Source organism: Lactuca saligna, chromosome 3, assembly GCF_052625555.1.
Source record: "Lactuca saligna cultivar CGN05327 chromosome 3, ASM5262555v1, whole genome shotgun sequence".
NCBI lineage: Eukaryota > Viridiplantae > Streptophyta > Magnoliopsida > Asterales > Asteraceae > Lactuca > Lactuca saligna.
In genome coordinates, this window is record NC_136419.1 from 52,977,778 (window position 1) to 53,086,182 (window position 108,405).

Below are 108,405 nucleotides of genomic sequence, written 5' to 3' on the forward strand. Positions count from 1 at the left end.
TTTTCGTTTTTAACCGGCATTTGACTCATTTTCGTTTTTAACCCAAAATAGAATCATAATTTTGTTTTTAACCCTCAATAGCATCATATTTTTGTTTTTCACCCACAATAACATCATAACTTTGTTTTTACACATAATAGCATCGTTTTTTAGTTTTAACCCATTATGGCAGCCTAATTTTCAGTTTTGAGCCATTATTGACATGTAATTGAACAAAAAACAGAATGTGAAGACAAACTATCAAGATTTTTCTTTAATCAACTTTAACCTAAAATGACATCGTACTTTCATTTGAAACACATAAGAACAACAAACATTCAATTTAAACACAAAAATCATAAATAATCAACATTTTTCATTTGAAAACTATAAAAAATGTTAATAAACATAAAACATTTCCAGATTATTCGTACATTTTTAACCAAAAAAGAATGTCAAAAATGCCAAGAAGCATATCGAATTTTCCTTTGCTCACAAAAACAACACAACTTATCATTATGTCTCTTTCAACGAGTCATCTATCTGATACATGTAAAAAAATATTGTTAATATAATTATTAGAGTTCTAAATCATGAAAATTAAATTAATATTAAAATTGCCTTTCTTTCGGAACAACTAGTAGCGTAATGACACAATCCTTGACAATAAGAGCATGTACGTTTTTTGGGGGCTTTTAAAGAAGACCTGATTCTACTAGCAATTTTAGGATGCCCTTTTGTAGTAGATGGACCAAGAGGATCATGGACAGATAACTGTGGCGTCATATCTATTTGCGAAACTCCCATACAAGAACCTTGAGATGCATTCTCCAAAGAAATAGATTTCTTTCGATTTGTTTGATCATCGAAAAGACTTATCAATAGTGTATTGACTTTTTGTATCTCTGAAAGGGAGTCTCTTGCTTGTTCAATTAGTTTAGTAAAATTTGAACGGACACACCATAGTGTGTATGCACTAACTCCATTTTCATTATTCATTTCTCTGAGTCCGATACTAGCACTACCCAGTTTGTACCTAGCATTAAGGGTCCATCATGGTAAAATATAGTGACTCGGGAGTTCATTAACATGTTTCTTCTTCATCACGTATAGGCTATGTTTGCATAAAATCCCATTTTTCTCATACTTAGCATAGGAACATGTGACGCTGACTTAATCTAAAGAACGAAAGGTAACACTGCGCCAATATTTTTTATCAACATCCAATTGCCCAACTCGGTATGTGCTTTCTTCTATAGTTTTTCCTATAGTCTCATGAGTTAAATTGGTAATAGCTTCAGTCCATTCTTTTTTGAAAGTATCAAACATCTTTCTAGTATAACATTGACCGGCTTCCACTTCGATTGGATGCACTGAAGAAAGAATCGGCCTTGAGTTCATAGTCTTGAAGTCTTCATCTTCTTCGACAGCCCTTTGAGACTCAACTGCTTTGTCGTATTGTACAACAAATTCATTCAACATGGTCGTCGAATTAACAAATCCATCAAAAAAATGAGTTGATACTCTCACTTCGTCTGGTTGTTGTCATACCAGCAAAGAAAGTATCCTGCAAGTAGGGTTTAGCCCAATGTATACGTTGGTTATACTTGTCACTAATCCAACTATTGCTTTCCAGTTCATACTTATTACGCATAACTTCCCATGTTGCTTCAAATTGTTCAATGGTGTCACTATTTACCCATTGTTTGTGCGTTTCTTGAAAATCACTATAATGGGAAACATATGATCGAAGGTGCTCAATTTCATGCTTCATGATATGCCATGAACAAAAACGATGTCGAGTCTTCGGAAACACTTTTTTTATTGCATTTCCAATTGCTTTGTCGTGATCTGTTATAATTGCCTTCGGATACTTGTTAAACATACATTTGAGGAAATGTTCAAATAACCATTCAAATGTCTCTTCCTTTTCATTTTCAAGCAATGTTCCACAAAAAAGTATAGACTGCCCATGATGATTCACCCCAGCAAATGGAGCAAAAGGCATCTTGAACTTGTTAGTCATATAAGTGATATTAAACACAACAACATCTCTGAATTTTATATAAGCATCTCTTGATCTACCATCAGCCCAAAAGATATTTCTAGGATACCCATCATCAGACAAATCCACAACAAAATACTGGTCACTATCAACTAATGTTTTATCTTGAAAATATTTTATAAGTTCATAGAACTCCTTTCCTTTATATTGTTTTCGTTGCTCAGATAAGACATCGGCACATTGCTTTGAAGTAACATCAGCTACATTTGAGGTTTTCATCGTATTAATAGCCTTTTTAATCTGGGAAGGTTTCAACCCTGCTTAACCAAATTGTAGCATAAGAGATTTACCTTCTATTGAATGGTGAAAACTGCTATGAGATCGATGCTTCATCACCTTCGTAGGTGTCATGGTCAAGTCGTGATTGTGTGTGTCATTAAATGAGTCCACCAACCATTTCCCATCCTCTTGTCTTGTTATTCGAAGCTTTCCTTGACATCTGGTTCTAACATCTCTACGACGTTTTTTCTCATTTTCACTTGAATCATTTTTGTCCATCCTTTTGAAACCATCTTTGTTGCCTACATATATCTTTCGAAAAGGCTCATTTTTTTTAGGATTTTTAATTGTGTCATCTCTACGTATACCAAAACCATGTAAAAATGAATAATCATTATAAAATGTATAGGCATCATTGGGTGTATCAAAAACCTTTACTAGTATACTTTCATCGTTAACTTCATCTTCATCAAATTCATTGTTCACACCGAAACTATTTATTTTTTCACATTCATATGTTGCTTCCACGTAATCATTTGTGTCAATATATTCGGTTATATATGGTTCTATAGCTTGATTAGTTGCTTCGGCTTCATTCATTATGGCCTACAACATTCCAGATAAAAGATTAACACCAAATTGTTTTATATTAAACATAATGGAAACATTATCCAAAAAAAGACACAATAACCAATGACAATATCTAAAAAACAACAATGTCACTTTTAAAATCCCGAAACAAATAAAGATTCATCAGGTAATAAAGAACATTGTAAACAATAATATCGAATAATAATTTCTGAAAAAACTTTAATAATCATATCAATTCGTTTGTTGCTTTTTATCCTCAATTATTCATTGTTTCCAACAAGTTTGATCAAGTTCATCCAAGTTAACCCAAAACAGAGACTTCAAGAGGCACCATGAAGTTTGCTCTTTAATCATCTTATCAATTCGTTTTTATCTTCAATTATTCATAACCAATCAAAACCGTTTTCAGCATATGTCTTCACTAAAAAAAAGGGGGCATTAGGGACCGAACTTATGGAAAAAAAAAACAGGGGATGATTTCAATCCTAGTGAATTGCAACCAATTCCAATTGATAATAAAAGATACAAATTTACTAATGAAACACATAAAACAAAGTATACAAGTGCAGGCGAGGAGATTACTTGAAAGTGTTCTGAACGAAAAAGAACAGAGGATGATTTTGATCACTTGTGAATTGCGATTGTTTTGATTTCAGTTCTTTGTTAATTGCAATTTTTTTTTGAACTCTCTGAATTTCGATTCCAGTATGTGTCAATTCGTTTAAAGATACTCCCTGAATTTCGATTCCAGTATGTGTCAATTCGTTTTAAGATACTTCCGATTTCTTTGATTATGGAATGATTCGAATTAGTATTGTAATCACGATTAAGGAAACTATCGTACTTTTTTTATTTAGAAAATTAACCCATTAATCAAAACTACGTAGTTTTAAGTAATGGATATTTAATCTTATATACCCTTAAGGCTATATTCATTTTTCCCATACATATATATATATATATATATATATATAGATAGATAGAGAGAGAGAGAGAGGTAGGTTCAAATGTTTCTCACATCTATTATGTGCTAGAATGCACCAATATGAATTTAATATTAATTATATGTATATTAAATGATATCCATACTTATAACTCATTTTTATGGAAACTAATTAAATTTATCATTAATGTTTACAATAATATTCTTTCAGAATGAATTCATATATAGAAGAATGAGTGTGTATTTCAGCAGAATGAAAGTGTATTCTAGTAGAATACACCACTATTCTTCATATTCCATGCAAATTTATTGTATTTTTAGTGAGTGGGTCCTTAAACAAAATACGAACTCATATATAAAAACCTAGATGCGAATTCAAGAATGTTATCGCTGAAATTAATGACAAATTTAATTAGTTTTCATAAAAAGAGAATTATAATTATGGATATCATTTAATATACATATAATTATGGAAATCATTTAATATCTAAATTTATTTAATTAAATAATTCTCTAATTTACTTAAATCCTATTGGTGCATTGTAGCACACAATAAATGTAATAAACAAAATAACCTAGCTATATATATATATATATATATATATATATATATATATATATATATATATATATATATATATATATATATATATCTTCCTATCTAATAAAAGAATAGTTTTATTCTCCTTTTGACATGTGTCATCTTATTAGGCCTCTTAATTAATGCATATTTTATTCTCCTTTTGCCAAGTGTCACCACATTATATATACTAATTAATGAATGTCATTTCTAAACCTATTAATTATCCATTTCAAATTTCAAATTTTAAATTTACCACTCTAATTACATTAAATTAATAACATTAGAATAAAATTTAAAATAAACTTAATACAAATTATAAAGTGATATAATTTCACATATTTATTTAAATCAATGATTAAAATTTATATAACTAAAAAAATCTATTAATTAATAATTTATTTAAAATAAATGATTAATAATTTTTAGTTTTTATTTTAAAATTTTAATTAATTGTATAACCGTGATTTCAAAACAAAAAAATCTCTCATATAGATGTATAAAGTGATATAATTTCACATATTTATTTAAATTAAAGATTAAAATTTATATAACTAAAAAATTTCTTAATTAATAATTTATTTAAAATAATTGATTAATAACTTTTAGTTTTTATTTTAAAATTTTAATTAATTGTATAACCGTGGTTCTCACGGGTTATAAACTAGTGTGTGTGTGTGTATATATATATATATATATATATATATATATATATATATATATTATACTAAACCTTAACCTTTTACCCTACACTCGCCTCCCCCCGTTCTTCAAATTCTATGACCACCTCTCCACCTAACCTTCGACTTCCTCCGCCTCCTCTACTATGCATTTGCTACAAATTAGACTGCAATGGTGGTAAAACAAGTTATGGATGAAGGTATTCTTTTTATGGCAAAGGGACCCTAATTCCGATGACCGAAAAAGTTACATTAGCATATGGATTCGACCTTACCAACTTCAGATTCTTCACAACTACCTTCACTGCGTGAAGTCGCTGGAGGAATTTTGCCGCCTTCCGCTCCTTTACAGCCACCATTAAACCCAACCCCATCACAGAAGAAGCGACATCCATCATCTACCCTCAGCTGTGACAACCCGAAGTTCGTTCCATCAATTGTAACCCTTTTTCGTTAATATATTCGTCGTTTTCAATTTTGTTTCCGTTACATCGTTAATTTAATTCATTATTGTGGGACCTCAATTATGACTTAATAGGTGTCTAATCATGTTTAGAATTCATATTAACACTCCATATTAGTAATCGGAAACATTTTAGAATCAACCATATCGGGTTATGGCAACTTAATCGGGTGCGACCAAAAGTATCGTATAACGTCGGTATCGGGTAGAATTCCACCGTGTCCAAAACTTGGAACCTAGTTAAAGTGGTTTAAGCTTCCATTTGAAGCTTTTGCTCTCTCTCTCTCACTACTCTCTCTCTAACCTCTCTTCTCAATCCAAGTTTCATGTCCAAAATCATCAAATTTAAGCTCCAAATCACTAAGGTAACTTCCCTAACTCTTAGTATGGCATCTTAGACCTTCAAATCCGAGTTAAAACAATCATTTAGGACCATTTTCATGTGTTTACAGCCTTGGAACAAGCTTGGGCCGTAAACTCACATATGACGGGTTTTTGAGCCTTTAAACCCTTCCAATCGACCTTTGGAGCTTAGATATGGCTATATGATTTAATGTACTGGACTTAGAACACCTTGAATCCACTTTTTGGGGAGTAAACATGAGTTTACTGCCCAAGAACATGCTTGGGGCGTAAACTCACCTTCATGGAGAGTAAACTCATATTTGAGTGTTTAAAAGCCACTTAAACACACCAATAGCCTTGGATTAAATTCTAGAATCAACCACAATCGATTTAGGGGACTTAAACTTGATGAAAACCACCCCATGGAGAGTTCACGGCCGTAAATCCCCCTAGAAGGGTTCCTGGGCCGTAAACTCATAAACAATAGCCAAATGATACCCTAAATTCATTCTAAGGCTTGTAAAATTTGTTTGAATCACATGTGATTGATCTAGCGCCACCAAATCATGAAAGGAATGAGTATATAGGAGCTTACGGCCGTAAAATCCTAGTTTAGGGCCGTAAACTCCCTTTAATGGTCCCTTTAGTGGTAAAACCCATTCCTATGCCTCAGATTAAATCATAGCAACCCTTCCCAAGTGTTAATTGACCATTTAGCACCATAATACCCCATATTCATGAGTTCACAGCCGTGAACTCATATGGTCATGGTCTTAGGGCCATAAACTCCCTAAGGAGTTTACTCTTAAAGAGCAAACTCATTTTCCGAAGCCCTACACGTCCGTAGATGTCACCCGGGTCACTCCAAACACTTGTTTGAAGTGTTTTCTCAGATTGGAGTGTGTAATCATATCTAATTAGTGATTTAAAGTATAATTAGATACATTTGTATACCATTTCATATTACATAGGAACCTCGTGCATTATCAAGCCCCGAACCGACACATAGCATCCAAACTATCACGTTTTCTCGTCTGGTGAGTTCATACCCCTACCCATTTTCAATGTTTTCACTGTTTTCAGGGGGGAATACAAGCAAAGTACAAGGAATACTTGTACTCAAAAACTTGTTTTATATGTGTTGTGTTTCATATTACGTATGCTTTTACCACTGACAGTCGTAACAAACAACCGTTTGAACCTACAAAATACATTATCACATTATTTGTGAAAAACATTATAAATTGTTGTATTTTATATTTTCACAAATGTTTTCCCACATTGTATCAGTTAAAAGCATAACATTAGAACTTAGAACATTGTTTTGTCCTCGGTAACACTCCACAGAGATACGCGAGTGGAGGATAGTCATTTGATCTTTCAGTATTATTACTAGTAAATTTGTTATTCCTATAAATTGGAGACACATAAAAACAATGATTTCTTTTATAATTTTTATTTGGATTTTTAAATGATTTTTTGTGTAATTTATATTTTTTATGATATTTTTTATGTTTTTTTTTATAACTCTTTAGCAACTTCATGCATCATTATATAGTACAATAGGGTAAAATGGTAATTTTTCATCAATCAACACATTCAGTCAGATGTATAATCAAACAACATCATTTCTTACTCAGTCAGACTTTCTTATCCAGATATACCTTTCTCAGTCACCCCTTTCTCAATCAGCAATTGTCAAATGGGACCTAACTTTTGCAACTAAACTATGATCAATGAACTAATTCCAATTATAAAAATTCACAACATGCTTTATATTCAACTAAAACTTAACATTATCAACACAAAATCATCCCCTTGCATTTATAACTAAGGAATATCCAAACCCAAACCCAAAATCATATAAACATTAAAAAAAATTGTTGATTCTGTCAAGATAGTTCCTTGCTTTTTATTATTTTTCCAAAATAAAATAATAATATACTTTTCCGATGCAAATGTCTTGCAACATTTGCTCCTGGTTCCGGATGCAAATATCATTTAGTTATCCCAGATGATGTTGAAATTGAGAAGGTAGGTACTGATATTGAGGTTGTGGAAATGTCAAGGTATGATTGAAAGTTAAAAGTTGTCATTATTTTCTTTTTGTGAGTTCTAATATTTGTTTGTTCCTTTTATTAGATTCACTCTAAAGAATGATGGCCTGTTTGAAGGTATACTTGCATTTCTTACGTAAAAGATAATGTCGATGAGCTTAGATTATCCAAGCCTTTTAGGATTGCCTAGTGTGAATGAGCTTTCAACTGAACAAAGAAAGAGGCTGAAGATTGCATTAATGGAAATAAAACCTGTCAACATTGCTATTATGTAATTTCTATTTTTTTTTTCTGTTTGTAAACATAGGACATTTAATCAAATACCTTGTCTGCACCTTATTACATAGTAGATATATTTTAGGAATGTTAGTTAGCCTTCAGTCCATTATCTAGAGGGCTGAAAAAGTTGTCTGAGAAAATTAGGACTATTAGAATATGACTCTTGAAACTGAAACATAAGGAACATGGCAATAATATTATGATTATGAATAGAAACTACACAACACTACAAGAAACTTGGGTCTTTACTTACACATATTATGTGTGGGTAAAAGCATCATATGTGATGGTATTCATTATTACCTACACATACATTAAGTGTAACTATGTGTAGGCTCATGCCTGTTGATACAGATCATTACCGACACATAATTTATGTGTAGATATAAGATTATCTATACCTACACATATATGTGTGGCTAAAAGTAGTACATATGTGTAGGTAGATGCCTTCTGATTTGTTTGGGATGTCGATGATGTGGCTAATGGCATGGACACTGACGTGGCAGATGATGTGGTTGCTGACGTGGTCAATGATGTGGACTACACATATCATTAAAATATGTGTGGGTAAGAGTATCTTTATGTGTAGGCATTGATTTTGATATGTGTTGGTAAAAATATTTTTATATGTGGGTATTAAAAATGACATGTGTAGGTAATACAAAATAAATGCAAACATTTGTATAAATAGAAACACATGCATTCGAAATAGCATTATAAATTGAAAATTGTCTAACATAATATTTCAAACCAAAAAAATTACAAGTCTCAAAACTTGAAATATTTAAACTACCAAAAGATCAACTAGTCATGAGTAGCTACTTGAAAATACTAAAAACTTTAGAATGTTCATTGCATATCATCATATATATCCATATTTTCATCATGAGATTGTCCCGAATGAGTGTGGTTAGATGTACCACACTCGGATGTATCACCATGTGATCGTCCTGATGATGTGCTAAGAGGAGGAGGCATGATGTTTTTCTCAATCAATATTTGCTTCATAGCTTCATGTTCTCTTTTAATTGTTTCCAACTCATCCACCAATTCATCATAACTAGGACACTTAGATTTCTCAGTAGAACCTACGATGTTACCAGCGACAACAGGATCACGTCCCCACCCGAACAAACAAATAGAGCTTCGTCCAAGTACCTTCTCTAGAATCAACCTGTCAATCATTGATTCCAAGGAATGCTCGTTTCTCATCTTTTTCATTTCTTCCTGTTAACATATAAAAATAAGACGAGTACATTTAATAAATTATTTACCAAATAATATATATTCAACGGTAGAAATGAGCAAGTACACTTACATATTTTGCAGCCATATCTGTAGATTTCCAACCTTTTTTTTTCATCCCAATGTGTAAGCCGCCAAGTCTCAATATGACCCGATGAAGAATCCACATCATGTCCAAGCTCAACATGATAGCGTATTGTACTCTTCAACCCATTTCTTGTCTCCATTTTACGCTTTCCGCGAGCAACAACCTTCTTTTTTGCAATTTCCTTCAAGGACATACAACCAAATAATACTAACAATATTATACTGAATTCAACAATATTAATTAATTCAATAGCTCAAATATTTTTAAAACATTACCATGTATTTTGGCTCACACCACATATCACATAGATACTCCCAGTCTTCTTTGCTACGAATATTTGAAGGGGGTTTAGTCTTTGCCTTTATTGGGTCTTCTGGCCCTCCAATCTCTTTAAAGTATTTATGCAACTCAGCTCGAAAATTTCTCCATGACCTTGCCATGTAGCTATCGATAACTTTGCAAACATTCTCATTTTCCACATCAATATCAAAAAGCGTCTTCAAATAACAAACACAATTAACTAGTTAGTAATGAAGATGTTAAAGTCATACTAAAAAACACTTACAGTTAGCTTGTGGCGTAATGGAAACTTCTCTTCCTTCGGTACAAGCCTCCACTCTTTGTGTTGTAGGCTACAATTCTTACGTAAAATATAGCCACACTCATATGTGAAAGCTGATTCATTGTTACATATTACTCGCCTTGCTACAAAATTAAATTCTACAGGCAATCTCTTCTTAGACGCTTTCATTGCCTTTCGAGCACCTTTGCCACAAGTGATGCCACGCTTTGCAATTGTAGCATTACTATCACTTTCTTGCTCGGTCTCAAAAATTGTGTCTATAAGCAAGTACAAGTAGATTTATGTTAACAATATCGCATACTACAATATATTAACAAGTGATTTAAACATACTAACCCGATTGTTGCTCTCTTTGATATTGTTCAGCATTAGTAACTACTTTTGTTGTAGATGGGTATGTTTAAAAAATTGAAGATGTAGTAAGGATTAACATCATAAAATTAAGAGAAATGACAAAAAAAAAAAGTTCTTACTTGTACCCGAGATTGGAGAGATTAGATCTGGCCGATTGTTTGAGATTAAGGGGTTTGTATCTGGTGATAGTGGTAATCAAAGTAATTAATAGAAAAAAGAAAATAATTATTGGTTAAGGGGTTTGCATGTTTAAAAAAAAACTACATAAATGGCTCATGTTTTAAAAAAACTACATAAAGGTCCCTGTTTTAAAAAAAAAAAACTACATAAATGGTTCATGTCTTAAAAAACTGCATTAATGGTCTCTATTTTAAAAAAAATATATCACATTAACAATCCTTTTTTACAAAAATTGCATTAATTGTCATGTTTAAAAAAAACTTCATAAATGATCCTTGTCTAAAAAATCTGCATTAATGTTCCTGTATAAAAAAAACTACAGAAATGGTCCCTATTTTTTTCATAAATAAAAATGTATCTTTTATTAATCTAAAATATTGATTTATGAAAATATATCAAAATCTTACCCGGAACTGATGTTTTGTAGGGAGTGGTACGTCGTCCATCTTCTCTTCCTAGTCCACCTCGTTTACCGCGTCCACCCCTTTTTGACATTATGCTTTTTGCAACTATAAAAACACAATTATAACTCAACACGATAATACTAAATTTAGCAGAAAAATGCTTTCTGTAACTATAAAAAACATATTTATAACTCAACATGATAACACTAAATTTAACAAAAAAAAAAAAAAGCTTTTTGCAACTATAAAAAGCACATCTATAACTCAACATGATAATAATAAATTTAAAAGAAAAAAGCTTGTTACTAAAAACTAACCTATATGTATCAATTAAATTAAGCAAAACAATCGTCGTCATCACTATTAGGATTTGGATTATCAGAATCATTGTCAGTCTCCGAATCAAGAATAGCTTCATTATTTAAAAAAATTCTACCATCATCATCAAATTCATCATCAACATCATCTAAGTTATCGGCAACGACATTTCTATTACGTACTGCTAGCACCGCATCAAGTGGTAATGTTTCAGGTTGTACATCATTTCGAACTATGAAAGAGGTGTCAGGTAACTCTTCGGATGGTTGAAAAGGTGGCAGTTCACCAGATTCCTCTTCTTGAAATATATCATTCATCAATACTTCGTCTTCAACATGCTCTGGTATATCATAAATATTACGATGGTTTACTCTTTGGACCACCATCCAATTCTTCCCACGTGCTAAATTATTCAAATAGAAAACTTGTTGAGCTTGACTGGCCAAAATAAATGGTTCTTCTACATACCACTTAGATGTAATGTCAACTGATGTTAAGTTGTGTTCAACAACCATCTTTTTTCCCTTTGGATCGGTATTATACCATTTGCAACGAAACACAAATACCTTTCTCCCGAGTATGAAATCCAACTCTAAAACTTCAAGTAAAACACCATAATAAATCAATGCATCATTCCCATCCCCTACACACACTCCACTACATTGTGTTTTAAACTTGTCATCACGCTCCTTGCAACGAAATCTAACACCATTCACGATACAACTTTGCCAACTTGTGTAGCGATCATCAGGAAATTGTGACAAGGCGTACAAATCATCGGTTGCTTTAGGATCACCATTAGCCCTAAGCAAAGCCATCTATCAACTACTTAGTTTAGTTATAAATGTACTTAAAATCAATTACTAAAAGTAATAAATTTGTAGTTTTACCTTTTTCTTGAACCAAGAGGGAAATTCATTTTTTTGTATGGTATCTATATTTGCTTGTTGTATATTTCTTGAGTATAGAGATTCTTTGTGCTCCCTAAATTTAAGAACAAGTTAGTTGATTTTTGTGAATTAATTAGTAAATACAAAATATAAGTATATCTAAAAATATAGGAAACTTACTCTATGTAAACATCAAGTTGATTTTCACAATTATTAATGATGTACCATTGCACCACATCAACATACTCCCCTAGTAGTTCGAATTTCGAAGCACCTAATGTACGGACTTTATTGGTGAATACCTCCAACCCATGTTGGGTGGTTGGTACATCCCAATTGCGTTCATCGCGGTTGAATCTTGTCTCGATATCATCTACATAACGAGATAAAAATGTGACAGCCTCATCGACAACATATGCTTCAGTAATGGATCCATCAGGACGAGCAAAGTTACGAACATATCCCTTGTATGTACCCATACGACGTTCGATCCCAAACATCCATCTTTGGCTTACTGGTCCTCGTAATAACGCCTCCTCTGGTAAATGTACGCACAAGTGAACCATGATAGTGAAAAATGATGGAGGAAATATCTTCTCAAGTTTGCATAATATGATTACAATCCCAGTCTTCATACCTCGAGTTCTTTAGCATATAGAGTCTTAGAACATATTTTTTGAAAGAATTGGCAAAGCTCGATCAAAGTTGTACGTATTTCGTTGTTCAAGAAAGGAAGAATGGCTACTGGTAGTATTTTCTGAAGCAATACATGGAAATCATGTGTTTTCATCCCCCCGAGTGTATTAGAATCTGTCGCACATCGACTTATGTTGGACGCATAGCCATCAGGTAGGCGAACAGACTTGATAAATTTGCAAAACTCCACACATTCATCTTTAGTCAATGTGAAATTAGCATGAGGTTTCTCAAATTTTCCGTTTCTCTCTCTTAGCCATTGATCCTTGCGAATATTAAGATCCTCCAAGTCTAAACGTGCATTTGTAGTATCCTTTGACTTCATGGGATCATTTAACAATGTCCCAACTATATTATCATGGACATTTTTCCCTATATGCATGACATCAAGATTATGGCGCATCAATAGTTTAGACCAATATGGAAGTTCAAACAATATACTCTTTTTTGACCAATTAAGCTCATTAGCACCTCGTTTACGCTTCTTATCGACATTACTAGGTGCTTTTCCAGTAGTGCGTCTTGGAATATCCGCCAACTGTGTTAGAATTTGATCACCTGTAAATCGGCGAGGTTTTTCCCTTAGCTCTTTCTTCCCATCAAATTCTTTGCTATTTCGCCACCTATGTGTTTTGCTTAAAAAACATCGATGTCCAGTATAACATTGTTTACCACGAATCCTTCTAGAACGGGTATCCTCAAGGCATATTGGACATGCCAGCTTACCCATAGTACTCCACCCAGACAAGTAAGAATAAGCAGGGAAGTCACTGATTGTCCATATTATTGCGGCATGAAGAGTGAAAAGTGATTTTGAATGTTCATCATATGCTTGAACCCCATTACCCCATAGAACTTTAAGTTCGTCTACAAGTGGCCTTAAGAAGATGTCAAAGTCTTTACCAGGAGATTTTGGCCCAGTAATTAGTAATGTTAGAAAGTAACTACTCTTATGCATTGTACACCAAGGTGGCATGTTATACGACATCAAAATAACAGGCCACATGCTATATGAAGTTGTCATATTGCTAAAAGGGTTAAACCCATCTGAAGCTAACCCCAATCGTACACTCCTAGGATCATCTGCAAAATTAGGATACATTTTATCAAAATGTTTCCAAGCCTCTCCATCAGCCGGATGACGCAAAACTCCAGGCTCATCTTTACGAACTTCTTTATGCCAACGCATGTCTTTGGCAGTGTGGCGTGAAGCATATAGACGCTTCAAACGAGGTGTTATTGGAAAGTATCGTAACTTTTTATGAGCAATTTTGTTGCGCACGTAACGATTGCTTTGACAAACAGGACATGTTATGGCATCTTTGTTGTCCCCATAGAAAATAGCACAATCATATTGACAAACATCAATAAGCTCATAACCTAAACCGGCTTCACAAAGCAACATTCTAACATCGTAATAGCTCTCTGGACAATTATTACAATCAGGAAGATCCTCGTGTAGCAACTTTAGCATCATCTCAAACGAATTATCTGTCCACTTGTTCATCACTTTCAAATTCATCAACTTCACAACAAATGTCAATGTAGAACTTTTGCATCCTTCATACAAAGGTTTATTTAGAGCTTCATGTAGCTTCTCATAACGAGCATTTTCTGGGTGTTTGTTACCAATTAGATCATTGGTAGGTCCAATATCAAATAATGGATGACCAACTGCATCCTCTAATCCTGCTCTTAAGCCGTCAGATTCAATATTAACAAAATCATTGTGTGGAACATCTTCTTCTTCGATTTCATCTTCACCATGATGCACCCACCGTGTATATGACTTATCAATTCCTACACTAATCAAATGAGAAGTAATGACACTTATATTTTGTAATCTCGAATTGAGACAATTACTGCACGGGCATGGAGTTAACCCATTAGAATTCAAAGTATGTCGGGCAACATTTAGAAATACCTTTACCCCGTTCACATACTCGATAGAGGTCCTATTCTCAATCTTGACCCATTGATGACTCATACGTTGTATCTAACCATTATTACCAATAGAAATCAATTAGTGTAAAGTTTTTTCTATGATGCTATAAGCTGGAAATGGCATATAAACAAAATTAGATAAGGTAGTTCACACTTAGTTAAAATTAGCATTGTGAATACAACTTATGATGGAAATGTAATCTAGACTTAGGGTTATTTTATTAATTTTAAGAAGTAAGTCTTGCAGTTAAGATGACAGTTACAGTTGGGAAGGAAGCTACTGTTAGAAAGATGATGGGAGAAGTGAGAAAGATGATGGGAGAAGTGAAATTTCAGAAACACCCCTGATGGTTGAAGTAGTAAAAGTCTAGATTAAGGGGGAATGATGGAAGTGTAATCTAGACTTAGAGTTATGTTAGTAATTTTAAGAAGTAAGTCATGCAGTTAAGATGGCTGTTACAGTTGGGAAGGAGGTTATTGTTAGAACCGTTATATTTTGGGTCAAAAGTCACATTTGTTCATTAACATCTCTCTTCTGTGATAAGTAATGTTCAAATTATTGCTTTAATTCAATGTTTCTTGGGCTTAATCCCAACAACTTACAGGTGTTTGTGTGTGTTTAATTCAAATTATCATTGTGAATACAACTTACAGAAAGGAAATTTTCATTTGTTTCAATGTTCTAGTGTTGGGTTCTAATGTTGTTAGCATTTACGTTTTTTTATGCTTTAGGGTTGATAAAAATGATTGAACATGGGGTAAACATGGTGAGTTTTTTTTTTTCCATTCTGCTAGATGTTTTTAACCGTTACAATAGGTGAGAATTTTTATCTGTCATGTCAGAGACTCATATGAACAGTGAACAAATCTTCTAAAACTAAAATAGAAGAAGTTTACAATAGTTGTTCAAGATTTGTAATCATTATGGGAAAGTGTTATGTTAAGTATACGTTATTCTAATAGAAACAATGCTAAAATTCTGCAAAAAGGAAGGCGTATTAAGTTTTTTTAACATATCTTTATAGTTTTAGGAGTGGTATTGAACACCAAAGAGATTGTCAATGCAGATTATAAGGTGAAACTATAGATTCTTTAATGTAGTATTTCTTACTTATGCTATTTTTTTATACAGGCTCCCCAATAAACAAAGAACAATCAGGTAATTTTTTTTGAGCAACTTTAGGTGAAGTATGGTTGATCATTCTCATATCATTTTTTATGGCAAAGAGCTAAAACTGCATATTTATAGGGCTACATTATTTCTCATTAGAAAACTTGAAATTATTAATCTTATAAATTAGGAGTTAACACCATGATAATGGGTTAATTAATTTTAAAGTGTTTCGTGGTTTTCTTATGTGCTATATTGCAGGAGCTATTTTCTAAATACAATAGCTTGGCTATATACATGTGGTTGATTCTTATGTCATCTCATTCTTAATTTTTTTAGTATATCGTTGAACAGTGAACAAAGCCACAAAAAAGTGATATTCTAAAAAGCTTTGTATTCAAAGGTTCAATGCATGAGGAACAGAGCCTTCTTAAAGTGATTGTCTGTGATTATTATGTTGACATTTTTATATTGACTCAATTTATTCATTGTTGATTTTGTATCATGTATTGAAGGTATATGTATTAATACGATCTATTTTTTTAATATGGTCAGAAAAAAGTGAGCAATATTTTATCCTTGTTATACAATACGGTTGTTTGACGGTATTATATTTAGATTTTTGTAGTAGTAAAAGTAACAACAAAATCAAAGAATTATATGCAGTAGACAAGTTCATATGGCAAAAAAATGGGAAACAAGAAAGTAATGAACAGATAGACTGGACTATGGAGCAGAAATCGATGATGAATGGAGAAGGAATACAAGGGCGTTGATGCAGGATATGAAACAAGAAGCAATTAATTAGTTTGATGGAGTATTTGATTACATCAATACAAGATCAAACAATCAATTTGTACTTGAAGCCTTTGTCGCACCTTGTTTTGTCGATGCTTCCTCTGTGTATTAGGGTTTTGTCGATCGTTTGTGGAACAATGTCAACATAACAACATACATAGAAAACTAAAAAACCCATGATTCGTGATTTTCGGATGTGATCCCGGTTTCAAAGCTTCCGATTGTTCTGAAGATACGTGATTGATTCGCTCCTAGTATGCATTTTTGTTTTATTTCAACGTTATTTTTTTCTATTTTGGTTTACTTTTAATTTTTTTAACACATGGAATTTTTCGTTAATTAATTTCTTTTTACTTTTTGATTTTTAATACTTTTATTTCTTTTATAACAACTTATGCAAATGATATTTCGTAGTTAAAAAATAGCTTTCATCATATGGTTTTCAATTATCCATTTATATTTTTGATTTTCAATTACTTGATTTATAATTTTTAGTTTCAAATTAAGTTATTTAAAAAAGAGATTTATATCCAATAAATGTTAATGGTATATATATATATATATATATATATATATATATATATATATATATATATATATATATATACTTTATTTTTTTTTTAATTTTTTTTTAAATATGTGTGCCTATATCAATAACCAATTTTGGAGGGAAATTTCCCTCAAAAAAACATAAAAGTATCTTGCTAAACAATTTTACCTACACATGTTAATTGTTGATTTCTGTAAAAAAAATATTAAGAAATATCAACACATATAGATAATATATGTAGGTATTTGATTTGCCTAATATATTTACCTACACATAAAATATGTGAAGGTATTTTATTTTCTAGTTATTTATGAATAAGAACTATCTAATATATTTACCTACACATAAAATATGTGTATGTATTTGATTTGCCATGTCATTTATGAAATAATAATAACAATTGTCTAATATATTTACCTACATATAAAATATGTGTAGGTATTTGATTTACCATGTCATTTGTGAAATAATAATAAGGGTAAATTACACGATTCGTCCCTACCGTAAGTGTCAAATTGCACATTGAGTTCCTATTTTCAAAAATTAACTCGGAAAGTCTCTCATTTGTTTAAAATTTTCACGTTTCATCCCTAATTTCGTTAGCTAGACATAAAAAGACGATTTTTCCCTTATCTTTATCTTTTTGATTTATTTTTATTTGTTAGTTATATTTAATTAATTAAATATTTATTTGTTTATTTAAAGTAATGGACCCCACCACGTATACCCTCTTTATCTCTTTATCTCTTCATTAGAGCACGAATCAATTAGAAGTCTGTGTTCTCTTTGTCGCCGGTGACTGTGAATCTCATTTTTCCGACTTAATGAGAAAAAGGAGATTGATGAGAATGAGGAAGGAGCACCATGAATCTCATTTTTCTTGCTTAGGTGTTGCAATACATACAATGGAGGAGGATATGCATCTAGTGACCTCCACTCTCCAGCCAGCCATTGACCTTCATCTCCGACTACCTACCATCACCTCCAAGCACCTACCAGCGCTCACATCTACTAAACATCAAAGAAGATGAAGGTTTCCGACCAGTTTTAGCTTCCACAACCCTTTGCCTCTAGCAACCACCACCATTTGCCTCCAACACCCACCTGTAAAGAGCCCCAAACCAAACCAAAATAAAAAAAAGAAACTTGAAATTGGTTCCAGAAAATAAAATCGAAACTGGTTCCAGAAACTAAAATCAAAATCAAAATCCTACGTATGGTGGTTGTCTTCTTCTCCGGAAATCACTTCCATAAAAAACAAAGGAGCTTTCAAAGAAATCAGCGAGAACAGGAGACTCAATGCAAAAAAAGCTCCACCCGAACCCATCTTGTTCCACTCTTCCTTCGTCTTCTTCGACCACTCTACGAGTTGCAGGTATGGTGGTGGCATCGTTTTAGCGACGTTGTTGGAGGCGTTCAGATCTGATACATGGAGGTGAAGATTTGAAGAGATGATGAAGACCTCAGATCTGATACAGGGTTGTGGATGCAAGTGATAAAAGAAAGGGGGAGGAGAAAGATAAAGGGAAAGAGAATAATATCAGTTTTGTGATGGTTGTTTCCGGCAGGAGAAGCGATGTGCAGGTGGAGTGAACCGATGGCGGTGGTGGCTCCAACAACCCATTTCTCTCTAGCTTCGGGGACCCATGTGAAGGAGATGAACCAACTGGGATTGAATGGTGTGGGTAGGATTAGGGTAGATGGTAAGTGTTTGGGGGTGGTGGGCCCATTTTTTGTTTTCTAGATTTTTTATTTTTCTTTTAAATAGTTAATAACAAACAAGTCATAAAATATATCAAAAAAGAAATAAAAAGGGTAAAATAGACATTTTATGTCTATCAGGGATGGTCCGAGTTAAAAAAATACATTACAGGGACGGTCCGAGTTAATTTTTGAAAATAGGGACTAAACACGCTTTTTGGCACCTGCACGAGGGACGATTGGTGTAATTTACCCTAATAATAATAATAACAAGGGTAAATTACACCATTGGTCCCTCGTGCATATGCCAAAATGCATGTTTAATCCCTATTTTCTAAAATTAACTCGGACGGTCCCTGGTTTTGTTTTTTCTTGCATGCTAAGTCCCTATTGGCATAAAATGACTATTTTGCCCTTAAAATCTTCTTTTTCAATTTTATTTTGTTTATTTATCATTTTTAGATTAAAAAAAAAAAAGAAAAATAAAATAAATATCTACACCCCCAACCTATCCTTCCCCTTCACTTCCCCAGCTCGTCTCCCTCCTTCTTACCACTTCTTCCTCTATATCGATCCTATCACTAACATCGGTAAAGAACATCACCATCGGTCAACACTAACACCGCCACTGGTCGATGCCATCACCACCATAAATCTTCTTCATAAACTTCCCTTCTGAAACCTATTTTAAACCATATCTGTTGCTTGATTTTCAGATATGACAATGGAGTTTGAGGGGTTAAAACAGGAGCAGAAACCACAAGAAGATGAGATTTTAGGTATGAACAAAAGACTTGAGGCGACAAGGCAACAACCAGAACAAATTATGGTGGTTCTTTAAAGTAACTATTAGAATTATTAGAAGAAATCTTTGATATCAAAATCCAAGCAAAAGAAACTGGTGATGGAGATGAAGAAATCGACGCATTGATAGCGTCGTCTTGAATTACTTTCTCGATATCTTCTACATGTGATGGCGATGAAGGCTGGAATCAGAGCAAGAAGGTTCATCGAGCATTAGAAGTTAAACCCTAGGCAGCGACGACAGAGATATCCGCAAAATCTCGGCACCAGAAAACCATATGGGATCTTTACAGTTTTGTGTAGCTTAAGTTATAGCTTAGATTTTGAAAACGAAACTAAAATTATTGCCGGAGAAGACGACCACCCGACGATGAGCACGAGCAACACACTAAACTGGGTAGATGGGTTGGGTAAGTGAAGGGGGAGGAGTGGTGATGAATATTCCGGTGATGTTGTGGGGAGAGAGAGAGAGAGAGAGAGAGAGAGAGATTTAAAAAGGAGAGGACATATTTTTTTAATTAAAAATAATAATAATAACATTAAATTAATTGGAAAAGAAATAGACAAAGGGTATTATGGTCATTTTAGATCTGTCAAAGACTAGATGCACAACAAAAATGTATATCAGGGACGAAAAGTGCAAGTTTTATGCAAACAAGGGACGGTCCGAGTTAATTTTTAAAAATAGGGACTAAACAAGCTTTTTGGCATGTACACGAGGGACGATTGGTGTAAATTACCCTAATAACAATTGCCTAATACATTTACCTACACATAAATATATAGATATATAGATGTTATGTGTTGATATTTACTTTGCCACGTCATTTATTTAAATATTATATATTATTATTAGTTAATTTATTTATCTACATATGTGTGAAATAAAATTATGTGTTGGTAATATCAATTGAAGCACCTACACATCGATTTCATCTATATATATGTGTAAGCATATTACCTACACATAAGGAAAGTTTTTAATATGTGTGGGTAATTTCACATTCCGTAAATCGCCAATTTTAGAGGGAAACGTTTCCCCCCAAATTAAATGTTAATATTGGTAATTCTCTACACATATTAAGTGTCGTCCGATAGGAAAAACTATATGTTTAATTACCCACACATATGCAAAATATGTGTAGATATTTACTTACACATAACATATGTAGGTAATTTATGTGTAGGTAAAGACCCTAATTTCTTGTAGTGATATATACCCATGTAAATGATAATCAACAAAAGCTTAAAAATAAATTCTCGACAACATTGCAATCTTCTCTAATAAATGAAGGGTTTTTTTTTTTTTATCACTTGTCACACTCTCATTCATTTTGCCACATGTCATTTTGTGGTTATTTTAAATTAATTTTTATTCCATATGTAATTTTATGGTTTTCCTATTTTATTAAATTTCATATGGTATTTAAATTTAATAATAAATGTATATCAATTTCATTAATGGACTTTCCTTATAATTTCAAAATTTTAAAATAAAATCTTATTAATTTGCTTTAATTATTTTATCTAAATGATTTGTTTAAATTTAAAACAGAGAAAAAAACACTTTAATTTTAGTAATTCAATATTTTTTTTATTTTTCTTATAAATTCAAAATTTTCAAATGTTTATACATATTTAATTGTTTTAATAGTGTAAAAATAAACGCAACATATTGAAACCATTTAAAATTCAAATGAGTTATGATGAAACTGACCATATGGTAAAACACCTAAACTTATTTATATTTTGATGCTGCAAAAACACAAATTTTTTGAAAGCTAATTATGTCACAAAGAAACAATTTTACTTGTTGGTCCAAGACTAATCCCTAAAGTAAAGTTCATGATTGAATATCACTTTGTTAGTGAAAAATTATATATCCGCTGCTCTTATGTTTATACTTTGTTAGAATATGACGTAATATTAGAAATTTAAGAACAGTAAAAATGTCTTTATTCTAAACTACTGATTATGGTGAGTTGATGAGACGTATTAATTGGGCATAAAAAGGAAACCACTCGAAACTTTCCAAGTCATATTTTGGTGCTTGATGATGTTATTGGTCAATAAGGAGAAATTTAGAAAATTGATAATTTGTCTATAGTTTTGGCGTAAAGATTGGGGCAAGTTGAGTCTTTGAGTGTGACAGCTTATTAACTTCGTCAAGATAACACATAGAGGTACAAGATATATGTGTGTGCATGCATAGTCTCAAGAACACAGGTGATATATATATATATATATATATATATATATATATATATATATATATATATATATATATATATATATATATATATATATATATATATATATATATATATATATATAGTAATTAGTGTCTAACTACCTTTTTCTATTTGAAATGATTATCGTATTCTTTTTTGCCTTCCTTCTTCTCTCATGTCTACCTTTCCTTCACTCTGCTACAAACCACAACACTTCCATTCCAATCTGCCCAAAAAGTTTCACTTGCCCAAATTTGGAACCATTTAGTTACCCGTTTTATAACGCCAATGACACAAAGTGTGGGTTGATTAAGGTCAATTGTACTTCAAATGGTACAAATCTGGAATTCAGCGGAGATTTATATGAGGTTGGCGGCAACTATAGATCTTATTCTCAACCATCCGTCTTGGTCCTTGTCCATAACAAAAAGTTTGAAAAACTTGTAAATGATAAAAAGTGTGAGGCACTTGAGTATAATTTCACTTCTCCATTTCCTTTTTTGTATTCTACTAAGATCGAACCCTTAATCAATGTCTACAAATGCACCAACAATACCAATCATGCTGAGGAAATGGTTGCTTATTTTAACCCATCTACTTACAATAGATACAGCAAATGCAAACCATACAATTTCTATTATAAGTATAACATAAGTGATACAACATTTCCAAGTGACCTACCACCTACATGTGAAGTAATACGGTTACCTGTGAAACTGCAATATAATACCACTAGAGTACCCGACAAAACCAACGTATTTTCCGTTCTCGGTTTTCAATTCTCTATTAGATTTGAATTATCAAGTTCCTGCAATAAATGTCGCAACTAAGACGGACAGTGTCATGCCCCCAATGGACAGTTTCAGTGTTTAGGCGCCACAAAAGGTACTTACACCTTTTTTTTCCCTCTTACTTTGCTCCTTATTTTGGGGTACACCGAAAATGATATGTCTAGTTTATTCTTGAAATTAGTTTTCCTGTCTTATCTTTTGTTGTGCAGTTGATGAGGCAAAAAAACGACACAGAAAACAGAAACAGATTCTAGGTAACACACCTCTTTGATCGAATGCATGCACACACATGATGCTTAATTAAAGATATTAACCATGCATCATATGTTTTTGCCACAGAAATTTTTTTAACCCAGACGACATGATGCCCAATCGGTTAATTACAGTAGCGTCTCTTAATTTCATTTACTTCAGATTCAAAATGAGTGATGGCTTAAGGCAGTCATATTATTTTAAAGATGCTTAACGAATGCATAACATTATGGGAAGCATTCATACACACATCACTCAATGATCTAATTTAAGTCGCATGTATTAATTCTGTTTATTCAATCTACGTTTTCAATTTTAATAAACAATATTTAAAGACATTTTCTTTCATTGTCTGATGCAGCTGTTTGTGTAGGATTTGGGATAATGTTGATTGTGATAATCTTATGTTGCATATGGAAACTCGGATGGCGAATAAAGACAAAGAAGTATGCTAATGTGGAATCATTTCTAGAAAATCACGAATTTCTTGCGAAAAGGTACACTTATTTGCAAGTAAAGAGGATGACAAACTCATTCGAAGCCAAATTAGGACAAGGTGGATTTGGTTCGGTGTATAAAGGAGCATTAAGTAATGGAAGCCTAGTGGCCGTGAAGATCTTAAGCGAATTGAAAGGAAATGGTGAAGATTTCATAAATGAAGTTGCAAGTGTTGGCAGGACTTCCCATATAAATATCGTAAGTCTTTTGGGATTTTGCTTTGAGGGCCATCAAAAAGCTTTGATCTATGAGTTCATGCCTAATGGATCACTAGAGAAGTTCATATATAACCATGGGTTTTCGAGTAGTAGCCAACTAGGGTGGGAAAAATTGCATGAGATTGCTATTGGGATTGCCAGAGGCTTAGAATATTTGCATAGTGGTTGTAACACACGAATCTTGCATTTCGATATAAAGCCCCATAATATTCTTTTAGATAAAGATTTTTCTCCTAAGATATCCGACTTTGGCCTTGCCAAGCTATTTCCCGAGAGAAGAAGCATGATGTCCATGTCCCTTGTGAGAGGAACACCAGGTTATATAGCTCCCGAAATATTTTCAAGGAGTTTTGGGCAAGTATCCCACAAATCTGATGTTTATAGTTATGGGATGATGGTTTTGGAAATGGTTGGAGGAAGGAAAAATATTGAGGTTGGAGTTGATCACACAAGTGAAATATACTTTCCTCATTGGATATACAAAAAGGTCAAATTTAATGAAGAACTTGGACTGCATACAAGTGTGAGTGATGGAGAAAAAGAGATGGTAAGAAAAATGATTATTGTGGGCTTATGGTGCATACAAACAAATCCCTTGAACCGACCAACAATCACGAAGGCATTGGAAATGTTAGAAGGGGACTTAGAGTCGTTGGAAATCCCTCCAAAACCTTATTTGTCTTCTCCATGAAGGTTGGTTGGCTCCTCATTTACAGATTAATTACATATACCTTTGTAGTTTATTTATTGGCACTTTGAAATAACTAGGTGATGTAAGTTCTGTTAAATATGGTTAGTCCTAAATTTGTATCTATGGACTTGTGGTGCTCATTAAGCAAATACCCAAGCCTTTTGGAAATTATGGTGTTGAACAAGTCAAATACGGGGGACTGTGGTTGCGAGATATCCTATTTTTCACTTATCCTCAATCACTTAATTTTCTATGGTGTTATCGTATTGAGTTATGATTTATCTTTTTTTTTTTTACCCTAAGTAGTTTCTTATCTACATTTCAAGGACACATTTTCCATGATATGATCTTAATATGATTTCATTCACTCGTGTAAGTGCATGATAGTATTCCTAGCATACTACACCAAAATGAAAGTAACACTGACTCACTATCCCACAATAAGTGAGTCTCATTTGTCAATGAACAAGATATATACTTCTTTTTCTATATATTACTATTAAAACAATTTACACCATAATCAAAACACTAGAGTATGCAACTTCACCGATTGGAAATTAAGAACTCTAAAGACATATTATATGGGCATAAATGAGACCGACATGAAACTTTCCAAGTGATGATTTTGGTGTATGGAAGGGTTAAGGATGGATGGAGGGGAAGATTTTATGACTCAAAAGTCTTCATAGTCTTTATCGATAAGGAGAAATTACAAAAAAGTGACATAATTTCTCTATTTTTTAGACATACGTGTTGGGGCAAGTTAGTCCTTGAGTGTGAAAGCTTGTTAAATGCTAGTCACATATGGCCTCATTTAATTAGCCTGACTGTTCCAAAGACTTCCTATAGAGAACATAAAGACCAAAAATATATTTATAATGGAGTCTCAAGAAGGAATGATGGTTGCGGTTGCATGCCTCCTCTTCAAATTTCGTAATTATTCGATTTGTTTAGAAAAAAAAAATGTTAAAATTTCAAATTAAAAATCTCACCCCTCCAAAAATAAAAATTATAACCAAATTGTATATTCCACTCCTTTCGCAAACATTCTAATAACACCACATTCATAAAGGAATTTTGATATTTTACTTCCCTCTCTTTCCCAAAAACTTTAACAAAATGTGATCCCCTCTCACTTTTTTTTGCATGAAGTTGATTAGTGACTTGTTATTGTGTTGTTTCAAAGAAATGCAGGGTGATAAGTGCTAAATAGAGCAAGGACCATGAAGACTAGAGAGTCAGCGAGTCAAGTCTTGATACTTTGTCTTGATTGGTAAACTTACTAAGTCAATTTCTTGGAGTTTCAAAGGGGTTACAGATCAATGGAGGAGAAGAATTTGTGACTCGAATGTTGGTAATTTTGATAACCAATACATAAAACGCAGAAGCATAAACCTTGGACCTTTAATCTCGAATCTGATTAAAAGAAAACTTAAACATGAAATAACAATTACACACCTGATTTCATTATGATCTTCGGATCTGAAGAACTAGGGAGAGTTTTCCAGTTGATCTCAAGAACTCTCTCTAAAACCCCCCAACAATGAACCATACTAATTTCTTAGTGTATTTTCGTGTGTCTTGATTTGCTCCTCATCACATGTATTTATAGATGAATATAAACCCTAATGTGAGAGATGGAAGGGATCTTGAGGATCTTGAGTCAAACCGGGAACTCAACCCACATGGTAAGTAATATTGTATAAATTGGTCCATCAACAATTTATATTATTACCATAATAATTGTATTTAATGATATATCGTACATATTTATGAAGTGGTCCCATAATTATCCAACAATCTCCCACTAGACCACGAATATATAAATGCACGTATAACTGTATAAGCGCTTTAATGAATGTTATTATAACATTGGTATGAATGTTATTATAAAATTGGTACCCTTAAACAATCTCGTCCACTAATCATAATAGTATAGGATCAAAGTGACATTCGTTACAATTTACGTAACTAAACCTATCAATGGTCACGTATACATATATAACTAACGACATAGATTAAATGTGGTTTTAAAATCTAAATAGATTTCCGACGAGTTCCTCTTGAGATTGAAGTGAGATCAAACTTCAAATAAGTGAAACTAATATATATTTCCATTTTGCACTATTGCTTTAACATAAGGAAACTTGATGTCAATATACATTGACTTAATAGAACTTCTGTTGTTGGAATGTAACATTGTTGGCGTAACTATCACAACTTTAGTGGTCTTTCAATACCAATAATGTGTAGCCTCGTTATAATTTTCGTAACCATATTCATGGGGGATTTCAATGCAGTAAGAAGACAACAGGAGAGAACTGTTGGATTAATGTCTAAGTCCATAACTGTAATTGGTAAGACTTGACCCGACCCGGCATGGTCCATTTGGGTTGCATACCATCATGCACTTGGATAGACTAAATGAGAGAAATAAGACACTTACGGTTATTAATATATTATAAGTTCTAATATATTAATAATAAGAATAATAAGATTATTTAATTAGTATTGATCAAGAATTAATCTAGGATTAATTAAGTGATCAAAAGAAGACTAATTAAATATATGGGTTGATTGTGTAAATCATCCATACTTGTATAGTGGGCTAATGCTTCATGGATTATCTAGTTGGGCCAAAACCTATATGATGCTCCATGGTATATTTGAACCCATGGATCCAAGGAAATGGAAAGTCATGACAATTAGAGTTTACCCTAATTGTATAACTATATAAGCATCTTATTCTTGAGGAAAAATCGGCCACTAGTGAGAATAAGAGAGGGCTAGCCGATTTCATGAAGTGTAGAATTCTCTCTAAGTTATTCTAAGTGTTTTGATGATTGTGAACCATTTGAGGTGTCACACTTGGGGCACTAGGCACTCAAGCTTCATGAAGACAAGCACAATTAAAGAGGTATGTATTCTATCTTGTTATATTGATATTTTGTATGCTAGATTAGGATAATACCTTGGATGTTCATATTTGCATGTATAATAGAGAAAACATAGATCCAAGGTATTTAGGGTTGCATGTACACTTAGGAGTGTTAGAATGCTCATAACCCAACAGTGGTATCAGAGCCAGGTTTGTTTTCTTATTATACCTGCAATAGAAGCTGAAAAAATCGAAATCGGTGTTGTCAGCCCAGCAGACTCGCCGAGTCCATGAAGGGACTCGACGAGTCCAAGGCAAAATGCATCCAACTCGCCGAGTTGTGTTCATGCACTCGACGAGTTGGACCCCAGACAGCATATTTTCGAGTTTTTTGGATAGAAATGGACTAGAAACATTACCCTAAGTTGTTTTTGAACTTATAAACTTGTTTTTTAATGTGGTAATGTTCATGCTAATCCATCTTCAAAGATAATTGTCAATAGATTCATGTTTTGTATTAGTTTAAAGGTTAGACTAATTACATGAAAAAGATTGATTTGAATTATCTTGTTCTTATGAGTTGCTTAGATTAATAGAAAAGTTAATTGAAATAGTTGTTTTCAATCCATTTTAATCTAAGAGTTGAGTATAAAATGTGTTTGTGTAACTTGTCCTCAAGTTACATGAAGAGTCACATTAAAGACTCATAAAACTCATAAAGTTGGCAAAGGTTACAAAAATGAAGAGTCTAGTTCTAATTAATTGGAGTTATGACTCCATAATTTGTCCTCAAGTTATGGAGGACCAAGAGTCTCTTCATTAAATTAAATAAAAAAAAATAAAAAAAAATAATGTAACCTTGATTAATTCCATAAGTTATAAAATAAAGAAAAATTAATTCTTTATTAGTTTAAAGTCTTCCATAATTTGTCCACAAGTTATGGAACTTGAAGAGTTTTTGGATTAAAACTACTTTAAATACATAAGTTATGGAATTAATTAGTTTTGAATAGTTTCAAAACTTGCCCTCAAGTTTTGATATTTGTAAAGTTTTCTCATATGAATACTTTAATTCCAAGTTAGCCCTTAGAATTTTAAAAAGTTAAAATTCAACCCTTATACTTTATAATATTATAAGTCAATAATATATATATATATATATATATATATATATATATATATATATATATATATATATATGTATAAGAGTAAAGTCGGTCTTACCGCTAGTACGCCTCATTCACGAAGCCGGTCTATAAGGTGGGTATAAGGTTGTTGCCTATAAAATGGCAACTTAATGGGTGTCCACTCTCACCCACCGCTTGCTTGACTGGTGGAGGGTCGTTAGCCGAACGGGTTTGACAGGACTATAATTCTCCCTTCATTAAAAGTATTAATGATAAATACTAAGTAACTAAACTCTTAAAAAATACCCAATCTTAGTTACTTAGGAAAATGTGAAGAAGGTGCTAATCCATGAAATTACACTTTGCACTTTGTTTAAGTCGGTTAGTGGAGCGTGTGTGGTTAACCGGCACACTAACTCGTATTTAAAAAGGTAGGCAAAGGGTAACTTAATGTTTATCATAGTATCGATGGAGCGTGTGTGGTTAACCGGCACATCGATTGAGGGATAAACACTTAAGGGTACCAAGTAATTTGCATGGTTACTTCACACCTTGTTTTGTGATCCTCGGCATCCCAGTCACAAAACCTGAAGGGCACACTCGAGATTGAAACATGTCATTGAACAGTTCAATGAATCTCAAAAGATTTAGGAGTTTCAAAACCAATTAAAACCAAATAATACATTTCGTTTATCTTGGTGGAAATTGGTGAATCGTCATTCACCTACCTTCAAATTGTTTTATAGCTTGGATTACGGCATACCTCTTCTAAGTTATAAAATAGTTTGTTGGGTCCTAGCCTTAATATTTCATATTGGGTGTCATATTAAGGACTCAAAGATCAACTATCTTGAATATCTCCCAAAACATGTATGGTTTAGACATTTATGATCTTCCCAAATCTCTTGAAACAAGCATTCCTAATGAAGATGATGTCCCATGGATATCATACTTCTTTCTCATCCTCTAATTATTCTCCCTAACCCACAAGTTCTTGAAAAGTTTAAGATCACTCAAGCCCTATTGGCAAGGCAAGGTCAATGTGTGATCACATCTTGGAGATGTAGTCACATATTGACAAGCCGGGAGAGTTGGGTGTCAAAGTCTTAAGAAAGTTGGTGGTTCAATCACTTTCTAAGTCACATAGTGAGTTCTCTTGGAACACCTATGAAACAAACTATGACAAGACCCTTAATGATCTTATCTATTTGCTAAGATCAACTTCCTGAAACTTTATGGACATTGACAATAGTGACACAGGAAATCCAGAAAAGCATTCTCTTCCCAATGGAAAGGGATCGGCCATAGTCAACTCGGTTGACCAAATGGTAAAGAGAAAAGTCTAAGTCTGTGATAGTCTCATGTACCATTATCAAAGGGTCCACATGTTTATATTGCCAAAGGAAGGGGCATTGGTTGCGAAGCTGCCAAACTTACCTAAGGATGTTAAAGTCAATAAGGTTGACTCTACTTCAGGTAAAGTCCACTAATCTAACTCTGTTAAGTTTCTATTCTGAGATTCCTGATACATGATGTGACTGGGTTACATGGTGATGTTTTAAGAATCAGAGAAATGTGAAGAAATTTAAAGAAAGAATATGCTGAATCTGATCGCATAGATGGATTTCTATCGCGTAGTTTGAAAAAATCGGATTCTTGAGCTAATTCTTAGGAGTTATGAGATATTGCTTAGGAATAGATAACAACAAGTTTTCATATGGATTGTAAGGATAAGTTTTTCCGCAAGTTTTAAAATAAAAGGAAATTTTTTGATTTTATTTATTTTAAAATATCCTTACAATGGCATTTGAGGAAAAATTGTTGCTTATATGATTCCATTAAGAGCAAGAGTGGAAATATGAAATTGATTCTTTCATTTGTGGTAATGTCTAAATTTACCAAATAAGGAAAGATTCTCGTCATCCAAAGTCTCAATTGGACCGAGACTTGGAATCATGCAAGTTGTATAGCATGATGAATGAGAACTTTCAAGTATTGGAAAAATTAAGACTAATTACTTGTTCACATGGATGTGTGACTCAAGTAATGGACTAAGGGATCGAGTATATAGTCATGTGCACTGATTAAGTCCACCACAAAAGATTTAAGGCTATTCGTCATAGTTTACTAAAGCTCAGTAAATATGATTATACTTACAAGCTTAAGTGTAACTCTGAGACATTGGAAAAGGTTCCAATGTAAGGCAGAGCGAATAAGAAGAATCAAATTAGGCAGAAGGATAAAAGTTTCTCAAATCTGAAAAGATGGGAGAGTACTTTAGTATCAGTTTTGTGATCATCTCAATGATTAAGAAACCATATCAAAATTATTTCTCTAAGGAAGTCTTAGTGCATTCTCATGACTAAGAAGAAGGGATCTTGAATTGTTGAAATGGTTAAATCAAGAAGATGAGTCATACTTCGTTCCAATACAAGTCTTAGAGTCATACTCCAAGATTGTAATTTGAGTGACATGTCTTAAAGAAGGTTTAAAACACGTGTCAAATGTAAGAGTAAAAGTTTTCTACTCTTGTACATTTGAAATTGGTAAGTTGTGATGTTTTGGATAAAACAAAGACCAACTTAGGCCAATCGTGTGAAGTGTTTGTCTTGATTAGAATCCACACTATCCCTTGAATATCTGACAAGAGAGTCTTATAGGTCAAGAGGACAGTGGGAGTCTTAAAGGTCTTGAAAGTCTCAAGAGCTAATCAAGAATGATACCTGAAGTTCCTCACTAGCACACAACTTGAGGTTTATAACCTATCGTGTTGACATATTCTGTGCCCATTCCAGTTAAAGTTGGCTTTGCATATGAGTTATTAGAGTTCTCAATGTGTTGCACAACAACTTGGAAGCAATGGCAGGCCCTTAAGCTGCCAGGTGGCAAGAAGTTAAGATTGAGTTCAATCCATATGAGTTTGGATTTGTCATAATTCTTGTGACTATGGTTATGACAATTCACATGGATAAGAACTCATACACCATTAAATCTAAGTGTCATAAGGTTTCTCTCAGATTCATGAAAATGATGGTGAGGAAACATTTCCACTAAGTAGATTTTTGCTAGATAGCAATTGTGATATTTGCATTCTCAAAGTCGTTAGTGGAGCGTGTGTGGTTTACCGGCACACTAACCTGGACTTGTGAGAAGTGGCAAAAAGGTCTAACCATTATGATTACAACATCCCTCTTCATAATTGTTTAGACACACAAGTGTGCTGTCTAAGGGAAGGTGTATGATTTTGATAAAGTTCTATCAAAACAATCCAGTATCAGAAATCTGAACTTTGGGAAGAAAGTCAATAAAGTATTGATTTCTAGAAGTGCAGTTGATTTCTGATTACATGTCAAAGCTAGTGGGAGCATAAGTGTTATGCTAATAATCATCATGTTAGTGGGAGCATGATAATTATGATAAAGATTGCAAGTTAGCAATGTTAATTATAGAAAACAAAAGGTTTCAATTGGGAAAAAGTTGTTTTGCTATAATTAAGGGAGAGGAAATTATACTTCATCTCAAATCTATAAGCTTAGATCGTGAGGTTTTAATCATTTAGTCAAGGATATATATGAATTTCATGTTGGAATGACTCAACATAAGGAAATTCTGTATATGAGCCCATTATTTGCGTTCTAAAATTCGATTATGATTACGGCATCCCTTTTCATAATCTGAATTATGAGAACTTGGCAAATAGAAATGGAAATGTTATAGCAAAAGACTGGTTTAGTCTTTATGTGAGACATCATGAATCGTGTCCCATATGCTTCGGATATAGGATCGATTACATGTGCTATAGTTATCCTTTCTAAAAGTTTCCAAATGCCTAGGGCATTAAGAAGGGAAAAGGTTTAGAACTGGATATGACTAAAAGGATTAAACAATTGTCGAGGACAATCTAAGGTTTACCAAAGATTGGTTGCTCAAGGACAGTTGGAAGTGTAGTGATAATTCTGGAAGGACCATATTGACATAATCTGTAAGGAGGCAACTCTTGTTTAGAAGTGATAGTCAAAATGAATCTGGAAATGTTTCAAAGTCAGAAATTTCAATATGTGTAAGATTAAGGAAACTTAATGCAAGAAGGATGTTTCCAAGGAATTGATCTCCTTTGGAATACTCTGTAATGATTGTTGCCAAGTCTTTCTGACTTTGTGCATAATCATTACAAGAGGATCAATGCATATAAGTTTAGAATCTAACAGATTTCAGTAAATGGCATGAATCTGGAATTCTTGCATTTGCAGTAAAGATTTGGGACTGTGAAAAGAGAATCATTGAAGTTATGTTCAATTGATCTAGTTCACAAAGTAAAGATCATAGACAAACATAGTATGCATACTTGGTGTATGGCATGACTAGTGTTTAGAAAAACATAGTGTACATGCTTGGAGCATGGGACAACTATTATTTTAAATTCAAGAATAAAGTTGATAGCTGAAACAGTATACAATGAATAATGTGTAATCATATGGTGATAAATAAAAGGTGTTTTATTTATGTTCATAGGTTTTGATACCATATTGGATTCAATTATTATTGTGTTTCATTTTGCATGTTTTGACTTCCCGAATAAACTAGGTTATTCTTCCGGAATGACTAAGTTATTCAAACCATCCACAGTCGGTCATATGTTGGAAGTAGATATGAATTAAGACTGTCATGGGTTGGCTTGTAGAGGTCTAAGGTGTTGGACAAATGGCTACAACACTCATGAGTGCTCATAAATTTTGAGTATTGGATTCAACCCGCGCTCATTGGAATCACTTCATGGGTTTTATCACGAGTGATCATGAGACAATAATATCTTATATTCTTCAAACCTAGAGATATGAGTTGTTACTATGAGTTGGTTGTACATTGATTGCACGAAACGCATTGGTAACTCGATGTTATAAAACGTGCCTTTGTGTATGATTCAACAAGTAGTAGAACAAGCCATATCAGTCGAAGTTTATCCATTCCTTTTACCTTCGGGATAAAAACGATATCTGTGGGCCCCTCGATGATTTGATGATGACAAATGGAAGTGCTCGGCCGGGCCAGGACTGATTTGATTTGTTCAATTAGTTAGTCATCATAAATTGGAAATCGGGAAACAACAAATGGACAGAGAGACTGATTATAATCCATGTCTCAGTCCATATGATATCTAGAATGGAGGAATATATGATCCCTTATCTAATGGACAAGTCATTGACAAGATCAGAGTTCATCTACAAGGTCAGAGTTCGACAGAAGCTTTTGAGAGCTACGATTGCCAGTTGGTTCCTGAAGTCATACGCAATAATAGTTTTAGACTTATCCAAGTGGGAGACTGTTGGATTAATGTCTAAGTCCATAACTGTAATTGGTAAGACTTGACCCGACCCGGCATGGTCCATTTGGGTTGCATACCATCATGCACTTGGATAGACTAAATGAGAGAAATAAGACACTTACGGTTATTAATATATTATAAGTTCTAATATATTAATAATAAGAATAATAAGATTATTTAATTAGTATTGATCAAGAATTAATCTAGGATTAATTAAGTGATCAAAAGAAGACTAATTAAATATATGGGTTGATTGTGTAAATCATCCATACTTGTATAGTGGGCTAATGCTCCATGGATTATCTAGTTGGGCCAAAACCCATATGATGCTCCATGGTATATTTGAACCCATGGATCCAAGGAAATGGAAAGTCATGACAATTAGAGTTTACCCTAATTGTATAACTATATAAGCATCTTATTCTTGAGGAAAAATCGGCCACTAGTGAGAATAAGAGAGGGCTAGCCGATTTCATGAAGTGTAGAATTCTCTCTAAGTTATTCTAAGTGTTTTGATGATTGTGAACCATTTGAGGTGTCACACTTGGGGCACTAGGCACTCAAGCTTCATGAAGACAAGCACAATTAAAGAGGTATGTATTCTATCTTGTTATATTGATATTTTGTATGCTAGATTAGGATAATACCTTGGATGTTCATATTTGCATGTATAATAGAGAAAACATAGATCCAAGGTATTTAGGGTTGCATGTACACTTACGAGTGTTAGAATGCTCATAACCCAACAAGAACAAATTCTAGTTTCTGTATAACCTCTGCCCGAGACTTTAATAATTTTATTCAAGAGGGGGGGGACATGATTTAAAATTGGATGGATTCAAGTACTGGCTTATGATTGAAGGTATTGATAACGTTGCATCCACTTCCGTCGTGGCTTCAAGCTCCTGGGAATGACTAGATACATTGCAACTTTCCGAATCGATGTCGTTTAAATTCTTCAACTCATGGCTTATGATTGAAGGTATTGATAACGTTGTCCACACTGCTTGGAATGAATTTCGTGGCTATGGACCTCCAGATGCATACCTGGCTGCAAAACTTAAATATCTTAAAAATGCTATCCGGAAATGGCGGAACTCAGTCTACCTCAATGAACAATAATCTCTTAATATTCTGAAAAAGACTGTGGAGGAACTTGACAAATTAGCTGAAGTGAGGCCTCTCTTGGAGGAGGAACGTATAAAAAGGAACACAAGCTTTCAAAAAATCGTTGAAGCTGAGCGGTTGAAAGCCATTGACTTGAAACAGAAAAGTCGGATAAAATGGATGATAGATGGGGATGAGAACACTAAGTTCTTTCATGGATGCATTAACAATAAGAATAGGCGCACGAGGCTAAATGGTCTAACAGTTAATGGACAATGGTACATAGAGGCTGGGAAAATCAAACATGAGGTATTCAAGTTCTACAGGAATAAATTCCATGAGCACCGGATGTCGAGACCAAAACTTATGAATCCCCTGTTCAATTCTCTCTCAATTGAGAAGGCGAACAACATCGAGGCTCCTATCACACGTGATGAAGTTAAGGAGGCTGTTCGGGCGTGTGGCGGGGATCGTGCCTCGGGGCCAGATGGATTCACCTTCAAATTTATTAAGACATACTGGGACATCATGGAACCTGATATCTTGGATTTCGTCAAGCATTTCGAGAGATACGGGAAATTTGCGAATGATTGTACTTCTTCCCATATCACCTTGATCCCTAAGTCCAAAGACCCTACTTCACTCAGTGACTATTATTCTATCAATTTGATAGGATGTATGTATAAGATAGTTGCTAAACTTCTAGCACAAAGGCTTAAATCAGTTATTGGTGACGTCGTCGGAGATGTTCAATTTGCATATATTGAGGGCCGTAACATCCTTGATGGACCATTGATAATAAATGAAATTCTTTCATGGTCTAAAAAAGTCAAGAAAAAGGTTCTCCTATTCAAAGTAGACTTTGACAAGGTGTTTGATTCGGTCAATTGGGAGTACCTGGACAATGTGCTTGCCCAGATGGGGTTTGGGACCAAATGGAGGATATGGATCCAAGGCTGCCTTGCATCTTCTCGTGCTTCTGTCCTTGTTAATGGATCCCCCACAAAAGAGTTCAGTTTTACTAAAGGTGTTCGTCAAGGAGATCCACTCTTCCATTTTCTCTTCATAACAGCCATGGAAGGATTAAATGTGGCAATTAAATCAGCATGTATGCAAGGCCTCTTCTCTGGAATACAAATTCCCAATGGTGGCCCTAAGATTTCTCATATATTCTACGCCGATGATGCTCTATTCATTGCAGAATGGTCTAGAACAAACATCACCAACCTTGCCAGAATACTCAAGTGTTTTCACGCATCCTCCGGGCTCAAGGTAAATTTCACTAAATCAAAAATGTTTGGTGTTGGCACAACATCAGGAGAAACAAACAGGTGGGCAAGCATACTTGGTTGTGAAGTAGGGCAACTTCCTTTCCAATACTTAGGAGTTCCAGTAGGCGCTAATATGAATCTGATTAAAAACTGGAAACCTATCATCGATCGATTCAACTCAAAACTCTCAATATGGAAGGAGAAAACTTTATCTTTTGGGGGTAGGTTGACTCTAGTCAAAGTGGTATTAGGTAATCTTCCAACATATTACCTATATCTTTTTAAGGCCCCAGTGGGGGTGATAGAATTGTTAGAAAAAACTAGAAGACACTTTCTGTGGGGTGGGTGTGAGACCAGATCTAAAATTCACTGGGTATCATGGGATAGAGTCACCAATCCTATTGAAAAAAGTGGTCTTGGGGTGGGGTTGCTTCACAGTCTAAATGTTGCACTTTTGGTCAAGTGGTGGTGGAGACTAAGGAGGGACAAGACTGCTCTATGGTGTCAAGTCATCAGGGGGGTACACAATCTTAAGAAAAGGGCAGCGGACCAACTTTCAAGAAAGACCATTAGCGGAGTGTGGAACAACATAGTTGGGGTCTCGACTGAGATTCACAAAGTAGGACTGGAGCTTAACGATATTTTCAAAAAGGAGGTTGGGAATGGACAACATATGTTATTTTGGCTAGATATCTGGTGGGGAAACGAGACCTTAAAATCAAGGTTTCTGGAGTTGTTCAATATTGAATGCAGGAAAAGATGTCTAGTCAATGAACGCATATCAGGTGATGGATTCACATGGAATTGGAACTCGGATCCCATGGCACCACATCTGAATCGAAACCTAATACATCTTGAAGGATCGTTGGGGCAGTTTCGTATATCAAACGGATCGGATACTTGGAGTTGCAAAATTGGTACAAATGGGCTGTATACGGTGGAGGATCTCCGGAAAAAATTGGAGGAATTTACCCCCACCTTACCAGGACCTAGAGTTGAATGGTTGAAAGAAGTCCCACTCAAAGTGTTGTGTTTCCTTTGGCGGGCCAAATGGGGTAGAATCCCATCAGCACAGGCATTGGAAGTTAGAGGTGTTCAAATACCCTCAATAATTTGTGGGTATTGTCTAAATGGTGTTGAATCTGCAAACCATATTTTCATTCAGTGTGAGTTTGCAGTTATTGTGCACAATTGGATAATGAATTGGTATGGTATCAATCCGGGAGGTATCGATAACTTAGACACACTCTTACACTTTGTAGCCAACTGGAGCCAGTGCACGAAGAAGCAGAGAATACTTACGATGATATGTTATGGCATGATCTGGAGTATATGGAAAGCCCGGAATGAGAGGATCTTCAATCAGGTGAAAAGGAGTCCGACTCAGGTTATGGATGACATACAAGCATTGGTTCTCTATTGGTTAAAATATAGGGGATCAATGAGGAATATTTGGTGGTGTGATTAGATCGTGTCTCCATTTGATCATTTATAATGCGGTGTATTTCTAAGTTTCTTGTTCCTTTTTTTTTTTGCTCTCATGTAATCTTTATGTTGTACTTTTTCTTGCTGGGCTCATCTAGTTTCTTGCTAGGTGTGACCCTTTTATAAAATCGTTAGCCGTTTCCAAAAAAAAACTTTCATTATTTAAAACAATTACACATTAATTAATTAAAACAATGAGGCCTTAGAAATAAACAAAAGTCCATTAACCAATCTAATTAAATGTCGGACAAGACCCAAAAAATAATACTACAAGCAAAAGTTGATAATCACCATATATACACATTATAAATACAAAAAGTGATAATATCATGCCGCTGGGTTAAGAAAGAAAACGCCGGCAAGATCAAGAAGAGTAAACAAAAATATTTTATACATGCATGTTTTAGATTGAAGATCAGAAGAACTAAAACCAATCAAAGTTTCTGATAATAGATTCGAGTTGTCTCTGATACCAATTGTTGGTAATTTTGATAACCAATACATAAAATGCGGAAACATAAACTTTGGATCTTTAATCTCGAATCTGATTAAAAAAAACTTAAACATATAGCTGATTTCATTATGATCTTCTGATCTGAAGAACTAGGGAGAACTTTCCAGTTGATCTCAAAAACTCTCTCTAAAACCCCCCAGCAATGAACCATACAAATTTCTTAGTGTATTTTCGTGTATCTTGATTTTGCTCATCATCACATGTATTTATATATGGATATAAACCCTAATGTGAGAGATGAAAGGGATTTTGAGGAGCTTGAGTCAAATGGGAACTCAACCCATATGGTAAGTAAATATTGTATAAATCGGTCCATCAATAATTTATTTTCTTACCATAATAATTGGATTTAATGATATATCGTACATAGTTATGAGGTGGTCCCGTAATTATACAACATCGAAAAGTCTTGAGAGTATTGCTCAATAAAGAGAATTTTATAAAAGTGACAGAATTTCTATGTTTTCGGCATACACGTTTAGGCAAGTTGAGTTTGTGAGTGTGAAGGGCTGAAAGCTTCTTAACTGGTAGTCACATCGACCTCATTTAACCTCTTTTAGCCCAACTGTACCAAAGACTTTTCTTGAGAAAAAATAGACCTAAAAGATATATAAGTAAATACACACACTTACACTCATGTATGGATTGGAGTCTCAAGAACATTAATAAAAAGTGTCTAACCATTTCTGTCGGACATTTGAAATGATTCACGTCTTCTTTTTAGCCTCCATTGTTCTCTATTCTCTACCTTTCATTTACTCTACTACAGACCACAACACTTCTATGTCTATCTGCCTAGAAAATTTCAGCTGTCCAAATTTAGCACAATTCAAGTACCCGTTTTATAATAATGCCACTTATGAAAAGCAATGTGGGTTGATCCAGGTGAACTGTACTTTGAATGGTGGGAGAATTCAACTTGGAAGAGACTCATATCATATTGATGGCAAGTCTGTGTCTGATCAACAGATGGTCATTATCCGTAATGCAACATTTGAAAGACTTCTAAATGAGAAAAGCTGTAAGGCACTTATGGATGATTTCACTTCTCCAACTCCTCTTTTGTATTCCATTTCAATTGTACCCTTCATCACTCTGCACAAATGCACAAACCATCCAAATTATGTTGCAGAAATGGAAGCATATTTTGACCAATCTAATTACAATAGCTATAACAAATGCAAAGATCAAGATTTCTACTATAACTATTCCTGCGATAAGTGTCACAAGGAAGAGGGCCGATGTGACACTCTCAATGGACAGTTCAATTGTTTTATTTATACGCCAAAAATGGTATTAATTACGCTTTCTTTTTCCCTTTTTGTTTTCTCCTTAGTCTGGGTTCACCAAATATAATTGATATGTCTAACTAACATATACGTAACTTATCTATTGTAGTTTGGTTGCTGCAGGAACACCAGTCAGCGAACTGAAACAGATCCTAGGTAATACATGTACATCTTTCATCAAACCTTGATTTAATCCAACACCCAATCTCTTGACCGATTCACGTGTTTCATTAGTTAGAGAATATAATTGCCCAAGACCAAATCAAACACCGCTTTCTTGACCTAAAACTCATTGAGGATTTTAATTGCATGCATAAAAATGAAAAAGAACTGAAACTTCTTTGTTACTTGATTGGGAATTGAAAACTTACCAAAAATATGTCAAAAAACAAATCGTAATTCTAAAAAACATTTCTGCCTTGATCTTGATTGAGAATACTAACAAACTCTGGATCGGTCACCGACCACTTGCTTTCTCCCCTCTAATCAAATCTTGAAAAAAATCCCACCTAAGAACTCCCAAAACAACCCTGTTTTTAACATAAAATCATTTCTCCATCTCTGGTAAGAATTTGTTTAGTCAATGTGGGAGCTTAAACCAGTAGATATGAAGAAATTGTTAAGAAGAAAAGGAAAATGTATAAAAATCAAATTTCTTATTTCATGATGTGTAATATGACTATGGCAATAGAGGAAAAAACAGAGCTGGGAACTAAAATGATCTTACTGTACGTCTCTAAAAATGAGGTCAAAACTCATATTTTCCTTATGTACGATGCATTTAATCATAGACAATCACATTCTCTTTTCCTAGACTCGTATATGATCTGTCATCATCTTCAATGCTTTCAAAAGGAAACGCATAGTAATATTGATTTTCTTGTGTTTTTCAAAGGACTTTTTCTTTTGTTTAATCCATTATGTAATGTCGTGGTGATAATATCAACATAAGGTTTCCATATACTAGAATCATATTAAGGGTACCATGGTTTTGACTTTAGAGCTCCATTTCAATGACAATAGCTTCCCAATTCTTCGAATTTTAGGAGATTTCTGCTTAGTGGGTGTTTGGGATAGCTATTAGCTAAAAAAATGTTTGTTTATTTAAAAAACGCATTTTAAAACAGCTTTTTGGATAGGAAAAGTAAAGCTTTCAAAAAGCTAGAAAATCCTAGCTTTTTAGCTTTTTAACCATTTTACTCCTGAAAAAGCAGTTTTTCGCATCCCAACACTTTTTAAAACCAGCTTTTTCTAAAAGCCATAAGCTAATAAGCACTTTTTTCTTAAAAATCACTTTTGACATAAAAAAGATAAACCAAACATACCCTTAATTAATGATATTGAACATCATATGTTTTTATAAAAAAAATCAAAACAATTTAATCCAGATGGTATGATGCCCTTACAATGGTTTGTCTTTCTTTCATTTACTTCATGTTCAAATTGAGTGATAGCTTGACTCATTCATATATTAAAAAAAATCACTTAACAAATGCATAACATCATAAGACATAAACTTCCCATATCTATAGTTACATATCTAAGGGTAATAAAAGTCAACTAAAGTCAAATTGGTTATTACACCAATAACATTGATACACATATCACCCACTTATCTAATTTATGCCGCATGAATTAATTTTGTTATTTTTTTTGGTTATTTTCATATATTCACAGGAGATTTACAAGTCTTAGATTCATTTATCATACACAACTTCTTGTTTACTCAATTTACGTTTTCATAATAACCAATATCTCAAGCATTCTTGTTCATTGTTTGATGCAGGAGTTTGTATAGAATTTTGGACAATGTTGGTTGTGATAATCTTAAGTTTCATATGGAAACTCAGATGGCGAATAAAGACAAAGAAGTATGTTAATGTGGAAAAATTTCTAGAAAATCATGAATTTCTTGCGAAAAGGTACACTTATTTGCAAGTAAAGAGGATGATAAACTCATTGGAAGTCAAATCTGGGACTCGTCGAGTCAGCCTGACTCGCCGAGTCAGTGAAACAGAAGGTGCAAAAATCGATTTTTCAGCCAATAAACTATCAAATAAGCATCAATTCATCAACAAACAACCCTAGGCTCTGATACAACTGATGGGATTTGAGCAATACATCATGCCTATGGTGTACATGCAAACTCTAATAGCTTTGGATCTAGTTTGTCTAATGAACATGCAATTGAATCATCCAAAGCCATAACCCTAGATCTATCATAATATGAACTGAATTAAGGGTTTAGAAATTACCTTTGATTGTTATGTAGCAATAACAATCTGTTCCTTGGCTTCAGAAAGCTTAGTGCCTCAAGTGTTGCAACTCTAATGCAGTCACAAACACCATAAGTAATAAGGATGATGAAGAAAGAGAATGAGAACTCCAAAAACGTCTAGAAACCCTCTTCAAAAGATTAGCCACGTTTTTGGGTCTCAAGGGTTCTTTAAATAGGTAGGCAATTAGGGTTATCTAACAAGGAAACCCTATTTTGACTGCTTAAGCCCTAAGCAGCCCATGGACCCCTTCTGGAACATGCCGTGGATGAAAATCATATGGGCTTCCCATAGATTTCATCCAACCTATATTCCAAGGTGATCCATAGCCCAATTGCAATTATCTTATAATTACAATTCCAGTCCCCTAAGTTTAATTAATCTCTTTTAGCCACACAATTAATTCTTAATTAGTTCTTAAGTAATATTAATTAAACAGTATGATTTCTCCTTTAATATATTATTAAATCATAATTAAACCTTTCTCTCCTGAATTCATCTTACAAGTTGCTTTGATGAATGCAACCCAAAAGGACCATGCACCATCGGGTCAAGTACATACCAAAATAGTTATCGACTTAGACATTAATCCAACAGGATTTATGGTATTTTATATTTGTAAGATAGTTGGAATTGTTGATTTGTAATATTGGATTTTTAATTTTTTAGTTTCTAAAACATTGGGTTTTAAGCTTTTAAAGTTATTAAAAATAGTCTTTTTAATCTAAAACAAAGTAGTTTTTTAGCAAAAAAAATCGAATTTTAAGCTTATAAATCGGGGGAACTGGGGGAACGGGGGTGGAACCGGGGGCAATGGAGGTAACCGGGGGCTATGTAAACGGGGGATCCGGGGGCGGGGGCAACAACTGCTTTCGACGGCGGGGCGCAGGCAACTATTTCCATTCCAGTTTGGTCCCGTTGACATCCCTACCCAGAATTGAGTTCCAAATCCCGATTTTTGTAGGCATCATCCTTTTGACACTCATAGATTATTCTTAATGACCACACAAAAAATCCAAGAGGATCTATCGTATAATATAATTTCACCTGTGATTCATCAGATCTAGTGTTTCTATTGCAAAATTTGATGCACTAGCCAAACAAAATTCTTAGCATAGTCACTATATCTTCAACCGGGCATTCATCTATGATATTTTTTGGTCATGTGGTTACAGAAGATCTAACCAAAATGTTGACATTGTTGATGTGTAGGTCTTACTAATCCAAATAATATAGACCTAGCTAGAATCACAACCGGATGTGAATTTGAAGTACCAAAAATAACAGATGCATTACTATCTATACCTGAATGTGGATTTCCTTTTCAGTTTAAAAAGAAAAAACTTTCTTTTTATATGTATAATGAAGTAGTTCACTACAAGAAATATACTCTTTAGCGGCGACACTATTACCGGCGACAAGAGCTGAGGACCCACCTTTCCCAGGTGGTAGAGGTCCTGGCCAGCACGAGTAGGACGGTAAGTCTTATCATGAATTTTTATTTACTATTTGGCTTCTCAGACGTTTCTAATAATTTTTAATTACATTTGTAGTTGAGGAACGTGCCCGAAGGAAAGTTTGAGTAAAAGCAAAAAATATAAAGCTTGAAAAAGCAATCTTGCGTAACTAGGGGAAACCAATAGGCATGCAATATGATAGGGATATCACATTTAATCCCGTAGGAGAGGCGGGAGACATGTTTTCCCGAGAAGTTGGGAAAACAATGTGGCAGATGGTCCCTTTCGACAAATGGAGTTGGAAAAGAGTTTCCCCTGATATAAAGGACACTGTATTACAACATTTAGCGGTAATTATTTATTTAAATATATTTTATAGGTTTAACTATAATTGTTTTTTACTTGGTTAATTTTTTTTATTGTAGACAAACTTTGATCTCAATCAAATGTACCAGGATGCACAAGCTACTCTATTGACAGAGAGTTTTCAAGCAGCCTTGTTAAAAGGTTTTCGAGAGCGTAAAGCCTACACAAAAGAATATTTCAAGATGGTCGGAGGGTATGAAGATATCTCGAGAGCATTGGCAAATCCTCCAGATGGTATGCTTGTTGATAACTGGGAGAAGACAGTTGAGTATTTTCAAATTGACGAACACAAAATTGCTTCAGAAAGGAACAAAAAATCCGTGAAAAGCGAACAACTGTGAATCATGGGGGTTCGAGCTCGTATAGCAGTACTTGCTATAAGAAGGTACCGTACGATACATGTAATTATTTATTTAAAATATAATCTAATTTTTAAACTTAAACAGAACCTTAAGAGAGTGGAAACATTTCGCAAAGCTCATACCGATAAGAATGGTGTATTTGTTACTGTTGAATCGGAACAACAATATGTAAGTATTTAATTATAATTTTATCATATATTTAAATGTTTATTTATACTTAATTGTTACTCACTTTTGGGAGTTACAGAATCGGTTAGTTGAAGAGCTGCTAGAACAAACTCAAGGTGAAAGTGAGTTAATGCCAACTCAAGAAAGAGCTACGTTCGAGAAAGTATTAGGAGAGCGACATGGCTACATTAGAGGCATTGGCCGCAAACCTTCTGGTCTCCCGACGATTCCACAGCCTTCGCAACCATCACAACCATCACAGGTAAAATAGTAATCTACTTTAGCATCGTAAAATGCATGTTGATTTGGTAGTTTTGGTTTTGTGGTGGTTATTTGCTAAAAAGTTTGGTAATTTGGTTTTTGTCCCAAGTGCAAAATATAGCAATATACTTTGGTTTTCTATCTTACTTTAAAAATAACAATGTATTTTAATAGTTTTTGTTTATGTTTGACGATCTAACTTATAAGTTTATATATATTGTTATTAATTATGTAGTTGGGAAATCTTCGTGCAATGCTCGCCGACCCGGCATGTAGGGATGAGCTTTATTTGTTTTTTCAATCCCAAAATAATCAAGGAAACGATGGGAACGACGATGAGGGTATGTAAGAATGAGTTTTATTTGCATATGTTGTCTCGTTTTGCTACTTGGTAGATTGTAAATTTTTTGTTGTTTTTTTATTCGGATATTATGACTTTTGATATTTAATTGTATTTTGAATGTTTGTTTGTAATTTGCATTGACACTATTATGTTTGATATTTAATAGGATGTTTGTTTTGTAATTAGCGTCGATACTATTGGTTTTGATATTTAATCGAATATTGTTATTACCGACGACACTTTTACCTGCGATATTATCACCGGCAACGAAAATCATTATTTAAAAAAAATTGAAAAAAAATTACCGGCGACGCTTTTACCAGCGACAGAACTCATTACCGGCGACACTTTTGTCGGCGACGCTTTTACCGGCGACAACATTATTAGCGGCGACATACTAATAGCGGCGACTATTATCATTAGCGGCGACAAACTGATCAATAGCGACGAGGCAGTACCGGCGATTCAGTACCGGCGATTCATTACCGCTATTAGTATTACCGGCGACTTTTGGGACTTTTACCGGCGACTTTTATCGCCGGTAATGGCTTTTTTCCTTGTAGTGGTTGTTTTTCACTTTTTATTTAATAACCTACATTTTTTAGTCAATGTTAGTAAGAGACATCGTTTAGATATTCATAATACAAAATGACATTATTATTCTAAGTCTTTTTTTTTTCCCTCACACGTTCAAAGATAATACAAAATGACATTATTATTCAAAGTCGTCTTTTTTCTCTCATAGGTTCAAGGAATGCACTCATTTTTAGATTTTTATAGAGGAGCCATTACCATTGACCCATTAACATAGTCATCCACTAAAAATCAAAGATAATACAAAATGACATTATTATTCAAAGTCGTCTTTTTTCTCTCATAGGTTCAAGGAATGCACTCATTTTTAGATTTTTATAGAGGAGCAATTACCATTGACCCATTAACATAGTCATCCACTAAAAATTATTGACTGCGAAATAAAACACACTCTACGTCCTTTTGTCCATGTTCAATCTTTTCTTCGCATACCAACATCGGCTATTAAATGATTGAAAGTTTTTTCCGGTCTGAAGTTTTCGATTGATGAAGTTAAATTCTATTTTTTTTTCTTAATTTAAACTAATCTTTGTATGTAGTTTGAAACAATAGTATAATTGACACCATTTTGATTTTGGAACCAACTATTCACAATTTAACATATAATTAATTTCATAGGTATATTTTCTTTACAAATTAATAAAATGTTTATTAGAACTATCTGAAAAACAAAAAATTAATGTAATAAATGGATTGAAATTATATTCGATTCTAACTACATGATTAACATATGATACCATTGCTTTTTTGCTAACTACCAATTTTTAATTTCTCTATTAACCTTCAGTGTTTTTTTTCCAAAATTTCTATGAGAAATACCATTCGAAGTAAAATACACTCCTTGTGGAAAATATGACAATCACTCCCAAATTTTCCTTTTTGAATAACGAAAAATGAAAAATAAAAGAAATGGTAGCTCAAGTATAAATCATGACACACAAACCATCATTTTTCAAAACACAACACAGAAAAGTAATTAAATAATGTCTTCAAACTTGTCACTCTTCTCTCTTGCACTACTAATCACTACTCTCTTCCTCAAACCAAATATTACTTATGGTTCTTTGGAGGAAGCCAATGCTCTTCTCAAATGGAAAGCAAGCCTTGAAATCCCAAACAACTCCTTGCTCTTTTCATGGCTTCCCCTCCCTATGAATTCCAGTGCATCTCTTCCATGCAATTCTTGGTTTGGAGTAGTTTGCAATGCTGATTGGAGGATTCGCAGGCTGAACCTTAGTTCATCTGGCATAAAAGGTACACTCCATCAATTTTCATTCTCTTTGCTACACGATCTTACGCATTTTGATCTCGGTTCGAACAACTTCTTTGGCCCCATCCCACCAGAAATCGGACTCCTGTCCAAACTTGTCCATCTTGATTTTTCAGAGAACAAATTTTCTGGAGTAATCCCACATGAAATAGGAAACCTGCACCAACTAACCATTTTGTACCTATACTCAAACAATATATCTGGCTCGATTCCTTCATCGTTGGGTAATGTGAAGTCTCTCAGTGAACTTTCCATGAGTTACAATAAACTTAGTGGTTCTATTCCTTTATCTCTAGCAAACCTGAGTAACCTACAGCTTCTATACTTAGGTGTGAATAATTTTTCTGGTCCCATTCCTACAGAACTTGGGAATTTGAAGTCTCTCACTGATCTTGAGGTGAGCGACAATCAATTTAATGGTTCCATTCCTTCATCATTGGGTGATTTGACATCTTTGAATGTCCTTTATTTGTACCACAATCAACTCTCTGGTCCCATTCCTATTGAACTTGGGAATTTGAAGTCTCTCACCGATCTTGCTGTAAGCCACAATCAACTTATTGGTTCTATTCCTTCATCATTGGGTAATTTGACATCTTTGAATGTCCTTTATTTGCACCACAATCAACTCTCTGGTCTCATTCCTATCGAACTTGGGAATTTGAAGTCTCTCAGTACTCTTGGTCTGAGTGAGAACCAACTTAGTGGTTCTATTCCTTCTTCAATGGGTGATTTGACATCTTTGAATGTCCTTTATTTGCACCACAATCAACTCTCTGGTCCCATTCCTATTGAACTTGGGAATTTGAAGTCTCTCATTGATTTTCAGGTGAGCTACAATCAACTTAGTAGTTGCATTCCTTCGTCATTGGGTAATTTGACATCTTTGAAAGTCCTTTATTTGCACTACAATAAACTCTCTGGTCCCATTCCTATTGAACTTGGGAATTTGAATTCTCTCACAAATCTTGCTGTGAGTGAGAATCAACTTAGCGGTTCCATTCCTTCATCACTAGGAAACCTCAGCAACATACAGTGGCTGACTCTCCTAGATAATAAATTATCTGGTCTCATTCCCAGTGAACTTGGGAATTTGAAGTCTCTTACTCATCTTGGGGTGAGCAACAATCAACTTAGTGGTTCTATTCCTTCATCATTTGGCGATTTGACATCTTTAAATGGCCTTTATATGCATTACAATCAACTTGCTGGTCCCATTCCTAGTGAGCTTGGGAAGTTGAAGTCTCTCAATGAACTTAAGGTGAACAACAATCAAATTAGTGGTTCCATTCCTCCGGATCTTGGAAATTCAACTCAACTACGAAGACTTGATCTGTCTTCGAATCATTTGGTTGGTGAGATCCCAAAGGAGTTTGGGAAAATGAGAAGCATGTTGGATTTTTCATTGGCTGGTAACCAACTTTCAGGAGTAATACCTCTAGAGCTTGGATTTTGTGAACTCCTTGAAGTACTCGATCTATCCAAAAATAGATTAAATGGGTCGATTCCAACAAGTATTTGTCAATGGTCACACATCCACTACTTGAATCTTAGTAATAACAAGCTCAGTGAAAAAATTCCACTCGAGATTGGTAAATTAGTTCATCTTACGGAACTTGATTTATCTCAAAATTTGCTCACAGAAGAGATACCATCTGAAGTTCAAACTTTGCAAAATTTGCAGAAATTAGATCTTTCCCACAATATGCTATCTGGTTCTATTCCTAATGATTTTACAAATTTGCCTCGCGGAATTGATATTAACCTGTCTTACAATGAGCTCAAAGGTCCAGTTCCCCCAAGCTCCAACTTTGTGAATTCATCTATACAAGGCAATCCAGGTTTGTGTGGAAATGTTACGGGACTGAAACTTTGTGCTAGTCAAATTCTGAAGAAAAAAAAAACCAACCATTTCATCATAGGCTCATCCTTGTAATTATACTCCCCTTTATAGGAGTAGTTTTACTTGGTTTATTCATGTATGGCCTCGTTGCTTATCGACAACAAAAGAATAAACCTCCACAGAAACCACTGGAAGAAGAAAATGGTGCTTATTTCTCCATTACAAGTTTTGATGGAAGAGTAGTGTATGATGAAATCTTGAAGGAAACAGGAGATTTCAATGAAGCATATTGTATTGGGACCGGAGGATATGGTATTGTTTACAAAGCCGAGCTACAACCTAACAATGTGGTAGCTGTCAAGAAGCTTCACTCATCTTATGGGAATGTTGATCATAATGCATTTCTTAATGAGGTACGAGCATTAACGAACATAAGGCATCGAAACATAGTGAAACTCTATGGATATTGCTCACATGCCCGCCACTCATTTTTGATTTATGAATACCTTGAAAAGGGAAGCCTTGGATCAATCTTAAGAATTGATAACTTAGCAAAAGATTTGAGTTGGTTGAAAAGAGTTAGTATTGTGAAGGCTGTTGCTAATGGGTTGGCTTATATGCATCATGACTGCTCACCTCCTATAATTCATAGAGACATATCCATAGCCAACATCCTTCTTGATTCTGATTATGAGGCCCATATTTCTGATTTTGGCACGTCCAAGCTTTTAAAGCTTGACTCATCTAACTGGACTGAAATTGCAGGCACCTATGGCTATATCGCACCAGGTAACATAATTCTTAAAGTTTCATGATATATATATATATATATATATATATATATATGTGTGTGTGTGTGGGGGGGGGGGGTGGGTGTGTCTGTGTGTGTGTGTCGATGTTGGAATCTTGTGGGGTTGATATAGGGTATTTTACTATTATTATTATTATTATTTTATATTATGTTTCTTTGGATGTAGAACTTGCTTATACGATGGTGGGAAATGAGAAATGCGATGTGTATAGCTTTGGAGTTGTTGCACTAGAAGTGGTCATTGGAAAGCATCCTGGAGAACTGATAACATCTTTACCTATATTGTCTGCTGATTATCTGGTGCCAGCAAATGTGGGAGATAGTCGGATACCTCCTCCCTCCTCACAAGTTGAGAAACAAATTAAGTTGGTTTTGAGTCTCTCAAGAGCATGTTTGAGCTCCAACCCACATGAAAGGCCAACGATGCGTCAAGTATCAAATCTATTAATGAAGGATCTGCTTTGAATTGACATCTGTGGCCTGATCGATATAGTGTACTTTCAATGTTGTTTAAATCATGCAAAACAAGTTGATTTTCAGTAAAGCTAACCAAGTTGATTTTGTCTGACTTTTTGATTTCTTCCTGGTCGTTCTCTTCTCTCACTTGTTTCTCCATCTTCTTCCAACTCTTGTTCTTGTTTCACTTTCACATGTTGCAATCGCTTCTTCCGATAGTGTTTTTCTTTCACTCTTTATTTTGAACTGAATTACATATGGATATTATATGTTTCTTCAGTTTCAAAGTTGGTTCAATAAGGTAATGATTATTGTTCTTTTCCACAGGCTTGCTCTTTATAGATGTTGTAGAAACTAAATCAAATCCTAAAATGTAACAACACAACCAATAAACCATTAACAGAGTTGATAAGGAAAAAAAAAAAATTAAGTAAATTTTTTTGGTTTGAACAAGTTAATGAAACGAGAAATCAATGAAACTTGAAGCTGAAAGTTGAAACTTGAAAGCAATGTGAAAATTGAAATTCAAATCATCATCTATTCATCAAGTAATTGTTTGGACAATAATCAATAAGCAATTACAAGTTAAAGAATCATACAACCAAAATTAATATAGAAACATCAAACATATTGCTCAAAAGCATGAATCAAAATCCAGGTATCTCAATTTCCAAGCTGATTGTTGAAGACAGTCTAAAGGTGAGAAAAACAAACATATGTTCAAAGAAATTAGATCCTAATCTAAGTGATCCTAACAGATTAAATACTATAAAAAACCAACTAACAAGACAACCATATAAATTATAAAGACTTAATAAAATGAAGTAAGAAAGGCGAAACCAAAGGATACCCAACCAAATTTCACAAAACATAATCCCAAAAACAAAACCGGCAGTTCTTATACTTGTCTCAATCGACATTTATATATTATTATACATTATATACAATTGTTGTTGTTTTGGCTTAATTTGAGGTTTGATCCACGTAGATTTTAATTTAGCAATTTAAATTTTTGGTTCTTATAGTTTTCAATTTAGACGCTCGGGTGTGGGCAACGCGGCTACCGCGTTATCTGACGTGGCATACGCCCTTAACGGCGCCATGGCACGGAACACTGCCCAGGGTCGTGTTAAGGCGCGTTAAGCCATGAGATGTTACCACGATAACGAGCCATGACGTGTATAATTCGAACGTTTATTTTTTAGCCGTTAAAAACGGTAATAATACCGTTGCATACGGTATAATTAATAAAAAAAAATTTACTTCTTCAATTTACTTTATATATATCAACAAATATATATATATATATATATATATATATATATATATATATATATATATATATATATATATATATATCATTTTACCTCTCTATCTCTATTTATCTATATCCATCTCTATTTCATTCAAAAAAAAAAATACCCTCTATGGATCAAAACCCGAATACCTCTCCTCGGAAGACAAACACATCCACTCCATTGGGTTTTGCGGGATACGAGGGATACATCAACCTTCTAAACTCCCAAAACTCACCACAAATTCCATATTCCGGCAATTTTTTCAATACCACCTCACCCCCAATACAATTTCCTACCTCGCCATTTATGCAACAAAGTGCAAACATTCAACAAAAACTTTTTACCACATTCAGTCCTATGCGCCAAACAGTCACACAACCCACACCCACACAAGAACCCGTTGTCGAGACGCAAGCTGGTGGTAGTCTGAGAGCATCGGGAAAAAAGGAAGACCAAAACAGAAAGAGAAAGAGGTCGTTGTCGGGACGGACGACACGGAAGCACCTCCAACATGGTGGGCACCGGAGGAAGAGCATGCGTTGGCGACGGCTTGGTGCGGTACTTCAAAACAACCAACTATGGGGAACGATATGAAGAAAGTTGCTTTTTGGGATGCCGTTATCGTCAAATTCCGCACAATTTTGAACAAGGATGACACGTATCGCAATAATGATATGCTTAGTGGCAAATGGACTCAAATTAGCCGGAAGTGCACCAAATTCAATTCCATATATAACAAACTTTCTTCGCAAAGTCAAAGTGGTGCCAATGATTTCAATGTGTTTAGAGCCGCGATGGGGCACGTATTTGAGTATGAAAAAGTATAGGAGTTAGTGAGGAAAGATCCAAAATGGATGAAAACACCATCATCGGAACAACAATCCAAAAGGTCTTGTGGTTCGGGTTCGGTTGACGTTTCCGACGGACACACGAACATCGACCTCAACGCGGACACCAATGAGATCCCGGACGAGTATGACGACATCGAGGAAATCTCTCCGCTACGACGACCTATGGGGCGTGACAAAACGAAATGCGCTCAACGACATGCGGAGAAGAATGAAAGTCGGCTTCGAGAGCACGAGGAAATGAAAAAAAAAAAAAAAAATCGACGCCCACACGGAAATCACAAATAAAAGATACGAATTGCAACGGGAGCATTTGGATTTCCTTCGTCAAGAAGCCTAAGAAGATTGCATATCGAAGCATTTGAGAATTCTTATGACAAATGAATAAAATTTACCACCAAGACGAGCTGAAGTGATATGGAGTATGAAGGCACAGATAGAGAAAAAAATACTTGGGCGAAGAATAGTTTGTCGGTTTTTTTTTTAATTATTATGACTATCGTGTGTTTTTTTCAATGTTTTTTTTTTTGGTATGTAATGTTTTTTTTTAAGTTTGTATGGTATTTTTAATTTTCTAGTTAATGAAATTATGTTTTATTAATTTATATGTTTTTTATAAATATATGATATATATTAAAAAAATAAAACGAATTAGAAATATATGAAGTGAATAAAAAAATAAAACAAATTAGAATAATAGAAATTAAAAACATCAAAAAAAAAATAGAAATAGTATGTGTTATCCCATGTTATTTGGTGTTGCCCATTTTCACCCTTGGTGTTATAATACCAAATTGTGACTAGGATGATGAGGTGGACAATTTGGGTATGATAACATGTAATAATATGTTACCCACACCTATTAGTCTTAAACAATTAGATGATTGACCCTTATAGTTTTTAATTACATAAGGAAATATATTAGTTACAGTTTTGGTCACTATAGTTTGTAATTTAGGAAATTAGAGCTTGAACATTAACAGATGTTTCTCTTTAGTTTTTAATTTAGGAAATCACACTTTTTGTCCAGTTTTCTTATTTTAGTTATTATTATATAACTGTTTATTAATTGTTTTAATAATTTAACAAATAGGGCATTTTTCCGTCTTTATTTTTTTTTAATTATTTTGCTTATGTGTATCTCAAATATATAAATTATGCAAGTAATTTTACATACCACTCGTTCTTGAACATTCAACAGGTGTTTCCTCTGTAACTTTTGTATGAATTTGATGTCTTCTTGATTTGGTCTTTTAAAGAAGAGCAAGATGTTAAAGATCATCACTAGCCCAATAAAACAAATATTATTTAGAAGACTTTAGCTTGTTCTAGAATGCTCTAGAAGATTCTAGAACATTATGGAAGACTATGGAAGACTCTGGAATATACCGGAAGAGTCTAGAATACTCTAGAATGACATGGAAGACCCTGGAAGGATATGGATCATTCTAGAAGACACTGGAGCAACCTAGACCTCTCCAGAACATGGTAGAATATTCTAGAAACATATGGAAGCATATAGAGTATGTTAGATAGTTCTAGAGTTATCTAGTATGTAGTAAGTGTATACTAGTATCTAGAACCTTCCTAAGAGGCCTATAAATAGGTATGGAGCTCATTTGCTCCAAACCATCCAAGAAAGCCTCAAAGAAAGCAAAGTGTGTAGTAGTCTCACAAAGTGTAAGTTCTCCTTAAGTGTCTTAATAAAAGTCTTGTTGTTTCCCATATAAAAGAGTCGTGTTCAACAATCTGGTATCAGAGCAAGGTTTCTTGATAGTGAGAATGAGTGATTCTCGTTGTATCGTGAGTAGTTTGTGACTCTGCAAGTTTAGTATCAAAACTAACTTGTTTGGTATTACCGAGGTACTGCCAACACGATGGGTGATCTCCAAGTCATCGGAGGAATCAAGAAACTCAACAACAACAACTACAAAACGTGGGAAACATGTATGAAGTCCTACTTACAAGGACAAGATCTATGGGAGGTCGTTGGTGGAAGCGAAACTACGCCACCAGAGGAAGACGTTAATGGTGCTTTACGCAAATGGAAAATCAAAGCAGGCAAAGCAATGTTTGCCTTGAAGACCACAATTGAAGAAGAGATGTAGTGTTCGATGAAGCATCTTCATGGTGGTCCTCAGAGAAGAAAGTACTACCAGACTCAGAAAATATTGAAGAAGTTTTAAAACAAAAGATGGGGGAGCAAACTGCACATATTTGGTCAAGTGTTGATACACCTGAAGATCCGAGCGACACTGATGTCATTGAGCAAGAAGTAACTCAAACAAGTGATGTCGGTGAAAGGGAGCCGCCGCCTCCACAACTTCGAAGGACGGAAAGAATCCGAAAGCCTAATCCCAAGTATGCTAATGCGGCCATTTTAGAAGATGGTGTTAAAGAGCCGGAGACATATGAAGAAGCAGTTAAGAATAAAGCTTGGCAGAAGGCAATGGAAGAAGAAGTTACAGCCTTAAAGCAGAATCAAACGTGGGAACTGGTACCAAGACCAAGAGATATAAAATCGATTTCCTGCAAGTGGGTTTATAAAATAAAGCGTCGCCCAGATGGATCAATTGAGAGATACAAGGCTCGTCTGGTGGCTCGAGGGTTCTCACAACAATATGGATTGGACTATGATGAAACATTTAGTCCAGTGGCGAAGATAACTACTGTACGGGTGTTGTTAGCTCTTGCAGCTAGTAAAGACTGGAAATTATGGCAGATGGATGTGAAGAATGCTTTCTTGCATGGAGAATTAGATCGGGAGATCTACATGAACCAACCAAAGGGATTTGAGGATGAAGTTAATCCCAATCATGTGTGCAAGTTAAGAAAAGCTCTTTACGGATTGAAGCAGGCACCAAGAGCCTGGTATGGTAAGATTGCTGAATTTCTTACCCGAAGTGATTATTTAGTTGCACATGCAGACTCAAGCCTATTCATCAAAGAAAAAGAAGGGAAGTTGGCAATTGTGTTGGTTTATGTGGATGACTTGATCATCACCGGGGATGACGAAAGAGAAATCCATCAAACAAGAGAAAATCTATCGGTACGATTCCAAATGAAAGAGCTGGGGGAGCTTAAACACTTCTTGGGGTTAGAAGTTGATCGTACAAAAGAAGGGTTGTTTCTCTGCCAACAAAAGTATACAAGAGATATACTTCAAAAGTTTGGCATGTTGGAGTGTAAGCCAATATCAACACCAATAGAGCCAAATGCCAAGATATGTGCTCATGAAGGAAAAGAGTTGGACGATGGAACGATGTATCGACAACTAGTAGGTAGTCTTATCTACCTAACTTTATCTCGGCCTGACATTGCTTATGCAGTTGGAGTTATGAGTCGATACATGCAAAGTCCGAAGAAACCTCATTTGGATGCTGCCCGACAGATCTTGAGATATGTCAAAGGTACGATTGACTATGGTCTCTTGTATAAAAGAGGAGAAGACTGCAAGTTGGTTGGATATTGTGATGCTGACTATGCAGGAGACCATGATACCCGAAGATCAACCACTGGGTATGTGTTCAAGCTTGGGTCGGGACCAATATCATGGTGTAGTAAAAGACAACCAACAGTATCATTGTCAACCACGGAAGCGGAGTACAAAGCAACGGCCGTAGTAGCTCAAGAAAGTACATGGTTGGTACTCCTAATGGAGGACTTACATCAAAAAGTTGACTATGCAGTACCACTTCACTGTGACAACCAATCTGCAATTCGGCTGGCAGAAAATCCAGTATTTCATGCTAGAACAAAGCATGTGGAAGTGCATTATCACTTTATCAGAGAGAAAGTCTTGATGGAAGAAATTGAGATGCGGCAGATCAAGACCGATAATCAAATAGCAGACTTGTTCACCAAAGGGCTGAGTACTGGAAAATGTGAAGGTTTTCGTTGTCAGCTTAACATGGTACGAAGAATGAGGGCTAGTGTTGAGGGGGAGTGTTAAAGATCATCACTAGCCCAATAAAACAAATATTATTTAGAAGACTTTAGCTTGTTCTAGAATGCTCTAGAAGATTCTAGAACATTATGGAAGACTATGGAAGACTCTGGAATATACCGGAAGAGTCTAGAATACTCTAGAACGACATGGAAGACCCTGGAAGGATATGGATCATTCTAGAAGATACTGGAGCAACCTAGACCTCTCCAGAACATGGTAGAATATTCTAGAAACATATGGAAGCATATAGAGTATGTTAGATAGTTCTAGAGTTATCTAGTATGTAGTAAGTGTATACTAGTATCTAGAACCTTCCTAAGAGGCCTATAAATAGGTATGGAGCTCATTTGCTCCAAACCATCCAAGAAAGCCTCAAAGAAAGCAAAGTGTGTAGTAGTCTCACAAAGTGTAAGTTCTCCTTAAGTGTCTTAATAAAAGTCTTGTTGTTTCCCATATAAAAGAGTCGTGTTCAACACAAGAAAGATAATTGGCTAATTGCTAAATGAAGTAAGGACCACGGAGAGTCAACTAGTCAATGAGTCAAGGAGTAAATCAATCAATTGATGGTTTTTCTTGATCCGTAAAGGAAAAATTCATCAAAATAAATTTCCAAGTCAACTGTTGGGTTTCCAACATGGTCAAATAGCTAATTATATTTATATTTTAATTCTGCAAAAACAAAATTAATGTGATAGCTTAAGTTACTTTGATAATTAAGTTTCTTCAAGTGGTTGTTTCCATCACCCGTCAAAATGTTTCCAAACACTCTCATACCATTTTCACCATTCCACAGTAAATTGAACGGATTTGTCATGGAGATAGCACTATATACTGAAATACAATTCCATATAATAAAATGTAAAGATCAACGAATTTGAATCTCTCGATGATCAAAAGTGTGATGCTCTTATTCTTTTCACAAGTTTAATAAATCCAAGTATCACCATCTTCAAGTTCCGATTACCCACCCAAACACAACTGTATATGCACTAGCTATAAAAGTGATTTAAATCATGAAATACATTTTAGAGTATTCAACTTTACCTATTGGTCTAAGACTTGTCCTAAGGTCAACTTCATGATCAAATACTTCTATCAGTGAAAAAGTACATACTCATCAATCATATATGCATACTATTATTATGTCTAAATTTATCTTCAAGAATGATGTGATATTGGAAATTTAAGAAAATGGTGTCTAAAGGTTAAAGATGTCTTATTCATGACTTTGGATTATGGGGAGTTGAGGCGTATCTGATGGGCATAAGATGGGGCCCACATGAAACTTTCCATGTGATGTTTTGGCGTTTGAGAGGGGTTATAAGGGTGTGTAGAAGAATCCATGACTCAAAAAGTCTTGATGTTCTTTATCAAGAAGGAGAAAATTAGAAAAGCAACAGAATTTCTATGCTTTTGGCGTACACGTCGGGGTAAATTGAGGTTTTTAAATGTGGAAGCTTGTTAAATACTAGTCACATATATAAGACCTCATTAGCCCAACTGTCCCTAACACTTCCTCTAGAGAACACATAGATCGAGGTAGAAGATATAATGCCCACTAAAATGACTCTCTTCTTCTTCTTTTCCTTTGTTCTTCTCTCTTGTCTACCTTTTCTTCACTCTGCTACAAACCACAACACTTCTACAAGTATCTGCCCAGAAAGTTTCAGTTGTCCAAATTTGGCCCCATTTAAGTACCCTTTCTATAATGCCACTGACGGGCAATGCGGGTTGATCCAGGTGAACTGTAATTTTCATGGTGGGAGAATTCAACTTGGTGAACACTCATATGAGATTCGTGGCAGGTTAGGGTTTGATTCTATTGTCTTGATCCATAACACAACATTTGAAAGACTTGTGAATGAAAAAGATTGTAAGGCGCTTATGGATAATTTCACTTCTCCAAATCCTCTTCTCTATTCCGTTTCAATCCAACCCTTCATCACTCTCTACAAATGCAAAAAAGATCGGAATGATTCTGCAGAAATGGAACGTTATTTTGACGAATCAAATTACAATAGATACAAAATATGCAACCATCACAATTTCTACTATAAGCATTCCATCAGCGACACAACAGTTCTAAGTGGTCTCCCACCTACATGTCAAGTAATACAGCTACCCGCAAATGTGCAATCGCCAGATCTTGGGCGTCAAGTACCTGACAACAGAAACATATTTTCTACTCTAAGTTCAGTGTTCTCTATTTCATTTAACTTGACAACTCCCTGCAATGAGTGTCACAAGGAAAAAGGCCACTGTCATGCTCCCAATGGACAGTTTCAGTGTTTAGACGCTAAAAAAGGTATTGGCGCCTTCTTTGTTCTTTTTTCCTTTTGTCCACCAGAATTGATATGTTTAAACATATTTTGTCAGTTAAATTGTTTTAATGTCATACAACATGTAAACTTATCTATTCTTGTTTGGTTGCATGCTGCAGAAAAACTACCCAGAAAATTGATACTGATCCTAGGTAAGATACCTCTTTGATCGAATTCATTATTACCAAATATATAAATCAACACATATACGTATAGGAGTTTGTAGCTTAAATGTTGCATTTTCTTCACGTAGTTCTCGCTGGATCCACCTTCATTCTTATGATCTTTCTCGTCATGTTCATAATCTGTCATACGTACAAGATCAACCTGTTTTCCTATTTCTCATCAAAGAAAAAAACACCAATCAGTGAAGATGCGAGTCACTTTGTCGTTGGCGTCTCTGTTTTCTCCTACACAGAGCTTGAAGATGCCACCAGAAATTTTGACCTTTCTCAGGAACTAGGGATTGGAGGTTTTGGAGCTGTTTACTATGGTAAACTCCAAGATGGGAGAGAAGTTGCAGTGAAGAGACTTTACGAGCACAACTACAAACGAGTCCAACATTTCATGAATGAGATTAAAATCCTCACCAGATTACGTCACCCCAACCTTGTGGTGCTCTATGGTTGCACCTCTCGACAAAGCCATGAGCTTCTCCTTGTGTATGAATACATCTCCAATGGCACACTTGCTGATCACCTCCATGGCGAATTAGCAAATCCAAGCTTGCTGACATGGCCAGTACGCATGAACATCGCCATTGAAACTGCCAGAGCATTAGTGTACCTTCATGCCTCTGAAATCATACATCGAGATGTGAAGACGAGTAATATTCTTCTTGATCACAATTTCAGTGCCAAGGTAGCAGATTTTGGGCTCTCAAGGCTCTTACCGAATGATGTCACTAACATTTCTACAGCTCCTCAAGGAACCCCAGGATACGTGGATCCCCAATATCACAATCGTTACCAGTTAACAGATAAGAGTGATGTTTACAGCTTTGGAGTGGTCTTGATTGAACTGATATCATCGATGGTGGCTGTTGATTTAAATAGGTCACAAGACGAGATTAGTTTGGCTAATCTGGCTTTAAACAGGATCCAAATAGGTGCCTTAGATCAACTTATCGACCCTGTACTTCTAGGATCCGATCCGGATGCTGAAATCATGAGAACGATCACATCAGTAGCAGAGTTGGCTTTCCGGTGTTTACAGTATTATTCAGAAATGAGGCCTACAATGAATGAGGTGTTGGATGTGTTGGAGGATATTCAATCCCTTGGGAGAATAGACGATGATGACAGCAAACCGCTACCTCCGTCTGAAACCAGTGATACAGCGGTTTTGTTGAAAGACTTCCCGCCTTCGCCGGTCTCCGTCGCCGGTGAATGGCTTAGCGATTGCACTGGGTCGACTACAATAAGCACCAGATAGATTGCCAATGAAGAATCGATCAGAACATATGTAAATAACATTACGATCCGTCAATCGTCATTAATGTATCACAGGGATCAGCAATTTTAACGATTGCACTGCCATTTCCAATTTTTCTCTGTCAAAAGTTTCCGGTCTATGTATTTATTAAGGGGTTTTTTGTTGGGATTGTGTATTTACTCTACATTACGAACCTTCATTCGTATAAATTGTCAAAATCATGAGTACATAAATACTAGTTTTGTCACAAGATATAAATTGTCATGTTATATAAATATAAATACTATTATAATAAACAAGAGGCTGCACTAGTCGGTAAAACCTTTGTCTGCTGCTGTTAAAATGGCCAACAAATTTTACCATCAAAGGGTAACTGCAATAATCTAAATGAATAGACAGGTCATGGAGTTCCAATGTAATACTTTTGTCATCAATCTTTAAACATCCAAGACCTTTGATCTACTAGCTTAGCAGGTTAATCTCACCCTTTCAAAGATGGATGGCAAAAGTATACTTTCTCTCAACCAGGGTTTATATAGTCTTGACATTCGTTAAAGTACTTCCTCTATCTCACTTTTGCATATATCAATGTCTTCTTGATTTGGTGTTTAAAAAAAAACACAAGAATGATAATTGATAAATGGAGCAAGGACCATGGAGACTCAATGAGTCAAGTCTTGATAGTTTGTCTTGAGTGATAAAGAAGAATTTAAGCAAGGATTTCAGTCAACATGTTTAGAAGTCCTGGTTTTCATAGAAATTCCATATGGTAGATTTGTTAATATTTTGATGCTGCAAATACACAAATCATGTGAAAGCTCATGTCACAAAGAAGCAGATTTAATTTAGCAGTTGATCCAAGGCTCATTGCTAAATCTATGTCTATACTTTTGGTAAGTAGATGAAAAAGTATATACTCATATCCAAATTCCTACATATACACACCGCTGTTATGTAGATACTAATTTTATATATCTAGAATGATGTGATTGGAAATTTTCTCTATTCATAATTTTTACTTATGGTGAATTGAGTAATAGATGGGCTTAAAATGAGAACCACATGAGTCTTTTGAAGTGAAGTTTTAACATTGGAAATGGGTTGAGATAAGGAGAAAAATTACAAAAATTGAAAGAATTTATAGTAGAAAGACTTAGTCTTGATGGTGTTAGTCAATAAGGAGAAAATTACAAAATTGACAGAATTTATATGCTTTTGGCACACGTTGGGGCTAGTTGAGTCTCTGAGTGAATAAAACATCATTTAGTTTTCCAAACTGTTCCAAAGACTTAAGAGAAGACATAGTCACATAGAGGTCGAAGATGTATATGTGTATGCACATTCATCATTCATGTATATAATTAATGGAGTCTCAAGAACACATATGAGCAATATGAAATGAATCTCCTCTTCTTTTCTGCACTTGTTCTTCTCTCCTACCTACCTTTCTTTCACTCTGCTACAGATCACAACACCATCTTTTGTTGTTTGGTTGATGTAGAAACACAGGATGCACACACAAAATCGATACCCTGGGCATCCTAGGTAACATACCAATTTGATCGAATATGTTATTACTAAATATATAAATGCATAGACACACATACATGTAGGAATTTATACCCTAAAACTTGTTGCATTATCTTGCTCTAGTTCTTGCTTGATTTACCTTCATTATCATGTGCTTTCTTGTCAACTTCATAATCCGGCATAGGTACAAGAGAAACTCTTTTTCATATTTCTTGTTAGAATCAGCTTCTAACTTATTACATTAAGTTAAATAGGTTTGCCTTGATTTGATGACGAAACTAGTGAAGGGAGAAAGTGAGATCACTTATATGTGAACAAAGATATATTACATAAAAAGAACAGAAACTATTTATACTTAGGCTAATCGCATAACCAGATCCTAAAGTATGCTATAATAACTCTAAATACCACCTACCTTCGAACTAATGCAATTATGCGACGTCCGATACTCTTTATATAAAATATACATCCTTATCTTATAATCTAGGCACACATTTGTAAATAATCAACTCAATTACTATTTGAAAGTGTACTGCAAATACAGACTTGGATGGATGTTCACAATTGGGAAATAACACTACATATTAATATTATATGTTCATTATCAGGGATACATAAATTAGTTGGATGCCTAAATTTAAGAGAAGAGTGTTGATTTTTCAACCACACTAGCAATGAGTTTATATGGTTAAAGAACTTCCTATTAGAGTTGGACATGAAATAGGAAGACTGTATTTATCATTGAGACAATCAAGGTTTAATCCATCTCGTAAAGAATATAGTGTTTCATAGAATGAGTAAACAAAGAATCCATCATGATACGTTTACCAAGATAGTGGCAATAGAGAAGTTGAAGTTATGCTCAACTTCAACCGGCCTTCTAGATGGTTGACCAGGGCCGACCCAAGGGTTGGGCGAGGTGGGCCACAACCCAGGGCAACATACCTCTCATTTGGGCCAAGAACGTGATCCATAAAAATAGTTCAGCAGCCGGTAAGGAAAGGGCGAAGCGCAAGGGTGCGATTTAAAGACTGGAAGTGAAACTAGCGATAGATGCAATTTTTGATCAGTTAAAAAAACCGCACGCCTTACTGATTATTGAAGAAGGCGGGGGTGACTGGTATTCAGGAGAACTACGAGACGACCTTTGAGATGCTTTTGATTTATATGGTCGTCTGATTCTTTCTTTCTGTATCCTGATTTTTTTTCTTAGTTTCTTTAATACAAAAGGCAACTGGCTTCATTGAACTCATGGGAACTCGGAATAAATTGTTTTCCAACCTACTATGAAGGATGTAAAAGGGATACCGGACGTAAACATCAAAACCGACCTCCCAAACTTTCCATAAACCTGAAAAGCTGTTGATGGAAGCTTTCTAATATAGTGATATGCTCATATATAGATAACTAGATTGGTTTGTAGAGATAAATCGGAAATCGCCTTAAATCTATGTTTTGAAACCTTTGGTAGTCTTTGATTGTTGAGGTAATTTTTTATTTGATATCCAATTGTTTATTTACGTATTTAATATTTTTTATGATATTTCTTAGATGTTATTGTGATTAGTTCTTGTTTATTAGTTTGTTAAGTTTATGATTTTTTCTATTTGATTTTTCATCCACAGTTCAATTTGTGAATTTGCATATTGGTTTTGACTCTTTTATGATCTTTATTATTTAATTGTTTACATGTTATTAATATTATAAATTCATATTGGTTTTGATTTTGATCATATAATTCTTGATTTGAATTGCATTATTATGCTTCATAAGTAATAAGTATTTGGCAAAGGAGTTAATAATGAAAATTAGTTTTCATTGTCTTGAGTTGGTACTACCTCGTACTTATATTGTATTGAATTGGTTTTGCATGCTATGTGTTTTTCAATACAAATTTTTGATTGATTTTAATTTTTTGGACATCATAATAATCATTAAAACTCTGTTTTGAATCGCTTGATTTATTGAAAATATAAGTCACCAAAAAGTCAAAATTTATAAGTTCATATACGAGTAATATTCTTCTTGAACACAATTTCAGTGCCAAGGTAATAGATTTTGGGCTCTCAAGGCTTTTACCCGATGATGTCACTGACCTTTTAACTCCTCAAGAAACCCTAAGATATGTGGCTCCCTAATATTACAATCGTTACCAGTTAACAGATAAGAGTGATGTTTACAACTTTAGCGTGGCCTTGATTGAACTTGTAACATCCCGATGTCCACGTACTTCTAAATTCATCCTTATAATTCTATTTCATGTCAATTGGTCAAGTGGTATCACTCTTGGGTATAATTAAGGATTAGACACGGCGTGTTGGAGGCACCAACACGACGTGTATGATATGAAAAGGCGTGAGTTTCATTTTGGGCAACACAATAAGTTCCTCTTGGGAGCGTGTTGATGACTGGAATGAAACCCTAATCTTTCGGGTTTTTCTCCCTATTTAAAGGAATATGGATGCGTGAGTTTCATTTTGGCACTCTTCTAGACCTTTGTAAGTGTCCAAGACCTGATTTTTATCATTTAAAGTTGTTAGATCTTGAGTTTTATCCCTTTTCGCTCCTTGTTCTTGAATGTTGCAATGGTTAGATCTCATAAAGTTTGCAACTTTACGAATCTCTAGGCCAAGGTGACCTAGTAGTGTCTTGGATCTAGTCTATAACCAAGTTTTGATGCCATGAATAGAGACTAGGTCATAAATCCTCATTTTGGCCTAATACGGATTCAATTAATGCGTTAGGCATGTATGTCTAAAAATCACCAACCTTTGGGATTCTTTAGGTGTTAGAATCACTTTTGGAAAGGGTAGACTTCAGATCTTAAGGATTAAGTGTATTGTGGTTAAGCCCTTGCATTATCAAGCTTATGATTTGGTTTTTTGGACATTTTGGTAGTCCCAGTGGATAAAGTTGGAAACTTTATCCTTCCTAATCATATTTTGGTATAGATCTAAGCTTTGGAGCTCTTGGAGTCGAAAAGGCAGCTTGATATATTAATTTGTTGGAACTCTAACGAGCACGACATGTTTGCAAGTCAACATAGCGTGTTGACTGAATTTTTCTCGACTGTTTGGATGCCCGCGGAGCATGGCATGGCCAAGGGGAACATGGCGTGTTCGGTCAACATGGACTACTGACCTTGATTGTTGAATTTGACCAAGTTGGACCTTGAGGGTATTTTGGGATCTTGATAGAATTAGCCACTTGGTGGAAACAGGTGTCGATTAGAGAACTAAGATTTCGGAGTCGGACCTCATCAGCTGTGTTTAGTCTGCAAGGTGAGTTATCCTCATTGTACTTACGGGTCATAGGCACCTAGGCTGACCCATTAGTTTGATAACCTGATATTCGTTGATATGTTGAGTATGGAATAGATATGCATGCTAGTTTTGATATGCTAGTCGGATAGATCTATTGGACTACTTGTGATACTGTTTGATTATATGTGTAGGTTATTATTTGTTATATGTTGACATATTGTGTGGGTTGGGTTGTGGTTGTACTACTCCGTGCGGTAGCCAACAAACCCTAGAGCAATCCAGATATAAGCTGAGAGCCGGGAAGGGCATGCCAGACTCATACTGAGGGTTCATGAGCATCACAAATACGGGATGAGGGTCGGGAAGAGCATTCCAGACTCATACTCAGACTTAGTTATATTCAGTCCGAGGACTGATCTGGTCGGGGAGCAAGCTAGACATAATTTGTGGGCCGAGGGCAAACCAGACTTATGCTATGGGCTTAGGGGTAATACAGTTTGTTAGCTGTGTACCCATTGCATGTTGTTATTATATTTGTATTATTTGTTTTGTGTTGGTATTTTGGGGGAACTCACTAAGCTTTGGGCTTATAGTTTTGGGTTATGTTTCAGGTACCTCAGATGATCGTGGGAAGGCAAAGGCGTGATCGTGCACCTCCTCGTGTTTTGTTTTATGGTTTTGGGAAAATTCTGATATTGAACATGTTTCTAAAACTATTTTGTAAACAATGATGATTTATGGGTTGGTTTTAAAAGTTTAAATTTTTCATGAATTTTATGGATGTTACAAGTTGATATGAGAGCCTTGGTTTGAGTAAATTAGAGGAACGCTCATGTGAATCCAGTCTCAAACTAAGGAAAAGATTATTCAAACAATTTTTAAATAGTTTTCAAATAATCAAGGAAGATCCAAGGTGTACGATTAATCGGAGCCAGTAAGTAAACTCCAAATTACCACACAGTTATTTGAGATTATGCTTTGATATGTTTGAACAACATCCTAGTATTAGGATAGGACTATTCAAGAATTGTATGATAGAATTGCCTGATATATGATGCCTTATATCTTATAAAATCCCTGGCTGATTGTTGTGTGACTCTTTCGTGTGTAAACTAGCTATTGTGTGAATATGCTAAGTCACAAGCTACAGGGTTTAAATGATCTTAGGATAAAAGATTTGGCCCTAATGTACAACCCTTTCCTGAGTCCAATCGTTTTAGGATTGATTCTTTTAGTCTAATATTGTTTAAACTGTACGACATGTAATTGTATACATGTAATAGTTATCTGGCACCAATAGAGGGTCGTGTGGCAGTTAACGGTAAGATGTGTTGTGTGGGGTTAGCTGGACAGTCTCGAGATGTGGTCTTCCTTTAGGATGTGAGGATCTGGTATGTGAGCATGCTAGTATGTATCTTTAGGGTTGTTTTATGATCCTATGACACAAATATGAGTAGGTGTGGAAGGTAGTATGGGCTCTTACTACTAAAAGCACATAACCCGTACGCATATCAAGGAAGTCACAACTCCTAGGGTTTTATTAGGAGTTGGTTCCCCTACTATGATATGTGTGTAATCTGATATCTCCCTGGTGTATTTTCAGTATGGTGATGACAAGACGATTTGAGGTTGGGTCCGAATCGGGAACCGGAGCTGGCAGTCAGGGTGCGCCAGCTACGCCTGATGACAAGATTAGGGAGATTTTGCAGGAGGAGGTTGTCGCTCGCTTCCAAGCTCAGGTGCCAAACATGTTTGGGTCTATTAAGACTGCCATGATTGAGTACTTTGATGAGCATTATGCTGCTTTATCTGAGGTTGTTGCTATTGTAGCCACTACGGTCATTGCGGCTGCAGGGGTTGGATCAGGTTGGGTTTTCGGTATTGGGACTTTGATAATACGAAGCCCCCGAGTTTTGATGGAGTTCAGGACCCGATTGTAGCCATGAGGTGGCTATTTGATGTTAAGGGATGCTTTTTCACCTGCTCTTTCCCACCTAACTAGAAGGTCAGGTGCACTTTAAACCTCCTGAGGTCCAGAGCGAAGGATTGGTGAAGACTTGTTACGGGATCGTATTCTGCTGAGTAGCAAGCTGATGTATCTTGGGAGCAGTTCTCGGAGATGTTCCATACTAGATATGTGTCGCTGGTGGAGTGTGAGAGGTTGGCCCAGGAGTATTTTGACCTGAGACAGGGGACAGAGTCGGTGACAGAGATCACCAAGATGTTCACAGGGAGGGCTATGTTTTGTCCTGAGTTTGCTGCATTTGAGAAAACCTAGATGACCCGCTACTTGAGCATGCTCGAGACGGAGATCAGGCAACTTGTTTCCATCTAAAGTTATGGGTCCTTGTTGGAGTTACAGGAGGCCGCTAGGTGGCGTGAGATTGGGATTGAGTTTCAGACGAGGGAGCAGAGACCGGCCCCGACATAGTTATAGCCTACACCAAAGCGGTTTAAGACCGCTAATGTCAGATCTGGGGGCCGGAAGGGACGCGCTTGTAGGAAGTGCGACAAGGTTCATGAGGGAGTGTGCGGACTATCTTCTGGGTGCCATAATTATTGCCGGTAGGGCCATATGGCAAGGGATTGCCACCAACAGGCCCCATCACTCAGCTCTAGGATTCGTTTCCATTGTGATCAGGTTGGCCATGTGAAGGCCAACTATCCCTCGCTTTCTGCTAGGCTGGTGCAGGCTCCAGCGCCGACTACTTTGAGGATCACTGATGGGAGTTAGGGTAGGCCGGTAGGGTGGAGCCCCCGAGGGCCCCAAGTTGCTATTTTCAGCTTACTGCTCAGGAGACTAGAGCAACTCCAGATGTGGTGACTGTTATATTTCTATCCGTTACCTTGTTGATCATGTTTTATGTTATGCTTATAATTATGCCTCTGTTAGGTACGTTCCTAGTGAGCTCTTTTCCTGCTCTAGTATTGTTTGACTTGGAGTAGAGAGTTTGTTATGCCTATTGGGGAGTTAGAGTGTCCGTTGCGGTTATCCATCACCAACAAACACAGGGTTTTTGTGTCATCAATATATCAGGGTTGTATATTGGAGATCTTCGGGGTTCCTTATCCGATCAGTTTGATCCCTATTCCCATGAGGGAGGTTTGTGTGATTTTGGGCATCGATTGGCTGATCTGTTTCAGTGCTATGATTGATTGTGAGGGCCAACATGTGGTAGTTCGAAACCCAAGTGGGGGAGAATTGGTTATCTATGGAAAGGGTACCAGGGTCGGTTCAGGGTTGTTTGACGGCTAGGGATAAACAGTATATTCAGCACAGGTGTGTAGGTTATTTGGCTTATGTGGTTGACACTCGAGTTGAGGACCAAATTTCAGTTTCAGAGGTTCCATTGGTCAGGGAGTTTGTTGATGTATTCCAGGAGGTGTTGCCCGGTGTTCCCCCCGAGAGGCGGTTCGAGTTTAGGATTGACCTTGTGCTAAGTGCGGCCCCGATTTCCAAGGCGTCATACCACTTGACACCACCTGAGATGCAGGAGTTGTTATCTCAACTATAGGAGCAGCCTGGCAAGCAGTTCATCAGACCAAGAAGTTTTTTGTGGGGTGAGTCAATATTATTTGTTAAGAAGAAGGATGGTTTGCACTGGATATGAATTCATTATAGGGATTTAAGCAAGTTAAATGTGAAGAACCGTTATCCCCTTCCGTAGATTGGTGACCTCTTTGATCAGTTGCAGGGTGCATCTTGGTTCTCCAAGATAGATCTGAGGTTTGGTATCATCAGGTCAAAGTGAGAGAGGAGGACGTGGAGAAGAGCATGTTCCAGACTCGTTATGGGCATTACGAGTTTGTGGTGATGCTATTCGGGCTCATCAATGTGCCTACAATATTCATGGATTTGATGAATTGTTTATGCAAGATGATGCTCGATCGTTCTATTATTGTGTTCATTGAGGATATTTTAGTGTATTCCAAGACCAGAGAGTGGCATGAGGAGCATCTTTGTGAGCTTCTGGGGGTTTTGAGGCGAGAATGGCTTTATGCTAAGTTCTTAAAGTGCGAGTTTTTGTTACGAGAGGTTTAGTTCCTTGGACACCTCATTAACCAGGATGTGATATCGGTTGATCCGACCAAGATCGAAGTCGTGTTGTAGTGGGAGGTTCCGAAATCTCCCTTGGATATCATGAGGTTCTTTGGCTTGGTAGGGTACTTGTAATATCCCAAATTTCAGAAGTTTGAGTTAAGGGTTTAAAGTGTAAATTGAAGAAGGGACTCGACGAGTAAGTATACTTACTTGCCGAGTCGGAGTGCGTTTCGGGTCGCGAATTAAGTGACCAACTCACCGAGTTGGAAGCTGGACTCAACGAGTTGGTGTTGGAATGAGAAAAACCCTAATCTCGAGGGTTGCACCCTATTTAAAGGACTTTATGTCCTTCCCTCAGCCTCCTTATTGCCTTTGAGAACCAATACCAATAACAACACTTAGACTAAACTGTCCTCCCAGGATCAACTAAGTCAACTTTGGTCAAAATTACTATAACTTTTGAGAGTTTTCAGTTGACTTAGGGATCTAGAGGAGCAACATTTCGGAGAGTTTTCGGTTAGCATCCGGAGGGTTATCGGCCAAGTTCAGCAGTTCAGGTGAGTTTTCCTTCCAGTAGGAACGGGTCTACAACCATAATGCCAACCCGTCTAGTTAGCAGTAGTTTCGGGCTTTGGTCTGATGCAGTAGTTCAGTGTGCTTGATGTCTTTGTGATTCAAGCATGTCTTTGTGTTATGTGTTCCGAACTTCGGTCCAATGCAGTATGCAATGTATGTGTTTATGCTAGTTCATATGTTTATGCTATGCTATGCTATGCTCAGTCGGTTTCCGGACTTCGGTGCGATGTAGGGGAAAAGGTCCCAGTCAGTTCCAGATTTTGGTCCGATGCAGTTAGTTCCGGACTTCAGTCTGATGCAGGGGACAAGGTCCCATTCAGTTCCAGACTTCGGTCCGATGCAGTTTCTGGACTTTGGTCCGATGTAGAGGGCAAGGCCCTGGTTAGTTTCGGACTTTGGTCTGATGCAATTTCCTGACTCCGGTCCGATGCAATGGGCAAGGCCCAATAGTTGTTTATGTGTTATTGTATGGTATGTGGTAGTTTGGGGGAGCTCACTAAGCTTCATGCTTACAGTTTCAATTTTGGTTTCAGGTACTTCCGCTAGCAAAGGGAAGAGCTCGGGTTGATGACATCGCACACACCACAGCTTCAGTTTTATCCTGTGTATTTTATTCAGATATTTTGTTATGATTGATACCGTTTTGTTTTGACACAATTACTATGACTTTTGAGTTACTCATTTCATGGTTCTTATTATATATGACATTCGATGATGTGATTTTTAGAAATATTAAAACAAAAATTTTTGGGTCGTATTTTTGGGATGTTACAGTACTATCGAAGATTCATTCAGGATTTCTCCAAGATTGCAGTACCCATCACTTGTCTAACGAGGAAGGGGTTGGATTTCCGATGGGCCCCTTAGTAGCAATCAATATTTGAGACCCTTTGATAGAGATTATGCGAGGCCCTGGTATTGACCATCCCATAGGGCATTGAGGATTTCATGGTATTTTGTGATGCATCCAGCACTGGTTTGGGGTGTTTCTCATGCAGAGAGGACGAGAGATAACTTATGCTTCGCGGCAACTGAAGTCGCACGAGAAGCGATATCTCACTCATGATTTGGAGTTAGGGGTGGTGGTTTTTGCCCTCAAGATTTGGAGACACTATCTTTATGGGGTCCGATGTATTATCTACACGGATCACAAGAGTCTGAGGCATATTATGGATTAGCCAAACCTAAACATGAGGCAGCACAGGTGGCTAGACGTAGTCAAGGATTATGACTACTAGATCCTTTACCATCCGGGTAAAGCGAATGTCGTAGCAGATGCTTTGAGCCGCAAGTCACCTAGGTCTTCAGTTGGTGTCGTGTATGAGGATATCAGTGGATTCCTTGCTCTTGGAATTGATCAGTGAGGCTCAGGTCGAGGGTGTTCGGAAATAGAATTGGAAGAAAGAAAGGATCATAGGTAAGATTGTCAGGTTCTTCTCGGATAGTAGTGGATTGTTGACATGATGTGGTCGGGTCTGGGTTCTGATGTCTGGTGGGATCAGACAACTTATGTTAGAGGAGGCTCATAAGTCTCATTTTTATATTCATTCAGGGGCCACCAAGATGTACCGAGATATGAGATTAAGCCATTAGTGGTTGTGTATGAAGAGAGATATAGCCTGGTATATGGAGAGATGCATGACATGTAGGATGTTCAAGGCCGAGCATTAGAGGCCGCATGGCAAGTTGCATCTTCTGGAGGTTCCCATGTGGAAATAGGAGAAAATCTCTATGGATATTATCACTAATTAGCCAAAGACAGAAAAGGGCTTTGATGATTTTTTGGTCATCGTGCATCGATTGACCAAGAGTAGCGACTTTATGGCAATTCGGGAGAGTTCTTCGGCCGAGAAGTTGGTTGATGTATATGTTCGCGAGATCGTTTCTCGCCATGGGGTTTCAGTCTCCATTGTTACAGACCGTGATGCTCGGTTCACCTACTACTTTTGGCAGAAGTTCCATGAGGAACAGGGCATGAGGTTGCACTTCAGTACTACTTATCATCCGCAGACCGATGACTAGAGTGAGCGGACTACAGACCTTTGGGGATTTGTTGTGGGCTTGTGTTATCGATTTTGGTGGGAGTTAGGACTCTTACCTACCTCTTGCAAAGTTCTCTTACAACAACAGTTATCACTCCAGCATTGGTGCTCCGCCTTTTGACCTCTTGTATGGGTGGAGATTTCGTACTTCAGTTTGTTGGGTGAGGTTGGTCACAGGGTTATGGGGTAGACCGAAGTGGTCATACAGACCATAGAGCTGATTTAGCAGATCAAACAGAGCCTGCAGACCGCTCAGAGTAGGCAGAAGAGCTATGACGACCGGCGCCGATCTGAGTTGGGGTTTCAGGTTGGTGATATGGTATTACTGAAGGTCTCACCTTGGAAAGGTTTGATCCGCTTCATGAAGAAGGTGAATTTGGGGCCCTAGTATATTGGGCCATTTCTAGTGATTATCAGGGTTTGCAAGGTTGCTTACAGATTGGATCTTTCTGAGGAGCTCAGTCAGATTCACAACATATTCTATGTTTTGTAGCTACGAAAGTGTGTATTGGATGAGGATGTAGTCGTTTCCTTGGATGATATTTAGGTCCATGAGCATCTTAACTATGTTGAGACACTGGATAGAAAGATGAAGGTTTTGCATAGCAAGGAAGTACCAGTGGTAAAGGTACATTGGTAGCATCGGAGGGGCTCCGCGTGGACTTGGGAACCGGAGGTTTAGATGCAGGAGCATTATCCATATTTGTTCATTGCAGCAGACTTTAAGAATGAAGTCTAGTTCAAGTGGGGGAGAACTATAACATATCGATGTTCAGGTACTTCTAAATTCATCCCTATAATTGTATTTCATGTCTGTTGGTCAAGTGGCAGCACTCTTGGGTATAATTGAGGATTAGACACGGCGTGTTGGAGGCACCAACACAGAGTGTTTGGATATGAAAAGGCGTGGGTTTCATTTTGGGCAACACCGTGTGTTCCTCTTGGAACACGGCATTTTGAGGGCTGGAATGAAACCCTAATCTTCCGTGTTTTTTTCCCTAGTTAAAGGAATGTGGAGGCTAGGGTTTGTTCACCCTCAGCCCCCATTAGACGATGAAGCCCTGAAAGAAACCCTAAACATTTTCTCTCCCATTTGTGAAGCTATTTTTGTGTTTTGAGGCTAACAAAAGGAAGAAGGTGGAAGAAGGAAGCAATGATCCAGCAAGCAAGCCCCATTCTTCAGTTTGACACTCTTCAGGACCCTTGTAAGTGTCCGAGACCTGATTTTTATTATTCAAAATTTTTAGATCTTGAATTTTGTCCCCTTTTCTACTTGTTCTTGAATGTTTCAATGGTTGGATCTCATTAACTTTTGCAACTTTATGAATCTCTAGGTCAAGGTGACCAACTAGTGTCTTGGATCTGGTCTATAACCAAGTTGTGATGCCATACATGGAGATTAGGTCATAAATCCTCATTCTAGCCTAATATGGGTTCTAGACATGCATTGGGCATGTATATATAAAAAGCAACAACCTTTGGGATGCTTTAAGTGTTAGACTCACTTCTGGAAAGGATGGACTTTAGATCTTAAGGATTAAGTGTATTGTGGTTAAGCCCTTGCATTATCAAGATTATGATTTGGATTTTTGGACCTTTTTGGTAATTCCAATGGATAAAGTTGGAGACTTTATCCTTCCTAAACATATTTTGGTCTAGATCTGAGCTTTGGAGCTCTTGGAGTCGAAAAGGAAGTTGAATGTATTAAGTTGCTGGAAGTCTGGCGAACACAGCATGTTTGCAAGTCAACACGGTGTGTTGGCTGAAGTTTTCCCAGCTGTTTGGATGCTCGCGTAACACGGCGTTTGACCAAGTAGGACCTTGCAGGTATTTTGGGTATTTTGGGATCTTGATGGAATTGGTCACTTGGTGGTAACAGGTATCAGTTAGAGAACTGAGATTTCGGAGTCAGACCTCATCAGTTATGTTCAGTCTGCTAGGTGAGTTATCCTCATTGTATTTACGGGTCAAAGGCACCAAGTCTTCCCCATTGGTTTGATAACCTGATATTCGTTGATATGTTGAGTATGGAATAGATATGCATGGTAGTTTTGATATGCTAGTCTTGTAGATGTGTAGGACTACCTATGATGTTGTCTGATTATATGTGTATGTTATTATCTATTATATGTCGACATATTGTGTGGGTTAGGTTGAGGTTGTACTGCTCCGTACGGTAGCCAAAAAACCCTGGAGCAATCTGAATATGAGTTGAGGGGCGGAGATGGCATGCTAGACTCATACTGATGGCTCATGAGCATTCCATATACGGGCTGAGGGACAGGAAAGGCATGTCATACTCGTACTGAGGGCTTAGTGATATCCAGTCTGAGGATTGATCTGGTCGAGGAGCAAGCCAGACATAAGCTGTAGGCCGAGGGCAAGTAAGACTTATGATGTAGGCTCAGGGTAATCCAGTTTGTTAGCTATGGACTCATTGCATGCTGTTATTGTATATGTATTATTTGTTTTGTGTTGTATTTTGTGGGAACTCACTAAGCTTTAGGCTTACAGTTTTGGATTATGTTTCAGGTACATCAGATGATCACGGGAAGGCAAAGGCGTGATCATGCACCTCATCGTGTTTTATTTTACGATTTTAGGAAAACTCTTATATTAAACATGTTTTGAAAACTATTTTGTAAACAATGTTGATTTATGGGTTGATTTTAAAAGTTTAAAATTTTCATGAATTTTATGGATGTTACAAAACTAATATCATCAATGGTGATTGTTGATTTGAATAGGTCTCAAGAAGAGATTAGTTTGGCTACTCAGGATTTAAATAAGATCGAAATAGGTACCTTAGATAAATTGATCAACCTTATTCTAGGACCTGCTCCAAATGCTGAAATAATGAGAACGGTCACATCAATAACAAAGTTGGCTTTCTGGTGTTTACAATTTATTTAGAAATGTTCCTATAATGAATGAGGTGTTGGATGTGTTCGAGGATATTGAATCCCAAAGGAGAATAGATGTTGATGACTGCAAAGCGCTACCTCCGTCTGAAACAGCGATACGACGGTTTTGTTGAAAGAATTATCGCCTTCGCCTGTCTCCGTCACCGGTGAATGGCATAGGGATTTCGCAAGGTCGGCTACAATAAGTGCAAGATAGATTCCTTTTCATTGTGCAAATTCATGAAAATAAATGTAAATAACATTATGATGCATTATTTATGTATGGTAGGAGGGCATTCATCTTTTTTACTAAAAGGACTTTTAGGAAAAAAAAACCTTATTGACTTATGGTGGTGGGGAAATGAGTTTTTTTAATAAAATAGAATGTTTGAATTAGCTTTAATAGTGGGAAAAATAAATAAGTCAATAAGTTGTTATTTGAAAAAGTTGTTTTTCATAGCTTATATATGTTTTAAGGGGTATTTTAAGGTAATATTGTTTTTTACAACCCAAACCTAAAAAATCATAAGGAGTTTTGAAAAACTATAAGTCTCAACTTATTGAAATGTCATTCTTGAAGGGTTCATGAGAAGTTGTTTTAGAAGTCATTTTCATATTATCAAACATTTTTTTAACTTATCCAAGAAAATATATGAGCTGCTTCAAGGCCATTTCCAATTTTTCTTCGACTCATAACGTACATTTAAAAACTTAAGCAATTATAAACTTAAGGTTATCAGGTGGTCCACAATATGTTTTATTTAAAAGTGATCAGCCCACCATCATCACACTACAAACTTTAGAAATACCCACCACTCCATATAATCTATATCTTTTTATTTTTTTTATTTATTTAGTACATCATTTAAAAAAACAAAATTATTTCTAAAAACCAAGAGTAAATTCCACTCTTGATCCTTAACTTTTTTTTTTTTTAACTTGAATCAGCCTTTTAATATGTTTTTAGAGTAAATTACACGAATGGTCCCTATGGTTTAGGGTAATTTGCACGTTTGGTCCCTAACTTATTTTTTTAACTCGGAAGGTCCCTATTATTTGTTTTTGTTACGCACTTGGTCCTTATCTTACCTAAAAAGACTATTTTTCCCTTGATTTTTTAATTTATTTAAATAAACACACCCCTAATCCCACCCCCTCACCTTACCTCACCTACCCCATCATTTTTTCCTCTTTAAATAATAGTCTTTTTAGATAAGATAGGGACCAAACGCGTAACAAAATTAAACAGTAGGGACCAAACGCATAACAAAAACAAACCATAGGGACCTTCCAAGTTAAAAAAATAAGTTAGGAACCAAACACGCAAATTACCGCAAACCATAGGGACCATTCGTGTAATTTACTCATGTTTTTATTACGTATTTGGTTCCCTTTGTAACATAAAAATACTATTTGCTCTTTACTAATTTCTTTTTAAATTTAATCATTTTATATAATTACTTATATTATTATTAAAATATAATGGACTCCACCCAATCCCACCCTTTTGAATTTCGCTTCCTTCGAATCCCCTACAACAACGAAGACTACCAAACTATGGGCACCATCTTCCTTCACCTCTACCCACCTTCTGAAATCTTAAATTCCCAACAAGAAACGTACTTTCTCCAAGTAGGTAGAATAGAGACAATGATCCAAAGGTCGACGTACGTTAGGGTTCTTCTACTCAAGAAACATTGATTAATGGATTGAGCTTCATAAACAACCAAAACTTCCAACGATGACGACATACTCATCAAATCCTCTTTCATTGTTACCATTCTCAACTCTGGATTACTATCAAGATGATTTTATATTCCTTGAAGACTCACTAATCAAAATTCTCAATAAAACGGAAAAACAAAAAACAAAAAACAAAAGGTATAAATACACATATTTGAAAAATCCACACACACACATATATATATATATATATATATATATATATATATATATATATATATATATATATATATATATATATATATATATATATATATATATATATATATATATAGGGTAAAGTGAATATACCTAACAACCTTATATAAACTTAGGTACCTAACTCCATAATACTACATTGGTTTGTATTATATTTACATTGTAATTGTCTAAGGTTCTTAAACTTCAACCCCATAACTTGATTACTTCCAAAATCTTTGTACTTTCACCAATATTTTTCTTTTACATCACGTCTTTATATCGAATACCACCTAATGGGTTTCATATCCTACCGCTACAAATAAAAGAATGTAGGAGAAATATAATGATGAATTTCCAAATTTTTTTGAAGTAAATCAAGTTTAGGGATGAAGTTTAAGAATCTTGGATGAGTGCAATGAAAATTTAATGCAAAATGACGTAGTTTGATGAGGTTAGGTACCTAAGCTTATATAAGGTTGTTAGGTATATTCACTTTACATATATATATATATATATATATATATATATATATATATATATATATATATATATATATATATATATATATATATTCACTTTACATATATATATATATATATATATATATATATATATATATATATATATATATATATATATATATATATATATACTTTGTGAATTAAAATGATGTCATGAGTCATATTGAAAAATTAAGAATAATGATGATAATTTCTGAATGGAACAAGGATCGTGTAGAGTCGATGTGTAAAGTCTTGACATTTTGTCTGTTGGAAAAAATAATCTAATTTTATGCAATATTGAAGGTAAATTATCGTTAACAGTATGAGCAGATAAAAAGTGTAAAGAAACAGAGAGAAAATAATGTCAAGTATTGCAAGCTTAAAAACTTGAGTCTTTTGTATATATAAAAAAAAGAAACAAATAATTATAGTTGGATTACAATATGTGGTTGAATACCACTCAAATTTAATCCTAGAAAACTATAATAATTATTATTAAAACTGATTTACCAACAACAAGGTCAAAAGAATCTTTAAATAATTATACCCAACAATTGTTTATTAATAAAAGCTATCATCTCCATAAAAAAAATTACTTTTTTACGATACCCTAATACCCTTCCTTTTTCTATCAATACTTTCATTTTCTATCTTTCCAAAGCTTTTAACTAACAAGCTATTCAACAATTCCTTTTATTATTATTAACATTATTACCCACTTGAATATCACATTGTTTTTATCACTAACTTTGTGAAAAAAAAAATTTAAGACTTCAAGTCAACTTTTGTTTTTTCGATTTATCCGCATTGTTTTTTTATCCATTCACTAAAAATAAAATGAATAGACAATTATACCCACACTTAATTCAACCCTCATTTAATGTACTCTAAATAATATAAGAGCTAATTATAAAACTCAACACGTCACCTACATATGTCAAGAACACAGTTTTTGGCGAATTGTTTGGGGAACAAACATACTTTCAGATACAAAGCCATTACTATAGTTATTGCAATTTGTCTTCTTTTTCGGGGTATCAGTAGCTGAAGGACATTTGTTAATTAATCGTGAGATCATTACTGATTATGATAATCGGAAGAGGTCGGGGAAACTGAAGTTGCCCAGATTCAGTACAAAGCACTTCTTTGCTGTTATTCTAGTACTATCATGGCATTTGACACTGTTCTATATAAAATGAGGCAAAATAATCAAAATTTTCATATAATGAAAAAGAGGGTTATGTTTATTTTGTGTTGAAATTTATGATAAAAAAAAAAAGGCAGTTAAGCATTACAGAGTAAACAAAAACTTAAAGCCCATAACAAAGGACATAAGGATTATAAGAAAATAACAAAATTAATCATGTAAATTCGGAATTCAAACAAATACATAAATTAAAAATGGAAATGACACCATAAATCTTGATGAGTGCTTCGAGCTCCAACAAAATTTGGTTGTCACAAGAAAATCTCTCTAGAAATAACACAAAGTTTCTTGATTTCTTACCAAGTTTACCAGGTCCCCTTCATCTTCAAGTGACCTACGAATTATAATATGATAACATATTGCTTCGTCTTTTATGATGATGAATCAATAAAGAGGTGTATGAATTATCAGAAAATCGTTGAAAGGAAAGATGGGTTTGCGAGTTCTTGTAATAAAGATTGAAAGAGATATGTAACAATCTAACCTCGTCTGATAAAACATTGTGATTGGAGGGAAGCACCAACAGAAGAATATAGGAAGAAGAAGAAGAAGAAGAGTGTGTGCTATCGGAGGGAAGAAGCAGGTCAGAAGGAGGAAGAAGAATGTGTATGTCGTTTGAAGTGAATCTAGAACTTTTTCTTTTCTTTAATATCAATAATTTAAAAAAGAAAAAGGGAATAATTATTAATGTATATATTTTGTAGTGGATGGATAAATATCATCCATGGAAATATCAATTCTCTTTTTCATACGGTAAAATACCCTAGAAAGACTACAACATATATTTCCTGAAATCCTATTCAAGATAACAAAATATAAGGATCAAGCATTTAAAATTATCCAATATTAGAAGCGTGATGTTCTTGATGATTTCACAAGTACATGAAAAAGAAAGACGATTTCTTAGCATTAATATACAACTTCAAAAATGGAAGGTTGTCGGCTACAATATCCCATTAAAACAATTTAAACCATGAAATATCTTCTACAATATAATTGTTATATTGATGTTAATTGTTATGTCGATTTTCAACTTTCAGCTAGAATGATGATATATTGTAAAATTAAGAAAAATGTGTCTAAAACTAGAGGGAGTGGGTGCAGTAGCACCCATTACTACACCCATAGTTTGGCCAACTCATCATGCAGCACAGTTCCTTGTGTGCGGCTTAAAGTGTACTCCCTCTTGCATGGGGTTTAGAGTGGGGGTAAAGTGGGCAGCTGCACAGGGTCCAATTTTTTTATTATATATTTTTATTTAAAAATACAAAATTATAATAAAGATAAGGGCCCTTTTTTTTCTTGTTCGTCCTGAGCCTTTAAGAATATTTCAGTTTTCAGGTCCGGCCCTGCCCTCTTGCCACGACTGTTTACTCTCTCTCTCTCTCTCTCTCTCTCTCTATATATATATATATATATATATATATATATATATATATATATATATATATATATATGTGTGTGTGTGTGTACATGTGTACGTGTGTGTGTGTTATTTCTCATCTTAGGCTGGGTTAAAGCTTGTATTGGGCTACAAAACCCACAAATGAAACAAATCGACGTGAGTATTTATTGTTGTATTTTTGTTTAATTTGTATTATTTCTAGAGAATGAATAAAAGATGTATTTAATTTTTTGGGTTTATATTTGTTCAAGTGATGAAAAAATCGGTTGTAAGATTTTTTTTTTTTTTACTAATATTGTGTGTGTGTGTGTGTATATATATATATATATAGAAAGAGAGAGAGAGAGAGAGAGAGAGAGAGAGAGAGAGTTAAGATCAAATAAGAAGAAATTTTTTGGTAGGTTGTAAGAAAGTTTTTATATACATATTTTCTTAGGAAAAAAATGAAATGAATCATTAGATGATTCAAAAGTAAGATGATTCACAAGAAAAAAAATCTGGAAAAAACACTTTTATGATTCAGTTTTAGGTAAATCTAGAAAAAATAAAATCATTTTTATAACAATTTTAGTGAATATCAACAAAATCATCGTAAAAATGAATCATCGAAATGTTTTTTCGGGATTTTTTTTGTGAATAATATTATTATTGATTCATCTAATGATTCATTTATTTTGTTCACCAAAAAAATAAGTCGAAAATAAAAAATTCTTATCTTCCTACCAAAAAAAATTTATTACCGGATATATATATATATATATATATATATATATATATATATATATATATATATATATATATATATATATATAAGTTAAATGAAATTTTAAGTTTTTATTTAAATTAAGTTAAATTTTCTAAAATAAAGTACGACACCACACCTAGTAATGTAGTGTAATGGTTTTTTTTTTTTTTTTTTTTTTTTTAAGTAATGAAATCTTTTGTTTTCAATTAAAACTAAAAATTTTAATTATTTAAAAAATCATCTCATCTACCATAATAAATAAAGATAGTTTTGCTAAATGTCAACTTCTTAAAGAATTGGACACATGTCATTTTCTTGTTATTTTTGTATTTTTCTCATTTTTTACTCAACTTCCACCTATTAAATGTCATCTCATACTAATTAATGTAAATTAATGTATATAGTAAACTTTACATTTTGAGAATTCTTATTTCTATTAATATATTAATGAATTCCATTTGTGAATTTGTATTAATTAATTTTATTAGTATATATTAATTAAGACAAAATTACATAAATGGTCCTTGTGGTTTACTCTATTTATTGTATTTATTTTAAAAGTTTACTTTAAAAAATCTTAAATTTTACACCCTCATATTCAATAGCACGATTATTTAAAACATGATAATAATTTTTTATTAGTATAGATTGAATTACTTACTTATTCATCATTTCGTTTATATTTATTTCAAAATTTTACTTTAGAAAATACGTATTGTCTACACCTTATATTTAACTTTTTTAATCAATTCGTATAATACACAGGTCTCACACCTAGTTTATAATAAATAATGGTTTTTTTTGCCACTTGTCACAATCTCATTCAATTTGTCAAATATCATTTTGTGGTTATTTTGAATTAATTTTCTTTTCACATGTCATTTTATGAATTTTTTATATTGTATTAAATTCCACATAATATTTTAATATAATTCTTACAATAAATGTAGTAATAAATAGATATTAATTTCAATAATAAATTTTACCTTTTAATTTTAAAATTCTCAAAATTTAAACTCAATAGTTTATTTTGTTTATTTATTTAAATTTAAAAGATAAAAAATCAATTTTAATAATTCATTATTTTTTTTATTTTCTTATAAATCCAAAGTTCTTAAATATTTAGACATTTATATTTAATTTTTTTAATTAACTCATGTAATATATAAGCCTTACACCTAGTAAATAAATAAATGAATGTGACACCACTCATTGGGTGTGGTATGAAACCACATTTTCGTGGTAAATAATGATGTGTCACCTAGTGTGTTAAAATGAGATAGTGTGACATCCAACCTAAATTCCAAAGATGTCTTATTCTTAACTTTGGATTATGGTGAGTGGGGGCGTATTAGATGGGCACAAAATGGGAAACACATGAAGCTTTAAGAAAAAGGTGTCTAAATTATGTCTTATTCTTAACTTTGGACTATGGTGAGTGGGGACGTATTAAATGGGCACAAAATGAGAAACACAAATTGATGCAAGTTGGGAGTTTTAGTGTGAAAGCTTACTATTTTAGTCACAGAAGACATCACATCTTGTAGCCAAACTGTTACAAGGACTTCCACTTGAGAACACTTAGACCTAGAAGACACATATATAATGGAGTCTCGAGAACACCGATGATATAAGTTTCTAACCTTTTCAGTTGGACATTTAAAATGAATCCCGTTATCTTTTTTGCCTCCCTTCTCTCTTGTTTACTTTACGTACACTCTACTACAGACCACAACATTTCCATGTCTATCTGCCGAGAGAGTTTCAGTTGCCCAAATCCGAATTTTGCCTCATTCAAGTACCCGTTTTATAATAATGCCACTGATGACAAGCAATGTGGGTTGATCCAGGTGAACTGTACTTTGAATGGTGGGATAATTCAACTTGGAAGAGACTCATATGAGATTGTTGGCAAGTTTGTGTCTGAATCAGTCGTATCGATCCGTAATCTAACGTTTGAAAGACTTGTGAATGATAGCAGTTGTGGGGCACTTATGGATAATTTCACTTCTCCAATTCCTCTTTTGTATTCCATCTCAATCGTATCCTTCATCACTCTCTACAAATGCACAAACAATACCAATTATCCTACTCAAAACGATGCTTACTTTGGCAGATCTAATTACCATAGATACAACACATGCAAAAACCACAAATTCTACTATAAGTATAGTGTAAGTGATACAACAGTTCCAAGCGATCTCCCACCTACATGTCAAGTAATACGCCTACCCGTCAAATTAGTGCGAGGGCCAGAAGACAATAAAGGAATTAACGAAACCGACATATTTTCTTTTCTCTCCCCTCGCTTCTCTATTTATTTTCATTTGTCACCTTCCTGCCATAAGTGTCACCAGGAAGGCGGCCAGTGTAACACTCTCCGTGAACATGTTGAGTGTCTAGACGCCAAAAAGGGTACACCAAATATAAATCGTCTATAAGCATATTCGTAAAATTAATATTTTTCTTGTCTTATCTTTTGTTGTTTACTTGCAGAAGAAAAAACAGGCAGAAAACTGACACGAATCCTAAGTAATATATCTCCTTGATTGAATGCAACATCAATAGATATATAAATGCACAATCAAATATACATGTAGGAATTTGTACCTGATGCTATTTCCTTATCTTGCTCTAGTTCTTGCTGGATCTGCCTTCATCCTCATGCTGTTTCTTGTCATCTTCATAATCTGGTGTCTTTACAAGGGCAACCCTATTTCATATTGCACGTCAAAGAACATATCTCCAATCATTGAAGATCAGGTTTTCTTCTTTGGCGTCTCCGTTTTCTCCTACAAGGATCTTGAGGATGCCACCAGAAATTTTGACCCTGCTCTAGAACTAGGGAATGGAGGTTTTGGAGTTGTTTACTATGGTGAGAACTTTACACCTGCTAATAAATTAATCCCTACTATTTTACATGCTATTTCTTGAGGTTATTCAAATTTGATCTTTCTGAAAAAGGTAAACTCCAAGATGGGCGAGAAGTTGCAGTGAAGAGACTTTATGAGCATAACTATAAGCGACTTCAGCAATTCATGAATGAGGTTCAAATCCTCACCAGATTACGCCACCCTAACCTTGTTGTGCTATATGGTTGCACCTCTCGTCAAAGCCATGAACTTCTTCTTGTGTATGAGTACATTTCCAATGGCACACTTGCTGACCACATCCATGGAGAACTAGCAAATTCAAGCTTACTAACATGGCCATTACGGATGAATATCGCCATTCAAACTGCCAGATCTCTAGTGTACCTCCATGCCTCTGAAATCATTCACCGAGATGTCAAGACTAGTAACATTCTCCTTGATCACAATTTCAGTGCCAAGGTAGCAGATTTTGGGCTCTCGAGGCTGTTACCAAATAATGTCAATCATGTGTCTACAGCTCCTCAGGGGACCCCAGGTTACTTGGATCCTCAATATCATCATCGTTACCAATTAACAGATAAGAGTGATGTTTACAGCTTTGGAGTGGTCTTGATCGAACTGATATCATCCATGGTGGCTGTTGATTTAAGTAGGACTCAAGACGATATCAGTTTGGTTAATCTGGCTTTAAACAGGATCCAAAGATGTGCGTTAGATCAATTGATCGACCCGGTTTTAGGATCCGATTCAGATCCTGAAGTCATGAGGATGGTTACATTAGTAGCAGAGTTGGCTTTTCGGTGTCTACAGTTTTATTCGGAAATGAGGCCTACAATGAGTGAGGTGTTGGATGTGTTGGTGGATATTCAATCGCAGGGGAGAATAGATGTTGATTACAGCATCAGAGAGTTGGAAGAAGTAAAAATGCCACCTCTGTCTGAAAACAATGATAAGACGGTTGTGTTGAAAGATTTTCTACCTTCGCCAGTCTCCCTCACCGGTGAATGGCATAGTAATAGCACCGTATCAACTACACTAAACGTCAGATAGAATGCAATTCCAATCTCGAAAGACAGAAACACAATGTATTGTTGGTGGGTGAACCACCCCGTCCCTAAAACCCTAGATAACCCTTGAGATGTAAAACCCACAAAAATTACAAAATTGAGCCATTAAGATGTTTTTATTGTTGGAAATAGTATACAGCGGTAATACTAATATTAATATATACTTAATTAATAGTAGGGTTTTTTTATTAATTTCTTTTTAGTTACACACAAGGACATATGTAATAAACAATTTACATGAATGTTTTACAAGGACATATGCAATAAACAATTTACATGAATGTTTTACAAGGTTTAGTTTGTTAATTCATTAAGTGTTTAATTTAAATTAATAAAAACTCATAGATTTAACTATATAAGTGTAAAATTTTGAAAATCATATTTTATTTGGATAATTACCAAACATATGGATAATTACTTAAAAATGACAAAGTAGTTATCGCATAAGAACCCTAATCACTCCCCTCTAACTAGAGAGTAATAGGACCGGTTTTTATGATGAGGTTTTCACTAATCAACTTTATGACATTTACAATATATTGAATTTTATAGAGTTCAATGGATTCTCACATTATTTTTTACATTTTATATAATTCTATCAATTTTTTCTCTACAATGCATTGAACTTTTCAACGTTCAATGGCAAAATTACAAAAGCTAACTGAGGATTTGAACACACACACGAATCTTATGTAACATGTAGTGATACATAAATGTATCCAATTAGTTATTTAATCACTAATCTAGTAAGTAAACACTCTCTAATGCATGAAAACACTTTGCTTCAAGGGCTAGGAGTGCTACGGGTTGCATCTAAGGAGAGTATGGCCTCACATTGGAGTTTCCTCCTCAAATGGTAACCCTTAGGGGTGTTTATGGTTTTTGAACCATTTACCCCATGAGTTTACGGCCGTAAACTCATGGGAATGGTGTGTTTGTGTGCTTCACGGTCTTATGCTTCACAAAGGAAGGTCCTAGGGTTGAACCAAGGGCTTAAGAAGTGGTTAGGGCTCGAAATGGCACACTTTTTGGAGTTTACGATCCTTGAACCATGTTTGGGAGTTTACTACCGTAAACCCATGAGTTTACTGTAACAGCCGAATTTCCAGGTATCTTGTATGTTTATGGTTTTTTTGGTGATTCTGAGAGGGGACTCGGCGAGTTGGAGCTCAGACTCGCCGAGTAGGATCGCGGGACTGGTCGCGGGATCGCGCCTGGACTCGGCGAGTCCAGGATATGGACTCGACGAGTCCGCGCTGTGTTATGAAACCCTAATTTCTCGGGTTTGGGACCTATTTAAAGGGCCTTATGGCCGTCATTTGTGCTCACCAGTCCCTTGAGTGAAACCCTAATCGAGTGTGAGCGTTTGGAGCCAAGTAGGAGGCCATTATTGATCTTGGAGGTGTCATTTTGCAAGGAAAAGGGAGAACTAGCTAAGGAAAAGCAAGTGGAGCCACTTCTGAGAGTTTGGAGTCCAGAGCATCACTATTGTGGTAATAATTTCGAGCTATCTTCTTCCTTGTTGATGTCTATATTGATTTAGGGTTTGTTGAACCCTCTTGTGGCAAGATCTAGTGCCCCCTTGGTCCCTTATGTGGTTTAAACCATAGATCTGGACCCTTGGAGGTCCAGAGTGTCCCTTTGCCCAAGCTTTTTGGGAATCAATGGAGGTTTTGGATTGGAATCCTTATGCCTTAAGTCAAAATTCTATTTATGAGCCATGGGGTGTGTTATGCACACCAAGCTAGAAGCTTTACGTGATGAATCAGTCTAGGGAGGCCAGATCTATAGATTGTGGAAGCAGATCTGACCTTAGAAGCAAGTTGGAGTGGTTGCATGGCATGGACTCGCCGAGTCCGATGAACAGACTCGGCGAGTAGTTTAAATATTGCCTTGGGTTCGCTCAGTGAGTGGTCATGTCGAGTCATAGGTTGACTCAGTGAGTCAGGGTGAGTTAGAGAGTGACGACAGGTGGACTGAGTCGAACTGGGACTCGCCGAGTTGTTCTTGAGACTCGGCGAGTTGAGTCGGGGTGGCCCCGCGATTCTTCCAGATGGAACTCGTCGAGTCAGGGGGGAGTACTCGACGTGTATGAAGGGAATTCTAGAGAGTTGGTGAAAACGTCTAGACTCGCCGAGTAGCCATAGCGCACTCGCCGAGTTCGGTCAAAGTTGACCATTGACCGTTGACCGTTGACCTGAGTTGACCTGTGTTGACTCCTTAGGGATAGTCAACCTTAGAAATATAAAGTGTTAATCAGAGACATATGATGTTATAGGAGGATTAGAGCTCGGAGGATCGAGCACGAGGGATTACCAGGATTCGTGAGATACCGAGATACGCGAGGTGAGTCTTCTCACTATACTTTACCTTGAGTAGGTAACCAGGGTTATGTGATAGAGTATTTGTATGCTATGTATGTGATGTGTTGTACTCCATTATTTCTATGTGATTTATGTTGTGCATGTTTACAGAATTAGAACCTGAGGGTTCACAGAGTTTGGGTGCACGGACCCACAAAGTTATAGCCTCGAGTGGCTAATATGTGTTATATGTGGTATTTTGTGGAACTCACTAAGCTTTGTGCTTACAGTGTTTGATGTTATTGTTTTAGGTACTAGTGACGACCGCGGGAAGGCGCCGGCTTGATCCGTACACACACACGGAGTTTATACATTTGTAATCTTGGGATTTTGTAATGACATGAGTTGGATAATTAATATGGTTGTTTTATGAATATTAATTGAATTATGTTTTACGAAAATTTGAAAATTTTGTTTTGAATTTACGGTGTTACAATTTGGTATCAGAGTCTTGGTTTGAGGGATTCGGGTACACCTTCGGGAGTATTTGAACTCAAACTGAGGATTTGAAAAATATTTTCAAAAGAAAACTTAACTTTTCTAAGAGTAAAAGATTTTCTTGAAAAGAAACAAATTCAAGGAAGAAACGTGTGTATGATCAATCAGCGCCCGAACGGTGATTTCCCAAAATACCTTTATATTATGTAATATTGATATTAATATGATGTATCTGCATGCTAGAGTAGGCTAGGTATTACTATTAGGACTAGAGTGGCCTGATTTGTGATGCCTTAGTCTAGGGAGAGGTAAGCTGCTATGAGATGCTTGAGAGTGAGTAGGTAGCAGCGAGGGGCTTATGAGAGATCTATTAGAGAGTGGTCTACGCATGATAGAGTACTTGGGATTTGGGATCCGAAGAGGAGGATTTGGGGTGTGTACTGAGACGGTGTGGACAGTAGTGTTGGGCCCGTACTACTGAAAGCACCGGGGCGGTGCACGGTCCAAATAAGAATCTTTAAAGTACCAAGAATCAAGTGTCGAGTGTGATTATGCTCGAACGGATTCTAATTTATCGTATGTTGTATTTCAGAGGTTGATCATGGTGAGGACACGTCATATACCGGAGGGCGTCGGGGCTAGTGATGAGGAGATTCGGCAGATCATCCATGAGGAGGTGGCTGCGGTCATCAGAGTAGAGATACTAGAGATGTTCGGGTCTATTAAGACTGCACTAATTGAGACATTTGATGAGCATTATGCCGCTCTTTCTGAGGCTGTTGTTGCAGCGGCTACCGCAGCGATCGCTGCAGTGAGACCCCAGGGAGGTGATGCGTCGCTGTTTCGGGAGTTCAGCAACACCAAACCACCAGAGTTTGATGGGACACAGGATCCGGTGGTAGCTATGAGGTGGATATCTTATATGGAGGGGTTCTTCTTCACTTGCTCATCTCCTAAGCATCTGAAGGTTCGGTTCGTGCTGAACCAGCTTCGCTTGGGAGCGAAGGACTGGTGGAAGTTTGTGACGGTGCATTTTACGCTTGCTGAGCTTTCGGCAGTGACCTGGGAGAGGTTCACTACCATGTTCTGGGATGAGTACGTTCCCCAGGTGGAGAGGGAGCGTTTGGCACAGGAGTTTCTGACCCTCAAGCAGGGTACTGAGTCAGTTACAGCGATCACGAGGATGTTCCATGAGAGGGCGATGTTCTGCCCTGAGCATGTGTCCACTGAGCAGGTACGTATGAGCCGCTACTTGAGCATTTTGAGACTGGACATTCAGGAGTTCGCCGCGAACTCCTCGTACCGGACATTTGCTGAGCTTCAGGCAAATGCCCGGAAGAGGGAGATTGAGCTTGAGACTCAGGCCAGGGAGGAGGCGGAGTCTCAGGGGAGGGATCGGCGACCGGCACAGTCTTAGCCGGCAACCAAGCGGGCCAAGCCCGCTGATCCCAAACCAGGGAGCCAGAAGGGCCGCACTTGCGGGAAGTGCGACAAGGGTCATGATGGAGTCTGTCGAGTGGGATCTTGCTACAAATGTGGCAAGGAGGGGCATATGTCCAAGGACTGCCCCAAGGGGTTTGCAGTGTGTTTTCACTGCAACCAGACCGGAAACCGGAAGGCGGAGTGTCCGCAGTTGCGCGGAGCATCTCAGGGATCTGCTCCTGCCGCCATCAGAGCTACAGAGAGTCGGCCTATGAAGGCCGAGGCACCGAGAGCTCGAGGGAGAGCCTTTCAGCTGACTGCGGAGGAGGTCCGCACCGCACCCGATGTTGTGGCTGGTACGTTTCCTTTCATGTATTTATTTTGATGTTGAGATATTATGCTTATATTATGTTATGCGTAGGTACCTTCCTTGTGAACTCTGTGCCTGCTTTAGTGTTATTTGACTTGGGTGCGAGTCGGTCTTTTGTATCTTTGGCCTTTAGTCAGCATATCAGTGTTAGTCGTGAAGCATTGAGTCGGCCTCTGAGGGTTTCCATAGCTTCCGATAGAGTGATTTGTGCCACGGAGGTTTGCCGGGGATGTGTGTTAGAGATTTTTGGGGTTGAGTTTCCGATTGATCTGATTCCTATTGCGATGGGTGATGTCTGTGTCATTGTGGGCATGGACTGGTTGAGCCGATTCGGCGCGGTTATCGATTGTGAGCGTCAGCTGGTGACTATACGAGACCCTAGTGGGGGAGTTCTTTCAGTGTACGGCGAGGGTACACGTTCAGGATCAGCCTTTTGTTCGGCCGCTAGGGCGAGGCAGTGTCTACAACAGGGCTGTAAGGGTTTCGTGGCATATGTGATGGATACGCGGGTGGCTTCCGAGAGACCGAGTTCAGTGGAGGAGGTTCCGGTGGTGCGTGCGTTTCCAGATGTTTTTCCCGAGGAGTTACCGGGTGTGCCTCCCGTGAGGCAAGTAGAGTTCAGTATTGATTTGGTTTCGGGGGCCGCGCCTGTCGCTAAGGTGTCTTATCGTCTTGCACCTCCAGAGATGCAAGAGTTATCCTCGCAGCTTCAGGAGTTGCTGGGGAAGGGGTTTATTCGGCCGAGTAGCTCGCCGTGGGGAGCGCCCATTCTGTTTGTAAAGAAGAAGGACGGTTCACATCGGATGTGTATTGATTACCGGGAATTAAACAAGCTGACAATCAAGAACCGTTACCCGTTGCCGAGGATCGACGATTTATTCGATCAGTTACAGGGAGCATCTTGGTTCTCCAAGATCGATTTGAGGTTGGGCTATCATCAGGTGAGAGTGCGGGATGAGGACATCCAGAAGACAACGTTCAGGACGCGATATGGGCATTATGAGTTTGTGATGATGCCTTTTGGGCTCACCAATGCCCCGGCTGTGTTCATGGATCTCATGAACAGGGTATGCAGGCTGATGTTGGATCGATCAGTGATTGTATTCATCGATGATATTCTGGTATATTCGAGATCTAGAGAGCAGCATGAGGAGCATTTAAGGGAAGTCCTTGGGGTTTTGAGATCGGAGAAACTTTATGCAAAGTTTTCCAAGTGCGATTTCTGGTTGCGAGAGGTCCAGTTTCTAGGACATCTTGTTAATCAGGAAGGGATATTGGCCGATCCGGCCAAGGTTGAGGCGGTGATGAGTTGGGAGGTGCCGAAGTCACCCTCTGAGATCCGGAGCTTCCTTGGGTTGGCAGGGTACTATCGGAGATTTATCAAGGATTTCTCCAAGATCGCGGTGCCACTCACCAGATTGACCCGAAAGGGTGTTGCATTTTCATGGGGTCCCGAGCAGCAGACCTCCTTTGAGACGCTTTGCCAAAGGTTATGCGAAGCCCCGGTATTAGCTCTTCCGGAAGGGATGGAAGATTTTGTAGTATTTTGTGATGCATCGATTTTAGGGCTGGGTGCGGTACTGATGCAGAAAGGGCATGTGATAGCATATGCATCGAGGCAGTTGAAGCCTCATGAGACGAAATATCCCACGCATGATCTAGAGTTGGGGGCAGTAGTGTTCGCCCTCAAGATTTGGCGTCACTACTTGTATGGGGTTCGTTGTACGATATACACGGACCATAAGAGTTTGAAGTACTTGAGGGATCAGTCCAACCTAAATATGCGACAGAGGAGGTGGTTGGATGTGGTCAAGGATTATGATTGTGAGATCCTATACCACCCGGGCAAGGCTAATGTGGTAGCTGATGCGTTGAGCCGCAGGGCGGAGAGTACTCCACTACGAGATGTATGTTTGAGATTGACCGTGATAGCTCCAGTTCTGGATGCCATTCGTGGGGCACAGGCCGAGGCTGTGCAACCAGAGATGCAGAAGAGGGAACGGGTCGTTGGTTTGGTTTCAGAGTTTGTTTCGGATGGTCGAGGGCTTATGACTTTTCAAGGCCGGATTTGGGTACCGTTTGTGGGCGGTACGTGTACTACTTTGATGGAGGAAGCGCATAGATCGAAATTTTCGATCCATCCCGGGGCTACAAAAATGTATTTGGATTTGAGGAAAGAGTATTGGTGGCCATGTATGAAGAGGGACGTCGCATGGTTTGTCGAGAGGTGTTTGACCTGCCGAAAGGTTAAGGCCGAGCACCAGAGACCGCATGGCAAGTTGCAGCCATTGGAGGTTCCTAAGTGGAAGTGGGAACAGATCACTATGGATTTCATCACCAAATTGCCGAGGACTGCCAGAGGAGTTGATGCAATTTGGGTGATTGTGGATAGGTTAAAGAAGAGCGCTCACTTCCTTGCCATCAGTGAGAGTTCTTCGACGGAGAAGTTGGCGGAGGTTTATGTGAGAGAAGTGGTTTCTCGGCATGGGGTGCCGATCTCGATTGTTTCGGACCGTGATGTGCGTTTCACTTCCAGATTCTGGAAGAAATTTCATGAGGAATTGGGTACTAAACTGCATTTTAGTACCGCATATCATCCCCAAACAGACGGCCAGAGTGAGCGGACAATTCAGACGCTTGAAGACATGCTTCGAGCATGTGTGTTGGATTTCGGGGGTAGCTGGGATACGTATTTACCCTTGGCAGAGTTTTCCTACAATAACAGCCATCATTCGAGGATAGGTATGCCGCCCTTTAAGCTGTTGTATGGTAGGAGGTGCCGGACCCCCATTTGTTGGGGAGAGGTTGGGCAAAGAGTGATGGGCAGTACAGAGATTGTGATTCAGACGACAGAGCAGATACAGCAGGTCAGATAGAGGTTATTGACCGCCCAGAGCCGACAGAAGAGTTATGCCGACAGACGCCGGTCCGAGCTTGAGTTTCAAGTCGGCGACTTCGTTCTCCTGAAGGTTTCTCCTTGGAAAGGAGTGATTCGGTTCAGGAAGAGGGGCAAGTTGGGGCCCCGGTTTATAGGACAATTTCGTGTGATTGCGAGGGTAGGCCTGGTAGCCTATCGGTTGGAGTTGCCAGCAGAGTTGGGGCAGATCCATGACACTTTTCATGTGTCGCGGTTGAGGAAGTGTATAGCCGATGAATCGACAGTGGTTCCATTAGAGGATATCCAGGTGGATGCAAGCCTGAATTATGACGAGAAACCAGTGGCCATCAGAGATCGGAAAATCAAGGTTCTGAGGAATAAGGAGGTACCTCTGGTGTTGGTTCAGTGGCAACACCGGAGGGGATCGGAGATGACCTGGGAGCCAGAGCGTATGATGCAAGAGCAGCATCCGGAGCTATTTTCAGAGCGAGACTTCAAGGGAGAAGTCTAGTTCTAGTAGGGGAGAGTTGTAACAGCCGGATTTCCAAGTATCTTGTATGTTTATGATTTTTTTGGTGATTCTGAGAGGGGACTCGGCGAGTTGGAGCTCAGACTCGCCGAGTAGGATCGCGGGACTGGTCTCGGGATCGCGCCTGGACTCGGCGAGTCCAGGATATGGACTCGGTGAGTCCACGCTGTGTTATGAAACCCTAATTTCTCAGGTTTGGGACCTATTTAAAGGGCCTTATGGCCGTCATTTGTGCTCACCAGTCCCTTGAGTGAAACCCTAATTGAGTGTGAGCGTTTGGAGCCAAGTAGGAGGCCATTATTGATCTTGGAGGTGTCATTTTGCAAGGAAAAGGGAGAACTAGCTAAGGGAAAGCAAGTGGAGCCACTTCTGAGAGTTTGGAGTCCAGAGCATCACTATTGTGGTAATAATTTCGAGCTATCTTCTTCCTTGTTGATGTCTATATTGATTTAGGGTTTGTTGAACCCTCTTGTGGCAAGATCTAGTGCCCCCTTGGTCCCTTATGTGGTTTAAACCATAGATATGGACCCTTGGAGGTCCAGAGTGTCCCTTTTCCCAAGATTTTTGGGAATCAATGGAGGTTTTGGATTGGAATCCTTATGCCTTAAGTCAAAATTCTATTTATGAGCCATGGGGTGTGTTATGGACACCAAGCTAGAAGCTTTACGTGATGAATCAGTCTAGGGAGGCCAGATCTATAGATTATGGAAGCAGATTTGACCTTAGAAGCAAGTTGGAGTGGTTTCATGGCATGGACTCGCCGAGTCCGATGAACAGACTCGGCGAGTAGTTTAAATATTGCCTTGGGTTCGCTCAGTGAGTGGTCCTGTCGAGTCATAGGTTGACTCAGTGAGTCAGGGTGAGTTAGAAAGTGACGATAGGTGGACTGAGTCGAACTGGGACTCGCCGAGTTGTTCTTGAGACTCGGCGAGTTGAGTCGGGGTGGCCCCGCGATTCTTCCAGATGGAACTCGTCGAGTCAGGGGGGAGTACTCGACGTGTAGGAAGGGAATTCTAGAGAGTTGGTGAAAACGTCTAGACTCGCCGAGTAGCCATAGCGCACTCGCCGAGTCCGGTCAAAGTTGACCATTGACCGTTGACCGTTGACCTGAGTTGACCTGTGTTGACTCCTTAGGGATAGTCAACCTTAGAAATATAAAGTGTTAATCAGAGACATATGATGTTATAGGAGGATTAGAGCTCGGAGGATCGAGCACGAGGGATTACCAGGATTCGTGAGATACCGAGATACGCGAGGTGAGTCTTCTCACTATACTTTACCTTGAGTAGGTAACTAGGGTTATGTGATAGAGTATTTGTGTGCTATGTATGTGATGTATTGTACTGCATTATTTTTATGTGATTTATGTTGTGCATGTTTACAGAGTTAGAACCTGAGGGTTCACAGAGTTTGGGTGCACGGACCCACAGAGTTATAGCCTCGAGTGGCTAATATGTGTTATATGTGGTATTTTGGGGAACTCACTAAGCTTTGTGCTTACAGTGTTTGATGTTATTGTTTTAGGTACTAGTGACGACCGCGGGAAGGCGCCGGCTTGATCCGTACACACACACGGAGTTTATACATTTGTAATCTTGGGATTTTGTAATGACATGAGTTGGATAATTAATATGGTTGTTTTATGAATATTAATTGAATTATGTTTTACGAAAATTTGAAAAATTTGTTTTGAATTTACGGTGTTACATTTACTGCCGTAAACTCATGGTTACTCCATCCCTTATCTAAGGACACGCGTATCTAATAGGATCGGAGTTGACAGCGGCTTTGGAAAGCTACGAGTGCAGATCAGGATCTGAAGTCATACGCAGAATAGTTATTAGACTTATCCAAGTGGGAGACTGTTGGATTAGTGTCTAAGTCCATAACTATTTTGGTATGTACTTGACCCGATGGTGCATGGTCCTTTTGAGTTGCCTTCACCAAAGCAACTTGATTGGAGAAATAAATGAAGAGAGAGAGGTTATTATGATTTATTAATATGTTATAAGAATAATATATTAAAGGAGAAATCATATTTGTTTTATTAATATTGGTCAATAATTAATTAGGAATTAATTTTGTGATCAAGTGTAATTAATTAAACTAGAGGGGCTGAATTGTAATTATGTGATAGTTACAAAATATGGTAATGGTTATCCTAAATATGGGTTGAACGAATTCAAGGAGATAAGGATCCTTGAAATCGTCCAAAGGATAAAGGATAAGGGTTTTCAAGGCTTATCTTATGGTTGCTTTGTGGATAAGCAACTAGATAAGGATAATGACTGAAACCCTATCTCTACACCTATATAAAGGCCCTAAGGCCTTAGAATTCGTGTACTTGTTCCCAAGGAGTCCTAAGGATGAATTCTAACCTCTCTCCTCTCTCTTTATACCTTCTCCATTTGCTCTTGGTGTTTGTAAGCCATTAGAGGAGTGACACTTGTGACTCTAAGCATTCCAAAGTCAATTCAAGCTACGGTGTTACATTTAGGTCCCTATACATTTTAGTGCTACCGGGATGAATCGAGTACATGGTCTTGTGTGCTTCTTCCATTAGAAGATCTCTTATTCCTCCCGTCTTAGGTACCCAAATTCGATCTTGGAATACCTTCAGTCCTCGACTGTTCGTACCAAACACTAACGTTTTTCCCAAACGTTCTTCCTTTCAATCATTCTTTTCTAAGGCTTCTTCTTGAGCTTTCCTGATACTTTCGACAATCATCGAGACGACTTCAATTCTTAACGCTCTTGGCCTTTTTCTTTCAAGATTGACTTTCCGACTGAGAGCATCAGCAACAATATTTGCTTTACCTGGGTGGTAAAGTATCTCACAGTCGTAGTCCTTGAGAAGTTCTAGCCAGCGTCGTTGCCTCATGTTCAACTCCTTCTGATTAAAGAGATATTGGAGACTCTTATGATCAGTGAAGAGCTTGCACTTCGTGCCGTAGAGGTAATGCCTCCATATCTTTAAGGCAAATACTACCGCTGCCAACTCCAGATCATGAGTGGGGTAGTTCTTTTCGTGCTCTTTCAATTGTCGAGATGCGTATGCTATCACCTTTTCTCTTTGGGTCAGAACACAACCCAACCCGACTCCAGATGCATCACTATAAACTGCGAAATCTTCGACTCCATCGGGTAGAGAAAGTATCGGTGCTTCACATAACTTCTTTTTTAGCTTCTCGAACGCCTCATCGTGTTTCTCACTCCATGTATACGTAGCTCCTTTATGGGTCAAAGCTGTTAATGGAGCAGCTATCGAAGAAAAGCCTTGGATAAATCGTCGGTAATATCCGGCTAATCCTAGAAAGCTTCGAATCTCCGTGGGACTCTTCGGACGTTCCCACTTCATTACAGCCTCGATCTTGGCAGGGTCAACCATTATTCCTTCCTGGTTAACAACATGACCCAAGAATTGGACTTCCCGTATCCAAAAGTCGCATTTGGAGAACTTTGCAAAAAGCTTATCCTTCTTTAACACCTCCAATACTTCTCGTAGATGCTTGCCGTGCTCCTCCTGGCTTTTCGAGTAGATGAGAATGTCATCGATGAACACTATCACGGATTTATCGAGGAATGGTTTACAAACCCTGTTCATCAAATCCATGAAGGCTGCGGGGGCATTGGTTAGTCCGAATGACATAACCAAGAACTCGTAGTGTCCATATCTTGTTCTGAATGCAGTCTTCTCAATATCCTGCTCTCTCACCTTCAGCTGATGATATCCTGACCTAAGATCGATCTTTGAGAAGTAGCTCGAACCTTGCAGCTGATCGAATAGATCATCAATCCTCGGTAATGGATACTTGTTCTTCACCGTTGCCTTATTCAGCTCTCGGTAGTCTATGCACATCCTCATGCTTCCGTCCTTCTTCTTCACGAATAACACCGGAGCTCCCCAGGGTGATGAACTAGGTCGAATGAAACCGCTGTCCAACAGCTCCTGGAGTTGCATCATGAGCTCCTTCATCTCCGTCGGTGCTAATCGGTAAGGTGCCTTTGCTATCGGTGTTGTTCCTGGTAATAAGTCTATACGAAATTCTACTTGCCTATCAGGTGGTAATCCGGGAAGATCTTCGGGAAAGACTTCCGGATAATCGCACACAACCGGTATATTCTGCACCTCTTTCTTTTCCTTCTTAGCATCGATTACGAATGCCAAGTATGATGCACATCCTTTGGACAAACATTTCCTGGCTTTCATCATGGAGATGATTCCAGAATTCACTCTGCGTTTGTCCCCGTACACCATAAATGATTCCTTTCCGGGTGGGTTTATCCTAACTATCTTCTTTCGGCATAATATCTCGGCATCATTGGCGCTAAGCCAATCCATACCCAAAACGATGTCGAAACCGTTTAACTCTATGGGTAATAGTTCCTCATGGAATTCGTTTCCGTTTAGGTCAATGACGATGTTCCTAATACGATTATTAACAGGTACGAATTTGCCACTGGCAACTTCTACAATCAGGGCATTATCTAGTTTTTCTACAGGTAATGCTAATTTCGCACTAAATTTATGCGACACAAAGGAGTAGTTGTCTCCGGAATCAAACAGTATATTTGCAGGTAAACCATTTACAAGAAAGGTACCTGAAGCGACATCTGCTGCCTCCTTTGCAGCCTCGAGCGTCATCTGGAAGGCTCTCGCCTTCGGCTTCGGTGGTATGTTGGGTCTTCCTGCCTCCTTCTTCTTCGGGCAGTCCTTCAAAATGTGCCCTTCTTCATTACACCCATAACAGGCCTTCTGGTTGAGGGTGCATTCGTTGGCATAGTGTCCAGGCTTTCCACATTTGTAACAAGTGACTCCTCCATCACACTTCCCAAAGTGCTTCTTCTTGCACTTGTCACACCACTTTGCTTCTGATCCTCCTCCTCTCGAACCAGACTTCGAGAATCTTCCTTTCTTACCGGACCTCGAGGATCCATCAAATTTCCGTTTCTCTCCCACTTCCGCTCTCTCCAGACCCTTTTCTCGTATCTGGGTCTCCACATTCTTAGCAGCCCAGATGGCAGCTTTCAGAGTGGTAGTTTGCTTGACCATTGGACCGAAGTCCGCTGGTAATCCGAGGGCAAATTTGTTAACCTTGGAGAGTTCAGTTGGGACGAGGTGAGGAACAAGCTTCATTTTCTCAGTAAAGCTTGCAGCGTATTCAGTAACGCTCATTCTTCCCTTCTTCAGACTCTGGAATTCGTTGTTGATCTCCAGAAGATCCTGCTCAGAGCAGTATTGCATCTTCAATTGTACCAGGAAATCCTCCCACGACATTTTGCTTGCTTCACCTTTGGGCATTGAATCAGCTAATAGCTTCCACCAGCTTAGTACTCCAGATTTCAATAGAGGAACTGCAAGAGCAGTCTTCTGCCTATTGCTACACTCGCAACTCTCAAACATTTTCTCCATCTCAGAGATCCAGTTCATGACTTCCACCGGCATCGGGCTTCCGGATAGACGTTAGTGGAGTGTGTGTGGTTTACCGGCACACTAAATGGTTCTAAGCAAAGGTAGAAAAGGGTGACTCAATGTTTGTCATAGTTCGGTGGAGCGTGTGTGGTTTACCGGCACATCGAATAGGTGATTGTAACATGTGAGGGCACCATGTAAGTTTGCATGGTTATTCACACCCGCTTTGTGATCCTCGGCATCCCAGTCACAAACAAGAGGGGCATATCGAGATTTAAACATGCCATTGAAAGTTCAATGAATCTCAAAGCATCTAGGAGTTTTCATAGATTTAAAACTTAAATTTCTTTTTCTTTTTTCATGGTGGAAATTAGTGAATCGTCATTCACTTACCTTCAAATATTCTTCAATTAGGGTTACGGCATCCCTCTCCCGAGTTGTAGAATATTGTGTTGGGTCCTAGCCTTAGTATTTCATTTGGGTGATTTACTAAGGACTCAATCTATCAACTAACTTGAATTTGTTTTTCTCCCGTTTTGTAGATGTTAAAGTTCGACAACTATGGTCTTCCTAAATCCCGTGGAACAAGCATTCCACATGAAGATGATATTCCACGATTCGATCGAGGAACAAGAAATCATGCTTCACTTCCTCCTCCTCCTCCAATTATTCTCCCTAACCCACAAGATTGTAAAATTGAAAGGTTCAATATCACTCAAGCCCTTTTGGCAAGTAAACATAAAGAAGGAAAGTCGGTGTGTGCACACGTCTTAGGGATGAAGTCACACATTGATAGGTTAAGAATGATGGGATCCGTTGTCGGTGAAGAGATGGCTGTTGATTGGGTTCTTCAGTCACTTCCCAACTCATATAGTGAGTTCGTAAGAGAGTACTATATGATGAACCACGACGTGACCCTTATGGATCTCACCTACATGCTTATTGCTGCTGAATCAGCAATGGTTTGGCGCAATAGAAAAGCAAAGTTGATTGGTGAGTCTGCCTTCAAGACCTCTATGGATATAGACAATGGCAATGAAAGACATGCAATGATCGAAAAGTTTGATCATAAGAGAAAGGCGATGTCTGAAGTAGTTCCATGTGTTGTTCCAAAAGAGTCCATTTGCTTTTATTGCCAAGAGAAGGGGCATTGGAGACGAAGTTTCCCTAATTACCTAAGAGATCTAAGAGATGGGAGAGTCAGAACGTATGGCTCTACTTTAGGTAAGAATCCACTATCTAACTCCGTTAAGTTCCTATTCATTGATTCTTAATACATGATGTGATAAGATTGCATTTGAATGTTTTGAAGGATCGGTGAAAAGAAAGGAAGCTGTGACATCCCCAAAATCACGGCCAGAAAAGACCGGTTTTGTTTATACTTTATTTCAAAATCAGAGTTATCTTTTAATAAAAAGGATTGCGGAATTTGTCCCAAAACAATAATATGATAAAGATTTATCAAAAGCATTTCCATAGAAATGTATTTCATTAAAAGACTCGGGATGTCATGTTCGTACAGCTCAAAAGTATAAACAGTACAATATAAGCCTTACTACATTATTTCATATCTACAGGCCTATATCCGTAATCCCTCGTCCAAAACAATCACACCTATGCTCATGCGCCACTACCTGTAATACATAAAACCGAGTGGGTCAGGCTTGGGAGCCTGGTGAGCACATAGGGTTTTCAACCCACAATAAATAAGTTTATTAATTTCATCAATCAACAATAACCCGATTACCCGTTCCCGTTATCCTCACTTTACGTCCCTAAACACCTATCATAAGGGACCTAGCCTAAGGATCATCATCGGGACGGACACTACTGCTAAGGGGATTCCTCAGCAATAAATGTCCTAATAGGCAACCATGTGTGGGATGAAGTACACCGGTGAACACATCGTTCACAACACCTACAGGTTGCGAGCCTGCTAGTGTTCCACTGGACTGTCTAGAAGAGTCCGTGGTCGTCATCTATACTCCGCTAGATGACTGGATCAACAACAACAACATCGAGGCCTCTCATCATTTTATCACACATCACCTATTACATCTACCCATGTTTTACCCCAACATTTTCGTAGATATAAAATACATATACAGTTTAAATCATTGAAAACATGTATAACAACGTTCATCTAGCATAGATAGCAAGTATTCAGATAATATGCACAAATAGCACGTAATTTATATAAAATACTTCATATCTATGTGTAAGTTGAAGGTAACTATGCACTCACCTGATTAGGTGGTGACTCAGCACTCGGACAGCGCTTCGCTACTCTCAAAATGATATTCCTTCGATAAAACCTAGTACCAGTACCACTAGGGTTTAGTCTAACGATAACCGTGACTAATTAATAGTCTGACTATTATTATTATTATATAAGCGTTAAATAACACTCAATATAACTCATAATAATATCCCAAATACTCATTATAACTTCCTAATAATGTTACTATATTAAAACATAAGTTATACTAAAGATAGCGTAGGCATAGCTCACTTACAGCGGGTTTTTCGCAAAACCGAGCTTCGCTGGAGCAGCGTTCCCGAGCCGAAAGGCTCTTTTCTCGGGACTCCGGGAGCCTCGGGGCTTCCTTCGGGTGCTAGGGGGTTTACCTAGGCTTTTAGGGGGGTTAGGGGGCTAGAGAGAGAGTCTAGAGAGAGAAAGAATAGTTTAGGAAGGTGTGAAGAATGAGGGAACCCGGCACCTCTATTTATAGGGGAGAAATTGGGTGGACTCGTCGAGTCTGAGTCATGACTTGTCGAGTCAGTCCATGTGGTGGCCTTCTGGTGGTGCCACGTGTCCAATTCTGGTGGTGCCACGTCACCCCCTATCGCGTATCAGCCTTCAAACTTAGAAAAATCATAACTTTCGCATACGAGCTCCGTTTTCGACGTTCTTTATATCCACGCGTAGGTAAAATCAAGATCTACAACTTTCGTTTAGACTCCGTCAGCTAATTCTCGACCGATCTCAAATTTAACAGTAGGAGGCGTTTAGACTGTTAAATGGCCGCGAAGAGTTCATAACTCCTTCATCCGGACTCCGTTTTCGTCTGTCTTTTTACCGTTGAGTTCCTATTAATGAGATCTTCAACTCTCATTTAGGTCGCGTAAGCCAAAAACCGCTCGAACTAAAATTCGAGTTTCGGGCTGTACACTGCTAAGCCGAATCTTAGAAAAATCATAACTTCTTCATACGAAGTCAGATTTGGGCGTTCTTTTTATCGATGTTCTTAGTTTAACATATTCTACGACTTTTGTTTAGATTGCTAAGGCTAAAAAGTCTTCTATCGTAAATTCACTATTTACGTCTCCCGGTGCCGTACCGGTTTTGCCGTAAAACTTCGGCGGGCCATAACTTCTTCGTTATAGCTCGGATTTCGGCATTCTTTATATGTACGGAAACCTCGAGACATATTCTATAACTTTATGAAGACATATCGGGATTATCTCACACTTTAATTTTGACGCTCATTTTTATTCTTTATTAATTATATATTTATAATAAAAAAATAAACACATAAACACACATAATTCACATAATACTCAAATATTTCATATTTATTACTTCAAAAAGAGTTAAAATAGTTGACCTAGACTATTACATTGACAAAAATGCTTAGCCCTGAAACCCGGGCGTTACAGAAGCTTGATAAGAGAGCAAGATGAATCTAATCACAAGAGATGGATCTCGATCGCATGGACTTGAAGATTGGATTTTGAGCTCAGATAGTTATGATAGAGTTGTTAGAAATTTTCCTTTTACATAGTTTTCAATAGATTTTGCATTGTAAGGACAAATGTTTTTCCGCTGCTTTTATAAATAAAATAAATTTTGTTCACTTATTTATTTATTTATTTACTTCCTTGCAATGAAATCGTTATGAAAATTGATGTTTGCATATTTCTACAACGAATGGATATGATTCTTAGTTATGTTATTTATGGGAATGTCGAGAATTTACCAAATAGGGAGAGTTTCTCATCGCCCAAAGTTTCAATTGGACTGAAATTTGGAATCATGCAATTTGGTTGCATGATGAATGAGAAATTTCATATTTGGAAATTAGACAAATTCGTTGACAAAGTGTCAAGTGAAGGACTAGGAGATCGAGTACACAAAGTTGTGTGTTGATCAAGTTCACCATAAGAGTAACAAAGATATTCGTCATGATTTACTAAAGGCTTAGTAAATATGATTACACTTACAAGATTAAGTGTGATTCTTAATTGATTAAAGGGTTTAGATCAATAGTAGAATGAATAAGAAGAATTAAGTAGGCAGAAAAATAAGAGTTTCTCCATTCTAAGAAGAAGGGAGAGTAGCTTTTATGCTGTATGATAAGTCTTAATGATTAAGAACCATATCTCAATTGATCCTCTAAGTGAGTCTTAGTACAATTGTATGTTTAAGAAGAGGAATCAAGGATTGAAGAAATGGTTAGATCAAGAAGTCTATCATACTTCGTTCCAATAACAAGTCTTAAAGTTAAGATTGTGACAATGAGTGAAAAGTATTAAAGGTTTAGAACATTCATCAAATGTGGAAAGTTGTGATGTCTTGGATAAGACAAAGGCCAACTAGGACCAATTTATGAAGTGTTTTGATACAAGCTACACTAACTCTTGAAAATTTGTTTGTCAAGAAATGTTTATTGACAAAAGAATCTTATATGTCAAGGAGTAAGTGGGAGTCTTAATGTTCTTGAAAGGTTTCAAGAACAAATCAAATAAACCTTATCAATCATCACTAGCACACGAGTTAAGGTTTACAACCTATCGTAATGACATAATTTTGATTCTGTGCCAATCCAATCGAGTTAATTGTGCATGAGAGTTCTATGAGTTCTCATTTTGAACGCATAAAAGGCAAGGTACCTGAATCAATGAAAGGTACATTGATAGGAAATGGTGAGCTGCTTAACTATTTGGAAGATGTGGTGGGCAGCTGTGCTACCATAAGGCAAGAAATCAAGATTAAGAAAGTTCGGTCCATATGAGTTTGAATTTGTCATAATTTTTTTTTCAAATGCACATGGATAGGAACATATACACCATTAAAATCTAAGTGTCATAAGATTTCCTCCTTCATGAAAATGATTGTGAGAAAATGCTTTCACTAAGAAAGATTTTAAGAAGATAGTGATTGTAAAGTTGCATTCTCAAATTCAATTATGGTTACGGTATCTCTTTCCATGATTTGAATTGTGAGGTTTGGCAATTAGTCTTAATAGTTTAGACACACATATGAACTATCTAAAGCAAAGGTGTATAAGCTTAAGAGGCCTTGATAAAAGATTATCAAAGCATTAAGTATTAGAAACATGGACTTAAGAAATTGAATATGTATTGTTTTCTGAAAGTTAAGATGTTTGTGAATACATGTTGAAGCTAGTGGGAGCATAAGTGTTATGTTTTATAGTAATCATCATGATAGTTGGAGCATAAAATTTATGATTGTATGATTATTATGGAAAGTATTGCAAGTTGGCAATATTAATTATAGAAAAATAAGAGTTATACCTTGCAAAGTCGTAAGGGTTGTAAAGTTGTTTTGCTATAATTAAGGGAGAGAATATTATGCTTCATTTCAAATCTAAAGGCTTAGGTTGAGAAATGTTAATAAACTTAGCCAAAGGTACATAGTGTGTTCTTAAAATTTCGATTATGATTACAGAATTCCTTTACACAATTCGAATATTGAGAACATAGCAAATAAAACATTATGCGTCGTATCCCATACGCTTCGGGTATAGGATCGATTGCAAATGATTTAATGTTTGACCATTCTAAAAATTTCCAAATATCTAGCGCATTTAGAGGGAAAAGGGGCTAGAATTGGTTTTGACTAAAATAATTAAACAACTATCAAAGGACAATCCAAAGTTCGACGATGATTGGTCGCTTGTGAGTAGTTGGAAGTATAGTATTGGAAAATATGGAAATGTTTCCATATTGGATGGACCATATCGACATCATTACAAATAGAAAAGATTCTATTAAGAATGAGTTGTCATGAGGAAAATATGGAAGTGTGTTCATATTAGGAAGTAAATATTGAAAATCTATGTCTAAATTAGAAAATTTTATGCAAAAGGATGTTCAAAGGAATGTACTTTGAGTGAGAGACATCATATCTAAGGAATTATCGTGTAACAATCTCCGATAGAGGACTTTGTAATATCATTGACAATAGTCTTTGTGACTTTGGTGCAGTGACATTACGAAAGAATCATTGCATAGGATGTTAGAATCTAGCATATTCTATAAGTAGCAAGAATTTGATATTCTTTCACTTATGAAAATGGATTTGGAGTTGTGAAATGAGAATGATTGGAAATGTGTGCAATTTGTCTATTTCACAAAAGTAAGAACTATAGGTAAACATTGTGTGCATGCTAGGTGCATGGGACAAGTGTAATAATTCAAGTAAGAAGTTGATTATCCGAAACGACAAATAATGAGTAATCAATATGGTGATAAATAAAAGGCGTTTTATTTATACTCAAAGGTTTGAGGCCATATGGGATTAGTATTATTCTTGTGTTTCACATTTGCATGTTTTGACTTCCAGAATAATTGAGTTTATTAAGAATAATCAAATTATTCGAACGGGCCACAGTCATTCATATGTTGGAAGTAGATATGAATCAAGACTGTCGTGAATTGGTGTGTGGATTGTCTAAAAGAGTATTAGACATAAGCAAATGTTTGCTGTAACGTTCATGAGTGCTTGTTCCCAAGGAGTCCTAAGGACGAATTCTAACCTCTCTCCTCTCTCTTTATACCTTCTCCATTTGCTCTTGGTGTTTGTAAGCCATTAGAGGAGTGACACTTGTGACTCTAAGCATTCCAAAGTCAATTCAAGGTGGAATTAGGATTGTTATTGCTACATAACAATCAAGGTATGTTCTTAAACCTTATTATATGTTGATATTGATTTCCATATGCTAATATTAGGGTTTATAGTCTTGGATTCAAAGCATGTACAATAGAGAAACCTAGATCCAAGCATTAGGGTTTGTATGAGCACATAGGATGACTTATGATCAAAACCCATCAGCTATATGCATGAGACTTGGGAGGAGGGCGTTTATGGCCCAAACACCCCTTGTTTGGCCGTAAACACCTAGCTAAGGTGATGGATTGTTTTGTTTGATACACCTTACTAATTACGACACTTCCTTTTATTTAATTGTTTGACGAAAAATAAAATAAAACACCAAACGGACTCAAACTCGGCCAAATATGTATTAAAATATTTTTGACTAATATTTGGAGTGTTTAAATGTGGAAATTATACATATGAAAATTTCGGGTTGTTACAGTGGTGTTTTGTGAAGCATTTGAGGCATCACACTTGAGGTCCTAAGCTCTTAAAGTCCAAATAACACAAGCTACATAAAGAGGTAATCATACAACTAGTTTTTATGATTCATATATCACATTTGTATGCTAGTTAGGCTCCATGCTTTAGAAAAACAATATTGCATGTATAATTTGATGGGTTTTGAGCATTCTAACACTCCTATGGTGTACATTCAACCCTATAACCCTTTGATCTATGTTTTCTCTATTATATATGCAAATATTCAATATTCTAAGGTTTTATCCTAACTAGCATAATATGAAGCAACTATACTACAAAATCCTAGTTAGATAACATACCTTTTGATGAAGCTTGAAGTCTTGAACTTTAAGAGCTTAGCCCTAATAGTAACTTTAGGCTGTCACTTTCTGGACCACTCAACACTCTTGGAATAAACTGTACCAATCTACTAAGAATTACATCAGTACCTTTATATGTGGGAAACTATACATCCATATCTAATTATAGGATTTGGATTTTTAGCTTTTGGAGTTCTAATGAATTTGTTATGATTTTTTCAAGACAATGCATGAAATGTGTGACAGCATGGAGCAGCCTGAGAAGATTGCCAATTTTACCCCTCAAGGAGTTGAAATTTCGAAATGTGATTCAAAGTTTGAAGAAACTAGACAAACTAAGATTTCCAGAAAACTAAGTCTCATGGTTTTTAGATGTTCTTATTGACCTGCACGAATTTTAGAAGTTGGAGGACAGATTTGGGAAAATTGATCATAATAGCTTTTAAATCACTTTTGGTGTTCTATTAAGGACTTAATGGTTAAGCCTTAAGTTTATCACTTTTTATATGATTGTTGATTGTTTATTAGGCTATTAAGATATGAAATTCAATTTAACCTAAGGTCCTTAATGTTTGGCTTAATGAGGGTTCAAAGTTAAGGACTTTCACATAAAATGCTACTTTATCATTGAGACATTTCATTGAACACTTGGTGTTCATAAAAAATCTATACAAATAATATGTTTGGATCAGAATGTCGATGTCAAAATATATTATCAAATTCCCAGTTAATATTGATATTATAATCTATAAATCATTCAATATTAATATTATGACCTCTAAATGAATTAAATATTATATACTAAATAAAAAAAACGAATAATTTATAGAATGCTAGACGTAGGGAGGGTTTGCCTTTTCTTACCTGCTGCCGAGAAGAAACAGAAAACGAAGAAAGAAAGTCAATATATCACTCTTCCTCTTCATTGAACATTAGCACCCTTTTTCTCTAGACATCTCTCTTTTTCTATTTTTTTTTACTTTTTGTGCCACGCTGTAGAAGATAAAAGAACAACTACGATTTAGGGCACTGCTTAAGGGCATGAAATTCTCATTCATTTTTAGTGAATTGTTGGAACGCTCTGAGATCGAAGGAGTAGATGATTTGGAAAATTTGTTATGCTTGTTGATGGTACCGGAAGATGAGTTGACAATGTCGGACCGATAGTAGATCTCCCAACGACATTACCATTGAGTTGTGGCATACATTTACACACAATTTTACAAGGTGAAAAGCCATGAGTTGAGAACTGTGGAACTAGATCAACAAAGAAGATTTGGTAACATTTAGCTATAGATCCGATGGAACTATATCTTATGGTCTGTGAACCGATATCGTTGTGATGATTTAAAAAATGTTCTCAACTGTTCTCACGGGAAAAAAATTTCTCATTGGAACATAACTCTGTGTGTGTGTGTGTGTATATATATATATATATATATATATATATATATATATATATATAATTTAGTTTATTGAAAATTTCATTTATCATAGTTCTAGGAACAATAACTTTTTTATGATAAGAATTTTGCCACAAATGTTTCAAGAGTTGATACTTTTGGTTCCCTATTTTCCTCAAATCATTATTCACACACTAAATTTTCATGATTCAGAATTTAGCCACAAATATTTTAAGAGTTTGCCACTTTTGGTCCCTATTATTTACCAAATGTGACCCCTAATGTTTTTGTCACATTATCGAAAACACAACCAAGTATACATTTTGGAATATATTTTGATAAAATAAACCACAACCAAGTAATGAAAATATAAACAAAGGTAATTTTTTTTAGTTATGTAGGAATGTTAAGCATGTTACATTTCCAACATCGATGTATTATGTTTCTTAAGAATGTTATAAAAAAAAAATATGTTTGCATTATTATCATTTTAGAAACGTCATGACATTTAGAAATTTCAATCAAGTGTCCATAGATTTTGCTGTACTTATTCGAACCAAGACAATTTTTATTGGTATTTAATTATGATATGTTAACGAGGTATAAAATGTGAAGGATTGTTTTTTATTCTTAATATATATAAGGGATAATGTCATAAAAAAAACATTAAGCTTGACGTAAAATGTCGGTTTTACACTATAACCGAATTTAGATTTGTTTATGTCGCAAACTTGCTAAAAAAAAGTTCGATTTTACTATTTTTACAGGCTGAGCAGGTCATATATACAGGTGGCGAGCCACATGTGCGCTGAATAGGTCGGAACTGCTAATGTGGCCGCCATATGTGTGCTAAGTGTGTTGTTGCATCTTTTATTATAAAAATTCTAAAGGAGGAAAGAAAATGAGGTTGTCTGGAATCAAATTCAAAAACCCAGAATCTTACTATTAGGTTAGAAAGCTTCTTATGTTTACATCTTGAACAACTGATATATAATGTAGGTTACTGAAATATATAAAATACAATTTAGATTATTATTATTATTATTATTATTATTATTATTATAATGTAGGTTACTGAAATATATAAAATACAATTTAGTGTATGCATGCATTTTTATTTTTGTTTTTATAGGTATAAACATATTTATAAAGGTATATAATATGTTTTTAAGTTTAAAAATATTTTTAAAGGTATTTATAATTTTGAAAGTGTATGTAGACCTTTATAAACATATTTTTATAATGAAAAATGTATTTATAAAGTAAAAATATATTTATTTATATTTAATAATCATAACAATATGTTTTAAAAGGTATTTATATATTTAAAATTGTACTTATAAACTTCAAAAAATATTTTTACAATTAAGAACATATATATATATATATATATATATATATATATATATATATATATATATATATATATTTGAAAGATTATTTGCAGATTTGACAACATATTTATATATTTAGTTGTAAAAATACCTTCCTAAGTGTATGAATAGACCAAATATATATTTTTAAATTTAAAAATATATATATATTTTTTTTGGAAAGGCAACTTCCCTAACGAGGGTTTCCGGGCCAGCTTTCGCGCACCGACTAATCCCCCGCTGCAAACATAAAGCTTTGCCTCATGCCCTGGAGTCACTGCAGGCGAACCTCCATGGCCACAAGGGCTGAGTGGTGCCAGGATTTGAACATGGGTCAATAGGTTATCCACCATATCTTCCACATGCCTTACCAAGTCACCACAACTCAAGTGTATTTCTACTTGAATAGGTTCTAAATATATAAGTACCTTTAAAGTGTATTTCTACTTTCAAAAATAAAAAAAAAAAATACATATTTGTATTAACAATACGGAAAAATCCATATTTATATTCAAAATATTAAGAAAAAAAATAAGTATTTATATTGGGAATATAAAAAAAATTATATTGAAAATACAATATATAGAAATACATGTTCAATATATGAATAATATGAAAATTTTGTATTTATACAATATATAAGCTAATATATAAGCTGTTAGATTACTATATATTTAAATTTCAACGAGCCGACACAAATCCATTGCTAGTTTAGTGGAAATGAGGCTATGTGGCTTAGCTAGATGCCTAGGTTCGCAACTTGTCGTCTATGTCATTTTCAAAATTTTCAATTGGATGCTGCTAATAAGATACCCTTAGAGGTCTTATAATCATTTTTATAAAATATAAACC

The 108,405-nt window shown here is 36.2% G+C and overlaps 5 protein-coding genes, 2 long non-coding RNA genes and 2 pseudogenes across 9 annotated transcripts; 6 read left to right on the plus strand and 3 right to left on the minus strand.

The window, feature by feature from the left end:
* Nucleotides 1–1,152: 1,152 nt before the first annotated feature.
* Nucleotides 1,153–5,452, minus strand: LOC145035530 (protein FAR1-RELATED SEQUENCE 5-like). Its single transcript, XM_078984059.1, has 4 exons — nucleotides 5,333–5,452; nucleotides 2,335–2,869; nucleotides 1,531–2,244; nucleotides 1,153–1,424 (listed from the first exon to the last, which is right to left on the minus strand). The coding sequence occupies exons 1-4, from the start codon at nucleotides 5,450–5,452 to the stop codon at nucleotides 1,153–1,155; spliced, it is 1,641 nt and encodes a 546-aa protein (XP_078840185.1).
* A 7,445-nt stretch (nucleotides 5,453–12,897) lies between these two features.
* On the minus strand, nucleotides 12,898–14,949 carry LOC145035531 (uncharacterized). Its single transcript, XM_078984060.1, has one exon. It carries the CDS (start codon nucleotides 14,947–14,949, stop codon nucleotides 12,898–12,900), a length of 2,052 nt encoding a protein of 683 aa, XP_078840186.1.
* A 7,289-nt stretch (nucleotides 14,950–22,238) lies between these two features.
* On the plus strand, nucleotides 22,239–24,757 carry LOC145036560 (LEAF RUST 10 DISEASE-RESISTANCE LOCUS RECEPTOR-LIKE PROTEIN KINASE-like 1.1). The gene is made up of 3 exons (XM_078985024.1): nucleotides 22,239–22,986; nucleotides 23,102–23,146; nucleotides 23,506–24,757. The coding sequence occupies exon 1, from the start codon at nucleotides 22,239–22,241 to the stop codon at nucleotides 22,929–22,931; it is 693 nt and encodes a 230-aa protein (XP_078841150.1). The 3' UTR covers nucleotides 22,932–22,986; nucleotides 23,102–23,146; nucleotides 23,506–24,757.
* On the plus strand, nucleotides 23,529–24,551 carry LOC145035533 (PR5-like receptor kinase). The gene has a single exon (XM_078984061.1). It carries the CDS (start codon nucleotides 23,529–23,531, stop codon nucleotides 24,549–24,551), a length of 1,023 nt encoding a protein of 340 aa, XP_078840187.1.
* Nucleotides 24,758–46,344: 21,587 nt separating the features above from the next.
* LOC145035534 (uncharacterized) lies at nucleotides 46,345–50,895 on the plus strand (annotated as a pseudogene). The gene is made up of 3 exons (XR_013678347.1): nucleotides 46,345–49,274; nucleotides 49,463–49,790; nucleotides 50,778–50,895. The product of XR_013678347.1 is annotated as an uncharacterized LOC145035534 (transcript).
* Nucleotides 50,896–57,350: 6,455 nt separating this feature from the next.
* Nucleotides 57,351–59,861, plus strand: LOC145036561 (LEAF RUST 10 DISEASE-RESISTANCE LOCUS RECEPTOR-LIKE PROTEIN KINASE-like 1.1; annotated as a pseudogene). Its single transcript, XR_013678471.1, has 3 exons — nucleotides 57,351–58,152; nucleotides 58,288–58,320; nucleotides 58,422–59,861. The product of XR_013678471.1 is annotated as an LEAF RUST 10 DISEASE-RESISTANCE LOCUS RECEPTOR-LIKE PROTEIN KINASE-like 1.1 (transcript).
* A 17,872-nt stretch (nucleotides 59,862–77,733) lies between these two features.
* Nucleotides 77,734–78,225, minus strand: LOC145036578 (uncharacterized). Its single transcript, XR_013678480.1, has 2 exons — nucleotides 78,076–78,225; nucleotides 77,734–77,925 (listed from the first exon to the last, which is right to left on the minus strand). It is a non-coding gene; the product is annotated as an uncharacterized LOC145036578 (long non-coding RNA).
* Nucleotides 78,226–81,399: 3,174 nt separating this feature from the next.
* On the plus strand, nucleotides 81,400–83,854 carry LOC145036572 (LEAF RUST 10 DISEASE-RESISTANCE LOCUS RECEPTOR-LIKE PROTEIN KINASE-like 1.1). Its single transcript, XM_078985036.1, has 4 exons — nucleotides 81,400–82,174; nucleotides 82,238–82,273; nucleotides 82,380–82,616; nucleotides 82,706–83,854. The coding sequence occupies exons 1-4, from the start codon at nucleotides 81,406–81,408 to the stop codon at nucleotides 83,662–83,664; spliced, it is 2,001 nt and encodes a 666-aa protein (XP_078841162.1). The 5' UTR covers nucleotides 81,400–81,405; the 3' UTR covers nucleotides 83,665–83,854.
* Nucleotides 83,855–92,048: 8,194 nt separating this feature from the next.
* On the plus strand, nucleotides 92,049–93,170 carry LOC145036577 (uncharacterized). Its single transcript, XR_013678479.1, has 3 exons — nucleotides 92,049–92,084; nucleotides 92,870–92,937; nucleotides 93,066–93,170. It is a non-coding gene; the product is annotated as an uncharacterized LOC145036577 (long non-coding RNA).
* The last annotated feature ends 15,235 nt before the right edge of the window (nucleotides 93,171–108,405 follow it).

What these genes read in the sequence shown, in the direction of transcription:
- LOC145035531 (XM_078984060.1), bottom strand. Translation starts at nt 14,949, where the DNA reads ATGAGTCATCAATGGGTCAAGATTGAGAATAGGACCTCTATCGAGTAT.
- LOC145036572 (XM_078985036.1), top strand. Translation starts at nt 81,406, where the DNA reads ATGAATCCCGTTATCTTTTTTGCCTCCCTTCTCTCTTGTTTACTTTAC. An exon ending in AAAACTGACACGAATCCTAA is followed by an intron (nt 82,274 to 82,379) that starts GTAATATATCTC and finishes ATCTTGCTCTAG; the next exon opens with TTCTTGCTGGATCTGCCTTC. An exon ending in TTTTGGAGTTGTTTACTATG is followed by an intron (nt 82,617 to 82,705) that starts GTGAGAACTTTA and finishes TTTCTGAAAAAG; the next exon opens with GTAAACTCCAAGATGGGCGA.
- LOC145036560 (XM_078985024.1), top strand. Translation starts at nt 22,239, where the DNA reads ATGATTATCGTATTCTTTTTTGCCTTCCTTCTTCTCTCATGTCTACCT.
- LOC145035533 (XM_078984061.1), top strand. Translation starts at nt 23,529, where the DNA reads ATGTTGATTGTGATAATCTTATGTTGCATATGGAAACTCGGATGGCGA.
- LOC145035530 (XM_078984059.1), bottom strand. Translation starts at nt 5,452, where the DNA reads ATGGATGTCGCTTCTTCTGTGATGGGGTTGGGTTTAATGGTGGCTGTA. An exon ending in TTTTCACCATTCAATAGAAG is followed by an intron (nt 2,245 to 2,334) that starts GTAAATCTCTTA and finishes CCTCAAATGTAG; the next exon opens with CTGATGTTACTTCAAAGCAA. An exon ending in GCAGGATACTTTCTTTGCTG is followed by an intron (nt 1,425 to 1,530) that starts GTATGACAACAA and finishes ACGACAAAGCAG; the next exon opens with TTGAGTCTCAAAGGGCTGTC.